Below are 144,179 nucleotides of genomic sequence, written 5' to 3' on the forward strand. Positions count from 1 at the left end.
CAAGGATAAAGCAGACAGTGTTGTATTTGTGACAGAGCAAGGATAAATCACAGTGTTCTATTTGTGACACAGCAAGGATAAATCAATGTTGTATTTGTGAAAAAGGCATGATAAATCATACATTATTGTATTTGTGACAGAGCAAGGATACATCAGACATTGTTGTATTTGTGACAGAGCAAGGATAAATCATACAGTGTTGTATTTGCGACACAGCAAGGATAAATCAATGTTGTATTTGTGACAGAGCAAGGATAAATCATTGTTGTATTTGTGACAGAGCAAGAATAATCAGACAGTGTTGTATTTGTGATGTGCAAGGAAAATATAGCATTGATGTATTTGTGATAGAACAAGGAAAATATAACATTGTCGTATTTGTGATGGAACAAGGATAAATCTAACACCATTTAGCTTATGCAAAATACGCTAGTACGTAATAAATGGATATATTAACGAATATGGACTTCCTACGTATGGTATATAAATGTACGTTTTAGCCCCACTGATACAAAAACAATGGACCAAATCTTTTGAAAATAATCTGAAAAAATGTTGTGATTTCATGAATATGTACAACTGTAAATAAAAAGAATGAAAAGAAGAAGAGTTCTTCATTTATACTGTAATAACGAATCTTTATAGTGTTTTTCAATGCTAGAGTATGAGGGTCTTGCGTAAAAGACGATTCCTAGGTCCTCAAACCTTTTCGTAGAAATCGCTGTTTTGATCTAAAATTGCGCTTGGATTCAAACAGGCTCAAAAATATTTTGTGTCACTTGAGACAGAGAACGGAGAGTTTGGGAGTAATTGTTATTGATTTGTATTTCATTTTATTTATTCCTTTCGGGGGGTGGGGATCTTTTGTGTTTTTATTTAATACATTTATAAGGATGATCTGTTTGGATTTGCATTACATACACTGGCCTCTAAATAATTAGCTGTGACCACGTAATAATCAAATCTCAGCAGTTTATTTCATGACGCTTACATTTGTTCGATTGGTGCGACCGATTCTAGGCAAATATTTAGTAGTTGTCTTTAAAATACATGAAACCAATGCGTTTTTGTTCTTCTGAACCTGAACCTTTTAAATCTGGTGTCCAGATCAGGTGACCGGTTGAAAGAGTGTAACCATTCAAGCGTTTTATCCTTTCTTTTGAGGATTGTTTCTGATGACTTTATTGAGCTATAAAGTATATTTGTTTATTAAAAATGTTCATTACATGAATATTAATATCCAATTTCGACGATACTTTCTCTATTTTTGGTCGGTTAGTTAATTATCATACTTTATTCTTCTCCTCCTCTTCCTTTTCTCATTTGGAAGTTTTTGCATTGCCTTCACACTTATATATCTAAAATCCATTCTCTTTAAATATGATAAATGTCGATGCTGCTAATTATTGCAATTCGAATTCGATAAGACTTAAAAGATATACTTAATTAAAATAGGAAGAAAGAACACGACAATACAGAACAATCGCAAACATCTCTGATGAATGTAGGGATTGGTAGAGATTAAATTGTATAACATTTTCCGCATAAGTTTTTTTTTAGCTCTTTCGACACAACTTTGAATTGATACAGACAGAAACATTGCATACACATGTCATGTTAGTAAATAGCATACCTACCTACCTACCTACCTACCTACCTACCTACATACATACATACATACATGTTCATTTACGGATCTAGTAGATATGCATATTCTTTGCATTACCCCGACATGTTTCATAATTATATCACATCTGAATATGAAAACAAAATCTAATTATGCCTTTAACACAATGATTTTTCTTTCTTTGTAAGTTATATCCGAGTTGCAGTTTAGTAGGTTGTATTTACAAATTCCAGTTGACGATAATATATACAAATTTGTTTTTCTTAATTAGCTGGAGTAATTTTGGAAGCGAAAAGGGAGCTGTTCTTAATAGAATACACTAAACGTTACTGTCATTTTAGATGATATCAGCCACAAGTATACACCATCATGAGCACACTGCGTACCTGGAGTTTTCAAACTCATTACCAACTCATGTAGCATCAAGATGTCTTTGCACCTGTGTACGAAACATGAACACCCGCAGACATTTGGAAATTGGAAATATAACGATTTTCAACCAGACAAATTGGGTATCTACTTTAAAATGACTTGGTAACATGCATGCATTTGATATCCAAAACGTTATGTATAAATATATATTAACGGTAATTTATTGGGTTTAAAAAATATTAATAAAAAAGACTTTTTGGCTGAGAATGTAAAAACGAAAAAGGGAAAAACACAATGCTATCATGGAAATCTTGAACGTCATAAAGCCTGAAAAGGTAAAGTCTGTTGAGAGAAAATAGTTTGACCATAAAAAAAATTGCGGAGATTTTGTAGAAAACAAAACAACATGGAGTCATTTTCGGCTAGGGTAAACCATCTGGAGCACTAAGGTTTAATAGAACTTTGAAGACCAGGCTCCGGAAGTATTTAAAACACAATGAAAGCAGACCGTTGGTTGACTTTTTGTCAAAATTAGTCCATTCATACGTTAACACGTATCATACAGATGGCTCCATTTGAAGCAAGAAAGGAAGATAACAGGTAAAAAGAATAGACAAAGCTGTTCTTATTTTTGTTTTACTTTTTTGGGGGGGGAGGGGGTTCTACTGAAACAATTAGAGCATTTAAGTTCTAAATTGATGAACAACGGATATTTTCCAGAGGTAAATCAGCACTCACTAACTTCATAACTTGACCCTGAAAATAAAATGAGGCAATTATTATTAAATGATTCGGAGTTTACAAATTGAAAAACTTAATTGAAGGGAATACAGAAGAACCTTTTCACGGATAAGCGCTATGCACATGCGACAAACAGGATGATACATACGAACTTGAAAAGATTTTGAAGACCTCCTGGAAATCAGTATAAAACCTCAAATCATTAAAATAAGTTATGGAAGCACAAATCATAGGTAGCAGTATTAATAGACATGAACACTTCGAATTTTAAAGACAATCCATTTCTTGAATGCAACAAATGTGGAAAACAAAAGTGGAAAACTACAGAGTTGAAGCAGCCAACAAAGCCAGATATAAAACCGAATATACGTCCAAAAGTACTTACGTTAAACAAAACAAAATGGTAGACATGAAAAACATAAGGTTATACAATAGAGGCAGGCCACTAACATGGCAGTATTTTAACAATGTACAATTTTTCTCATCCATATAACTTTTCATTATTAATGAACATTTTCATTGCTTGCTATCGTGTATAACATATTTGTGAAACAATATCTTTTGTTTTTAATGAAGCAATCTTGAGCGGTGTTTATTTTCCTTGATAGACTTTGTCGTAAAATTGACAGAGACCCCTGTAATACTAGCTAGTGTAAGAAGTGTGTTTAGAAGCAAAAAGCATCAACGGCAGAGAAACCAGTACGCCTTTTAGTTATCAAGTGATTTTCAGTAGAGTCAGATTCTTTCTATATGTGGTCTCTTTACAATCGAAATGAGTGAAAAGCAACAAGCTACGGAAAATTCAACTTTAATTTATTTCCCTAGAATACGACGTGAAAATGTAAAAAGAACGTACGGTATTGCGAATTAAATCCCAAATAATCATAGAATTGCTAAGTCCTAATGAATAAATTTCTGATATCATTATAATTGGACAAGGTCTGTTACTAAAATTACAATAAAGAACATGGCAAACACAATATCCTTGACTCAGACCAAGAAAAAACTTTTACCTCTGTCGATTATGATCCTGGTATTTAACTTACATTCTAAGATAAAAAAGTAACAATGTATAAGTTGTTGACAGAAATAAAAAAAATCAAATATTCTGGTCAAGTAGACAATGAACTTGATATAGGCCACGGTCAGTTACAAAATACAATTTTGAATAACCCATAATGAAAATAGAGGCTAACACGTTCGTCCCAATCATTACCTATATCAAAACAATACGAACGAATCGTATTTTTCACAATTTTATGAAATCATTCTAAAGCCTCTCGGCTTTCAGGGTGATACGCAAAAAAAAAAAATGAAATTGTTGAATGCCTAATTCATGCATAACTTGCTGGAAAATTCCAGACATAAAATTTAACCCCTGATTCCATTGATGAGATTCGGGAGGCCAAACTGAGTGGGAACAAATTTTCAAAATATTTAGTATGGCTTTTTAAAATAAATATTCTTCAAAGGAATTGCCTCGGGGAACCGTGACAACACACACATCATGGTCAACAAGTATTGGTTGCCTGACTTGGTCTTAGGTAAGGAGTTAACACATATTACCATTATTCTGACAAATGGTTTGTCAACTGCAGGAACTGGTTTCAGATTAACCTTTCGTATCTGCTGACTGAGTTTTCCTATTAATATGACGAGCAAGACAAGATCTACAGTATTTACAAATAATCAGTTTTAATGTTTGGCCAATAAAAATGATTCAGGATCTTGTGATACGCTTTTTTCATTGATCTCTAAATGACCAGCCAAAGGAGTTTAATGGACTACACTAAGAATTTCCTGTCTGTAAGACTTATGAAAAGCAATTTGATAGCTCACTGATCATTCGTCACAAAATGTTATGAAATTATTATAAAGCCTCTCGGCTTTCAGGGCTATACGCCAAAAGTTTAAATTGTTGAATGACTAATTCATGCATAGCTTACTAAAAAATTACAGACATAAAATTTAACTTTTTTTAAAGCTACTTCTGTTGATTCAGTTTCGCTAATAGCATCTGAAACAAACGAAAAGTGATTGCTATTTGTCACCCTGATTAGAATAAAGAGACTGATTGGCACAAAGAGGATCAATGTGATCAATATATGTTGAGGGATCAATAACAGAAGCAAAAGTGACATCATCAAAGGGTTGACCAATGCACGTGTAACCTAAATGAATACTTTATTGATGAACATCATTCCCATGAGATTTATGATCATAGCTTTAGTGACTGCACAAGCTTGGAATAAATCAGGGATTTAATTTTTAACAGAATCGATTTTATGTTCCAAACAAGGCTTATCGGTTAGAAGTGGATTAACCACAATCTTATCTCTAGCTAGGTCATTGCCTAGTAATAAATGATTACCCTAAATGGACAAATACATCACTGTTCTCATCAAGGTAGGTCTTAACTTCACTACAGACGCAGTTCTTGAACACTTCAACTAATACGAGTTGTCTGAAGCTATCATAGTCTTGACCAACGTTCTTGGCTGAGTACCATTACTGTCGTGCTTTCCCCCATACAAATTCCACATAGGTCTGGTTATTTGATTTTCTGCAATTCTATAACTATTGCCGATATACCTCAGGTACCAACTCATAACCATTGAAGATATATTCACAATATCATAATCAGCACTATGCTTTAGTGATCGTAAAATATAAATATCACGAGCTTTGTAAATAAGTACTCTTTAATAAAGTCCAGTGTTCTCTTGTCCATTTCAAAATTTCTGCAATTTTCTTGAAATGAACAAAAGTTTTGATTTACTTCTTTATTTTAGAAGGGGGTACTAACCTAATATTTTTTGTAACATCAAAACCTGAACTTATGATTAACGTTGGGGAGTGTTTGCTGCTTGCCAGCTTGTAAGATAACACTCGGGGGTTAGAAAATTCCAAAACATAGTGAATTTAAATTTCAAAAGAAAAATCTTCCGAAATAGTTTAGAGAAATTAGTATCCCGTACACAAGCCCCCAATTTCCATTACGACTCTGTGGACTTAAAATGAGTAATACAAAAGAGTGATCACTATCAAGCTTTGCAAACTTCAAGAGATAATTTATTTGTCTCGAATACAAGTGAAAGAGTAGAATGAACTTACGGTATTGCGAATTAATAGTCGGACTGATTAAAGTTCTGAATACATATTTTAGTTGTATTTCAAATAATTTCCAACGCTGAAGGTATTGTTGTGCCTGTAATGACCTGTAGTCTATGATATACTAATGTAACAATGGCATGAATGATGTGTTAACAATTTTTGTTGAATCACAGTAATATAATCAAAGGTTTCGTTGTATAAAATCAATATATAATGTATCTCCAAGAATAGTATAGAGTACTTTGTATTGCCAGAGAATAAAAAATAACTACACCCAAATCAAGATCTGAATACAGCAATATAATTTATTTCTGACCAGGTGTTAAATAATTTGTATAGTAAACAAGATTATAAGGCCCTCAACTAGGTCACAAATATCATTTTCTAAAAAGAAAATATTACCTGATGGAAAATTCCGTTCTAGAAGACGCTGATACTAACACTCAGACTAAGATAAATATGTTTACTTCTATCGTGCGTGCGTGTGTGTGTGTGTGTGTGTGTGTGTGTGTGTGTGTGTCCCGGTGAGGTTCTACATGGTAATAGATATTTCCAAGGCTTAGAGTATCTGCTATTTGTGTTTTATGTAAAGATGCAACAGATTTTAAACACATCACTGTACTAAAAGGAAATAAATTGTACAATAATCCCATTCTTCAATAAATACTTCTTTGAAAGTCGCTGAAATTAATAGTTTGTATTATAATGTGTCTGAATAGGTCTATTATAGCTCTTGTCTACAAATGATACTTTAATGCTATGTTTTAAAATTATTCAACCTATTTTTATTGGATTCAACTTTTATTTCATAACTTTAATGCATGGGAGTGATCCTCATCAATACTCATTTTACGATCCTCTTTGCCTGAGTGTTAAATTCCATCTTTTAAATCATAGAAATGTAAAACATAAATAAAAAAGATGCAACGAAAAAAGGCAATGAATATACAGTGAGATTCTATTTCTTGCCATCATTACAATTTAACAGACCATTTTAGCCTAAAGTAACATCGTCGGCTGCTTCATATTTTTGTTGCTGTGAATATCACTCCTCAGTGCGCTTATTCTATTTTAGCATCTCTCGTCTAAATAATCTGATAATGATCTGTGTTAAAGAATGCCTAAGAATGCAACCAGAAGCAGAAAATAAATTACAATCGTACAAACAAAAAACAGAAATTGACATCTGAACGTCAATTTTTTGTTTTACAAGAAGCATAAAACGGCACTTTGAATTACCGTGAAGTGAAACCCTCAGATTGTGTGGCGACGAAAATGGCAGATGGTCTAAGTCACGCGGTTTCCTTCGTCTTAGTGATCTGTTGTGACAAAACGAGAACATATTATGAAATATGGCAACTTGTTACATGGTTAAAAAAGTATATTTTTCCCTCCCTCCCCCACAAAAAATCAAATCATTTCTCAAATGCGCTGTTAGTTTTTGTATACTTGCATGCCAACAATGTCTGGAAATTCTTTGTATAGCTTGCTTGTGTAATGTGTATCTTGATTGCTCAATTAACCAATCTTTGAATTCTGCTTTTTGTTTTCTTTTTGTTTAGTTTAATTTGTTCTTGGAATTGATTAAAAATTTGTGTACGTAACTCTACGTTTATGATCATAATAAAGATTTCTTAAATACTGTTATTTGTCTTGCTGTGTTCCTGGCAGTCATCGACTCTGTAGACGAGGCTGTGCCCTCTAATACTACTGTATACTACGGTATGAAATCATCCAAAGTATACGATACACTTCCAATTTGTCTTTAAGTGGTATCAAGAAGAGAAACTATTATCTGTCATCAAAGCAAAATTTAACTGATCAGTGATTTCTGATTCATATCACATTTTGACATTTCTATGGCTGACTCAAAAAGATCTACTTCATACACTGCGTTATCATATGACGTTCGGTTTTATCAAATATTTATATTGGGAAAGATAATGTTTTTTTCTTGATGTTATCATATTTATATAAGATCTGCGAATCTTCATCTTCTCTAAAATATTGCGTCTTCTTCGATGTTTGTAATTGAACAATTAACCATGATCATTCTGCTGTATGTTATTTTGTAATTCAATTAACTGTGACAATGCCTTCATACCAATACTAACAGTAAAGAAATACACATTATTTTGTGATATTGAAATTGCTGCTTTAATGGTAAACTCTTTAAATATTTAAATCAAATCTATACAAACAGTTGATTTCATCACAATATACATCCTTTTCGTATTTTATCAACATAAAACAATCTAGTTTACACTCTACTGAATGCTCAGAGTGTGACGTTGTACTTTAAAGTATGCTCGTCCGCTGTATGTTAGAAAATTTTAAGAGCGCTCGGTGTGTTTAAGAGATTTACAAGTGTTCGTGTCATGTTCTCGTCGTTTATAAAACAAGAATCATTGATATGGAACTTCATCAAACTCCTCCTACGAGATGGTGCTTTACGTCTATAATGTAGCATCAGGTGTGTTCTGGTGTTTTCCTTGTTGTTGTCTAAATCAAGACTTCTTTTGAAAACAACACAAGATGTGATCTCCGTACTCTAATACTAAATGATTATTTAAATTTCAGTAAATATAAAATGTTGTATTCAAGCTTTCACATACTTATTCTTCCGGTAAGTGTATGATTTCGGACTGAGCAATATGGCCACATGCACGTCGTATCTGACTGTATCTTGACTGTGCACACAATTTCATGATAGCCAAAATTCGTTCTAACAAGATTCTGGCAAATGTACGATCAGGGATGAAGTATCTGGCCAAATCACTTTAGGTCAGTTATCAATGGGGATCATATGAAATCCTGAAAGTATTTTGGTATATAAAAATTAGGACAAAATGAGATGGGATGATGAGAGAATTAGTGTGTGTGTGTGTGTGTGTGTGTGTGCGATTTAGATTTTTAACATAGCTTTAAAAACATTCAGTCATAGAGCTACGATGTTTGATGTGTGGCAGTTTATAGTTATGTAGTGATGTCTAGCTCTGGGGCATCATGCCGTAGGCATGTAGCATGATGTCCCAGTCACATTATCCTGACACAGGCAGACCCTTCCTAACACTAGCTTCTTAATGCTGAACGCTTAGCGAGACAGGCAGCTGTTAGTACCATTTTTATAAGTCTTTGGTATGACTCGACCGGGGTTCGAACCCACTAGCTCCAACTTATTAGAGCATTGATTTTAACCCCCTCCCCGAAGATCGTCTTTGATGATTATGTGTTACTGTTTAGTATTTATCTCTCTCTCTCTCTCTCTCTCTCTCTCTCTCTCTCATCAACGATGGAAATTACAAAAATTTGACATGAATCTAAAATCATTCTTGAACTTTTAAATAGTTTTTTTTTAGCCTTTCACCTAATGGTTATTTTGAAATAAGATTATAGTGTGTCCATCTAAGATCTACGTGCTCTTGTTTACTTTCAACTCATTCAAACTGTTCTTGTAATTTTCATTTTTTTCAATCTGTGTTCATGCATTTTATCATCAGCTTTCATATGTTGAAATTTGGAATTTGAAATTTTAACGTCTATATCTTTTATGTAACCCTCTCATTCTCTTTCTTCTTCTGTAGTGGATAATAGTTTCATTGCAGGTGGAAGCTCTCCAGTTTCGATTCTTTCGTAAAATTAATCTTTTTTATTGCCTCAGCATATCTTCCCTTTCATCAAACGCCTCATTACCGTCTATTATTTGCATCTCAATTTACTCAGGTGCACAAATGTATCTTTGTTCAACATTAGGTTCGAGAGGATATTTAGGACGAGTCTCTGTCGTTGGACATTTTCCAGTTTCCGAGTTTTACATGTATTCCCTGAAATTAGGAACCGCTTGTTTTCTTGCTAAATTCTCACTATTTATAATTTCATAAAAGTGGTTCCCCTGCTTGTTTTCTATTGCACTATGTGCGAAACGTTCTGACCCACAGATTGATAGTCCCTTGGATATTAATGTCTCAAAGTCCAGTCCAAATTTAAAACCATAATTTCTTAACAAGCCTTACTTGATGTTCAGTACGAACGCTTTCTAGACCATGATAATCAAAGCGTGCTGTATTTGATCCTCAAAAAATGGGGGAATCACAATATCTTTTGTAACCGTGGTGTATCTACATTAGCATCATCCTACCATTACAAAGTCTTCATCATCCAGAGCCATTTTATTGTTATTCATAAATAGCAAAGATTGAATAAGTTCAACTGGAAGATGAATTACGACTTGTCGAACACAATGATATCAATAACTGCATTTATACTGCAACTGAATGGTACTAGCATGACTTGAACATGGACAATGATATCAATAACTGCATTTATACTGCAACCGAATGGTACTAGCATGACTTGAACATGGACATTGCAGGTGGAATATACAAAAGATGAAAGATAAAAAATATTAACTAAACCATTGCTGGAAAAGATGGACTAGAAACAATTCAAGAACTCAGTTACAAAAGATAATAGTTTTTTCGTAATGTGGGCAATAGGCTCATAAGTCTACAGTTACAAAACAATATTGCAATGATGTAAAATGTTATATTACAAATAGATTTGACAGAGTTTGGTGAAATTTGAAAGACAAAATATAGAAATATTCGTAGAAGATGAACTAGAATTAACATTATATAACTACTACATAGCTGCGAGATAGAATAAACGAAATAATAATTATGTTACATGTACATTTGATCTGTGGAATGCTGAAAAGACGTAATGTGCGAGGTGAGATGTTATGATATGGTTCTTTGGCTTCATCAAAAGTTTTCTTCTTTGCTAAAACAAAATTCTGGTATGAATCTGTTTCGAAGAGCTACAGACAAAAGACATTGTAATGTATCATCTGTTTGGATTTCATCACATATCATGCATATACTTTGATTTTTCTAAGGGGGGGGGGGTGAAGAAATTATGCCGTCCTTCCTCTATAGCCAAATTATGAGTGAAACAACGGAGCTTGCTTAATGCATTTTGTAGATGGGTAAGAAAATTAATGGTTGTATGAAAACTGAACGAAAAAAGTATCATAAAATGTACCATTGTAATATGCCTTGTGTGATTTGTTACGGCTGAATTTTAATCCTTAATTAAATTGTCTGAAATTCAACAAATTCGTTTTCATCTCCTACGTTTTCATCTCCTGCATCCCCTGCAAACCAACTATAGCCAAATCCATATATGATTAATATGTCGTTAATTTTCGAAAGCCATATAATTTTACCCGACTCGTCCATTTCTCTCAGCACAATTTAACATTTCCTTGGATATCCGTTATCACCCATCATAATCCAGTACTTTAAACATCTACAAACCTAACAGGTAGTCTTCCACATGCTCCTGGTGGTACAAGGGAGTATGATTGTCTGGAAAGGTTTCGAAGACTTGTACAGAACCTATAATGTACCTTTTCAATTGTGTCCTAATAGTCATACCCCCAGATTTTATTGGCATAGGTTAATACATGTGTCATCACAGCATCAAATGGTTTGAAAGCTTCTGTCGAGGAAAATTTGTATAACTTATTTTAAATAATACAAACTATATGCAGAAACTTATTTGCTTGAACAGCGACTTCTTGCTTTGTTTTTGCCCGTGTAAGCTGATTGGTGAAATATAAAAATCCCATGTATTACACACATTTACGGTTTGAATTTGTTATAATACCACCTTGCGTTACTATTAAAAAAATCAATCGTTTCTGACTAAAATAATTTTGGTTTGATCTAAATTACAACACATTGCACTGTTTTCACAAAATGTCTCCACAACAGTAATTTTTGCCTCTGTAAAGAGTCGAATGTATCAGCACAGAATACAGATGAATTTGTTTTCAATGATATAACAGCACAAAATAAACAAGTGTCAGATGTTGTGATTTACACTATAACATAACTAGTTAGCAACTTTCTACGGATCAACGAGTGTGTACTAATTTAATACTCCTGATGGCATCTTCTTATGGTCAGACATGTTTCCAAATGTTATCATATATCTTGTGTTTAACCGGTGCAAACCTTTTCTCTATTGTGTATGGCTGGACAAAAAGCAAAGGAGGGACATCGAACAGTAGGATATATGTGTAAATGAGCATGACTAACGCATTTAGTCTTTGTAAAATAAAGCCATTTTGTATTGTCTATTATATCTTTTAGCTCGCAATCTTCACACTTTGTTGTTGTCTGGATGGCATTACCAGGCACCTTTTCTGTTATGCGTTAGCTAAGATGTATTTCATGCGACAGGTTGATTACTGTAAATGCAAGGAATAATTCCTATTTCCATGAAAAAATAGAGAAAATTTTAAAATATAGTGTAAATCTGAATAACGTACAGCGATTCAAATATCGGAAAACTAATTCTGAAATAACCAACACATATCTTTATAATTTCTGTATATTGTTACAGTTTCAGAGCTTTATTAATTATTAATTTTAAATACTTTTAAATGTTATTACGGAGATATATTACATATTAAACGTGTAGTCTTTCCTGGCGAGAAGCTAGAACCTAAAGGACGTATGAAACTTCTTTTGCTAGAAAATCCTGGCAAACTGAGCTGTATTTTATTGTACATTTGTATGTGTGTCTATAAATTTTAATGATAAGCAGTAGTGCCGGTCTAGTTACTTTTTATTTTGATTTTTAATGTTCTCAAACGTGGGTATTTTAATATAAAAAAGCCGTTCGTTTATTTAAGTAAATTACAGTAGAAAAGAACGTGATTCGCAAAATGGCGCCTACCCCCACCCACCCACGAACCCTTACGACGGCCGTGCTCCAACTTCTAAAATGCACATTTTCCTATCAAACACTCCCCGCCCGATACTGATATATGCGCCCTGAAGCAACGAAACGTCTCCATAGCACACAATATGTTGTCTAGTCTATGTTACATCTTTTGAGGATTACTTAACGCGTTCCTTGCTCCTTTACAACTGTACAGAGATAACTCTACCCATCCACTTATGTAGTTCGGTCAAACTGATCTAACTGAACCGTCAGAATGATGTGACTTGGTGGGACATGATGCTACTTGTCTGTGGCAAGATGTCCCAGTGCCAGACATCACTATAAACTGCCACACTGCAGGCATCGTAGCGATATGACTGAAAAATTGTTCAAAGCTACGTTAAAAATTAAAATGACACACACTCACTCACTCACTCACTCACTCTCTCTCTCTCTCTCTTTCTCTCTCTCTCTCTCTCTCTCTCTCTCTCTCTCTCACACACACACACACACACACACACACACGCATACACACACATACTTTAAATTATGACCATTAGGCAAAAGCTTTTGGTATCTATATATAGACTTTCCTGAAGCAATGTTTAACCTACAAACTTGCTCATGCTCTTTTCACCGAACTTTCACAGTTTAAATAAACACTTCTAACTCGGAGCCTATTATCTGGAAGTTGTATATGTATATTTAAAGATTAAAACATATGTTATTTGAGGACTTTACCGCAGGTTTTACTTCTGAAAATTTTAATTTTACTAGCGACGTGTCAGCAGCGGATGTAGAAGAAATATATTTTTGAATATCTTTTTTTTCCACCAAATTTCTAGATGTTTATTAACTTGGTCATTTTTGTACATGCAATAAGTCAGATATCCGGTGATTAAACGCATCTACTATAGTCAAATCGCTCACCAAATGTTTTTCTTTATAAATCTAGAATCAGATGAAAACATATGACGCCTCCAAGGTGGTTTTGACTAATGTTTATGATGCTTTTCAAGATGTTTACGGAAGATGGAAATTAATATAAACCTCACGTAATCTTCTAATGATATAATCCAGCGATTCCTATGTGGTTTGTAACAAACGAAATTCAGGCGGTAAGAGAATCTAGTTGGATTCCTATGTTCCCGCACCTTGCATGGCTATTTATTGTTTATAAAGCTTACCTGCCAAATAAATCATTTGTAGATCCCAATTAATTCTTCATCGTGTAACCATACGGGGCCAATCCAGGGCATGATTGTGGCACAGGGGGGCACGTACCCCAGACCCCCGCCACCAGTTATGACCCCCCCCCCCCGATGATGTAGATAAAACTGCATGTGTTTAAATAAACCATATATCGGTCTAAACATAGCTTAATATAGCTAAAATAGGTACACACATGTAAAGCACAGTTTAAGGACTGTTTTTAGGGTATATTTGTAGATCTTTATTGATTCTTATGTGCCCTGGTCCCTGAAAGCGTTAATCCGGCTTTGGGTTTATCTTTTACAGCGTTGAGTCATTCTTGAGACCCTTAAATATCTAGCCTATGTTTCTCAATTCTAACCTGAGAACGTAAGATAAATGAGAAATAGACAATAAACAGATGATAAACAGAAATAATGCATTTTCACATTTGTTCCAAATTGCGGATTTTGTTATGAAATGTAGTACAGAAGTTATATTGATGCTGTTATTTATCAGATTTTATTACATTCCTCCTGTCATTTCAGTGCAATTATGAAAATTATACTGTTCAGCAGCTTGTTCAAAGTATTCTATAAACCATTCGGACAGAATGACACCAAAGTTTCGACTTTAATTCGAAAACTTATATCTGTGATGAACTAAAGGCGAAGTTAATAGCAACAACTGACTATCAATAAGGTTTTTTCTGAAAGACTGAAATTATTGTGCAATATAATGTTAACTTCGCCAGTATTACACACAGTACAACTGAAAAGTAAAATCGTCAAAAATATTTCGTAAGTTTATATTAACATCTCTTACTTTTGTTCAAATGCAGTTGCACAACCAGAAGTGCAACCGGTTTTAACGAGCTCATGAGATGGGGAGATATAGGAAAATCTTGTAATTTGCTCCAGTTTAATGATGATTGGGCCTCATTAACTTCTTAATAGAAAACTATGTTTATAGTTACAGCGAAGAATCCCTGAACACCAAATGTAAAATCGGGGCCGAGTGGTCTAAAGCGCTATCCGTTACGGATCACTCCATCTCACCTCTGGCTGCATGGGTTCGAGTTTCGGATTCGGCCAACCTTTGAAATGCATGAAAGACTCTTCGATCACTTTACTGTTATATGCCTGTAAAGTTAATACTGTTTTCGAATTGGTGTTAGATGATATATCGGTTTGGGGACAAGTACTTCTTCATTTAAGATGAAAACGTCCTTAATACATAATGAATTTTTTGCCACTTTCATATAAGACGGAGGGAATGCCTATTGTTCATCTTTAATGCTTTATATTGCAAGGAAATATATTCCAACTGAAATTGTTATTAATACGTATGATATAGCCAAGATATTGGTAAGACGTTTCTCATATTACAGTTACACATATAAATAATCGAATGAAAAACGGACACGGGTGATGACTTCAAATGACAAAGCTCCCCCCCCCCACAACAAAAAAATTAAAATTCAATTTTTATGGTTCTGAAGGCATGCTTTAAATGTTCATTTCTTTGTTGATGTACCGTCATGCTGTAAAAGTGCATTTTATTACATGTTATATAGTAAAAGTGCATTTTATTATATGTTATATAGTAAATACAAAAACAAAACACTTTAAGCATTAAGTCAGTGTATAAAGTGATCAATATATTCCGCATGTATATGTGAGGAATATGTCTACAATATGAGGAAGTGTCAATCATCACAAGCTATTGTACCAAGGGAGGTTTCCATAGTGGAATGTGCAACCTCCATGTACTGGCATTTAAATAACGTTTTAAATATTTACATACAAACGTGTACGTCAAGAAATATATAAAACACAGTTAGCTTAGTAGCAAATAGACGTTACTTGAATCATTTCACGATTTTCACGAAATCCTTCTGCAAATCACGAAAGGTTCATATTGTATCAATATGTTGTCGGTATGACTAGTTTCTGTCGGAAACGTCATTGTACGAGAGAACATGAGCATTCATTGGCAATTGGAGACTTTCCAAGTACAAACAAATCAAAGATGCTGGAACCGTCAACAAATTTCAAGCATAATAAACCAGATGTATTCTTCCAGTTTTAAGCCTGTATGAAAACATTTCTGGACTACCCATATTTTTAAAAACAAAATTACATCAAGACTTTGAACTAGAGTTTACAATGATGCTGCCTTTGACACGAAATGTAGGATAAGTCATGCTGTTTTAAAAACTAAATGTAGCTGGACTATAGTATCCATTAACGCACTCGTGCATATTAATATGTAGAACACTTCAGCAGTTTCCACAGATTAAATTCGAAAGTTTCCATGTTTCCAGAGATGTATTTAATGTGTCAGCATGAAGAAGCGAAGTCGATATCAAGAGATAATTTATATTTGCTTACAGATATCAAGAGATAATACCTATTTGCTTACAGATATCAAGAGATAATACCTATTTGCTTACAGATATCAAGAGATAATACCAATTTACTTAACGATATCAAGAGATAATTTATATTTGCTTACAGATATCAAGAGATAATACCTATTTGCTTACAGATTTGGATGGTACAAAGTTGGACAAAACTAATTCTCTTTCAAAATAGCATGCAAGAGAATAAATAATGCTCCTAATGGAAACATCTAAAAAAGACAGCATGTTATAGTAAAGAAGCTGGTGAGATAAGGATCATTAGTCTGCTTGTCAGCTGGTTAAAACAGTACTCTATGAGGAAAGAATAAACTAGGTAGCTGATGTGGATATATACACAAATTTGTAAGCTTCGAAGAACAACTACAGGTCAAGTAAATTTTACAGTGTCAATTTACAATAGTTCAACAAAAACGCAAACTGTATGGGGAACAAAGATAGCTTTAAAACAGCAAAAGGTGTTTCAGTAAATAAAGAAGCTGTTTTAAAAGCTACCATTAAAATACCAAAATGTGTCATGAATCTGAAATCATTTATGCGTCGGAATGGATTCATAAAACATAGCTGAAAAATAAAGGACCCTGTTGTAGATTGGTGTCCTATAATATATTTTATCACACATAAAGTATTTTCATGGTGTTTTCATACTGTTGCAAATGAAACACCATAGATGCACCTTTCTGTAAAACATTTGTTAATGTCCTGAAAGTCCATTTTCTAAAACAATACAATTGACAGCAGTAATTGTAAAATATTTCATTGCCGAGAATAGATTGTGTTTTGGGGACCAACAATATTTCCGATGAACTTAAAAATTCTATATTTTACCTCGGTAACAACTAGAATGAAAAGAGGTTGGTTTATTATTTCATGCTTTTAAAATATTGAGCAGATAATCAATAAATAAAAAGTTGAATGTTTGGTGAATAGCTTAAAAATTTTCTTCGCCCTGAGTAGCAATTGCTCGGTGTACGTCACCAGCATCAACGATCCATAAATCATTGTAGCTGATAAAAATGTTGCAGTCATTCAATTTTAAAAGTTCAACGGTTCAATAGGACATGATGATGTCTTTCATGTGCATTATATGCAAACAGTGTTGGCATCTCAATTTACCTAACAAGCATGTAAGTAAATCCTTTTAAAACAGAAAGGTTGATCTGTCTTAAAAAATGTAAATCGTCATGGTAGTCAATTAAAACAATCCCTCGGTCTTTAAAGCGTACAACAAAATGATACGTTTCAACAGTCTGTTTTCTCATAGAAGACATTTTCATTATTAACGATTTCCCTTTCCATCTAGTGTTCTAATTTTATGTTTGACATCAATATAATTGAATCCAATTTCCGTGCTCAGTTCAATTTGCACTGTCTCTGTTTGTTTTGTGTGTGTGTGTGTGTGTGTTTTTTTTTTTTTTAAACTGTGTCACTGTGTTTCTATATATCGATTCAAAATTAAGTGTATATCTGCTAGCAGATATTAGTTGTAAAGTTTTTTTTTAAATCTTTGAAGTTTTTTCTGAAACTCACTTTATTTTAATGTTCTCTACATGATTGGTTATCTCTGTTAAATCACCAAATTTCTGTACCTCTAACAATGTGGTAATATTAGCTGGCGTCGAAGTCTTTATTATTTACTCATTTCATAATTGTATTGTACTAGTCGTTCATTATTCAAGTCTATTTGTAACTGTTCAAGTTGAGATTGCAAAGAGTTATGGTCTTAAAGTCATTATGTTTTATCCATAACTCTCAATAATTCCATCGTCTTCGATTGACTGTAAATTTTGTTGGATGTTGTGTATGTTTTCACCTTTACCGAGGTTACCCTATTAAAGAACTTCTGCTCTTTCTCTTACTCGTAACAGTTGGTTACGTACTCTATTTCTGTTTGAATATATCTTTAACTTCTATAATAAAATTCTTTTTATTGCTCAGGTTTAAGTCACTATTATTGTTTGACCTATGCTGCATCTCTCTCCTCTGTTTCTAAGTTGTATGGAATATTTTGATCTACGCTATAAACTTTACAAGAAAAACAAACTTAAGTTCATTTAGCTTACATACCTTATGAACATACATTGAAATTGTATCCATTTTGCACCTGTATCTCTGATGCTGGTATTAACATATGTTGTATATAAGCCTTTGCAATTGCTTGTAGTTGATCATTGTTATTGTCTGGAACAAAGTCATCTTAAAAAACATTTTAACGGGTAATGATTCTATAAAGCATTAATTATAGCTTCTAATTATAGCCATTAAACTGACTGTTGCATTACTGATCTGATCGAGGAAAATAAATAACTTTTTGGCTGAAATACCCACAAAGTATATCTGATTCAGTTCATACCCCTATATGTTCCAGTAGGTTGCTATGGAATCCTACGAGTGTTTTGTTATAGCAAGCGAAATGTACTGGAAAATTACTATTGGATTGATTTTAATATCCAATATCAATATTTCCTTCGTTGCTAACATTTGCCGTAATTGCAGATTTACTTTTGTCCATGGACATCTCTGGGTTGCAATAACCATCCGAAATGAGAAATTCCTTGTTTCATTCTGGTCACTAATCTACCGTATGTTAATATCTTGATCTGAGTTGATTAGAAACGTTATAATATACAACAATAAGATCAATCCTTTTCAACGGAGATGATTTCTGAACATTTATGTCATTAACTGGATTGCTAAGATAGACGTATTTGTCAAACAAGTCATATTTCTTCTAACCACTAATTGTAGTAGGAAGATTGAACAGTATCAGGCAATACAGACTACATTTAAGGCATTTGTGTTCGTTTTGTTTCCTTTCCTGCTGGTATTTTGAAGATCTCTTTCATTTCCTTCTTGTCCTCTGTCTTTGTGTAATGGTGACTGAGTTATTTAAAATATTTTTTATGTATTTAGTGTACGTAGATGTCAAAGTACATTCTTCGTGATAGAATTAAGTTTCAGTGATAACCTTACTGATCATATTACCAACACTGTGGAACTTATTGGTATCAGATATTGCTATTTCATCATATCACCCACACTGTGGAACTTACTGCTATCAGATATCGCTATTTCATCATATCGCCCACGCTGTGGAACTTATTGCTATCAGATATCACTATTTTATCATATCACCCACACTGTGGAACTTATTGCTATCAGATATCGCTATTTCATCATATCACCCACACTGTGGAACTTATTGCTATCAGATATCGCTATTTCATATCACCCACACTGTGGAACTTATTGCTATCAGATATCGCTATTTCATCATATCACCCACACTGTGTAACTTATTGCTATCAGATATCGCTATTTCATATCACCCACACTGTGGAACTTATTGCTATCATATATCGCTATTTCATCATATCACCAACACTGTGGAACTTATTGCTATCAGATATCGCTATTTCATCATATCGCCAATAATGTTTAACTTAGTGATATCAGATATTACTTACAAAGTTCAACCTTACTTGGATCTTTTGGCTTCGTGAAGCTACATTTTCGGGTTCTTTTATAACCTCCCTTCATCTTGGTTTTATTTTTTCTCTAGCCTTTATTTTGGCAAGAAAGTTTGTTAGCTTGATTAATATAAAGATGGCTATAAATAGGAAATCGCTTACAATTTAACTTAAAAATAGTTTTTTAAAAATTTATTTTCAAATCTGCTCTTTTCCCCCATATAACTCATATTCTAGAACATTCGTTCTCTTTCACAAAAAACTCGATGATGAATGTATTATATTTGCCCTCATTTATTTTAATGTTTTCAGCTATTCCAGAAATTTCAAAGCAAATCATTTTACTTTCTATTTAACGAGCACATATTTTTAATTGTTCATCATTTCGGTATACAAGATCTTTTTAAATTGCATATGTCAGCTTCTCTCGCATTTACATAAATCTTGTCTCATACCCTTTCTCTTGAAACCGTCAAATTTGTAAGCAACTGGATCACTTATAGATAATCGCATTCTGACGTATTGATACTTTCGTCAATTTTAAATTTCAGCATTTTAAATGAATCAATTGTTAAATAATCGATTCTACGTATCTATACTCTAATTTGTTTTATTCCTTGCACGGTTTAGCTTGCGTCATGTATATTGGTGTGTTGATTAATGTTATTGTATTCCCAGCTAGTTTTTGGTAAAATGACTTCAAATTCAAAACATCCAGAGAATATTTTGCGTCATTTGGTCTTAAAAGCAAGCCGCTTGCATCATGTCTTTCATGTTCAGCAATAGTCAACGTTTATTCGATTATTTAAGAGACGTAAATGATTTTACATTTATGTCAAAATTTTGAGATTCCAATGGTTAATTGTAAAACAAATACTTCATAGACCGTGTCACTATGTGTTGTTTGAATCTAACTTAATTTTCCATAAAGTTTATGCCTTATCTCCGCTGAATCTATGTAGATAAATCTTGTAAAAGTTGGTAGATCTGTACGTTATATTATAAATTTAGCCATATTCAGTTGTGTAATTATCCACAAAAAATACCTAATTTATTCTTTCTTCGTGTTGCACTGTTTTGGCAGTCTTGCTATGCTTTTAATTTATTGTTATTATCAGAGAATGAATTCTGTAAATTTACATCTTTCTGGCGCATTGCAGAGATTTTTTGGTTTGAAATCGACTGGTCAATTTGTTTAATTATCGTGGATAGTATTGTGTTAAGCAACTTGGTTTTGGCCATACTTGTAACACAACAACAAAACGTATAAGCAAATAGACATTATCACTTCAACAGAGATAGCTGGTATTATATTAAACTCATGAACTATTTATTATTTTTGTTGCGTTAAAAAATCAAAGTATTTGTTTTAAATCTGTGCAAGCTAACAAGATTGTACTAAGATTTAAATTTATATCTGGGCCAGGGTTGTTCACGTACTTCTGCGCGAAATGGCAGTGATTAACGTTTTACAAGTGGTCTGTAACTGCTTTTGTATCTCTACTAAAAATGATAATAACATATTTTACAAGTAGGATAGCACAACAAGTAGTGTACATATTGAGAATATATCCAATTAAAATGTATCAGCGTGATGTTTTGAAGGTTTTTTCATTTATTGTACGCAGAAGATTGAATTGATTTAAATATGTACAGGGGTTTAACACTCGCAGTATGCACACTACTTCCTTTTAATGGTGGCACTTTATGATGTGTATCGTTTATGTGACATCTTTCTAACTGGTGATGGAGAGATCTACATCTCGACGAAAGAACAAATTACTGGCGCATATACGTGTATGGAAGGATGGACTTACGAAAGCTCGATCGGTGACTAGGAAAGACAAACACATAGACAGACTGTCAAATTGTTACATATATAAATGTACACGTACGTATTAAATACGGATTACAAACAACGCCAGGGAATTTAGTACAAGAACTGTCACTAAAAAGAAGGATAACATCTTGAAACACTATTAACTCAAAACAATGCACATTTCAATGGTAATTTTGAGCGTAGGTCACAATATATAGCTTGCTTAATAACCCTTTCTTTACTTCTGTCTTTATCACTATATAAAAGCTTGCTTAATAACTCTTTCCTTACTTATGTCTTAATCACAATATACAAGCTTGTCGTACAACTCTTTCCTTACTTCTCTCTAATCACAATATTTGAACTTGCTCAATAACCCTTTTATTAATTCTGTCTTAATCATTAATATATAAACTTTCTAAATAACTCTTTCCTTACTTCTGTCTAAATCACATATACAAGCTTGCTAGTATTGAGTCACGGTACCACGTGATCTGTCGTCTCATCAAAACTCGGAAAAACTCGGCAATTTACGGAATCGTGGTATCTTCCACGCAATATAATCACTACCCGCTTACGACATTTACTTTATAAACATTGCAGTCGAATTACAATCTATAGAGAATTACATACGTAAAAGGAAAAGCTTGATTTCTAGTCTCCTTTAATAACTTTTATTTACTTTTATCTTGATCACAATAAACAAGAATAATGTTTAACCCTTCTTTACTTCTTTCTTAATCACAATTTATAAGCTTGCTTAATAACCCTTTATTTACTTCTGTCTTGATCACAATATATAAGCTTGCTTAATAACCCTTTCTTTACTTCTGTCTTAATCACAATGTACAAGCTTGCTGTACAACCCTTTATTTACTTCTGTCTTAATCACAATATATAAGCTTGCTTAATAACCCTTTCTTTACTTCTGTCTTAATCACAATGTACAAGCTTGCTGTACAACCCTTTATTTACTTGTGTCTTAATCACAGTATATAAGCTTGCTTAATAACCCTTTCTTTACTTCTGTCTTAATCACAATATATAAGCTTGCTTAATATTGCTTAATAACTATTTTCTTACTTCTGTCTTAATTACAATATACAAGTTTGCTGTACAACTGTTTCCTTACTTCTGTCTTAATTACAATATACAAGTTTGCTGTTCAACTGTTTCCTTACTTCTGTCTTAATTACAATATACAACTTTGCTGTACAACTGTTTCCTTACTTATGTCTTAATCACAATATACAAGTTTGCTGTACAACTGTTTCCTTACTTCTGTCTTAATTACAATATGCAAGCTTGCTTAATAACTCTTCATTTACTTCTGCCTTAATGATAATGTACAAGCTTCCTTTTTAACCCTTTCTTTACTTCTGTCTTAATCACACTGTACAAGCTTGCTGTACAACCCTTTCTTTACTTCTGCCTTAATCACAATTTATAAGCTTGCTCAATAACTCTTTCTTTACGTCTGTCTTAATCACAATGTACAAGTTTGCTGTACAACCCTTTATTTACTTCTGTCTTGATCACAATATATAAGCTTGCTTAATAACCCTTTATTTACTTCTGTCTTGATCACAATATATAAGCTTGCTTAATAACCATATCTTTACTTCTGTCTTAATCACAATGTACAAGCTTGCTGTATAACCCTTCTTCCTTGTAGATGCCTAAATTTTACATTTTAATGAAAATATTCATTATAATGTTTATTTAAGAAAAACGGTTTGCATCTTTTTCGCGAGAAACTATCGTAAGGATCTGTGAAAATATTTAGCATCATAAGCATTTCGATTGCCAATGTCCATGATGCTGAATCAGATGGGAACTTGCACGCATTGTTACACTGACAACGCGATGCGCTGACTATCTACTCTTTGTGTTACAGAGGGCACTATGAAATTACCGACATTTTCTACGGTACCAACATTTTATACTGTACATTATAGAGTATGGACACCTTATGTTATAGAGGGCACTATGTAGTTACCGACATTCTGTACTGTACATTGTAGAACATGGACACATTATGTTATAGAGGGCACTGTATAGTTACCGACAGTCTGTACTGTACATTATAGAACATGGACACCTTATGTTTTAGAGGGCACTATGTAGTTACCGACATTCTGTACTGTACATTATAGAACATGGACACATTATGTTACAGAGGGCACTATGTAGTTACCGACATTCTGTACTGTACATTATAGAACATGGACACCTTATGTTTTAGAGGGCACTGTGTAGTTACCGACATTCTGTACTGTACATTATAGAACATGGACACCTTATGTTATAGAGGGCACTGTGTAGTTACCGACATTCTGTACTGTACATTATAGAACATGGACACCTTATGTTATAGAGGGCACTGTGTAGTTACCGACATTCTGTACTGTACATTATAGAACATGGACACCTTATGTTATAGAGGGCACTGTGTAGTTACCGACATTCTGTACTGTACATTATAGAACATGGACACCTTATGTTATAGAGGGCACTGTGTAGTTACCGACATTCTGTACTGTACATTATAGAGTATGGACACCTTACGTTTTAGAGGGCACTGTGTAGTTACCGACATTCTGTACTGTACATTATAGAACATGGACACCTTACGTTATAGAGGGCACTATGTAGTTACCAACATTCTGTACTGTACATTATAGAACATGGACACCTTACGTTATAGAGGGCACTGTGTAGTTACCGACATTCTGTACTGTACATTATAGAGTATGGACAACTTATGTTATAGAGGGCACTGTGTAGTTACAGACATTCTGTACTGTACATTATAGAACATGGACACCTTATGTTTTAGAGGGCACTGTGTAGTTACAGACATTCTGTACTGTACATTATAGAGCATGGACAACTTATGTTATAGAGGGCACTGTGTAGTTACAGACATTCTGTACTGTACATTATAGAGCATGGACAACTTATGTTATAGAGGGCACTGTGTAGTTACCAACATTCTGTACTGTACATTATAGAGCATGGACACCTTATGTTATAGAGGGCACTGTGTAGTTACCAACATTCTGTACTGTACATTATAGAACATGGACACATTATGTTATAGAGGGCACTGTGTAGTTACAGACATTCTGTACTGTACATTATAGAGTATGGACACCTTATGTTATAGAGGGCACTGTGTAGTTACCGACATTCTGTACTGTACATTATAGAACATGGACACCTTATGTTATAGAGGGCACTGTGTAGTTACCGACATTCTGTACTGTACATTATAGAACATGGACACCTTATGTTATAGAGGGCACTGTGTAGTTACCGACATTCTGTACTGTACATTATAGAACATGGACACCTTATGTTATAGAGGGCACTGTGTAGTTACCGACATTCTGTACTGTACATTATAGAACATGGACACCTTATGTTATAGAGGGCACTGTGTAGTTACCGACATTCTGTACTGTACATTATAGAACATGGACACCTTATGTTATAGAGGGCACTGTGTAGTTACCGACATTCTGTACTGTACATTATAGAGTATGGACAACTTATGTTATAGAGGGCACTGTGTAGTTACCGACATTCTGTACTGTACATTATAGAACATGGACACCTTATGTTATAGAGGGCACTGTGTAGTTACCGACATTCTGTACTGTACATTATAGAACATGGACACCTTATGTTATAGAGGGCACTGTGTAGTTACCGACATTCTGTACTGTACATTATAGAACATGGACACCTTATGTTATAGAGGGCACTGTGTAGTTACAGACATTCTGTACTGTACATTATAGAGTATGGACAACTTATGTTATAGAGGGCACTGTGTAGTTACCAACATTCTGTACTGTACATTATAGAGTATGGACACCTTATGTTATAGAGGGCACTGTGTAGTTACCAACATTCTGTACTGTACATTATAGAACATGGACACATTATGTTATAGAGGGCACTGTGTAGTTACAGACATTCTGTACTGTACATTATAGAGTATGGACACCTTATGTTATAGAGGGCACTGTGTAGTTACCGACATTCTGTACTATACATTATAGAACATGGACACCTTATGTTATAGAGGGCACTGTGTAGTTACCGACATTCTGTACTGTACATTATAGAACATGGACACCTTATGTTATAGAGGGCACTGTGTAGTTACCGACATTCTGTACTGTACATTATAGAGTATGGACACCTTATGTTATAGAGGGCACTGTGTAGTTACCGACATTCTGTACTGTACATTATAGAACATGGACACCTTATGTTATAGAGGGCACTGTGTAGTTACCGACATTCTGTACTGTACATTATAGAACATGGACACCTTATGTTATAGAGGGCACTGTTTAGTTACCGACATTCTGTACTGTACATTATAGAACATGGTCACCTTATGTTATAGATGGCACTATGTAGTTACCGACATTCTGTACTGTACATTATAGAACCTGGTCACCTTATGTTACAGATGGCACTGTGATGTCACCGACATTTTGTATTGGTCATTATAAAATAATAACAATTTGCATCTAGGAGGAATTAAAAACCAGACATGGGTTACATAACGAAGATTAAAGGTAAATCCCACATTGATGTAAGTAAAATTCAACAACTTAAATCGTGAATTCGACATACATCTCTCTCTCTCTCTCTCTCTCTCTCTCTCTCTCTCTCTCTCTCTCTCTGCGTTGTGCATTTACGTGTATTTTCACGTACCTAACACGCATTGCTTGTCCATATGCAATGTTTTGTTGAACACGGAGAGATCACTTGTGTTATAAATTGTCTCCAGGTTACCAGTCCGATAAATGAGGATCGATCTAGGTAAAATCAAGTCAAAGTATTCACTCAACAATACATTTTTCTTAATTCGAGTAAACTGTGAAGAAATTTGAAACTCAGTATGTGAAAACTCTCTTCTACAAGCCAATGTTGAGTGTTACTCGAACTTGACAGTTTTCAGAAGAAGCCAAAAGTCGAGAGATATGAGTGATCAAACCAATTTTTCTGTGTTGTTTATGTTTTTAATTTGACTAATATATTTTTATTTCATCCTCTTTTCGATAAAAGGCTTCGTTGTGTTTCAATTTATATATATAAAAAATTCTCCTTATTCTAATAAACAATAATCCGTATTCGCATTCAATAATAATATACATGATGATAAATACAAAACCTAACTAGTGAGTAAATATAATCTCTTATATATATATATATATATATATATATATATATATATATATATATATATATATATATATAGAGAGAGAGAGAGAGAGAGAGAGAGAGAGAGAGAGAGAGAGACAGACAGACAGACAGACAGACAGACAGACAGACAGAGACACACAGACAGATGACAGACAGACAGACAGAAAGAGACAGAGAGTATATATTGATGCATGTATAGATTTACAAATATATAATAAATACATTAATTAATCTATATGACTTCAAAAAAATCATTATGTTGAGTAAAGTGTAAAATGTGTAACATATCCAGAATGTCTCAGATTGTTACTAACGGGTGGCTTTCATCCTGGTACAGTATTTAAAACAATACATTTTTTCTACCTTCACCAATTATGCAATTAACAGTAATTTCTATTGGATCTTGGTCAGTATCGTGATCATATTATACAGACATTTCGTTCCACCCAACTGAGACCAGCATTTCATTTCGCTCATTTCGCTCATCTGCAGTTTGCTCGATACTTTTAGCTAACAGACTTGACCTTATCTGTTACTTTTGCTCCCATTCTGATTTCATTAATCTTAATATGAAACAAGAATCGGAAGTATATTTTTCTAAGAAAACGTTTAATTAAGTATTCATGATGCACTGTCAGTACGCTTCGGCCTATCAGATGATACGAGTGTGTTTGCGGCCCCGACCTAAGGATAAGCCTGATTGTATTTCTCTTTGTATAAAACACTCGAATGCAGTGTTGTGGTGTCATTAATGTTTATAATACGGCTAGCGTATAGCGCTTTTAATATCGCATCAGTTAACATTCTATCGGACAAGCGTTAAAATGGAGATAGGCGGCACGTCAGTGCAAAAGCTGAATTGCCTGCCTTCCCCACCAAGGGCGCACTCCACTTTGGGACATGGGAAGGATCAGATTCAGGGGACGGGGATGTCCCTGGGGATTTCGGCATTTCTAAATCACACTCCGGACTTAATGAACAAACTAAACAAAGTATCATATAGTTCCCCACCACCTGTCGCCTGCAACCCAGAGAACAATGTATGCAAATTGATAGAGTACCGTTCTGCCAAAGTTGCAGCGTTCATGGTGAATGGAAAAGAACTTATTTGCCTCCCACAGGCTTTTGAACTCTTCTTGAAACATCTTGTTGGGGGATTACACACAGTGTATACAAAGCTGAAGAGACTGGACATTACACCCATTGTCTGCAATGTTGAACAGGTACGAATTCTCCGGGGCTTGGGAGCAATTCAGCCAGGTGTCAATAGGTGCAAACTTATTTCTTGTAAGGAATTTGACATTTTATACGAGGACTGCACGAATTCAAGGTAAGTAGTGTTCTGTTTTGAATTCTGGTTCACATTATCCAAATTCTAGCTCCTACTTACTCAAATGTAATTTCAGATCTTATTGAAACCCTGTCACATTTATGCAGTTGTTACATTCTTTTAACCTTGATTGGTTTTGTGGGGTTGTACTTTACGGCTAGTATATCAGTTGGAGGAAGAACCCAGGGTAAGACGACCAACCAACTCGAAGCTACTGGCACGCTTTTTCATGTGCCTACGATGATGAGAACCACATGCATTCAACCTTAAAGATGTTGTGCACGTTTCTGGTGTTAGTTTCGTAGGTTTTTACGGTACTTGTAATAATCATCCTCGGGCCGAGGAAACAATCCTACCTGGGCTGGCCTGGGTGGGTATTGAAACCGCGACCCACAGAGTACGAGTCTCACGCTCTACCAACAGAGCCACCGCACCTCATTAAGTGATTCGAAATTTTGACAATATATTGAAAGAATTCTTTCATATTAGATTTATTTACCGTGGAATTCCACGTAGTACGTGTGTCTGCGATGAAATAAATCATATTAGATCAAGAAGAAAGAATGAGGTTTTCTTTGGCTTTGCTGTTGTACCTAATCAGGGAAGAAGGCAGTGTTATTTGCTGTTGTACCTAATTAGAGAAGAGGGCAGTGTTAATTGCTGTTGTACCTAACCAAGGAAGAGTGCAGTGTTAATTGCTGTTGTACCTAATCAGAGAAGAGGGCAGTTTTAACTGCTGTTGTACCTAACCAGGGAAGAAGGCAGTTTTATTTGCTATTGTACCTCCATATCAGCGAAGATGGCAGTGTTAATTACTGTTGTACCTAATCAGGGAAGAAGGCAGTGTTACCTGATGTTGTACCCAATCAGAGAAGAGGGCAGTGTTAATTGATGTTGTACCTCCTAATCAGGGAAGAAGGCAGTTTTATTTGCTATTGTACCTCCGTATCAGCGAAGATGGCAGTGTTAATTATTGTTGCACCTAATCTGGGAAGAGGGCAGTTTTATTTGCTTTTGTACCTCCATACCAGGGAAGAGGGCAGTGTTAATTGCTGATGTACCTAACCAGGGAAGAGGGCAGTGTTAATTTTTGTTGTACTTAACCAGAGAAGACGGCAGTGTAACTTGATATTGTACCTAACCAGGGAAGAGGGTAGTGTTAATCGCTGACAAATATTGTCACAAATCTTGCGTTAACAATTGCAGCTCAATTAAATTTACTGAATTTGAAATGCCATTTAAACTGTTAATTTTTTAAACTGTAGAGAATAATTGATATCCTTGCATTAGGTTACCTACCGATCGATATATATATATATATATATATATATATATATATATATATATATATATATATATATATATATATATATATATATATATATATATATATATATATATATATATATATATGTGTGTGTGTGTGTGTGTGTGTGTGTGTGTGTATACACACACACACACACACACACACACATATATATATATATATATATATATATATATATATATATATATATATATATATATATATTATATATATGTATATATGTATGTATATATATATATATATATTATATATATATGTATATATGTATGTATATATATATATATATATATATATATATATATGTGTGTGTGTGTATGTGTATATATATATATATATATATATATATATATATATATATATATATACACACACACACACACACACACATATATATATATATATATATATATATATATATATATATATATATATATATATATATATATATATATATATATATATATACAGCGAATCGGTCCATATGCAGGTTTATGTATAGATATACATTTTTTATTTAAACATGATATCAGTTATGCTCATCCGTTGTTGTTGTCATCGTCATTATCATTTATTATCATTATTATTATTATTATTATTATTATTATTATATGGTGTAATCAATGGAAATCTGCCATATGCCGTTACGAATCTTTATTCAAATGAAATTCAATGTCTGCGTAAGCTCGTATCACTTAAGTTCATAATATCAGGTATCATTAAAAACATAAGTAACAAATTTCATAATTTAACGATTATCGTTATCCATCAATTTTTCTTTTTATTCCTCTTATTTGTTAAATAGTATTATCAGAAGATAGTAATAGTACAAGTACTTGTATTGTTTCTGTTCCTTTGTTACTGTTATTATTATAACGAATTACATTATGACATGGGGTTTTTATTACTTATTAAATCCTCCGAAAATAATAAGTACATCAATATTAAGGCCGAATATTTTGTTTATAACTCAAAATCTATTTTCTTGCTTCGTATATGCCAATTAAGGATTTGGTATTTATTTCAAATTAATACGTACAATAATTTTTGACGATATAACTGTGAATTCATTCTGCTTCTTTTCTGAGTACAGGTTTTTGCTTGTCCGTGTTTCCAGAGAAATTTTGCAGTTATAATTGTTAATTATTAAATAATTATTATTCTGCATAATATGTTGCTAAAAGTATCGGCATAAGGGCAGCAATAAAATGAGTAAATGATACTTAGTAGGCATGACTTGATAAGTAATTATTACGTTCTGATTGGATTTTCCTTGCATTTAATATCAAATCTTCAACTTTATATGAATTTTAATATTATTGGGAGAGATTGTGTAATTGATAATGAAAGTTGTTTTTTAAAAATCCAATGAAGGCGTTTCTGTACTTAATATGAAATAACAATGTGCCAATGACTTCGTGTTTGGATGGAAAATTAAACACGAAGCATAATCGCATTCCGAAAAGCCTTTTTATATTTTTTTCTTCAATTATTGCTGGTTTAGACAGTTTAACTCACAACCAGGAAATTGTTCAGAAAAAAGAAAAACAAAATGAAAAGGAACATAGCATTTTGTCCAGTGAGTTTAGAAACGAATTGCTGATTTAAAAAAAAAATGGGGAGGGACAGATTTAATCATTGACTTTGGGAGAGGTAAATGTAAAGAAAGATACCAACTAGCTAGTCAACAATTACCATTCATACTCACGATGATAACAATTTTGCTTTCATCCGAACTTTATTATATCACTTCTGATAAATTATTACCATGTTTTATATGCAAAACACTTACCAATGAGTCCATTTATATTAACAGCGTGTTTAATTATAGTTTTCTGTTCCGCCACATTAGCGCGGAATCATTCTTGTATTTGTGTTGCATTATACAAGTACGTGTTACACTCTTTGGGATTAGGAAAGAATGTCGTATATACTTGCATATAAGTCGAACCAACTTCGAACAACTTCTATCGTCGCGTAAACAGGGTCTTAGTTGTTTGTTCTAAAGATCTGGATTTGTGCAGTCTGCATTTGGATTCGACTTATGAGCGAGTATAGACTTATATAGTAGTTTCTCGTCAAGTATGTATATTTTAAGACTATTATTTGAATTAAACAGTTTCAGTTGTCGGCAAATATGTCGCTGTTAATGAAAATAAACATTATATCACATAAAGCCTTGTTTGTAAGTTGTTTGAACTGGGTTTTTTAAAAGGCGAAAAATGCCGAGTAGCGGTTGTCATTCCTCAGGGTTTGATTTTCGATTTACAGCGTGTGCCATCAGAATTATGAAGTAAACATGAAAACAATTTGTTGGGATTTATGTCAAATCTAATAAAATAAATATCAGTAGTTATATGCATATCTCTATTTCGATTTTGCCGTAGATAGACATAAGTTTCAGATATAAATACAATACAAAATATTGAAAGATTGATCCAAAATATAAAATTTAGCGTATTATTTTTAATACCGCGATTAGCATCTAGACATGTTAAATATGATGGATATAAATACTATCTTTATATATATATATATATATATATATATATATATATATATATATATATATATATATATATATATATAGTCCGCGTGAGGTCGAGTCTCGGCCTCGGTCAGTGTGGGTATGCGAGAAAGCTTACCTGTAGCTTCCCATAGGTCAGTGGTTCATCCCAGGCTTTTCTCAGGTTCTTCCTCCACCAGCTAAACTCGCCGCCATGCATAGCCTACCATTCGCTGAAAACTTGCGTTAAACGCAAACAACAAGAAGAGTTGACTCTAACAACCGCATATTCACGAGACCCTAATTTCACACTTGCATGGCTTTTCTTACTTCACATTCGTTTGATCCATCTGAAAGCCTTTTCAAGCAGCAGCAGTAGTAGTAGTAGTATTCCCATCTTCTTGAAACCAAATCACGAAAGTATCCGTATTTTCTAGCAACACGCATTCAAGCACGTCAGCTAGATTATTCTAAAGCGTTGGTGACTACTGGTTCAAACAACGAATTACGGGGGAAATGTACCATTTCAAATAATACAATTTATCCATGACATCATACTATACATAAGCAAACATTGTGTAAGTGATGTTTTCATTAGGTTTGAATATGGAAGTTTGTATTGGTTTTCTTGATGAACTTATTCTCTCACACTCGTGGATTAAACTAGGACGTATTACTCCGCGTTCATTGCCAGGGAATAATATTCATCTTACAATTTCAGACTGCAGTGTTTTAAGACGCGGAAAATTTACTTGTTCGCAGACAACTAACTTGCACAAACTTGCTTGACAAGAGGCACAAATGTCCAACTCGGACAAAGTCGACAATAGATTTGCACAACTCTGTACAATACATTAGTTCTTTTACAGTGTCACCAGAAAATCGTTACTTTGTGTTTGACTGGATGGTGTTTATTGTTATAATTAATTGTTATCTAACTGTTATCTAATTAAAGGTGGCGAGGAAGATCAAAAGATTTTAATTCATGTACGTCACCGTAAAATCATAGATAGACAGAGTAATTATAACTAGATACATCTCCCATTATCGTCGAAATGATTTCTAATTTCGGTCACTTGACTCCGTAATGATCTTACAAAATCATGGTAAGCTACAGAAAGAGACGTCATCACTGGCTTCCAGTAGATCAAAAATTGTATTAAAATCGTGATGCTATCGAAAGAATTCCATTACAAAATTCTTGTTCGGATATCAGTATGCCTTTTATTTAGAATTGCCCTGTCGACTTAATGATAGTTTTAAACTCCTGTGTTATATATATATATATATATATATATATATATATATATATATATATATATATATATATATATATATATATATATATATATATATATATATATATATATATATATATATACGCCCAGATAGTTTGAAACACACACTGTGCAAATGTGTTTATGCCCAGATAGTTTGAATCACGCTGTGGCCTAGTGGTTAGAGCGTCCGCCTCGGATGCGGGAGGTCGTGGGTTCGATCCCCGGCTGAGTCATACCAAAGACTTACAAAAATGGTACTAACAGCTGCCTCGCTGGGCGTTCAGCATTAAGAGGTTAGTGTTAGGAATGGTCGGCATGGTGTCAGGATAATGTGACTGGGTGGGACATCATGATATTTGTCTGCGGCATCATACCCCAGTGCTAGACATCACTATAAACTGTCACATTGCAGACATCATAGCGATATGACTGAAAAATTGTTAAAGCTACGTTAAAAATCCAAATTACATCACATCACAACACCATATAGTTTGAAACACATTGTGTAAATGTATTTACGCCCAGATAGTCTGAAACACACTTTGTGGAATGTGTTTACGCCCTTTTAGTTATAAACTCTTTTATAATACACGTGTTTACACCCAGATAATTCGAAATGCTCATAGCCTATTTATGTTTACGTCCAAATAGTTTGAAACACTCACAGTATACGTGTTTAAGCCCAGATAGTTTTAAATACACGTGTTTACTCCCAAATCGTTTGAAACACTCGTGGTAAGTACTTGTTTACGCCCAAATAATTTGAAAAAGTATGTATGTGTTTACGCTCAAATAGTTTGAAACGCACATATTGTATGCGTTTACGCTCATATAATTTTAAACTCTTATAGAATACATGTGTTTACACCCGGATAGTTTGAAACACTCATTGCATAGGTGTATTTACGCTCAGATAGTTTGAAACTCCAGATAGTTTTTAACTCTTATGGTATATATGTGTTTACGCTCAGGAATATAAGTAAAGGCAGTCAAAATATAGGTGGACAAATGAATATTCATTCTTCACTTACCTGCTTACTAAGCCTCCCTCTTACCTGTCTCCTTTCTTAATTATCTACCTACATGTTTGACTTGTATTTACCTATCCACTATATTACCCTACCTAACACCTTCGTTCTTACTTACCAGTTTATCTATTCAGCTTGGTTACATACATACTAATCAAATCCCTTATCTATATGATTTTCTTTACTCAATATACAGACGTACTAATTTTGATAAATATCAATGCGCGACCGATCGTCGGATGTAATAGAAGTTCACATGCCGTATATCACCTATCCACTCTAATATTGTACCTTTATACTACATCTTTCTACCCACTTATTTATTTACGTCACTTCCTGATCCATGTTCTCCACCCTCCTGTACTTCCTCACCTATCCAACATCAATGCATTGTTCACGATACTGAGAACATCCTCAATAACTCAGGTCTCTCTCTCTCTCTCTCTGTCTCTCTGTCTCTCTCTATATATATATATATATAGATGTGTCGTGATAGAATTTCTTACCTCTGAAAATCATTCTGTTGGTCGAGGAACAATCATTAAGTCAAGTATCCGTGTCGATTGTGTTTGAGGGCGAACGTACTTTGATGCATGACTGGTTGTGAATTGCTACTAACGGGAAATCATTCATATCACCCCTCTATCTCTCTCACACTCATCGCTATATCTCTTGAAAAAAAGTCAGACACAATAAACATCGGCTTTAAAGGAGAGAAGTCATTGCTCTGAATTCCAGGACAAACAATGTTTGGATAAAATCCAGAACTAACTTTATTTTATATTTTCTTTTAAGCAAGGTACACAATAAGACAAAATATCACAACATGTTTTGGTAACTAAGCTAGAGTTAGGATCTCTCATATGTGTGATAAGCTCTCTCTCTCTCTCTCTCTCTCTCTCTGAGGTACCGGGTAAGGGTAACAGAGTCGTTTAGCTTTGCAGCTTATCGCCCTCTGTCCGCGTGGGTACAGAACTACGAGCTCAGCCAACGTGGGTATGTGGAAATGTGGAAAAAGCTTGCAGTAGCTTCCGTGAGTCGATGCATCTTCTCGGCATTCTCCCGGGCTCTTCCTCCACCCAATATACTGGCCACCATGTATAAACTATCATGTGTTGAAAAATTACTTTAAATCCATAGCAACAGCAACATCTTCCTCCCTCCTCTCTCTCTCTCTCTCTCTCTCTCTCTCTCTCTCACATGCGTCCGTAAAGTTCAAGTCCTGTTGTTGTCTTTTTCAAATATATCAGGGACATACGTTTCGTCTAGCAAGCAAACGTGCTCTGATGACATAGATACAGTTTAAACTGCAATACTGGAACTTAGTATGTGCGTCTTACTCGAAAGCAATCTCCTTCCACCCGAAATAGACGATTGTCACTTACTTTTCTTGTTCCAGTCTATCGTGGTGTTTATCCATGACAGAGTAATTTTCCCAGTCAACGCTGTACGTATATTATGCATCCATTCAATGTAGTAACAAAGGTTACTGTGATCTATATGTGTACGTTCCAACGACAATTTGGCTGTTGGGTTTTAATATTGACCTCTGAACAGTAAGTATAGCAACAAAATGTCAAAATGTATGAGAATGAAAAGAAAACAAAATCCCTATACACGCAGATCTAATAAGGCTAAGTAATCCAGTAAGCGGGAAACTTCTTGGAGACGTAGCTTCGTAGATATTGCTACTTCTCTTCCATAACACATTTTATATCATTATCGAAATTGCGTCGTGAGCAGGAAAGTCCAGAAACATGATATGAATTAATAATCTCAACAGACTTCATTGTATAATAGATTCGGCTGTTACACCGTGGTCGACTCAGCTGGTGATACCACGTGCAGCTAACTAGACCAAAATAAATTTTGCCTCGCCGAACGTTTGTTAGCGGCGACTGGGAAAACGAGAGTAAATCATTGGATACCGACAGAGGGTTTGGTAAAGTCTGCACAGGGTACCTCGCTTGCCATTTACTTATCTCGATGTATGGTGACAGTTCCTCTCCACAGACTTGCATCATATTGATCCGAACATCATCATGTAGAAAAAGGCAATCTATAATATAGGTATAATCATATGAGGATGATGCAATAAAATTGTGAAATATTAATAAACTTACAAGTGAAGAATTTTTATTCACCCGTTTAACCCGTTTAACCGGTATTCTGCAAAATATTTTTTGTTAAATTTAGAAGCTCAATCCCTCCAATGTATAACATTAACAAATCGCTAGCATTCTTCTGAGTATGTCATATACATTGAGTGTCAGAAATTACGGGTGCCAAGGGTCTTAAGCACTCGTCTTTACCAATAACTGCCATCTCATCTCTGTCCAGGTGGGTTCGCGTCTCCGGTTCTCCCTCCAACAGTTGTACTGGCAGCCATGTGTATGTATGTATGTATGTATGTATGTATGTATGTATGTATGTATGTATGTATGTATGTATGTATGTATGTATGTATGTGTACTGTTCCATGCCATCAGTGACCTTGACATTGGCATCTACATTAGGTATCGCCTGGATGGATCAGTGTTTGATCTCCGTCGCCTAGCTGCAAAAACAAAGACGCTAGAAAGACTCATCATTGAAGCACTCTTTGCAGATGACTGTGCCCTCATGGCCCATGAAGAGACTCACCTACAGGCAATCATGGACAGATTCTCTGAAGCCTCCAACTTATTTGGACTCACAATCAGCCTAAGAAAGACAGAAGTCCTCTTCCAGCCCGCCCCAACCACTGTCCCCTCACAACCCTGTATCACCATTGGCGACACGCAGCTGAAGAATGTGGACAGTTTCAAATACCTTGGCAGTACAATATCTAGTGACGGCTACCTGAACAAAGAAATCACTGCGAGGATCCAAAAAGCCAGTCAAGCACTCGGACGAATTCGAACCAAGGTTTTGCAGCACAAGGACATACGCCTGTCAACAAAGATGAAAGTGTACAATGCAGTTGTCCTCACGTCTCTCTTGTATGGCTGTGAAACGTGGACACTCTACCGAAGACATATCAGTCAGTTGGAACAATTCCACCAGCGCTCCCTGAGATCCATTATGCGGATCAAGTGGCAGGACCGAATCACCAACCAGGAAGTCCTTGACAGAGCCAGCACAACAAGCATCGAAGCCAAACTAATCCAGGCCCAGTTTCGTTGGACTGGCCATGTCATCCGCATGGATCAAAGCAGAATCCCAAAGCAGTTGTTCTATGGCGAGCTAGCCCAGGGAAACCGAAACCAAGGCCGCCCTCATAAGAGGTACAAAGACAACCTCAAGATGAACATCAAATGGACAGACCTCCAACCCCGCCAGCTCGAGCTCGCTGCCTTAGACAGAAGCCATTGGCGAGCGCTGACCAGAAAAGCCTGTTACACCTTTGAGGATGACCGCCGCCAGCGTCTTGCTGCAACTCGGGAGAAACGTCACAGAACTGTATTACAAATACCACCAACCACCGGTGTCCCATGCCCCACCTGCAACCGCCTGTGTACATCAGAATTTGGACTCAGGAGCCACATGCGCGTCCACCGTTGAATGAGATCGCACAACTTGTCTTCCTCGACTCGAGAGACTACCATTATATATATATCTGTGTGTGTGTGTGTATAATGGCATTAAACTCACAAGAACAACATGAGATATTCCAGACGATAGCGATACGAAATGATGATTCATTCAAATAATGTGTTTTGTCACAAGAATTAGATCCTTACGTCACCAACTCCGTAAAGATGTACCCGTAGTCACATGCTTGAATTGATTGGTTTGTGGTCAAGTAATGGAAGGAATGCTTTTACAAGCAAGTTAATTAAGCAACAGGCAGTATTGACCAAAAAAAATTACACTGGTGTTGAAAATTTACAATTCCAGACAAGAGTGTAAATTAGGTTGCAGGAACCCACTTTGACTTGTGTGATTTAACATGAGATTGATGGTAAATATAAATACACATGATTTTATTATGCAGCAAATAGCACATTAAATTCAGAGTGGGCAAATATGACAAACATACATTTGTTCATTTTATCTAGAACCCTTAATTATACTCATTTCCGGTATTTGATAGCTTTTAACATTTCACGCACACGGGAATAGAAATGAACCCGGATTAATATACAGATGCGAACTGTGCAGCGATGGCAGGAATGTTGTTCCCTAAATTTTCACATATTTCATAGAAAGGCTGTCATCTATGGAATATAGTTACGTTTCATTTGCCTCAAAATGATGTAAGATATACTTATTCCATCGGTTTCGATTTTACACGCTGATATTTCATTGATGAACAGCGAAAGATGAATTTTATATATTGACATATTGTCCAGATTATCTTCATTATGCTGCATTTGTTTACTAAATAAATTTTATTTTACGTCCATTTGTCTGAATCTCTCTCTCTCTCTCTCTCTCTCTCATGATTTTAATTTATCTACCTTCCTCCCTTCCTTACTGTACGTATCAATCTAATTTGTCTGCGTACACGTGTTTCTTGTTTTAATTCACTTGTTTTCTTTGTTTCTTTCTTTCTATTTTATTGTACATACTAAACACTGACCCACATCATGAGGCAAGACACCTGAGTGCATGACTGAGATTTTGATATATACTTCGCGAATGAAAATCACGTTGAACTGTCTCGTATTTAAAGGGTGGTGCTGATACATTGTATCATACGTACAATAGGAATCCATTACTCAGATAAGGATAGATGGCGCTATTTCGGCAAATTTCTACTCGGAATGCCCCTTCCGCACCAGCATTTAATGGAGCTTATTCTTGCAGAGATAACATATCTGCGTGCAACATAACCTATCAAAACTCATATTGTTATGGTATATTTCTAGTGGAGGTTTCCGGTCCCTCTTTTGCATTTTTCCGTTCGGACTTGTATAATATATTATAGAGAGGATGTATTCTTCATAGCAATGCTATGTACGAATTCTTACATGAAAATAAACTAACGAATTCGATTATGTGAATCTCCATTAATTATAGAACCTATATGACCCAGTCATGCGTTCCTAAATGAGTCCGACGGTCTGCACTAGCATTTATGATCAGCGAATGCATCACATAATAAGTGATGTCATCTTAAATATTAACTAACAAAAAAGCTCTAAGGACTGCCATTTTTGAATAGGTGATTGACAAGTTTTATTTTCGTTTCTTCAAATGTAATGATAAATACAAACCTTAAATATTAGTATAGCTAACATGTCTCACTTAAGTATTGCAGTGTATATTCCACTGACGTCATATGTTGAGGCTCGACTATTTAGACGAGAATTAGGGTTTGGTCTAAGATTAACTATCTAGGAATTTGAATCATTTTAATATGCCTAATTAGCATGAATACTTCATGTTCTTCTTTCCTTGACATAACGATTCATTTGCATTAAGGGCTTGCACTGACAAAATCGTATTAAAATTATACTAAAATGTTGCAAACTTGCACAATATTTTTCAAATCCGATTTAATCGAACTGTTTGCCTTTGGTAAACTGACCAACACATTTCCTGATTTTTACACACTGAAGGAGATCGATTTCAGAATAAAATAGTAGTATGTTGCACCTTCATTTTTAAATTGCAGCGCCGCACAGAATGAGGACTGGGTGTTTGATTTTTAGTTTTGTTTTATGTAAAAACATAAAATGTGTTTGTTCAGGTATTCAGCCATGCCACGTAATGACTATTAAAGTGAAGCACGATAGAGGTTGCTGTGAGTGTTCTTTTATCTCTTGATCTGGTTAACACAAGACTCTCACACTTCGAAAATGTTCACTTCGTCGTAAATCTATGAAACCCTATTAATATTTTGGGGATCAAAACGAAGCACGGATAATGACAAAGGTGTAAATCAAGGATTCATGTCTTCAGCCATCAATAAGTAATCTCAGCCGTCTCAAACTTAATTCTGAAGTTGGTTAGGATAAGAAAATAGAGCACGGTGGACACCGAAATACCAGTAGTAGCGAGAAAGAGAGAGAGATACATGGCTTTGATAACGTTAATTCTTACAAGTCTGGTCATATGCTTTGTGGCTACTGAGCTAATCGGAATACGGTATGCAGTCTAGTTAGTCTGGTGAAGGCGAAAGATCATAAAAGATTTATCAGTTTTAAACCGCATTTAATTTTGACTAAAAATAACTTTACGTGTAAATCAGACCAGAGTACCCCCATAATTCATATTTTAAATGGAGCAAACACTTCGTATATACTTCCACGTTTGCTTTGGTAAATATTGTTTAAAATATGGTCTCTCATCGCTATTTATGGAATAAGTAGAACCATATAAGGTTTATTGGTTCGTAAATTTTTAAGTGTCCTTTGAGTAGATCCAAAAATAAAAACTTTACAACCTCTTTTCTGTCTTCCTTGAAAATCTTTTGATAATTTATATAAAAATATTTCAACTGATTTGGTCTTCCGGGAAGCTACGTTTCTTTGATTAAATAAACGACCTCTCTAGTAGTAATGTTTGGCGTTTCTTTCCAAAATTTTGCAAAACAATGCGGTAACTTGTCAGTAAATATGTAATGTTGGACTTGTATAATTTAGAAAATGTTCTGAATTTTACATCCGTCTAATGTGACAAATTGTTATGGTTGATAATTGTGATGTTTGATCTGAGTGCAAATTCGTCAAAGTGCTTTATAATAAGTACGAAACAATCAGGACGTTTCAGGGAATAAGCTTTCTTTACACTTCGATGATTAGAATTTTGCTATGGAGACATCGGAATATAGGGAAGCTTCCGGGACTTTGCCCCATGCCTCTACCGGTTTCCCGTCTCACAGACCCCTCGCCGACTTGTTTACGTTCTCCCTAAACGATACTAAACAACATTTCTGAATTCGCCCCAGCTTACTTAATACCACAGAAGGAAAAAAGAGAAGTGAAAAATAGAAAAGATATAAACCTGAATGTTCACATACCATGATCCGCCCAATTCTGCCTGGCCCAGAGAAGAGGGCATTATATGTCTTGGCCAGATATTCGAATCAACTATACAAAACATGTTTTCATCCATGCTGAACAATGCTACAGGATAGCTTTGAAAATCTTCTGCTAGCGGCGATAAAACCCAAAATTTATCGATGTCAGCTCGTGCTGGACAATAAATTTCCGCCCAAATAACATAAATACTTCTTTTCTCTTTGCCGCAGCTGCCACATGCTACTGGAGGTATTGTGTTACGTACATGACTGCAGTGTTGGAATCACGACTTACATTGGATAGGTTCAGGTGTAACGGGGAAGGGGGGGGGGAGGGCTGCATGTTCATTAAATAACAATTCTGAAAGTAATGCAAACCAAAAGGCTTTATCTAATTCGAAAATGAATATTTGTGATTTAATATAACAAAAAAATGATCCTTGAATCAGTGAATCCATTTAATCAGCTAACCCCACTGCAGTTTGGAAAAGATTCTCTTAATGGAATTCGTCTTTACATTTGCTGCCGACCAAAATGTTGTAAACGATACTGCCAGCATTTATTTCTCTTTTAAAACGCCAACATTATACCTGTAAAGCAAGACATATCCGCTTTGCTAGAATTACATATAGCTCAGAGGTAAATCATATAGTTTTCTATTAGAATAAAATCGAGTATGTTGTTGTTGTTGTTGTAGGGTTTAACGCCACTTTTCAGCACAAGATAGGCCATACATGGCGGCCAGTATTAATGGTGGAGGAAGAACCCGGAAAAACCCCGGAAAGAACCACCGACCCACGAGAAGCTACTGGCAAGCTTTCTCACATAACCACATTAGCCGAATCCGAGACTGGAACCAGCGCAGACATAGGTGAGATGGCAGTGATCCGTAACGGAGAGCGCTTTAGAACACTCGGCCACTCGGGGCCCCTGTATGTATGTATGTATGTATGTATGTATAGACTTCATTGTGCCAACTAAAAGTTATGTTTTTATAAGTAACACATTTTATTTATGCACTATTCTAATGCGATCAGTTCGATTGTCCATTTGATTCAAGATATATACTTCTCTAAATCCAGCTATTTGTTTTTATGCATGTGTGTGCTATTGCAGATTAAAATTTGAATGAAATTCCGATATTTTCCAGGACACAATAGGTCGAGGGGAAAATGAATGAAATACATTCATAACATATCTCTACTTTTACCACTGTGTCATATAAACCTATCCATAATATATTCCATAATATATTATCACTTTTACCACCGTGCCATACAAACTTATCCATAACATATTATCACTTTTACCACCGTGCCATATAAACCTATCCATAACATATTACCACTTTTACCACTGTTCCATACAAACTTATCCATAACATATTATCACTTTTACCACCGTGCCATATAAACCTATCCATAACATATTACCACTTTTACCACTGTGCCATACAAACTTATCCATAACATATTACCACTTTTACCACCGTGCCATACAAACTTATCCATAACATATTATCACTTTTACCACCGTGCCATATAAATCTATCCATAACATATTACCACTTTTACCACCGTGCCATACAAACTTATCCATAACATATTACCACTTTTACCACCGTGCCATACAAACTTATCCATAACATATTACCACTTTTACCACTTTGCCATACAAACTTATCCATAACATATTACCACTTTTACCACTGTGCCATATAAACCTATCCATAACATATTACCACTTTTACCAGCGTGCCATATAAACATATCCATAACATGTCACTACTTTTACCACTGTGGCATATAATACTTTTTATGGTTATAATCCAACCGTACGCTATGGCACGGAACTTTTTTTAAACACAAAATTGGATTTGATTCTTTCTACTGTCATGTGACATACCAATTATCATCATTTTAATTTGAATCAAATGTGCACATGCATTTATTTAATTTTCAAACGATGTATCAATACTGTATTGTGAACAAATGGTTACTTCATGCAACTTAAGCTTTCTTGATTAGAAAATAGTATTTGTATCATTCGTATCGTCAAAGCTAGGCAAGGTTCCGATATGTTAACCCTATCTACACCTTGACGTATTGAGCAGATATCCTTGGCGTATCGAGCAGATATGTATGTGCTTCTGATTTGTGAATTTCAATCGATGCCGCGGCAGGCCACCGCATCCAGTCAAAATTAAGATGTTCAAATCTGAACACTGTACATACATGATCGAGAACAAGGGAGCACGCAAATTGAATGGCCTGTTAAATAAGCAATTTTCCACTGCCAGTCCGTGTTTGCACAAATATATTTCACTCAAATACTCATTTAATGGCTTCCCTCTGGTATTCTTTCAATGTTAAACTTACAAGGTATCCTTTTTAGATAACTTGCCTCCACCATTTTCGGCCGATGTACCATGCACCGTCACATGCTATTGGTGTGGAGGCATTACATACTAAAGTAGAAGACACATAAAATCCAATAGATGTCACTAGGACAAGGCACTAAAATATCTGTTCAATCCAGATAGATAGAGTTATCATATTGGAACCTTGGCAAGCGAAGATAACGTATCATATATATATATATATATATATATATATATATATATATATATATATATATATATATATATATATATATATATATATATATATATATATATATATATATATATATATATATATATATATATATATATATATATATATATATATATATATATATATATTTGTTATAAAAATCTTTATTTAATAATAATAATAATAATAATAATAATAATAATAATAATAATAAATAAATAAATAAATAAATAGTTTGACTATATCGCAATTGTCCTGGTGCTGCCACGATTACATAGCAACGCACTGAACACAATAATACTGTTTAGAACACAAGATGAATATTTGCCTTGTTAGAGGCCAGAATATATGAAGTGTTTGGATAAAAATAGTTCTAAAAAAGACTCTCGTTCGATGCATCGGTTTATATCATCCATCATGGAAGTTGGACAAGTTTTTAGTATGGATGCAAAAATATTATCAGCAAAGCCTTGTGCGAAGTAAAGACTCTTCAAACAGAATTTTCATCCAAAATGGACTGGTTGCTACTGCTACAAATGTGCAGAAGAGGCTTAGTGACATTTCAAAATGGTAAACGCTATGTATTTTGAGAAACTGTATTAATGAGTAGTTCTCGTGTTAAGCATATGCATTGAAATAGTTTTGCTACCGTATAAACTCAGATATAAGATGAGTCAAACTGCAAATAAAAAATATCCTAGTCTGATGCAACTTAGTACGCCTGCAGATCAGGGTCTACGTTGTTTATTCTACTGATTACTCTTAACAAAACGAACAGACCGGAAATGCCGGTGCATCAAGCGACAACAGATATGGTCTGTTCAGTTTGCAGTTGGACTCGCTTTATAAGCGGGTACATAGGGTATTTGAAATCTGTAAAATGGAAAGACAATAGTAACCCAAAGATAATAATATATGATTACATCGTTCCTGTTTCGTGCATTTATTCAGTTCTACCGACCTACCTATCTACACGTCTACCACTAATCCCCCAAAAAGAACCTATCGCCTAACAACCTACCTACGTTCTAGCTGCCCAACGTACTTACCAACCAATCAACTAACAATCCAATAATGTGATTCGGATACACCTTCAGATATTTAATACACTTTAAATATAAAACGATAGGAAACATTCTGTTGTTGCATTTGACAAGTTAACCAAACCTTTGTATATCCACCACATGCATCTGAGGTCAAGTATTCTGAGGAAATGAATGTGTAATTTTTGTATATATTTTGTTTACTCCAAATTAAATTGATAAAACGTCTACTTTGATAAAGAACCCAATTTTGACGTCCGCGTAACATATACACGTCAATAAGACTCTAATTTAAACCAGGTTTAAACCCAGATCAGGGTATATTACGGCCTGTGAAATCATAGATAACCTTCTTTTCATTATTATGTATCTGATTGAGGCGTAGAGACATCATGGGAAAACATCCCTTCTTACCAGATAGGAACATACGGTTTGCCGTATGAATTGCCTTCCATTTTCTTGTTTTGATCAACTCCCGTAATCTGACCCGCAATGACGGGAAGATAAAGGACAAGGCCCTCGGAAGTTGTCATATTACCGACACCAGGCTGTTTTGTAATTACTGTAATCCTCGGCAAATACGAGAAGATGGTATAAATAACCAATGCAGATAATAAAAGATACGTGTGAGCCAATAAAAATTTCAAATTTATTTCAACCGGTCAACATATTATCAATACGTTCTGGCAATAGTGCTTTCTTTGCTATATTGTAATGAGTTTTATTTATAGGATTGCGATGATATATTGCACAAATAGCAACGTTTCTAACCAACGTCTTTCCATTTGATATTTACCCTTGCAAACATGGTCATCTCTCGCCGCGGGAGCGGGAAACTAATCCCACCAACAGCTGGTGTTCAAAGGCCTCGAACTAATGATGTTATTGTTTTGAAACATTTAATCGAAATTTCAGTTCATTTAGTTCTGTGGGAATGTATAGTTTGATATTCAGTGTTACTCAGACAGGTAGTGATTTAGAAATGTAAAGGCGGAGTACTAACGAAGTCATGGTTTTACTCTTAGTGATGGTTCTGCTATTTGAAGTAATAACATTTTAGTGGGTTATTTAAGAAAAAATAACTGAAGTTTGGAAAAGAAAATAGTGTTGTGCAAAATGTGAAGTTTCCGAGAGCAGTCTGGTGACTTGATAAACAAACATCAAAGATGCAGCACTTGAGCTGAAATCATTCCGCCCCATAGAAAAAGAATCTCTCTCTCTCTCTCTCTCTTTTGCGGGAAACAAGACCTTATATTTGCAAAAAGACAAAATATCAGAGAAGCAGACACAGTGGTAAATAAGCATACGTAATGTTAAGAAAGCAAAGACTATAATTTCACTTGGTGAGTGGTTTAAAGTGCTCGCCTTTAACAATCACTGTCATCTCATCTCAACGAGGGTTATAGTCTCGGGCTCGGCCAGTATAGGTATGTGAGAAAGCTTGGCAGTAGCGTACCGTGGTCAGTGGTTCTTAACGGGGATTTCCAGGTTCCTCCTCCAATAGTTATACCGACCATCATATATAACCAAAAAATCTAACGCTGAAAATGGCGTTAAACCTAAAAGAAACAACCACATTAAAGGAATCAGTCTTCCCAATCATCGTTTAAAGCCTTTTCTTTTCTTTAAATGGTCACAAAGAGGCAACGTAAACATCGAATAAAGTACATCAACGGAAGGCATTCGTTCTCCCTCTGTCTTGTCGGTCATCGTGCAGTTGTTAGGACAGTTAAATTATCTTCGCTATCCAAGGTTTCCGATATGCTAACCCTATCTACAAACATGGTTAGCATATCAGAACCTCGGCTAGCATAGATGCTGTTATATATATTATTTTTTTTTAAATTTTAGTTAGAAATGTAAGCACAAATTTCTTAAATGTTATTAATATTACAGTAATGATAAGATTATGTGTGACGAGTTAAATCATTCTGATTCCCGTGTAAATTGACGATTTAATTCATTCTTTTTCCATTGTAAACCGACGAGTTAGATCGTTTTGTTTCCAATATAAACTGTGGAGTTAAATCACTATGATGCCCATGTAAACTGACGAGTTAATTCATTCTTTTTTCATTGTAAACCGACGAGTTAGATCGTTTTGTTTCCCATATAAACTGTGGAGTTAAATCACTATGATGCCCATGTAAACTGACGAGTTAAGTCATTAAGATTCCATGGAAACTGAAGAGCTGAATCATTATGATTCCTTGGAAATTGACAAGCTGAATCATTACGATTCCCATGTAAACTGATGAGTTAAATCATTACGATTCCCATGTAAACTGATGAGTTAAATCATTATGATTCAAATGTAAACTGATGAGTTAAATCATTAAGATTCCATGGAAACTGAAGAGTTGAATCATTATGATTCCATTAAAACTGACGAGTTAAATCATTATGAATTTCAATGGAAACTGACGATTTAAATCATTATTATTTCCATGTAAACTCGTGATTAAATAAGTTTCATATAAATAAGTATTTTCATATAAACTGATGGTTACCATGGTTACTGTTTTTTTTTACCATAATCTCATCACGAACCAATATATTTGTACCATGCTATGAAGCTTGAATTTTCTTTCTCGCTACACCAATTTGCTTATTTATAGATATTAATGTTTTGTTATTAGACTTGAATGGATTATAAATGTGTGTTCTGTTCTGTTCTGTTATTTATATAAAGATGACGGAAGGACTCACGGTACTAATTCAGTCTTCATAGTGAACCTATGTAAACACCATGATAATAAACATTCAGTAACTTTAAAATTTCTGAATGCTCATGATCAAACCTATATTTATCAGTATAGATGAAACCTTGACGACAGTTTCTGTGTAGAGAAAAGGATATGAGCCGCAGCATTTTCTGGACCTACATGTGTTTGAAATTTGTGCTTTCAATTCTGCACCAAAGAGTCAGGTGCTAATTTTCAGTAATGAGTGTTTAAAACTCCAGACTGTCAAAGGATTGAAATGCCATCAATAAAACAATGTCTCTAAAATAAATTCAGTTACAACTAGGAAAAGCTCTCAAAAGATTCTTTTACCTAGAAAATAACTTTCATTATCAACCAATCCTGGTCAGCTTAACTAATATACACTGTATTTTTCCCCATACAATTAGTACGCCTGTCCTGAATCTCTCTATTTAGAGCAGTTACATAACCACATGGATTATGGAAATTCGATTGGTTGCAATCTGATTATTTTTTTGACTTTTCAGCTTTCACTTTGACTGTCCTGGAAATTCATGCCATGTACATAAAAACTCCTAGATTCTATTCACATTTTTTACCTTCAACAGTCAGTTAGCCAACCCACCCATAAACATGGTTACATTTTAGACTGGATTCTTCATGAACCTGATGATAATATTCTAAAGTCCCACGAGCTTGTATCAGATCGCCTCTACATCATTTGCCATCTCAATGAAACAGTCCCTAACCCTCTATCTATGTTTGCTGCTAAGAGAAACCTCTATATGATAAATAGAAACAAACTAATGCATGACATCCGAGCAAACATAATATTTTAGTTTTGTTTTGAAATTTCATGGTGTTTGTTTTTGTAATCTTTCTCCTTGTATATGTTTTTATGTGATATCTAATATTGAAAACACTGAGAGCTTCTAAAAATTAGGCCTTCTTGTAGGTCCATATTATTATTATTATTAGTAGTAGTAGTAGTAGTAGTTGTTGTTGTAGTAGTAGTAGTAGTATTAGTAGTAGTAGTTGTAGTAGTAGTAGTAATAGTAATAGTAGTTGTAGTAGTAATAGTAGTTGTAGTAGTAGTAGTAGTAGTAGTATTTGTAGTAGTAGTAGTAATAGTAGTTGTAGTAGTAGTAGTAGTAGTAATAGTAGTTGTAGTAGTAGTAGTAATAGTAGTTGTAGTAGTAGTAGTAGTGTTATTCTTGTTTATCAGGTAACTATAAATTACCATATTATTTACTATATGCTTATCTACAGGAGGAAACATGGGGTGACTGTATATTTCATTGACAGTTTATTATTGAGTGCAGTGACCCGGGAAGTCTGCCTGGCATGAATGACTATAATCACAACTATATTCCATCCTTTTTAGGGTGTGCTTGGATTATTCTCGTCTTTAATTCAAACTTATACCTAATTCATAATTTTCTCTTCGCTTATGACAGTCACGTGATTATTTTGTTCTCTCCTCTCCCCCCCCCCCTTCTCTCTCTCTCTCTCTCGCTGTGACACTTATAATCGACAAGAAATATTAGTAGCTTTGAACGGAAACCACAAGATAACAACTGAATGAATCAGTCCAACCCAATCTAGAATACTCTTCATTCTACTGACTGATTCAGTCAAACACGTTCTAAATGAACTCTTTCTTCATCTAGCTGACCGATTCAATTAAACACAATCTAATGTACTCACTATCCAATCAAACACGCTCTATAGCACCCTTCGGATATCCATATGACTGAATAAAACACAATGTATAGTACCCTTCAGGGGTCTCAAACACACCACCCACGGGCCGGTTGCGGTGCGCAAGCAGCATCCTCTGGCCCGCAAAATGATTGTCGTCAGAAGGTGTCAGGAGAGTTAGCAAAGGTGATGAGGCCCTTGAGCCATCGAAAATGCCCTCATATGGCCTTCGATGTGGTTTGAATTTGAGATCCCTGGTATCTTCCATCTAGCTGACTGAATCAAACACGCTCTAGTGTACCCTTTATCCCACTCGTTATAAATAGTAAGTATTGTAACAGTTGAATTATTTCTCTGGCGGACAAATTAGTCAGAAGACCATATTTTGAAAATATTTATTGTACTTGGTGACTTTGTGTTGTTTACGATTTAAATCGCACAATAAAATATTTTACGGTATTTTTCTAGAATTGATATTCATAACACGCCCAGACGGCCATTTTGTTCATTGAAGCAAATATAATTAATATATTTAATGACATATTCTAATTCAAAAATATCATTTATATCTAATGTTTGGCTTGCGAAATTTAGGAAGGGGGTTGTCTAAGTCTATTGCACGCATGCTGGTGACTGACGAGCCCAATACGTGTGACAGACACGTCCTTCCACATATGCTGCAAGGGAATGGCTGGGTTGTGGTGGGTGCTGTCTTTTTCAAGGAGTCTTTATATCTTTTTAGAGGCGCCCCTCTATCACGGTGGCCAGTGGAAAGCTCACCATACAGTGCAATCTTTGGTAGGCGCTGACCCTCCATCCTGCCCAGCATAGCTGTATCTTCATGAGCATGGCCTCAACGCTGGTGATCCCTGCTTGTCTGAGGACTTCAGTCTTGGTGACGAAGTCACTCCAGTGGATGTTGCGGATTGCGCGGAGGCAGCGCTGATGGAAGTGTTCAAGGAGGCGGAGGTGGCGGCTGTAGGTGACCGAAGATTCGGCGCCATATAGGAGGGTGATCAGTACGACAGCTCTGTAGACACTAATCTTTGCATTTCTATTGAGACTGCCATTGTACCACACCCGTTTATAGAGTCTGCCGAAGAAGCTGTTTGCCTTGGCCAGTCTGCTGTCCATTTCTTTGTCGATCTTGGCATCAAAGGATATCACTAAGCCCAGGTAGGTGAACTGGTGGACGACATTCAGCCCTGACTGGTCAATGAAGATGCTTGGTGGCCGCTACTCTTTATTGACAGCAGGCTGGTGAAGTACCTCAGTTTTCTTTAGGTTGACCTCAAGTCCAAAGAGCAGGCATGCCTCTGCAAATCAGGATGTTACGCACTGTAAGGTGGTTTCCATGTGGGCAACAAGGGCGGCGGTGTCTTTAAAGAGAAGTTTTCTAATCAGTTTTTCCAAGGTCTTGGTGTGGGCCTGAAGTCGCCTTAAGTTGAAGAGGTTGCCATCAGTACAAAATCGAATATAGATGCCATCTTCGTCATCAAGGTCTTCTGTTGCTTTTTTTTGGAGCATCCTGCTGAAAAAAGATTGAGAACAGAATGGGGGCTATGACGCAGCCCTGTTTCACGTCATTTACAATGGGGAAGGTCTGTGACAGGTCGTTATTGTTTCTGACCTGACCAAACTGGTCTTCATGTAGTTGGATGACCATGGTAAGGCACTTTGGAGGACAGCCGAGATTTTCAAGGATTTTCCAGTCCAGTTCTGCTCACTGTGCCAAATGCCTTCGTCAGGTGTACAAATGATATGTACAGTCCTTTTGTTGTTCTCGTCATTTCTCCTGGATCTGTCTCAGGACGAACACCATGTCAACTGTGCCCTTATTGGCTCTGAGGCCACATTGACTCTATGGAGCATGTTCTTCTGCAATGGTGGGCACCAGTCTCTTCAGCTACACTCTATCAAGAATTTTGCCTACAATGGAGAGCAGCGTTATCCCACGGCAGTTTGAGCAGTCAGACCTTTCCCGCTTGTTTTTGTACAAAGTGATGATGACTGCATCTCGGAGGCCTTGTGGAAGTTTCCTTCACTGCCAGCAGCAAACGAAGAACTCGTGTAATATTGTGTGCAATGCTGGGCCTCCTCTATTCCATATCTCTGGTGGGTACCATATTTTCCTGCAGCCTTTCTACTCTTCAGCTGTTCTATGGCTTTTAGTCTCTTGCAGTGTGGGTGCCTAATCGAGTTCCATCCTTGGTGGCTGTTGTGGGGTGCGATCAATAGCTGCATCCTGGACTGTACGGCTAGTGCTGAAGATGGCGTGGAAATGCTCTGACCAGCAGTTTAGGATAGGTTACCTATCAGTGAGTAGCTCTTGGTCATCTGCACTCCGTGGGGGGGGGGCTCTGTATTTGGAAGGCATGACCATACACTGGTTTCAACGCTACATATAACCCTTTGTAGTCAAAAGCGTCAGCTTATAGCTGGGTTCTTTCTGCAAGATTTGTCCACCATTCATTTGTGCTTTCTTCTGTGAACAGGGTGGTTGAGCGAGGTGGGCATGGTATGCTGATCTCTTTTTGTCAAGCAGTTCTTGGATTTATTGGTTGTTTTCATCAAACCAGTCTTTGTTGTTCTTAGTGGTGAATCCAAGGATTTCTTCTGCAGTTTGCAAAATGGCAGCCTTGATGTGATTCCACATCTCTTCCGGAGGTAGATCAGGTGGAAAAGTGGGTCCTTCAAGTCTAGAATGCATGCTCTCTTGAAAATCTGCCTTGACGTCTGCACGTCAAAGGTTTTTCATCTGGAGCTTCCTTCTCCGGTTACCTTCTTGTTGTTTAGGACTGGGCTTGAAGAGTAAGTCGAGCTTGCTTCGGACTAGATGGTGATCTATGTGGCACTCTACACTGGGCATCACTCTGGTATGAAGTACGTCTTTTAAGTCCCTCTGGTGTACTATGATGTAATCGATTAGGTACCAATGTTTTGATCTAGGATACATCCAGGTCGTTTTCAGGCTGTCTTTCTGTTGGAATAAGGTATTTGTGAAGGTGAGCTGTAATTCTTCGCAAAATTCAAGACGTATGCGCCCATTGTCATTGCAGCCACCCACGCCATGTTTCCCAAGAACGGTTTTTCATGCTTCTGAGTCTCGGCTCATTCTGGCATTGAAATCTCAGTGGATAATTATTTGTTTTTAGCTCTTTGGTTCGCTCTTGAGAAGTATGTGCAAGTCATCGTAGAATTTATCCTTTTCAGAAGGATCTGCCTGGAGTACTGAAGCATATACACAGAAGAGTGTGGCGTGTAGCTGGTTTCCTAACGGGAGACATGGACATGATGCGGTCGTTGTGACCAGTGGCAAGATTTGTTAACTTGGTTGCAATTGAGACGTTGACCATGAAACCGACTCCAGAAAGTCGTTTTTCAGTCTTTGGTTTTCCTGACCGCTGCAGGGTGTATCAAGCGCCGAGTTCTCTCTGACTTCCCTCGTCTGAAAGGCGGACTTCGCTAAGTGCAGCAATGTCAACACCAAGGCGAGAAAGTTCGTGTGCGATTAATGCAGAGCGTCGATCTTGTCTGTTGTTGTCGGTTGAGACTAGCATTGTTCTGATGTTACAACAAGCAAGTTATAGTATTTTCCCACGATGTGAGGCATGTGGGGCATGCCTTGTTTTTTCCGTTATGTTTCGACCGGGTTGGAATATGCCCGTCATCCCCGGCAGGCCAACGGGGGTTTGGGTAAGGAGACGAGTTTTGGTTAGGCCACCTTTTCATGGCCCCTCTCCATGCAGGGAGAGCTGTGCTGTCCCTAGAAAAGGCTGATTGGTCACTCAGGCTGCTGACGGGTGATGGTGTCGTCTCCAGATCAACACCAGACAACCAAAGGCCTGAGTCGCCTGCATGTAGGATTGGGACTGTGGCTTCCAGTGACATCTTTCACCTGCCGTTTTCGCCCCTTTCTCATGGCTGCATGGCTTGATAGAGTCGAACGTAAACAGTATACAGTAGATAGTTTATTCATGCCTGCGTAATGGAGCTTTTAGGTGGAGTGCAGTCTGCGCAAACTGTCCCCATCCTTTAAACCTGGGATTCATCTGCCATGGCCCATCAGGCCAGGACGGTGATAGCGAGGTCCACAGCCCGTATGTTTTATATCGGAGTTTCACTCGCCTACGGAGATGGCCAACAATGTCTGAAGAGATCGGCCTTCTATGCTATTTCGAAACATAGCTGGTCGGTCACAGCCGCAATCGACTAATACATAGGGTGCGCCCTGATCTGTAGAGACCTTCCGCCCTAGCCGGCGACTTTCTTGTAGAAGTTCATACGCCTAGTGATGCGTTAACATCACACCCTCAAACACTTCATTTATATATACCATGTGCTAAAATTACCGCAAATCAATTTGTACTTTAACGATTCCATGGTAATCCTGTTATAATAATAGACAGCCAAAAAAAAGTGCATGCAAGTCACATAGTTAATCTTAAAATAGGGTATTTAGTTTTTGGACCAAACAGACATTTTTGCCAAATGTGTAGTCAGAGCGCTTTAATGCATTGGTCTACTTGCTTGTTTATTGAAAGGAAGCAACCTAATGTAATATCAGTGTGATGGTTTAGGCGCCCTGTGAGCAGCGTCCGTCTGGAGTAATTTCATACGTGATCAACTACTTCTGCATTTGGTTCGACCGGTGGTTTTACTGTAGTATCTGATGATTTTGGCTCTTGTGAAATCATGAGGTTTGTTCGTCAGAATCGCAGAAACGCACACCTATTATTAATAACCGTTCACGTTGCCGACAGCGTTAAGTCATTGCAGTTGTGTTTTCGGTCATTATTTTTTGTTAAAAAAGGTTAGTTATGACAAGGCAAACACACCCCGTAAATATAATTATGTAATTATCACACACACACACACACACACACACACACACACACACACACACATATAAATAAACACATTAGTCCGTCTATAGTTAAAAACGGTCCAATTTAGGATATGACACCGTTTCTAAATTGATATAACAAGCTTAGTGACGTCAGCGTTTGTCTACGTCATATATGTAGGCGCGATGGCCTAATGGCAGACGAATAGTTTTACGAACCGGAAGTGATTTTAAAAGTGTATGCTTAATTAGGACAATAGATAAAGGCTGACTTTGATGTGGTTTTTGAACAGTAAGCACTAGCTAAATCTGGAATTAGTAGATGGATCAAATGTTTAAGTGAGGATAGGGAGAATGATAATGACGATACAAAAATATAGGCCGTTGTCATCTACTTTAAACGAAATGGTCGATTCTATGGAAGTATACGTGAAGGAAGACAGATGTTTTCGAGAAGTAGCAGATAATTTTGATATTTCTTAAGAAAGTGCAGAGGAAATTCTGACAAAGGAATTTGGAACGCACATGGTTTTGTGCCGATTGAGCGAACTACCGCTGAGGATGCTTACATAGCGGGAGTGAATGGGAAGATCTTTATGTAATGTGATTGTATTGATATTCTCGAAGAAACATAATTTACTAGAAATATTTTGCTTTCTCCTTTTAATACATTCCGCCATTACATTTACATTAGGAGAATAAATAATAAAATTGGGGAAACCTGATCATCCTACCTATACATTCTAGGGGAGATAATTTGGATTCCCTATGTGAACGATAACCCTCTCTGCTACTTAAAGCAACACAACATATAATCATTTGAACCGTGGCCGCTCTAGCAGGTTAAAAAGATAATTATTGAAACCGTTTGTTACCGTCAAAATATACTGCGAATTCAGCGAAGCTAAGAGGTTTTCTTAGTTTAATTGGGTCTGGTGATAGTCTGGACCTAACTCACATGACCCTCCAGATTCGGTTATGTCTCTGAGAAGCGAAATCCAAAGATTATAAAAACTCTAGAAGGCTCACTCTGCATGCCAGGCAATAGCTTATATGGTGTCTCGGATCGAAACGTTGCGCTTGAACGCGAGGACCCCAGACTTCGTTCTAATTTCATAAGTTGCTATCTTCATGAGGCGAATCTCATCTTTTGAGGCGCCAGAGTACACCGAGCGTTAAACCACGAATATAGGACTTGGGACGAGATATCATGCTTTCTCGCTTTCACGGAGAGAAAGATTTTTTGCGGTTCCCACGAATTGTCTCTGTGCACTTTAAGTAGTGCCTGAGGTTGCGGACGATTTTGCATGGCCGCTGCTCTCGACTTATCTATATACTAGAATTTAGACTACACTATGACGACACTCTAATTGCCCACTGACGGTAACAGTTTATAGAATACAAAGCCTGGTTATGCCATAAGGGTCACAGAACCATCCGATCTGAACCGAAGATAGTTCAGGTCGATTGAAACAGCATGTAACTCGTTCAGCCTAAATGGCGATGAGAAAGCTGTCAAGCGACATGTTTTTTTTTATGATAACAGCTTCAGCGAGTTTGGGGCTAATGGCTCGATATTATCTGACTTGAGCTATGTTTGGACAAAGGACAGATTCCATTTTGGAAATATGATAAGGGATTTGTTCTCTTCAAATCAAAATTGGTTTGTAAGTCTGTTAGATCGTTAGCATGACTGATAACTCCTCTACCATGATGCCTGAATGTATCAGATGTCATGGAGAGATAGCTTTGACGGTAATAAGTACCTACTTTTCTCATTGCACAGCAACAACACGTCGGCTAGTTGAGAGATCGATTCATTCAAAGAGATGATGTTAATGACTGGACACGAGTCCTTGAAATCACGCCAATTTCCCTCTTAAGCCTTCAGAATGGAGGGTCTTCTTGCTCTCAACATTTCTCCACAATCGAAGGTCTCAGTTCGCTTCCTCGCAAGATTTCCCTGACAAAAGCAAGACGGTCCATGCAGGTCTGCATTCACGGCCCAAACTTCTGGGACCCGAATCGACGAGACAAAGGTAGGCCAGTTGTGGTTCTACCTTTTTGCACAAAGGTTGATCATCATAAACCTTTAAAGCGCACAAATCCAATGAAAACCCGATGGATGAAGGGACCATTCCTCATGGATAACCTGACACTTTTTGGAGAGAACCTTGGCCAGACTATTGAGTCCGCTTGGAATGTGTATGACTTGTATGTCATTCTGAAGTTGGCAGCACCAACGAAGAAGCTAGCAAACAAGCAAGCACACGTCGGACAATTTGGTGCCCTCTCCACATTTTAGCAGGTAAGTCACCAGTAGAGATTTTTCGACACAATTCGGACTTACTTTTCGCAGAGTAGTCCTTCTAGAACTGTAAAGCGCTTATGATAGGTTTCATTTCGAGGTTGATGTGAAGAGGCAGTTCCCCGTTTCTCTATTAGCTGCTGATCGAATTCCTGCAACAAAACTAAAAATTGGACCCCAAACCGCACCTAATGGCGTCGGGAAATAGCGTCACTTCCGGCTGGGGCTTCTGCAGAGGAATTCTTACTGTAAGTTAATTGTGGTTGCACCAATGACAGAAATGATCGTACCGAATTCATGATAATGACCTTTTCATCTAGTGGAAGAAGAGCGCTATTGAACCAGCAATTTCATTTGTAACGGGCGCATATAAAGGCGGCATAGCGGGATTAAATCTGCTGAAACACTGAATAAACCAAAGAGTTACAAGAACATTCTAACTGAAATTCTAGTCATATTGGGACCAGACTCCATGAGTTAGACAATCCGTAGGACACGGACATAAGGGAGACGTACAAGACTGAGATTTGTTATATACTCCATATCCAAGTGGGCAAATCACTGGGATGGGTTAAGGTTGATTTTTTTCCCTCTTTACGAGAAAACCGAAATGATTCAAAAGAGATAGGAGATCGTACTTACCCTTGCGGAGAATAGAACCTACCATATGTTTTGGAAGATATCGTCCAGATGCAACACCGTTGCCGAAGTCGACCAGAACAGGGTGACTACGCCATTGATAGTTTGATAAAGTCAGAGGAGCTGATATTTAGACCTAGATTAGAAGTGCTCGAAATTAGTAAACTTTGACGTGGTAAGCAAACCGAAGAAAGTAGGGCATATGTGAGATCGATACTGATGCCACACTCATACCTTCGGACGGAGAGTCGTATAGATATTGAGTCTCTATCATGAACGTGTGAAAAAGAAAGAATTCTTTAAAAAGTCTGTGATCGGCCTCAGTTTACTGTTGACCTTTTTGTTCAGGAACAACAGTTATTAGAATCCCAGAGATTGTGCTTTTCTTTCAATCTCCACCGCCCATTTGTTAATGAGTGACTGTGTTTCCTGCTGAAGAATATCATCCTTGTCCAGATCTGACGGCACATCCTTTAACAAGTGAGAGGAAGACAAAGAGATAATTGGATAAATGAAATCCGAAGCCTCTCCGTTATGACCTCCCGGTAGTCTGTTTGAGGGCCGTGAGGGTATTCAGTCAGTGGCGGGAGATAATAGGCTTTGGGATAGAGAAACTTGGTTCCTTACCTTCCATGTAAGAGGTGACTCCTAGACTGCATCGACTGTTGTCTTCTAGCATAAGGTTGAGATGTGAACGGCACTTGGGACATACAAGATTGTGACAAGGATGCCTCTTTTTTAAACGAGCTGGATGGGTAGTTCTTGCCAGCCTCCGAACTTCTTCAGTTTTGCCCTTAAACAGCAATGGCTAGTCAAATAAAGCCACCCTTTAAAGCAAGATCGTGATACGGCTTTAACGTCGTGGCGAGCAAAGATGTATGACGTCAAGATAGGCAAAGACAGTTAATGCATTAGACATTAAAATGGTGAGCTACTCTGTTAATGATCCGAGCATGCCTGTTGGTTTCTCTTTTTCCCGCCAATCGGGAAATTGCCAAACTGGTCAAATCCTACATCGAAGACGTGGCGACAATGTTACGAACCCGCTCAGATGTGGCGAAAAACAGATTATATCTACTTTATAAAAATGTTATGACGGACAGATCTGTCATTACTATCTCCTTCTATCATTTAGATCTCAGTAATTTTATAGAGATGAGGTCGTAGACATGGCGAGACTTAAGATCTTTCCGTAAGATCTTGATTGAGATGGCTGGACTGGATGGATATTCTGCTCAACTGGTTGGGCAATAATGGACTGCTCTTGACAGCGAAACAGTTGTATGGGATGGATCCATGAAAACCTCATGCGTCCGGACTTAAAGCTCGAAGGCCATGCTCAGATATTGGGGGGACTTACGCCACCTTGGCTGCCAAAAAATTTGGGTATACTCCCCCATTGTATGATAATTGCTTGTGATTCAGTATCTGAAATGGCAATTTTAGAATCAACCATAAGAATCGCAAAATTAGAAATAAAATAACCTTTGGTATGGTTCAAGAAACGTTATAAATTGTTGAAAATAAATGTATATATTGCAGATGGATATTTGTGTTGTGGGGGGTGTTGTGGAAGGGTTATTAATGATCAAACGCTGCTGACATGCAAGTATATGAACAATACAACGATTGATATAATTACACCGTGTCCGTTATGTATCTTGATTCGACATGAAAATGAAAATTAGGAAGAGAGCTGCTATAGTCATGCGATGGTAAAGCTTGGTGAGGGAAAAGAACTTCACAGAAAGTTAAGCAATGTTTGAAAATCAAAATATTGAATATTTTCGAATTTATTCAGACAAACGCATTTGAATTGGAACGGTTTAAAATATATCCTAAACTCTATAATACTGAAGTTTTTCTCTCAGAAGGAAACCAGATAATCGTGTCTCTTTGACCAACGCTAATTGAGGGACATAACATTGATTCCATATCACTTGTCACGACTAGAGCGGAAGCAACCAAAGGTAAAGATCAAATGTAATGATCAATGTATTCGGTTACCTAGCAGCTGATATGCTTGAAAGTCCAAAACTGAAAATAATTGAAAGTCAAAGTTTCAAAACACAAAAAAGTGTTCAAATAGCCTTTTTCTAGTCCTACCGAAGAAAGTTTTAAAATATCTCGGGTGAGATTCACACGGTCTCTTGGTTGTTTATACACCCCTCCCGATTTTAAAAACGAAAACCACGAAGAATATGAAGAAATTAACAAAACCGAGTGGCCGAGTGGTCTAAAGCGCTCTCCGTTACGGATCACTGCCATCTCACCTCTGTCTGCGTGGGGTCGAGTCTAGGATTCGGCCAATGTGGGTATGTGAAAAAACTTGCCAGTAGCTTCTCGTGGGTCGGTGGTTCTTCACGGGTTTTTTCCCGGGTTCTTCCTCCACCATTAATACTGGCCGCCATGCATAGCTTATCGTGTGCTGAAAAATGGCGTTAAACCCCACAACAACAGCAACAACAACCATTTCAGTAAAACCTGTGTCGACTGCGTCAAATATTTGCAATGTCTAGTTATAATATTTCTAAAAGAAATTGAACAAATAAACAAATAAAACTCTTGTATGCATGTGTTCAAAGAGATGTAAATCCAAACTTTATAGAATTATTGATATTTCAAAGACGGTGAACTGCATCACATCTGTAGCTTGAAAACTTAGAGTGGCCTAAGCAAATATAGCGACTGTGTTGCTAAAGAAACCTCCGTTTGATTCGAAACGCCAACAAGATACAATGTTTGGGACCCCCTGGCGAAAATCAGGTTAGAAATTATAAACCAATCAATGAAATGATTAAGCTTTGTGCTTTTTGTATATCCTTCATGCCTTCTGTTTTTAAAATGGGTACCAAAAAAACGGGTTGGTGCGAGAATACTGCAGTTGCTTAAAATCTGGAATTCTTAAAGGGAGAACATAATCAACGATAATTTTATGAAAGAGTTTTCTGTCTACAACAAACAGGTCGAAATATACAAAGATTAAAATATTTTTGTAAACAAAACGAATGACGGGTTAAAGTATATACTTGTGAAATAGAAAGCATACGATGACTATTTTAAGAGGCGGGAACTAGATGACAAGATGGCCATTAAATTAAAGCATGTGTCGAAGACTCACGTCTAATCTGAAGACAGCAGATGTATAAACACAACAGTATCAAGGAACACGTAGAATTTGGAATGAGTTTCTAGATTGTGACTGGTGCAGAATAATTGGTGCAGAAAAATGAAGGAATTGAAGTATACATTATGTAAGATACACCGACGGGGAGAAGAAGGTGGCGGAAATGAATTACTTCTAGAAAAAAAATCAAGAAAAAAATAGAAGGGATGTGAATGTGGGTTAAATAGTAAATAGATATTCAACGTATTTGCGCGAGAAAACCAAAGAACGACTTAAAATGTTACCCTTGTTTGCAAGTATATTTAATGAAATAAACATGTGCCGCACCTAAACTAAATTGTTAAAATTCTCGTCATTAGGCATTGTTTATAGCTACACTTTAACAGATGTCAGTTATGACTCTATGAATGGATACAGAAAACCGTGTTATATGAGATTTTAGCCGATTCCATATAAATGGCTAGTGTGATTGGCACCATCTGGTGGTGCGGTGCACTATTGGCATCTAACAGATAGAAATGAACCATAATTAGTCACATCACTATGTAAATTTCATGTTTCTTTTTCAGATACGAAAACTGCTGTCAGACAATAAACTACCTTTTCCCAATATTTTACGGATCCCATTCAAATAACAGTATCATACATGAAGCAATTTTAATCATCAGCAGCAGTTTTAAAATTTCACCTCAGTATAACTAGACAGGACTAAATATAGGTCACATCAGCATAATAAACTCATCTCAATATAACTAGATATAATTCACCTCAGTATAACTAGGTGTAACTCACCTCATTATCACCTGACAAAATTAACCTAATCTTAACTAGATATAACTTACCTCAGCATTGCTATATATAGTTCACCTCAGCATCGCTTGATATAACTCACCTGATCTTAACTAGATAAAACTCACTCAGTATGATTAGATATAATTCACTTCAGCATTATTTGATATAACTCACAAAATCTATTGTAGATATAACTCACTTCAGTATAACTAGATATAACTCAACTCAGAATAACAAAATGCAGCTTAGCTAATCGTAACTAGATATACATCAAAAGGATTTTAAGAAACGAATGCTTGATCGATCATGGGTCAGATGAACACAAATCTGTACATTAAAATTGTTGGAAATACTACATCGGCAGTTCTGTTTGATTATTATAAACATAAATATGGCAACGGAGCAGGCATTGTTATAGCCTCTTTCGGTAAACTCATTATCTGCCCTTTCCGAACTCTTTCGTGTATGGAGGTTGCTCAAGAAGCATTTCCAGTAGGTAGTGCCGCTTGTCGACATTCGGTGATGGCAACACAAAACGAAGTGAATGAAATTTTATTTCTCGCCATGGGCAAACTTTCCAATTAAACGCCCTAAATAAATGCGCGCTAAAGTAATTGACGGATAATTGTTAGACACAATGGATACAATCACATATCAAAGGTTATGGCATTGTTACACTGGAGAACATTTTCAGCCGATTAAAGGTCGACAAAGATGAATCTATTGGCTGGACTTGTTAGTTTCTGCAAGACAGCTACGGAACTTGCAGACGACTGTTTTTGCAAGGTCAGATCTAAGTTTCAGAGCCTATACAACCTTCACGCTAGTTGCGCAAACATGTCATCTTTTACACGGGTTGTTTATATAGTTGCGGAAGCTGTTAAAATATTAATGGCGCTAATAGAAGAACACAGACGAAGACATTATGGTGAAATTTCAACAATACATTAGGGATTCAGACGTGACAGGATGCTATGCAGTTGTTGGTAACGATGTATGTTTGCTGTCATGGTTACGAAAATGGTTAGTATCATTTAATACAAAAACAAAGTACATCAATCTAAAAAGTGCGATCAGACTTGAATTAAACCCTGCCATTAATACCATTGTAGTAAAGGATGATATTACACGGGCTGATGAACAACGTGTAACACTAAGACAAGAAACTACACAGGACAAAGAGAAAAGTGTGCATAAAAGTTGTGTCGAGAACAAGGATTATGACCAAGATAATCCCACTGCTGCAGTTGTTAATTATATCCGATATTCGGGTGTTCAAGTAACATATCAGAATTTAGAAACATGAGAAAACAATTTTGATCATGACATAGACATCCAATCGTTTGTACTGATAACATTGACTATAGGATTTGCTGTGGTTTACTTTTTGAACTAGTTTATGAATCTTTAATCCTATTCGTTGTTTGTTTACACCTTTGGTCAGCAACGCAACAAAAACAAAACATAATTTAAGAACAAGTAATCAGTAAACAATGATTAGCTAGAAAATAAAACAAATGAATTAACCTTAATTAACCCTTGTGACCTCTGAGACCATATCTAAACTAGAGATTAGGCCTTACCGTTTATGATTCATGGTATTAGTTATATAGAAGAATGAGAACCAGTCTAGTTATGTGTGAAGCTAAAATATCAGAAATACAGGTTTGGCTGGCCATGATTTTTTGATAACGTAAGATAAACTTTTAGTAAAACGAACGTTTGGGAGTTTATCCTATTTGTAACTGAAAACAACAAAAACAGTGTTTAATTGATGGCATTTCAGTCCTTTTACGAACTTGACTTCGGAAACATAGCTGAAATTCGTACCTTAATATTCTGCTCCGAAATTAAAAACACGTGTTATTAACAAAAGTAAATCCAAAACATGCCGCGGGACACGACTTTCACCACATACATGCTTGCATCAAGGATGGGTCTGTACTGGTGAAAATAATTGTGGGCATTAGCTTCCAGAAATTTAAAGTGTTTGAATTTGTAATATCATGTGTTTCCTTGGGTTGACTTGGTACTGAGTCCTACATAGAACAACAGCCTTACAGTGTGGTTCCACATGTACATGTAGAAGTAGGTTTAGGTGTAAACTTATTGTTTCTTTTGTGGATAGCAAGCTAAATGAATATCTTTTGTCAACGTCAGAATCTTTTTAGTGGGATATTAAACACATTTTCAGATATAGCAGCTGTTTTCAGGAAAGAGGTTGGGTGGGGGAATGTGTCGATTTGCCTGTATTGGGTGGGGTGTTACAAATTGGTTAATATATGCGCAGTCAAATTTATAAAGTTTCAGCAATTTATCATTTATTGAGATCAGATACGAACAGTTAGGTCTCTACCACCATACTTCATCCCGATGACACCTGATGATTTGTGCCTCATCAATTTTATTTTGTATATGTTTGGCGACTTCCTATTTTGTATTTTAATTGGATTATGCCTACGTTACATTGCAAATTGGTTAATATATATGAAGTCAAATTTATAAAATTTCAGCAATTTATCATTTATTGAGATCAGATACGAACAGTTAGGTCTCTACCACCATAATTAATCCCGATGACACCTGATGACTTCGTGCCTCATCAATTTTATTTTGTAGCTGTTTGGGGACTTCATATTTTGTATTTTAATTGGATTATGCCTACCTTACATTAATTTTAAATTATATATGTTCTGGAGAAATTGTAAGTTCTGTCATTTAAATTTTATTTTCTTGAGTAAAATATGCACATATAGATAGTCACCTTGAACGTTTACTCATTTATTGCAGAATTGGACAATGTTGATAATATATTCCAGTTTTAAATTGAAGAGGGATAAATGGTGATAGCATAAAGGTGGCTCTTGTTTAGACAGATTTATTTTACTATATTTTCTGATTTTTCTGAAATGAAGTTCAAATACTTAAATGTTGCCTGAAGTGCACCATTCCTACTTTTAGTGCACGTGACTTTACAAGCAAGTTAGTATTCACTAATGTAATTTTTGACAAGCAGAACTGTTTACTTATGCATTCCGTTGCTATACATAGATCTGTCGAGTCAAGCAACAGTGGACATAGGACTCAATGTACTAATTATATATAAATCTGGAAATAGGTGAAGATAAAATAGAGTATATATGATTTTGACTGGCCATGATTGTTTGATATCGAAAAGTAACATTTTAGTAAAACAAATCAAGTCAATGGAACTAGCTTGTTATTGCCAACACAGCAGATTTTTATCCATTTGAATTTCTGTCTGTTCTGGACATCTATGTATTGAAACGACGACTCCATTATTTTTCATCTTCGTTTATTGTTGTAATAAGGTTTAAATTCAGAGCAAGATTTTGTAAAAATTCATTTTGTAATTTGAAATAGTAGACATATATTAGCTCATAAGACTAAAATATATTGACTGCGAATAGATTTGAATCTCCAGTAATTGCACTGTCTTTTCGGTGGTACAGGCCATGTAATACACTTAACTATTTTTATTTCATAATATAAATAATTTATACTGTATCTGCAACTACGTTATCGGCCTATTCTGAAATAATGTTCAAATTTTGCTAGCAGTTCAAATCAAGGACTTTTAATCAAATATTTATTTCTTGAAATAATGCCTCGATACAGCCGGAAGCAATTAATCTGACGCTGATAAACTCCTTTTATAAATTTTCTCGCAGTCTGTCTTTTCCACGACAATTCAATAAGCATATTACATTCCTGAATTTTTTTAGCAGACGGCACTAAATTTACATTTCTTTGATCTAGTAATTTCGATTTTATTTTTAATATTCTCGTCTCTGGAGATGCATCTTATCTCAACACGAGATTTTAAAACGAATTATTATAAGCAAATAAAGTAACTTTGTTCAGAAATGTTTTCATCTTAAAATTAGAGGTATTTTGAAGGTACATTAAATTTTCCCGAGATCCTCATGCATAAGAGTTTTGAGTTGTTATGCATATCAATGTGTGATACGGTACCAAAATATACTATGATTCATGGACTTGGAGGTAATTTGTTTTTAAAAGAAACGAGTTGTCCTTAAATTTTCTTCTACTGTTATACGAGATTTTAAACGTCAAAACTGTAATTGGCCCAATACTTTCAATTCGTATCGTACTTATATAAAGTAAGTGCATGTTTCTACCCAAATAAACCATATAATGCGAATGAAAATAATAGTTCCACCATGTCAGTCAACCTTACTTAGCGTCTATTCATCTCGTTACATATGACAAATGCAGCGGCGACAAGCTGCTGCCTGGTGTTCGTAATTGCACGGTATTACCTAATACAGGTAACTGTGTGGAAGCGAATACAGGCAACGTCGACGCAAATTTACTAAAATGTCAAGAATAAGTATTAGTTTGGGATTTAAACGTATTGGTTGCATTGATCTTATATTGTGAAGTTAGTATACCTTTCTTAAAAGTAGTAACGTTTGTAAACTTTGTTAATTCTGAAATCTAAATAAAGGATGGGTGTGGGGATTAAAATAAATAGAGGGAGTCACTGATTGCTGAACAAAACCTACGTCATTTATAAGAATCTTTGCTAATCGGGCAATTATCTTAGGCATATTTTTCATTCAACATCTGAGACAGAATTTGTTGTGACTAAAGATTCGCATCTACGTTTGTATTTATGTATTAATCTGTCAATCGGTCCATGAATATTGTGTTATCGGTAAAACATATTGGCGGATACATGAAAGAGCCCGACAGAGAGACAGACCGACAGACTGTATTTTAATTTTAATTTTGGCGAAATGTTGAATAGCTGTATTTGCTGTGGGAAAAAAATTGAATGAAACTTAAAAAGTGACAATTACACCATAAATGTCGAATTATTTAATAGACTGCTGCCATAAAAGAAATGCGTTTCGTTGTTTTTACTGAGTGTTTGTTTAGTATTTGCTCGACAAGTCTTTGGAAAATAATGGAAAAATATTAATTAGATTAAACAAAATTGAATCCACAGTGCCGATCCGCTTAAAAATTGCGAACAGATGTTTATTTAAGACATTTATTTAGGATTTATTCTTGTTCAAATAAAAAAATCAAAATATAATTATGTTAATATATTAGTATTTTTCTACTTATTTGGGCACCTTGAAAACCTCTCATACATCCAATGCTAGCATAGTAAAAGTACTTTCCCAAGAACACAAATGTGGCCGATTTCGGCTGGTCGAATGGTACAAATCGAAACCGCACCCTTTTGTTGGAGAGTCCAACCACCGAGCAACCTCAGCTTCCACCTCGTGATAATGTAAATGAGTGGAACTATCGATAATTAAAGAAACAAATGCGGTCAGATATTGTTCAAAGATGGATGGTTTGGAGGTGGTTTAGCATCTTTGTGGTGGTACAAATAGAGGTAACAAACAGACGAATATATGGATGGATTCATTCAGTGCTTATAACTTGTTTGGTTAATGGTGTTCAGTGGTTGTCAATGAATAAACAAATGAATTGCTGATGAAACTACGATTTGATACATACAAATATGTGAGACAGACTCAGTCTGATTTTTGTTGTTGTTGATATTCTGCTAATTTTAGTTCAAGGATTAAAGAAACAAAAAAGTTCTTCATTTATACTTTCCCCATATTAATATTTTTCAGACATAATATATGTAACCGACAAAGAGACAAAAAACAATTATCTCTTGTGATCTACAAAGAGCGTGCGGAAATCTCTAAATGGACCGTTTGGAATCGAACGAAATAATCCATGAAATTACTGGAAGACATAATTTTTCACTGCTACATTCAGAAACTCCATATACTGGCACTGCCCAATCAGGCAAAAAAAAAATCAACACAGCGAAGAACTAAAGAATGCCTTTAGCAAAGTAAACCTCTTTAAATTTGTGAAATTTTGAATGAACATCAGCTCTCTTTGTTCGTGTAATTTTTCATCAAATTACAACTCTCCCATTTGGTACAGTCGAAGTATGTCTCTTCCCATTTACCAACATTATCTCCCTCTTATTGGAAACAAATTGATTTCGCATTTTCTGAAATTAAAAGCCTTTGAACAACGCATCTGATGCAAATCATGTATTCATCCAAACGAAAAGAGAACATTTCTATTTGTAATTTTTCTTTCTTATTTGCTTTTCTTATTCCACATGACCTGAAACATAATATGCATTTTATAGACGGTTAACGTTCAAACTCGTGGATTCCCTAAGGGCATACAGGATTAGAAATAAATAGTCAAATAGCACTAAATTTATACATATTGCCGTCTGAAGTTTCCGCTCACTTCTTTACGAAATGATTGGATTGCATTCATAAAAGACCCATGCAATGAGTTCTAAGCACGGTATTTGTACTTGCATGTAAGTAAATCCAAGAAAACAATCTTTCATCTCTTTAATAGCGATTCGTGAATTGCATGCGACTTGAGCCCTCCTTTCGACATAGAAACAGTTGTATTTTTTATAATAGTTATGTTAAAAGAAACAGACATGATGTACAAGAGTTGCGGATTCAGGGCACCAGTTTTGGTGTTCTTTTGTGTCTTTTTACTTTTTTCGCCAAAAAGTCTGTTCAGTCAGTTCTTAAATTAACCAGTGACCGATCGTTTTATGTTGGATGTGGACTGACCTGGACTTTTCTTTCTAAGCAAGTTATTTTTGTTTGGTCATTTATATCAGGATAATTTTTTCAGCTAATATAATGGATAGAAGTTGTACCTTATATCTCTCAAATCAAAGCAAAGGTATTGTTTTAAGTAATATGAGAAGTATTCATACATGGTGACCTAGTAGCTATGTCGTTCTTTTCTCGTTTCCTCCATGAATGTTGTCAACCTCTTTTGCAAACCTCTCTGTATTTTATCGTGTTCGCATTGGAAGTGCGCGCGCGCGCGTGTGTGTGTGTGTGTGTGTGTGTGTGTGTGTGTGTGTGTGTGTGTCCACTAATGTTTACCCTTCGGATGTATATCGTCTATATTTATTGTTTCTTGTGATAGTCCATTAGTACTTGTGGTTAGTGTACTGTGAGAAAAATTAAGAAACTCGTGTTTCGGCACGCGAATTCTGTCCGTGTGTACAGTATGATTTAAAAATGCTTTTTTATTTATTTTTATATATCTGTCCCTCAAATAAAAGCAATTGTTTTGCAATCAACTAACCAATCCGTTACGATTCGAGCCAGCTGAGGTGAACACGCTTTAATTTGAATTGCTACGCTAGTATTTAATAAAGACACACACCTTATCCTTGAAAATCTTTAAAGTTCAGATTAATCTCGATGATGTTTTTAGTTAAAAAATGTCATTAAGGATTTTAACCCATATTTTAAAGGTACTGTTCATTGGTAAAAATGATTGTAATTATATTTTTAAAAATAAAATTATTTTGAAACGGTGTCAAATATTCACAGATTCATCTGCCTTATGTCTTAATGCTTATTCAAGTAAATTTTCCTCATTGTATATTTTCCAGTTTAGTAAACATAAAGTTTCTAAATGAAGATCTATATCACATTTATTATTTTGTTTGGCTGTCAGCTGTTTCTTTATTTAGTTTCCGAATCGGCAATGATTTGCTAAGGACTGTCTTGTTTCGATAGCAGTCTTGGTTTAATGTCATTCACTTTACATATTTCTATATCTGTCCACGAGTGTGTCTCTGTAATGTGTTGCTTATTCTCGTTTTATGTATATTTACCTTTATTCTGTATGTCATAATCGTAATAGTTAGCTAATCTAAAATGAAATTAACTCTGATTTCTGGATTTCATATCATGGTAGTTCTTAATATAAACTAAAATGGTAATAGTTATAAAATATTGGGGTTTTCGCCTCAATCAGCCTAATACACCAACATACGTCTGGATACGCTTCAAAGTTCTCTGTGAAGGTCAAAACCCATTGATTTTAGAATAGGGTTACAAGGATTGCATATTATTATTATTTTGTTGGGGAGGGTTTCTATCTATTTCGGGTTTAAGTGTGCGCTGCAATTGCTGCAAACTGTCAGCGTTTTGTACTACGTGACCGCAGAAAGTCATTTCCGGTCAGTCGACATGATTAGTTCAATTTGTCGAAGTTAATTTGACGCCTTGGTTGAGTACACCCTTAGATAGATTTTCGATTTATTTTGGTGCCTTAGCAATTATTTCTAATCTTAACAGTATTTCTGTTTTCTTGATGATTTGCAGAATTACTAATTCAGACATTAGCTATCATCACATACTGCGTATTAAATCCACCATGTCAAGTTTGCTTGTTGAAGTTCGGTCCATAGTAAATTTGTCATCAACACAAAATCGTACGTTTAGTCCCAAACCACTATTTTGTACCCATAGGTTATGCCCTAACAGAACGAGTTTTTGTCTGTCTGTCTGACTGTCTGACTATGTATGTATGTATGTATGTATGTATGTATGTATGTATGTATGTATGTATGTATGTTTTATTGTTTGTATGTAGATTCGCCTGAACGTTTTCTTGTTTTCTCTTTTCGAAATAAAAAATATTCTCTACCTTTTATTGACATCTGTTCGCTTGATAAATACTTCACATTCTAGTTTTGCTAGCCATCCAAAAGTTCTTTTTTTTAAAGGAAAACGATAAGAAATTGTATTCCTCAAGTAGAATTCTTTTCATATCAAATGTACAACAATCACAGTGTTTTACAATGCCTCATTGTCAAATCTCCAAAGCACTCGTCATAAAAGAGAAATGTTTACCAACCGAGTGACAGATATTTATAGTCTTAAGACCCTTCATTTGAAGTACGTGTTTTTTTTATTGTTTAGCGTGTAACCCTTGATGGAAAATCTGATTATATATTTGACTAGAGCAATCAAACTCCACAGGCTTGATATCTGACATCTTAACTAATAACTGCTTAAATATTCGTAATTTCCACGTCACTCGGTACACATCGGATATCTGACACCGTGGTTACATATAGGTCAGGTTCCTAATTGCCTGCTTGAGCAAGTTTTTATTTCTTTGAAATAATATTGCGGGCCCATACAGGTTAGTATCAACTCTTGCCTGAATCGGGATATCATATTTTACATGTCCGTTTGCGTCTGTGAAATACAAATAAACAGAGGGAAAAAGATGTGACAAATAAAAATTAGAAAATTTGTAGGTGATTCATTGAAAAGAAAGTGACAAAAAAATAAATTGCGCCTGTTGTTTAAATAGAAAAATTGTTCAGTTGTTTTTGTTTTTTTGGACTAAAGTTGGAATAAATGTCATGAATACGCTTCCTTTCAACTATATAATTTATGTATGCATCCTTCGTCTATTATTTTCCACAAGTCCATTGTACAACTTTTGACCACCATCTTGTCTGGTATTAACTACTGTCTGCTTGATTTAAAAAATGGCCGGTCCTTGCATGCTTTTGTTTTGTGAAGTGTTTAACTAGAGCCCTCTGTTTGTCACATTATACGCATAGTTAGTAAGTATCTGTCACTTTCTTGCTTCTTTCCTGGTGTAATATGATGGTTCCGCTATGTGATTGGACTTGTGATTACTAGTACTTTTCGTCCGAACATTTGTCATTTTAGTCATATTTTCATAAACCAGGAGAACTATTTAATGATTTCGTTTTTAAAAAATTGTCTCTAAAGCATATTATGTGTCATGCAGTCTTATTGTTTGTCTGCGAAAAATAATTCGTACATAGCGAAGCATTTCAGTTAAATTGACGCAGGAAGTCGATACAAATATTTAGAAAAAGAACCACTTTGACTCAATGAAAGTCTAAACATGTCAGCGGTGTAGAGTGGAGATACTGAACGATATTGAAATTTAATACGGTTGTACATTTTAGTTTGCTTGTGTTTTGCTCAGGTTTAATAAATAAATAAAAATAAATAAATAAAACAAACATATCAATACATTATTATTCCAGGACTCGCCTAAATGTACAATGCTCTTATGATTATAAGACCAGTCAGAATCGAGGTATTATATTGCACAAAAAAAAACCACTAGCACATACTGAATGCAATTTGAATTTTAAATGTAGAAAATATATACAGTTCTTCATTCATAACGTTTTATTATGGCAGTCTTTTGTCCAGTATAACACTGGTCAAAAAAAGTATCGATAAAGAGAGAACAAAAACCATAGCGAACAACTGTGAAAAATTCAGTGAGGACTTCATACTTGATATTTTCATGAAAGAAGGAAACGAATAACAGTCTAAATGAAAAACACGTTTGTGGAAAGCTTTTGTTCCATCTAACAATTTAAAAATTTGTGTGATGGAAAGTCAGAAAAGTTATCCAATATACTATCTAAATATTTAATAAAGTCAATTATCAATATAAAGAAAAAGATAACGTTGAAAGGTTTCGTGAAATATCACCAATTAGGAAAAGGTTTACTCGTCACATCACAAAGCGATTCAAACATATCACGTGATGATCACCGTGAAAACTATTTTGTTGCTATGTAACAGCTTTTGAAGATCTTAGTAATATTTGTGGGGAAAATTACAAACGAGATCCTGTTCATTATTACACCCCTCCTGGATTAGCACATGGTGCAAGTTTTAAGATATCTTTGTCGAAGTAGAAATGTTGACCGACTATAGTACGTCTATGATAATTTAAAGTGAACTAAGATAACGCAAAGCATGAATGCTACATGGACAGATGTGGAAAGATATTTAAATAAATAAGTACGAGTGGGCAAGGTCAATTTGTTCACGATGTATTCAGCAACCAAATGACTTTATATTTGTATATGAAAGGTCAATGTCAATTTGATTTAATATGTTTCCAGCTACCAAATTTCATAATAAATGGGTCATGAGCCAGGAAAATATTAAATGTGAGCCTAGGGACAAAGTTCATGAATATAACAAAATCTATTCGAATTAAAATTATGTCAGGTGAGGGACAAAGCCCATAAATATAAGAAAATATAGCATAAATAGTATGCGAATGTGATACAGGTTGCCTCAATTGGAATCCAATGGAGTACACCAGTTTTCCAAGTCTTTTCTTTAGTCACAGAGTTTTAAGTAAATCTGAAACCCGGTGGAAGAGTGTACGGGCACAGAGGACAATGTTCTCATAATATCTGAAAATTTAATATTGTTCCAAACTATCTACAAATTGCAAACTGTATAATTTCAGTCCTACTATTTTGAACATTACTTTTCATTGGTCTCATCTTTCGCAATTTATAATTCACAATTCATAACACCAATTCATCTTACTTTTCTAAAACGAATCAGATGTCTCACATTTTTGTACATCATGACGATGCTATTGTTATTGAACTAGAAAATAGTATCATTGCAATACGATATGGCAAACGTTTTCACTAGCTTTTATCCCTGACTTGTCTGCTCATGGACTGTTAAGTATCTTCCTTTACCTTCAGATCACAAAACGGATACAGACTGCATGGTACAATCAATATATTTGGACATTGCTTTGGTATTACAATCACTAACCTTTTTCAAAGTTAATACTGATCTGGTTGTGATACGGTGATTGCATGTGATACGGTGATGCGCTGGATCGACTTATTTGTCTCCGTTCGGTTTCGTATCTTTTCATGCTTGCAAAGGGTTGTGTATTTACTATAATTTGCAGTCGTGCATTTGCAGTTGGCACAATTACCCACAATAACGACCAACCGTCTTTCTTTTTGTAAAGCTTCTAAACATTTTAAATTATTTTAAGAAACAGTTTTAAAGTAATAATTACACTAACACCAATTCGTTAATCAAATATTGTTATAAAAAAATAAGTTTTAGTATTCTTAGTTTGTTTTGGGTTTAGTTTAGTTTTTAAGCGTTGCCATATTTTGCTGGTGAGAAGATATGTCAACATCGTGCACAGCACGTGTGCATAGGACACTACGAGTAGATGGATAAAGATCAATGCAATCAATAATATTAAAGAACAAAGTCACGTGACCAACCTCTCTCAATCATAAGTTCATAAAATCGATCGTCTATATCATATACATTGTCATGTACTTTATTTTCTGTTTCGAATCCATCACAATCGATAAATTTGACGAAATAGTTACTCCTTCCGAATGCTAGGCCGTTAGCTGTTGCACATCCATTGATCATTGCTGCAGCATCCATTTTTTAAGGTACGTAATGATAAATCAGTATATTTAAGAGTAAGTAATTTGGTTCTGCTGCCAGTATTTATTTTACATTCTAACCAAAACGGTCCTTCTTTGTGTTTCAATCCAGGTTTTTAATCATTGTCCTCTTCTGGATAGTGTCTACGTAGTTAGTTTACACTGCAAAGATCGTCACCCTCGGCGAGGTCTTTCATCGAAATAACATTCTTTATTAGCATCCAATAAGTACAAAACAAGTTAATTGTTTTGCTTTCCGGAGCTGTCTACGTTTACCTCTAAGAAAAGACCAAACATCATACAGGTTCAATATGTACGGTTGACAACAAATGTATATAAGCATATTTGTCTTTTCATGGAATGATAAATTATTCCATTTTGTGTGTATTGTGTTTAGCAAATCACGATGGAGCGTAGTTAAACCAACATTTGGTTACTAATGTCTGTTGTGTAGATTTTAACATAAAAATATCTATCAACCTTAACTTTGCTACGTGACTGATTTATGCTCCACAATGCGTTGGTGAGACATCAATTTAGCAATTGAACGTACATCTGTTAAATGCACACCTAAATTGATATCATCCGGGTATTCCTAACTTGAACCAGTGCGAAAATAGTAAAAGCAATATAAATTCGGGGATAGGTATACATTTTACCTGAAACTTCTTCTTGTTATTACCATTTTGATGTTGTTTTGTGGCAATTTTTGTTTGTTTCTTTTCAAATCAGCCATTCCAAGACCTAATGCAAGACTTTTTATGACCATTTCTGTTTTCAACTCATTTCTGATTTGTCTATATTTTCATTTATTTTGGACTTGTCTACATTAATTATATCACATAAATCTAGAGACCTTTATTTATTCAATTTTAATTGAATATTTTTCCGCTGTAAACGTTTGCTTAAAATTTTTAAAATTATTATTGTATGTCTCATCTCTCCTACTCTGAACTATAGAGTTATTATTAACCTTGACTCGATCAACAGTTTTGTCTTTCTTCCTTTTCATTGTTGAACTTCAGCGTATAATTGCGGCATTTCTGATCTTTTCACTCAAGTCAGTAATAGACAAAGAATATTCAATTTTTTACCATTTATTTATGCAATCATACCGGGTATTAGTGTTGACATTTACTTTTCTGTACATGTCAGTGATTGTGTGCTTAAATCCGCAATTAGCATTTTAAATTTTCTTGATAGGTTTGCTGATTTCATTACTCATATCTCTGTGTAGCCGTTTTAGTTTAAATTGAACTGTATGATAGTCGCAAAGAGACTTGATGTCTGTTTTTTCCATGTTGTCTTTGTTGTAAATATTAAGTGATATAAGTTTCACCGACCTTTCTCTTAATACTTGCAAGACATTGTTTAAGCAAGTAATGAGCATTTGTTCCGGTTATTATCAATATATTTTGTAGTTCTAAGATTTTGCTAAGTCTCTCAGTACATTCTATTGAATAGATGTTAATTTATTGCCAGCTTTTTCTCATCTTTTAATATCTTGACACCTTTCTCTGTAAACTGACTACCAGCCGTATGGTCTAATTTAACATAGACGTGTACATTTATTATACGGGTATTCTTTAGAATTCTATGAATATTTAATTTTTGAACTAAGTAATATATATATATATATATATATATATATATATATATATATATATATATATATATATATATATATATATATATATATATATATATATGCAAATTGGTGTTCAATTCAGAACCTCAAACCATTTTCTTAATGATGTCATTGGGTACTAAAAAATACCGCCGCCAGCGGCAGAGTCAATATGACATATATTGTGTACATTTTGTCATAATCTCTTCACCAGAGTAACAACTTTGCTGTCCCTAAAAGCTCTATTAAGTTGTTTATAGTATCTGAAAATTTCTTTAAGACCCGGTACTTGGATTCAAATTTATATCACCCCATCTGATAATTTGTCATTGTCTCTTATAACAAAGTGTTCCCAGCCTGTTGCTTCCTAAGCATATCGTATTTTAATCCCATTCCACCGACATCCAAATACAGATATTCCTATGTGAATGGCTGCTGTCAAAGTCGTTTGGATCGATACCCTTTTTCGGTAAGAAAAGCTATCGTCTGTAATTCTGAAAATTTTTCTTCAAATGCCTTTGAATCCATGTTATCATCTATAATGGTTTTATTCCTACTGTTGGTGTATCCCAAGTCAGGATTTAGCGGAGTGTTACAACTGGTGTAGATCAATTACATTGATTCAGATCTGTGTTACTCCCTGGGTGCATTAAGTTCATCTCCATTAAGATATTACAGACTAGTTTATAACCTTGTTCATTGTATGTTGTTTTCTTTTTGTTTCGTTTTATCTTTTTTCGAGGGGTTTGTTTTTATGGGGGGGGGGACGTTCGAGACTGAAGTATCGGCCAGCCTTTAGGACATGCAGTTGAAATCAACTTATATTTTCTTTTAGTGTAATGTCATTTATTACCCTGGTATGACATTCTGCAGATTGTATCTGCCTTATCATGTTTTCCTGTGCACCATTCTGTTATTTACTGGTGAGTTGTTTTTTTTGTGACGAATTTTCTCTTTGGTTTAAAATAAACACATGATCTATAATAAACATAAGTTTGTATATCATGCATGTCTAATGCTCCGTTTTCTCGCGATCCGTCACATTCTGAAAACTCGTTATCTTTCAGAAACTTAAAAGTTTTCTAACTATTTATTGTGATTCACCCATTTTTTTGAAGGCATGTTTTTATTTATCTGAACTGTTTAACAATTCATCATATCTTTTCCATCTCGAAATTACATAATTTCTACCGTTCATCTGCTTTGTTTTAACATATTTTCAAGTTTTGTATACGTGAGTTTGTTTGTCGTATAAAATTAACTATTGTTCATAAATCATATGCTTTCTATCCACTCTCGTCAGATCTGCCATTTTGAAAACGACCGGATCACATAAAATAACAATAATAAAAAATAAATCTTCAGCAGATTTATGACGGTATCTCTTTTCAATCGTTTTGTATTTTGAAGGTCTAACTGTTTCACAGATTAGAAATTAATGTGTTCTAAATGTAGATGCTGCCAGATAACCGAATTGATTGATTCTTACTTTTGATGCTCTTTATTTTCCCTTACATATTAGAAATATAGTAATTGCTGTTGATCAGTAGTGAGTACTCTTGTAACCATCAATTAAATCTTTGAATGAAACACTTCCATATTCTAATCTGCATTGTTCTATTAAATCTTTCTGCCACTGATTCATTTTATGTTTTTTTAAGTTAGAAAAGTATGCAATGTTTATCTATCTAAGCAACTTCTTAACGTTGCTATTGTAACGCGTTTGTCTGATCAAGTTCTATCTTTTCAAGTTCTTACTCTTTAAGAATTTACCGTAGCACAGTTCGTAAAGCGTTGAAATCGTAATCAAAGGGTCATTGATTAGAAGCAAGCCCAGGCCAGTATTGGCTGGTTGCCTTTGTGTGTCGTTGTGAAAGACACTTAGTATCTATATTCTAAGCAATTATATAGCCTATATTGCATTAATACCAACAAAAAATACCAAAGAATAATTGGTTTTTGAAGAGTTATTTAAAGGCCTATACCTTGTTATCTCCCTTTTTCCTTTTCCATTTTATGGCTGACATATTTTGAGGGAAGACAAAACTATCGCTGTATAAATATACTTGTATCAATCATTTCATTTCAGTCGTTTGCATATTAGCTATGTCTGCCTGTCCCTTGTCATGCACATGAATAACATAGACAGTTCAATGCGTAAGTTTCTTCCTTGTCCGTTTGTGTACTGTGTAAGAGGATTGTTTTATTAACCATTCTTCCAACTGAGTATATATTTGAAGTTTAATCTTTCCCAACAAGCATTTGATAATTTTGTCAGTAAGCGGACGTTCAAATTCCAAGTAAAGATGTCCTCTAACGTTATCTTAGTGGTTATCCAACAAGGGAACAACCGTCTGAAAACAAGATTTTTTGCAACATATTTGCATCGTTTCTTCAATAGTTTCAGAGATATGGATAAGTTCCGATTTATGTCAATTTTTCTGATTCAGAAGGCTGACTTTGCTGCAGTTACCATGCATTGCTTTTTGTTTTATTGTTTGGTGGTTTTTTGTGGTGGTGTTGTTTTTGTTGTTGTTGCAGTTGTTGGTTTGCTTTGTTTTGGTTCGTTTTGTTTTTCATATATTTTGTCTTCGCGTTGTCCAATAACTATAATATACCTGTATCATATATATTTTCAGGTAGACAATTCGCACTTGAATTCTTTATAAATTTGTTGTTTCTGTTATAACATAGAATATGCAGATTGTACTGAATAATCTCCATATCAAATTGACAACACGTGATCAATTTCACGCCGCAAAGATATTGCCATAAATCTTTTACGAAACAATGAATCAAAATTGTTCGTGTATTCAGAACAAACGTTTGGAATGACAAATATAGAAAGACACAATATATATTTCATACGATAGGAAATATCGACTTCCAGATGAAAATTGACACGGTTACTGCGCACAGGTAATAATGTAAATTAGTTAGTATAATGCATAAATATTCTGTTTTTTTTTTCTTCTTCTGAGACTGTTATCGGAAACCAACCGTCTTGCCATCTCTCGGTGAATTTGATAATTTCAAATTAAGTTCATAGCTTGTGCTTTAATGGTTGCCGATTCTGCGAAATAGCAATGAGAAATATAGGTTCTAAAGGTATACTGTTCGAAAACGTCTCAAATGTGATGTTGGGTACGATATATAAATGCGATTTTGCTTACAGGTGACACATTCTGTTGAAAAATTATATTTTTTTAGAGAAATAAAAACATTTATATATTTAACATTCATTATTTTGTACTATATATAAAAATCATATAAAACGCAAAGGTCGCATTGACGCAAAGATCACATTGACGCAAAGATCACATTGACACAAAAATCACATTAACGCAAATATCACATTGACGCAAATATCACATTCACTAACAAACACTGAAACTCTTCAAAATAAATTGAATGTAAATAATGGAAATTCTTAATTATTTCAAAGATGGGAGCGATGAAAATGATGATGTCAATGATGTTTTTTGTAGTGGTTGTGGTGATGACAATAAGATTTAATTTTTTACTACAACGGCAATGACAACGGCAATGAAGACGACGACAGCAACGAAGACGAAAGAGAAGAAATGTTTATATTTGTGCTGCAGTTAATTATGAATAATAATACTGTTTGTATTATCATCATTGCCGCTATCATTATCATCATTGCCGCTATTACCATAACCTGCTGTACAAGAACAACCCTTGTCATCATCAGCAGCAGCAGATCAATGAATGCATATCAGGATGGTGCCAGTCAACATGACGAAGAAATCAGATGATTATATTGGGTGTTTCTGGGGAATCGGCAACCGGAACAAACATATTTACTTGATGACAAATATAATTTTTGTCAGTGTTTCACATAATCAGGCAAAAATTACATATTATATAGGTTGATTACAAATCATCTGCAACTGATATTTGGTCTTCAGGTATTTTGACGTAAATATTGTGTAAACTAGATTTTTCAACTTTAGGATGTGGGTACAATAGTTTATATTCCATACATTTGTACATGGAATTAATATGGATGAATTATAAAGCCCTCTCATACACGTACTCATCATGCTTTGAGAAAGAGAATACTATCTCGTCGCTGTTTGATAACAAACGAAAGGAAGAGCAAATCTCCACTATTGAACAGCCACGTGGCTGCGAAAAAGCATTATAACTCCTTGCGCAAATGCAAACATACTGAATTTGTAATTATCTACTTGGATAAATTTATTTAGATGTACACAAATCTTTCATATTTATGATTCTTCTCTTGAAAAGGATGTTAAAGGTTTGCTTTGTTGTTAGAACGGGAATTAGGACACTTTTATGCATCCAGGTATGTACGAGGCAAGCGCGTTTTGACAGTCTATATTTTCTGTCATTGAATAACGACATCCACATGAGAACTCGAGGTATTAATTAGATGAGAAAATGGGAACCAGCCCAGAAATAAATGAAGATAAAATGATGCATGTTTGGGGTTAGAGGTGGATCATGAGTTGTTAATGAAAAGTAAATTTTAGTGAAAGTAATATTTTGACAGCGTTTCGTTCTTGAAACTGAAAAAAGGACGTTTTATTGATGGAATTTAAGTTCTTTTATGAACTGGAATTTAGAACACTCATTACTGAAAAATTAGTACCTGATTATATTGGTGCAGAATTGAAAACTCATGTTTGAAATACGTATTAATCGAAAAATGCCGCGGCTCATATGGTTTTTGCTATGCAGATGATTGCATCGAGGATGGGTATATACTGAGAAATATAGGTCTAATCATGAACATTCAGAAATTTAAAGTTACTGAATTTTTAATATAATGGTATTTCCATAAGTTGGAAGCCGAATTAGTACTGGGATTCCTTCAAGTCTCATTCAGTTATTAGTTTTAAGTTACCATACATATTCACGTTCAAGCCAGATCCAACTAAAAGAAATAGATCTGTCGCCGCATAATGCGCCAGCAGATACGTGCCTCTTTTGCTTGCTATTTGAATTAACTTGATATGCGAATATATACGGTACCGTATATGATCGGCTGGGGTAAAATACAGCCAGTCAATTATGATAAAAGTAAAAATATTCATTGGACCATACGTTACCTTTCAATAAACGTGTGTACCGTCTTTTTATCTCGATAAAGATTAAAGATTTATATCAAATATCCGATTTCATTTAATGGACTGAGATATCGTTTATGAACAAAATATTGATGGCATACTTCACAATGAATATCCAGTTTATTCGTTTATAAAAGATAGGGTGGTCTTTAATTGTGCAATGGGATGGTGGCAATTAAACTTCATTGAATTGTTTTCGTGTGTACGTGGGGGGTGGGATTATGTCTTTGTTTTCTTTTGTGGGGGAGGGATTTGTTTTTCTGTGGCGGGAGAGGGGTCTGCTCAGATCTGGAATAGTTTGATATACCTGCATGATAACATCGAGCTTTGAATAATTATATAAAATGGTTTAAACGTTAATGGGAACATTATGAAAATTAACCTAAGTGGTATGAATGGTATAACAAAAAATGACGATTCTCATATTTCGTGTACATTTTCAGTGTACGTTTCTGGACGGGCTAGAAGTAGTCTTACATTGGTTTTTATTTTCCTAGTTGAAAGAATAATAAAGTCGTTCAACTGAAATTCTAGATGAGAAATCGAATCTATATTTTATAGTTGAAGTTTAAGTAATAATACTAAGTTTGGTGGAAGAGTAGAGTAGGATATAAATAACCTTCCAACTTAATTAAAAATGCAAGACATGGAATCTGAAAAAAATACTATATACATTTTTATAAACAGATGAAGTATTATGTTTAAGTTTAGTCTGTAAATTCAATATCACATATGAATGTATGGATACTATGCAAGGTATGAATACTGATTCCTGTATGATATCTATGGATATGCAAGGTACGAGTACTTATTTATGTTTGATAACGTGGATACTTTGCAAGGCATTCCTGTATGATGTATAAATGGAACTTTGGGAGGTGTGAATATGATTCCTATATAATATGTGTGGATACTTTGCAAGGTATGAATATTGATTCCTGTATGATGTATAAATGGATACTTTGGAAGGTATGAATATGATTCCTATATGATAATGTGGATATTTTGCAAGACATGACTACTGATTCCTGTATGATATGTATGGATATGCAAGGTAGAAGTACTTATTCCTGTATAATAATGTGGATACTTGGGAAGGTATGAATACTGACTCCTATATAACATGTGTGGATACTTTGCAAGGCATGAATACTGACTCCTATATGATGTATAAATGGATACTTTGCAAGACATGAATACTGATTCCTGTATGATATGTATGGATATGCAAGGTAGAAGTACTTATTCCTGTATAATAATGTGGATACTTGGGAAGGTATAAATACTGACTCCTATATAACATGTGTGGATACTTTGCAAGGCATGAATACTGACTCCTATATGATGTATAAATGGATACTTTGCAAGACATGAATACTGATTCCTGTATGATATGTATGGATATGCAAGGTAGAAGTACTTATTCCTGTATAATAATGTGGATACTTGGGAAGGTATGAATACTGACTCCTATATAATATGTGTGGATACTTTGCAAGGCACGAATACTGACTCGTATATGATATATAAGTGGATACTTTGCAAGGCATGAATACTGACTCCTATATGATATGTGTGGATACTTTGCAGGACATGAATATTGATTCTTGTATGATATATGCTTTTTTTAATGTGCTAAAGATAATTCTCTACAATAGTATAATGGGCATCTACATTAGTATAATGGGCAGCAGTAGAGTTGAAGTACGTCCAAACAAGTGACGTAATACACAAACGTTCTGGCAAAGAGAGTATAAGAGAATATATCAGTACTACATGGACTGCACACATTGTTAAAATATGTAATGTTTTGAAGGCAGTGTAAGGTAATACAATGAATGGAGTATATTTTTGGAATATTGAAAGTGTTTAAGCTCGTAAAAATCGAGGACTCTAAGATAATACATCAAAACAGTAAACAATTTAGATCATATTTATTTACTCTTTTTTTACAAAAAAAGCTACAATTTTTTCAAGTCTACATGGTCTTGACCTAAGAATCGAAAATAGTTTGTCCGAAACCGTAACTCCGATATGATTATTGAACAACACAGTCTTAAAATATGATAATCAAGTAGTATAATAAATTTTTAAAAATCTAAATCCCGTCAAATTTCATCATAAAAAAAAATGCTCATCTTCATAATGCATTTACATCTATATATGTATTCATCCATCTATATCCTTCCATATATTAATCCATTCACCATACATACATACATACATACATACATACATACATACATACATACATACATACATACATACATACATACTTGTATCTCATCTAAATTCAAACAGTCTTTTTAGCAATGTACAATCTGCATATCGCCCTTGCCACAGTACTGAAACTACTCTTCTAAAAGTAGTTAATGACATTCTCTCTGCGTTGGCTACGGAAAGATTACAGTTCTCATCCTCCTTGATTTGTCTGCAGCATTTGACACAATAGACCATGATATATTACTTCACCGTCTCCAGCATATATTTGGCATTCATGATACAGCCTTACTGTGGTTCATGTCCTACTTGGTCAACAGGACACAAATTGTATCTGCAAATGGAATACACTCCAGCCCAGTTGATCTATGTTGTGGTGTTCCACAGGGGTCTGTTCTTGGACCTGTTCCCTTCATTCTGTACACTCAGCCGCTCTCAAGTGTCATAAATCATCATCCACTGTATCACCAATCGTACGCTGATGACACCCACATATACAAATCTAGCCACCCAACTGAAGTTGATGCTACCATCCAAGGTGTAGAGAGGTGCATTTCTGATGTGAAATCATGGATGACATGTACCAAGCTGCCGATGAATGATGATAAAACTGAGGCCATTCTGATCACAACACAAAGACTTTCTCATTCATATCCTTTACCTCAAACAAAAACTATCAGCAACACCAACATTAAATTCACACAATCAGTACGAAACCTATGTGTTACTCTGGACAGTACTCTCATATTCCACCAACATGTCATGAACATATGCAAGGCTGCATATCTTGAGCTGAGACGCATCAGCTCCATTCGCAAATATCTTTCAGTTGATTCCACTAAAACACTTGTGTGTTCATTAGTACTTTCAAGACTGGACTATTGTAACTCAATTCTGTCTGGTTCATCTCAATATCTGCTCCAGAAACTTCAAAAAGTTCAAAACACAGCTGCTCAGATCATACTTAGAGTACCACGATCAGAGCACACCTCCCCGCTGCTCTGTACCATACACTGGCTATCCATTCGATCCAGAATCAAACACAAAATTTGTTCTCTGTGCTACGTTGCACTGTCGGACTCTAGTCGAACATACCTATCCGACCCCACCCATGTGTATACACCAGCAAGATACTTACGCTCCTCTTCTGACAATCGTCTACTCATTATTCCAAGTATGAAAACAAAGTCATATGGACAGCGTTCTTTTGCATACCAGGGCCCAGCAACGTGGAATGAATTGCCCACTGAACTTAGACACAAAGACACAGTGATCACATTCAATAGGGCTCTCAAAACTCACTTATTTCAACTGCAAGAACAAACTTAAAGACCTAATAATGTTTCCTACCTTAAATAATCTCAGCATGTTTTTTTAATGTTTTCTAATTTTATGGTGTTTGTTTCTGTAATCATATCATTATATGTTTTTTTAATCTTATAGGTGTTGTATAATGTTGTAAAGAGCTTAGAGCTTCTAAAGATTAGACGCTATACAAAGTCCTCATTATTATTATTATTATTATTATTATTATTATTATTATTATTATTATACATATTCTTTTATTCCAGTGCCAGGCCAGGAAGACCGCCAAAACGAAGCCCATCCCTAAACTCTAGCGTCGAGACACTGGAAAAAAGCAAGAAACCCAGATTTAATGGTTTGGACTTTTATACACCACAGTTATTTGGTGAGAAAAATCCTATATTTGGCTTTACCTTAATTAACGGAAAAAAGCATTTTGATATATGTGTTCGCCATTATTTTAAACTGACACAGTCAATCGAGTAGCACATGCTAGGTTATTAATACATATATCGTCTTAATTTTGAAGGTTTTCCTGAATATTACCGAGACGTATAATCCAAAATACTCCATCTGTTCTTTTTCCTTTATGGTGTAGGGTTGAAAGTGTTTCTGTTCAAACATCTCCATGATTAAACTTGAAACTTACTGGTAACATTGGGATACGACTATAATGATGCACAACGGGTTTACAACATTGATCGTCTACAGCCAGTGAAAGTGTGAGTTACCTATAGGATTTTGTTTAGGTTCCATGAATGGTAAAGAAAAACACTTCCATGCTTTTATTGTTTTGATGCAGGATTCTGATTTCTTTGTTTCATATCAGGTGTTTGATTTTCTCTTCAGCTCCCGTCCCATTTCTTGTTCTCTTCAAGAACATTTAACCTTTTACTATCACCATTAGAGTCGATCATTGATTTATCTGTTTCCTTCGTCTCGTTTACTTCGTTATCTTCCTAAACAAAATTAGGTATAATTTAAAACTTTTGTAACTGATATTTTACATATGTATGTTAATCAATTTCATTCGCAACAGTTTCGTGTCTTCGCGTACGGTATCACATTTCAGTTCAGGTAATATTACAGAAAACCTTGTATTTCAACAGTCGTCTGTTCGTATTTGTTTTTTCTTTTTGTTTCCTCTTTGGATATTTGAACATTCTCAATGGGAATTACATAATATTGCTTTCACTATTTTGAATATTTGTTATTGTTCTTTATTATTATTATTATTATTATTATTATTATTATTATTATTATTATTATTGATTTGCCCAACCAATCATTTTTCTATAAATCCTCATTTATTTTGCTTGGTTTGAAACAACCAACCCATCGTCAACAATGTTTGTTAACAATGTTTCTAACGCCAATATATGACGTTGACTAAGCGGATAAACAGGAGAACATACCTAATTTCTAGCAAAAAAGAACTCTAAGGTGCAAGGGGTAGTTTTTGTGCACAAATTTATTGCCTCGTCCACCTGTCTAATATAAAAATTCATGAAAAAATGAAATATACGTCAGGTGATGTCAAAAAGGTCCATATTGTTGGATAGGCATAAGAAAACAAAGCATAAGAATATCACTCACTTGACCTGATAAGTCAATGGAAGTTCATAGCAACTGTAGTTTATGCGCCCTAGCCCTAAATTTGTTCATGCATTTTTCACGTTCGAGGGTCTTTTTTGACACCAGATGATGCTGTGGCGCAAACGCGGGCCCTTTCCGTATGTGATAATTTGAAAAACACCGTATGCTTAACAGTGTAATGCAAAACAGTTGACATCGAGACCGTTTTTGCGATATTCTACCTGCCTTTAACCAAAGTGTCTACTGCTCTGGGTGACTACCTCTGCTTTTTAGCCGACTATTGGTATTTCACTATCTACGTACTGCGAAGCGAAGTTAGTTTGGGAGATATACGTGCCTAACATCAATTTCGAGAACAACACATGCTCGAAAAGCATAAATATATCCATGTCTTTAATTATTAAACAATAATAGCTGAACAATTCATATCGCGGCCTTAAGTTAAGAAATTGACGAAACTATCCCCTGCCACTATGGGGTCTTACCTCTGTGTAAATTCCCACTGTTGGTAATATACACCGCTTCGGTGAATATCTTTCATCCTTTGACTGATTTCAAATAAACGACTGTTTGTCTGACGTATACTCAGTGTAACAAATTCAATATTATTTTACACCACCAGTTTCTCCAAGACGTGTTTTTGTAGGTGTAACCGTTTTACAGGTTTGTTTTTCTTGATGCTGTTGAATGACATAACAAAAGGATTGGTAGGGTTTTTTAATGGAAGGCAATGAAATTAGATATCGTGTAATTAAGCTATTCAGTTATATTCAGAACTTTATGGAAAATGGAAACTTTCCGTGAAAGCTATCAACTGGGAAGCTTTTTATACACTGATATAATTTGAAATAACCTAATGTTGAGATAATTAAATAATTTCATTGGAAATAATATCCCTTATCGAGATTTCGAGACTGGTTAGGCATACATTTGTATTATGGAGCTTTTTTACTCCTTAATGGAAAATGTATTGAAAGTATGTAAATAAATAAACGATGAAAATTGAACTGTGTTACTATATTAGGGGTGTCTCTCCCTGATTTCTAATATGCATATAACTCAAAGGCATTTTGTAAATCTGCTCGAGTTTGTTATTTACTGATGTAGTTTTCATTTTAGTTTGATATTTTTGTTTTCATTGGAGGAGGGCTGATGACTAAGGCATTGTTTTCTGATATAAAAAAGACCAACAAAAATAAACCCCCCCAAAAAAATTACTTAGCAACGATGACAAAGTTTTATTGTGGCACAGGTTTGATTGATTTCGTCAAATTGTACATGACACGTGTGAATTCTGTCTTGTTTTGTTGCGACAAGAATTGCTGGATTCGGTCTAATATGTGGTTACACAGGTTTGGTAGATTCGGTCTAATATGTGGTTACACAGAATTCCTGGATTCGGTCTAGAATGTGGTTACACATAATTCCTGGATTCGGTCTAATATGTGGTTACACAGAATTCCTGACTCCGGTCTCATACGTGGTTACACAGAATTGCTGGATTCGGTCTAATATGTGGTTACACAGAAATGGCTCGATTCGGTCTAATATGTGGTTACACAGAATTGCTGGATTCGGTCTAATATATGGTTACACATAATTGCTAAATTCGGTCTAATATGTGGTTACACAGAATTGCTGGTTTCGGTCTAATATGTGGTTACACAGAATTCCTGGATTTGGTCTAGTATGTGGTTACACAGAATTCCTGGATTCGGTCTCGTTTTCATTTAATACTGAGTTGGGCAGTTAAAAAAATAATGTATATGAGTCTGTCTCTGCGTTCATTGGAAGTGATTTATTATTCATACGTTCAGGCATGTCCAACAGTATTTTCATTGGAAAAGCGAATCTAAATGATGATGTCCTAAAAGTTATTATTGACATGACGGTTTGGGGTCCTTGGGGTCCTTGCGACAAGAAGCCTTATTTTAATTTTTCTTTTTTGAATGATGTATGCTTTGTTGGAAAGTTATTTCCTGAGAATATCTGAAACTGTTTGGCGAAGGAAGTATATTCATTTATTTCTGTTCTTGACAATAACTCTTCGAATTTAAGTTCCCGAAAATAAATCTTAGGATTTAAAAAACAAACCAGTGTGTGTGTGTGTGTGTGTGTGTGTGTGTGTGTGTACAGAGACAGAGAGAGTTCGATTTGGATTAGGATTTTTAACGTAGCTTTAAAAGACTTTCAGTCATATTGCTACGATGTCTGCATTGTAGTAGTTTATAGTGATGTCTAGCACTCGGGCATCATGCCGCAGACAAAGAGCATGATGTCACACCCAGTCACATTATTTTGACACCAGGCCAACCAGTCCTAATACTGACCTTTTGATGCTTAGCGCCTAGCGAGCATCCCGCGACCTCCCGCTTTTCGAGGCGGACGCCCCAACCACCAGGCCACCGGAGAGAGAGAGAGAGAGAGAGAGAGAGAGAGATGTATCAGAGTTACTGAACAACTCGCAGCTTTTTGTTTCTTTTTATCCTAATGTTTTATCTCTTTTTACAACAGCGGGTTTTATTATTCCTGAGGTAAGACCGATCTTAACCTAGATGACATTAAACTTGATTCTATGGATTTTATAATCATATCACATGAACAAGTATTACGCCGGAAAATGTCTATACCAATTGTACACCCAGCCAAGGTACAAGATTTTAACTATCATCTACCTTATAAATCTATAAATATTTTATTAAAAATAACGATCAATGAGGTTCTCTTTCTTTCGCTACAATGATTTTTATAGAGCCTAATCTTTGAAAAGAAGACATTATAAGAACTATTGCAGCACTTCCAAAAGACTAAAAACCTGAACTTTTAATACCATGATGCCTGGCATTTTTCTGCATATCTAAGTGACTTGTCACATCACTTCATTCATTATAGAATTTATACATACAACGTCGTATCACACCGACCACCCTAGCTACATATTCAGTTTCGAATTCAGTTTGACCCCAACTGTCCAATTAAAGTAAGCATCATAGTTTTCAACTCAGTAATATTGTTTCCTGACTGTACTTAGTTTTCAACTCAGTAAAATTGCTTCCTGACTATACTTAATTTTCAACTCAGTAATATTGCTTCCTGACTGTACTTAGTTTTCAACTCAGTAACATTGCTTCCTGACTATACTTAATTTTCAACTCAGTAATATTGTTTCCTGACTGTACTTAGTTTTCAACTCAGTAACATTGCTTCCTGACTGTACTTAGTTTTTAACTCAGTAATATTGTTTCCTGACTGTACTTAGTTTTCAACTCAGTAATATTGCTTCCTGACTATACTTAATTTTCAACTCAGTAATATTGTTTCCTGACTGTACTTAGTTTTCAACTCAGTAATATTGTTTCCTGACTGTACTTAGTTTTCAACTCAGTAATATTGTTTCCTGACTATACGTCTTTTATCTGCTTTGGTACTTTCCGGTTCATATTTTTTCCGTCCAGCTTCCACATACCCAGTTTTGTTGGTATTAAGAAGACGAAACAATCATGGATATTTTCAATGCAAAAATGTGGACGCTGAAACTAAGCTGACCGCATTGAGGACGCGGTAAACTATGCAGTCCGCATTGAGGACGCGGTAAACTATGCAGTCCGCATTGAGGACGCGGTAAACTATGCAGTCCGTATTAATGGCGCTGAAAACTATCATATCTGTATTTTGCCATATGATACACTACGTCTGATATCAGATCTTGTCGTGGTTTTTATTGTGCCTTAGTTATATCAATACATGTTTGAAGGTGTATTCCTTCTATATTTAAAGTTAAATGGTTTTCAATGCCATCTGCGTTTTTCACATGCTCTTAATGCCGGTTTTATTTGAACAAGCTATTGTTTAGTACATAAATGAATTAAGTTTATATCACAGTTTGATATCATTTTTAATGCAGTGTCAATGTTGCACTTCTAACTCGTAATAAATTAATAGATACACCTTATTATACAGATCAAAATTCGTGCTAAATAGACCTTGTTATACAGATCGAAACTCGTGCTAAATAAACAGACATACCATGTTATGCAGATCAAAAACCTCTTGCTAAATAAACAGACATACCTTGTTATACAGATGAAAGCTCATGCTAAATAAACAAATCTTGTTATACAGATCGAAACTCGTGCTAAATAGACCTTGTTATACAGATCGAAACTCGTGCTAAATAAACAGACATACCTTGTTATATCGATCAAAAACCTCTTGCTAAATAAACAGACATACCTTGTTATACAGATCTAAACTCGTGCTAAATAAACAGATATACCTTGTTATACAGATCAAAAGCCTCTTGCTAAATAAACAGACAGACCTTGTTATACAGAACAAACCTCGTGCTAAAAAAGATATACATTGTTATACAGATCAGATCTTATTACACAGATCAAAACTCGTGCTAAATAAACAGATATACCTTGTTATACAGATCAAAAACCTCTTGCTAAATAAACAGATAGACCTTGTTATACAGATCAAACCTCGTGCTAAAAAAAGATATACATTGTTATACAGATCAGATCTTATTACACAGATCAAAACTCGTGCTAAATAAACAGATAGACCTTGTTATACAGATCGTAACTCGTGCTAAATAAACATATATATCTTGTTATACAGATATCAATTTGTCTAAGCTGTTTGCAGCATTCAGCTTCAATGCATACTTTCTCTCGATCGTTCGATGTTAAATTGTCTGCAGAATGGGATGGAGTAATTGTATAAACAAAACCCACCAAAATAAATATCTACACAATTGTTTATCAATTTTACGCAACAAAATAACAGTATATGTAAAGGCACATATATATATATATATATATATATATATATATATATATATATATATATATATATATATATATATATATATATATATATATATATACTAATTTGCCTTTACATATACTCTGTGTGTGTGTGTGTGTTATAACAATGAACTGATTTCGTGACTCAGACTGGCCTGAATCCAAAATTTTATCAACTGAGCTGCAGCGACTTCCTTAAAAAAGCAACAAATAAAATTTAATTTTCGAGTTCTAAATACTTGTATGACGTAGTATGTTTTTCTTCTTAAAATCTGCAAAATTTTATTTATTATAAAATATCATTATACAATTCAGTGCAAACCACTGATGGCTACCAAATCGTCGATGACGTCTGGAATTTGTTCGTGCCTGTTTATTCTTGTTTATTGGATTCCACATTATTGTTTGCTTATGCACACACACACACACACACACACACACACACACACATATATATATATATATATATATATATATATATATATATATATATATATATATATATATATATATATATATATATATATATATATATATATATATATATATATATATATATATATATATTTCTTCTTCAGCAGATTGTAAGCAGCTTCCAAATGGATTTCCGTCCCGTCCTTACTCAATAGGGCCAGTTCCCTTCATGGCCTTAAATCATCCAATGTTTAGCCCTCCAGTGACCCTACCAATGGCATCTCAGATAGGACACGGGTCAAACAGTTACCTCCCCAAGAATATGTCACAGTCCAGTTCTGAATCCAGGTACGTGTGTACCAATAATCACTAATTAATACCATTGTAGCTGCGTAAAAGAGAGTAAAGCTAGTATTTTTTACTTGACCACATTCTTTCTTTATTATTATTACATTCTGGTCTTTCCTGGCTTCTAAATGATACACAGTGCAAGTGTCAACTAGCAAGCAACTATTCTCCATCATTTGGTATGTATGTATGTATGTATGTATGTATGTATGTATGTATGTATCTATGTATGTATGTATTCATATATATAATGCTGCATTTAGGTATATATTGAATCCATGCTCTATCAGTGCGTCTCGTAGTAATCTGGTGTATATATGCATTCTACATCAGTGTGCATTATTCATCGTATTTCAGTGTGTATGCACATTATATCACCGTATAATTATGCATACTATTTCAGTGTGTATCTATGTATACTATTTCAGTGTGTGTTTATGCATAATATTTCAATGAGTATTTATTCATTCTATTTCAGTGTGTATATATTCATACTATTTCAGTGTGTATTGATGTATACTATTTCAGTGTGAGTTTATGCGATCTATTTCAGTGTGTATTTATGCATATTATTTCAGTGTGTATTTATGCATAACATTTCAAGGTGTATTTATGCATACTATTTCAGTGAGTATTTATGCATACTATTTCGGTGTGTATTTATGCATATTATTTCAGTGTGTATATATTCATACTATTTCAATATGTATTCATGCATACTATTTCAATGTGTATTTATGCATACTATTTCAGTGTGTGTTTTTGCATTCTATTTCAGTGTTTATTTCTGCATAGTATTCCAGTGTGTATTTATGCATAATATTTCAGTGTGTATTTATGCATTCCCTTTCAGTGTGAACTTTTGCATACTATTTCAGTGTGTATTTATGCTTACTATTTCAATGTGCATTTATACTTGATACTTTAAGTGTAATTTTACTAAGGCAGCGTTTCCTCTTTAGTTTCAGTCACCTAGATGGCAAGCTGCTCAGATCCAGTCATACCGCAGTATCACATGCCACAGATGATTACATAAAAACGGCGAAAAATGATGAAGATAGTAAGTGCTAGGAGATGTATGAAAATATACCACATGTAAACTAAGATGGACAGTAAAATCAATCATTGGATTGTGAACTCTTATTAAATTTGTCTTGAATCTTGGCACGTTAATTATAAACTGACGGGGCACCAGTCTTGAAGAAGGGTTGTGGTGAGGCTAGTGTAGGCCTACAGGGGAACATCCGATGCCGTACATAATCTTTCAATATCGGGCGGACCTGTGCATTTATGCACGCTGTTTCAGTGTGTATCTGTGTTTATGGTTGAACAATAACTTTACTGAGGCAGCGTTAATATTGGCGCGAAAATTATCCCAGACTTTTATCAGCGTTTTCAACATCTGCATACATTCTGAGTGTGCACTTGCACTTGCACGATTTCGTTTTTCTTTTTTTACCGTAAGTCCAAAATTATCCTTTGTCTACACGGTGAGAGACTATTAAGGTAGCTTTTAATGGTTGCATGTTTTAGGGACATTTATCCATATATTACAAAATGCTGCAAAGTGTCCTAATTTGATTGTTTGTTAAGTTTGTGTTCACTCCAATCAAGAAGTACATCTTTTGTTTATTGAACAATTTAGTGCACACAATAGTTTTTTTAATTTATTTTTTATTTTTGCTTTAATTTGTGTTCTCAAAATTTGACACTAAAATGTATGGAAAATGGATTAGTGGTGTGATCTCTTCAAAGATTTCGATGTAGTAGCTACGAATTCGTTTTCTTTTACACAAACCATATAAGTCACCATTTCATCGAGCTCACATCTTGATCTAACGGAAGATCCAGCTATTTCTATCGATCTATCTATCCATCCATCCATCCATCCATTTATCCATCCATCCATCCATCCGTCCGTCTGTCTGTCTGTCTGTCTTAAAGTATTCAAGAACACTAAGTGTCAGCCGTCAAAGTCTCAGTCTAGTTAAGATCTATAGGAAGGCGCGGTAACTCAGTTGATGAAGCGTCCGACCCGTAATGCAACGGTCGCCGGTTCGATGCTCACAATGTCCAGCCTCTGTGGGCTGCATCGACGTGTCATTTGGAAAAGATACCTCTAATTTCCTTATCACGATATAACCCAAAATGTGTTGAACGTGTCGATAAAAACGAAAAACCAGTTAAAACGAGGATCAACTTTCATACAACTTATCAATCTGAAATATACTCAGTACAGAATTTTTCTCCCTGGATGACTTTTTAAAAATAAAGTTATGTTTAAAGAAAATTTCGTCACGTTACGGCCTATCATAATTAATTTGTACTACAACATAGATTTTATAAATCCTTGCTAAAGACGACTAGATTCTGCTATTTTGAAATCTGAGATGGGAGTGTACTCTAAGTTGCTTGAGTTTGTGCGCGGATGGTCTCAAAAACAGTGCATAGACCGCCATTTAAAAAATGTCTCCCTCCGTTTTTATTTTTGAAGGGATTTAATTAATAAAAGCAATTTGTTTTTCCAATTATTTCATGAAACAATCAGTACTTTTGGCAAGATTGTAATGAGATTCTAACATAATACCATATATTTCATGAAACAATCAGTACTTTTGGCAAGATTGTAATGAAATTAAGTTAGATTCTAACATAATACCATATATTTCATGAAACAATCAGTACTTTTGGCAAGATTGTAATGAGATTCTAACATAATACCATTTAGATTCTAACATAATACCATTTAGATTCTAACATAATACCATTTAGATTCTAACATAATACCAGTTAGATTCTAACATAATACCATATAGATTCTAACATAATACCATTTAGATTCTAACATAATACCATTTAGATTCTAACATAATACCATTTAGATTCTAACATAATACCATTTTGATTCTAACATAATACCATTTAGATTCTAACATAATACCATTTAGATTCTAACATAATACCAGTTAGATTCTAACATAATACCATTTTGATTCTAACATAATACCAGTTAGATTCTAACATAATACCGTATACATTGTAATGAAATTAAGTTAGATTCTAACATAATACCAGTTAGATTCTAACATAATACCGTATACATTGTAATGAAATTAAGTTAGATTCTAACATAATACCATTTAGATTCTAACATAATACCATATATTTCTCTCCAGATTGTAATGAAATTAAGTTAGATTCTAACATAATACCAGTTAGATTCTAACATAATACCGTATACATTGTAATGAAATTAAGTTAGATTCTAACATAATACCATTTAGATTCTAACATAATACTATTTAGATTCTAACATAATACCATTTAGATTCTAACATAATACCATTTAGATTCTAACATAATACCAGTTAGATTCTAACATAATACCATATAGATTCTAACATAATACCATATAGATTCTAACATAATACCAGTTAGATTCTAACATAATACCATTTAGATTCTAACATAATACTATTTAGATTCTAACATAATACCATATAGATTCTAACATAATACCATTTAGATTCTAACATAATACCATTTAGATTCTAACATAATACCAGTTAGATTCTAACATAATACCATTTAGATTCTAACATAATACCAGTTAGATTCTAACATAATACTATTTAGATTCTAACATAATACCATATAGATTCTAACATAATACTATTTAGATTCTAACATAATACCATTTAGATTCTAACATAATACCATATAGATTCTAACATAATACTATTTAGATTCTAACATAATACCATTTAGATTCTAACATAATACCATGTAGATTCTAACATAATACCATTTAGATTCTAACATAATACCATTTAGATTCTAACATAATACCATATAGATTCTAACATAATACCATTTAGATTCTAACATAATACTATTTAGATTCTAACATAATACCATTTAGATTCTAACATAATACTATTTAGATTCTAACATAATACCATATAGATTCTAACATAATACCATTTAGATTCTAACATAATACCAAATAGATTCTAACATAATACCATTTAGATTCTAACATAATACCATATAGATTCTAACATAATACCAGTTAGATTCTAACATAATACCGTATACATTGTAATGAAATTAAGTTAGATTCTAACATAATACCATTTAGATTCTAACATAATACCATATATTTCTCTCCAGATTGTAATGAAATTAAGTTAGATTCTAACATAATACCAGTTAGATTCTAACATAATACCGTATACATTGTAATGAAATTAAGTTAGATTCTAACATAATACCATTTAGATTCTAACATAATACCATTTAGATTCTAACATAATACCATTTAGATTCTAACATAATACCAGTTAGATTCTAACATAATACCATATAGATTCTAACATAATACCATTTAGATTCTAACATAATACCATGTAGATTCTAACATAATACCATGTAGATTCTAACATAATACCATATAGATTCTAACATAATACCATATAGATTCTAACATAATACCATATAGATTCTAACATAATACCAGTTAGATTCTAACATAATACCATTTAGATTCTAACATAATACCATATAGATTCTAACATAATACCAGTTAGATTCTAACATAATACCAGTTAGATTCTAACATAATACCATTTAGATTCTAACATAATACCGTATATTTCTCTCCAGGTAATGTACCACTTAACCTTCACGTCAACTCAAATGAGGATAACACATCGGGGATATCATCTTACGATAGAAGTGACGATGAAGAGGATGTGGACGATGAAAATATCACTGACGACGACAAAAGTGCTGGTATGTTTCATTGTAGGTAGCTATGGAAACACCATGACTGCGTCGTCTACTAGGCTCATTTTTCGATCTGACCCTCGCAGGTGATGAATCTAGTTGTTAGAACAACGTTCTCCATAAATATTTTAAAATAAACTTGTCTAAGATTCTTTCCTTTCTCTGTCCAGGAGGTTAAAAAATGTCCAATCATGAGAAACAAAAGGAATACAATTGGATGTAATTTGACTGCCTATTTATTTCTAAAGAACATGCATATTTGCCCGGTGCAAACAAATTAAATATCGTGGTCGTTGCATTGTTTGTTTTAGTTATTTAAACTAGATTTAACTTTCATACTAAAATGTATAAACTGAAAACGTATGGTCACATGTTTATCCAGATCTCAAGAGCGTGAAGAAAAATATAAATGAGTCTAAGGATATAATTCTGGATAGAATCCTTACAAATATGAAGATCGCTGTGGCCTACTTTTAATATTGTATTTGCTTAGGTTATGTCTCGATGTTAAATTCATGACCGTGCTTGGTTTTGTTTTCGTCATCACAAATGTAGATCACAATAATCCATATTTCACGCTTCACTGACTTGCATTAAAATTTGTGTTTCAAGTTGTTTCGTTGTTTTTCTTTTTTTCCTTAAGCACAGTTCTTAAGCATGTCATATCTCATCCAGTCCCCTGGTTAAGTTAAGGATCCTGCTGTTCGTACCCTATGATCCATCACTCGCAATGTTCTTGCCGAATATGCTAGAACCTTATAGTCCTGCATCCTCACTTTGAACACAATTTATGGCCAAAAATATTTAAAATTGTTGAATACTTTATTTCCATTGTAAAACAAATAAAACGGTATTTTAATCGTCAGACTAGATGATTGTATGCATCTTTTTGAATAACACATCCTTACAAGAAAACAAAATCACTGTGACCTACATTTCACATTTTATTGACTTTGGTTAAGTTTATTTATTTATTTTTTTGCTTTTAGCTCATGGCCAGATTGGTTTTCGGCAGGTGCTATACATAGAGTTATACATATAACCTTGAAACTTGGTGAGGGAATACTTCTCCCATACTGCAGAAGTAGGTCATTTTGACGTATGTTGTATGCGTCACAAACTTGGTTTAAATTGTGTGTTTGATTTCAGTCCCTTATTTCCTTGAGCAGGATATAAATATCGCAATATTAAAAGCATGTTCTTGGTGTACAATACTATCCTTGAATTACAGAAAATTTGGTCAGTTAAACTGTATTTTCTTATGACGATTTGAGCAACAATAAGTCCCATGAAATGATAAGAAATAAAACGTTATTGGAATATGTCAGGGGAGCTCACCACCGAGCCAATCAAACAACTTCTACGTGAGCCTGGCTCGAGATCGATGTTTCCCCTATTTTCTGGGACCTCATGACAATAGCCTTTATCACCTTCGGGATTCTTAAACGGGCAAATACTAAGTATACATTTTTCTTCTAATCACTAATGACCTAATATCATGAAGTATAATGTCACACTTGCATGGGTTTTCTTGCTTCACATGTGTATCACCTATCAGTAAGCCTTTCCAAGCCATGTATCATGAAATATGACCTCAAACGTTTAATACAAAGAATCATTCCCTTCTGAAACTATTAAACACTGATGCACTAGAATATCCAGCGAATTTCTATGTTAAGAAAATTGGGTGGGTCCATTTTATGAAAGCAATCAAAGTTACCATAAGGTCTCGTGGATACTGTACATTATTACGTCTGCTCATAGGAAATGGTATATATCTGGGTTTAAGAAATATGTTAATAATGCCAACTCCAAATAATTACTAAAATATAACAAAGCAATAAAGGAAGACGTAAATACAACTAGCACATATTCTAAGTTTTGTTACATAATGAAAGAGGAAAGCTCCACAATTTCGCAAGAAATCATGCACATGCAATAGAGACGCTGGGAAAGTACAAGTAGATATCGTATACTTTCAGTAATGGAAGACACAGAGATGACAAACTCACCGACTACCACTGACGAAGGAGAGAAAAACCAGCAGGGCCAGTATCCCTCAAACCTTATAGGGATCGGAGAGTTAGCATCCTTTTCATCGTTTGAGACGCTGCTGTTTAATATACAGGGATTACTTAAGGTTGCTGCGGACAATGCAAAACATTGGGATAGACAGTTAAACCTTGAAAAAAGTAAGAAACGTGCTCACTCTTCTCCTTTGTCTACTTAATTTCAGCATCTAACCGTTCCTGGATCACGTAAGCGCCATTTTGTCATGACATTTTATCTAGATTTTTGGCATGTGATGCACAATTGAATCCTACGAAAGAGGTAAACCTATATATGCTGATTATGGGAAAGCCAAATCGACAGAATACGCGCATAATTCCGATGATAACACATTTCGTCAAATGTTATGGAGATTTAAAAATAAAATTGTGCAGTCACAAATATGACTTAAGGAAATGACAGCAGCTGAAAAAGGAAATAACGAACATCGCCCCAGAAAATTACGCCAGTAGATCACAAATATATTCCAGTACATGACAGGAGATAAACGCATTTCTTGAAGAACAATGTCATTTATTTTATTCAAGTACTCAAATACGATTTGTTTTTCTAGCTCTGTTGGTCACGGACCAGAATAACTTATGGGATGGTCCGTCGTATATCGTCTGACCGTTAGTCATAAATCGGTTATCGCTACTCCTCTAAACTATTTGGATGATCGCCATAAAACTTTACAAACACATTCATCCCTGGTATAGCTTGTCCTAAATGAAAATGATACCACAAAGACATCTAATATGGCCGCCAGTGGCCATCTGGAAAATATTGTTGTCGCTGCTACTCCTGAATTATATCAACAAAATCGTTTACTAAACAGATTTGTATGGTGTCTATGTGGCGGTAAATGAAAATGGAGTCGATCTGATGTCCAACACCAGCGTTCTTAAAAATCTTGTCATCGTTACTCCTCTTGAATATATATGTATAGCAACATGTGGTTTTCATTGTGACCATCATGAAAACACATTTATCCTTACTCAATCTGAACGGAATGTCATATTGCCATGGAGTTTTCAGCATATGCCTTCTTATGGTGTCTAGTAAGTCCTTAATCTTATTTTTATTGATAATCCTCCCGAAGGAAAACTAATATTGCCATGAGGTTTTTGCTAAAAGACTTCCTATGATGTATGGAAATGAAAATGGTATTGACCTTGTGTAATACGTCCATCACATATGCAATCTTTAAAATATTGTTATCATTACTCCGCCTGAATGGAAGGTCGTATCAACATGGGACTTTTACTAAACAACTTTTCATGATAACTAGTTGGTCCTGATTGTACAATCCAGACACAAAATATACCTGCCACAGTGGCAATACTGAAAATCTTGTTATCTTCGTGAATGAATAGTCATATCAACATGGGGTTTTCACTGAATGATTTTAGAATGATCACTGGTTCGTCGTAAAAAGAATTTTCGCCGATCCGACTTCTAATATTACTGCCATAAATGTTGTTACCACTACTTCTCCTTGATGGCAGGTCGTATCGATATTGTGATTTCACAGAAAGACTTCGTATGATGTCTGGCTGGTACTAATGGTGCCAATCTGATATCGAAAATGGTCGTCATGGCAACAACCTTGAAAATCTTATTATCGTTACTCAAAAAGAAATCAGCATATTCCCAAAGAATTAAAATTATGCTAATAACGACTTCCGGTACCTCCACCACAGCAGCTATTCTGAAAGCAGTGGCGTCGCTGGGGGGGGGGGGGGGGTGCGGACCGCACCGGGTGACACCATCTCAGAGGGGTGACACCAAAATGAAAAATTGCAAATTTTACAGAGCACACACTGCTCGGTCTAGTCGGATTTCATAAGCGGATAACCGATCATAGTTAAATACATGACTAGCAGGCACAGCAGTGGCGTCGCTAGGGGGATGCGGGGGGGGGGGGGTGCGGACTGTACCGGGTGACACCATCAGAGGGGGTGACACCAAAATGACATTACTAAGGATTCTGTATGGTCTGTTACGGAAGGAGGACCATGGGGGTGACACCATGAGCTACCGCACTGGGTGACACCAACCCGAGTGACGCCACTGTCTGAAAGACTTCTTATCGCTGAAGGATATAAAAGATTCAGCAGTTTAAAAGGAAGATATGTTTCGATTCTTATATTACTGAAAATTATTTTCCAGCCAGTAGAGTGTCAGTCCACTCAAGGCACTCTTGTTTTTATTTTATTTTGATCGATTCTGGAAGTTTCATATTTTTATTTTTGTGTCTTTCCGTAATATATAATGCTTTAACCGTCTAATTTGTTTTACTGGCTGTGAACTTCAATAAAATTGAAATATGCTTGTATTAGAAACTTTTCAACTTTGTTACAGCATTTAATGAAATAGTATTATTACGGACATAACCATTACTAGAAACTTTAGTTTGCATAAAATGGACACATCCATATCTGTGAGGTTTGTTATGGTTTGGGTGGGGCGCTCCCAATATTTTATTTAAATTATTATAGAAGTTCCACCCAGGCTCGATTTTGATTGGAAGTTAAATTAGATGTAATACTCCTAGCCCCCAGTCTGCAATGCCGACGGTTAACTGACTGAATATGCACACAAAAAAAGTGAAATCATGCACACACAAAAAAAACAATTTAATAACAGTTCAATAGTCAGATGATTCAAATTTCCCAAGTACTCTTCTTCCGCTTGACCCTGTAATAGCCTATTGCATCACTTGATTATTAGTGTGAGATAGATTTCCACCTGTCCTTGTATTTTACTCATCTGTGTATTCTTCTCTTCTACTTCTCCCCACTCATTTTCCTCTTCCACCCCAACTTTCTCTAAATTTCTTCTCCTCCTCCTCCTCGACTTCTCTATACTCCTTTTCCTCCTCTTCTACTTTCTTCTCCAGACTAGTTTCCCTCCACCGCCACCTTCTATCCACCTTCTCTCCACCGCCTGGACTTTTGTCAACTCCGACTGTTCGTTAGTCTCGCTTCCGTCTCCCCTCTTGGAGACTCGGGACTCAACTGAACCGGAAATTCTGTCCCCTAAAAAACTTTCTGTGCAAACATGAGGACGGTAAAATATTTTTCCTTAGCCCTCTCAACTAACACTACACCCAGCCTATCATCAAATAATGGCTATTAATTGTCTTCATTCATGTACTCATTCACATCTAAATACTCATACGTTCTTGTATGGTAAAACAACGTCGTAATAAAAGCACGATATCAATTACTTCTCATACATACATCAATAAATTGCGTCACATCAGTACATATTCCTAATCCCATTATACTAAACAATATCACAACAATCAGACACATTTCTTTACATTACAACTCATACAAAGTACACAAATATTCAAATATCCATGCTCTGATATACCCATACGTCCACAGTAAACAATTCTCCACACTTCAACCATTTTCCAAATTCACCATTCAAGCATGTGCAAATTCTAACAGGCACATTAATAAATGCACTAGTTTACTTCAACGTAAACTAACAGCGAATTACAAAATTAATTCTGACCACAAACTAGCATCTATATAAATCTCTACGTAAGACTCAAGCCCATTTTTCAAATACGGATGTAAATGAAACACTACAAAGGTGATTATACATACTAAACTATCCTAGTAATTAAGTATACATACTACACATATTTACAATTACAATGCCGTAATATTCGGCAAAAATCGAGCCAATAACTAACTGGTCTTTTTTAAGCTTTCTTAGACTACGTTTCTACGTTTTACCGCCAAATTACGAGTGGCTTTCTTGGAGTAGTTATATTTGCTCGGCAATCTTCCCATGAGAACTACTGACCTTTTGTTTAGAGTTACGAAGTTATAATTTGGATCTAAATTGTAATCACATCCTCTATCTCAATTCCGATTAGATATCGCTGTGAAAAGGTTATATCAATCCGATAAGGCAATGTCCTTCTCGCTGTCTGTCTCACGTGGGGACGGATGAAAACACGCTTCGCTCACCCCACGGGCTTCCTTTGATCTCTGAAGAAATCTTTAACATGTAGGTGTGATACGGCAAGCATTGGTCCAGTTGGCACTATCTATCGCCTGTGTCGATTCAAGATTCCGCTCTCTGGCGGGTTACGGTAACCTTGCGCAAGAGATTGACTCTATCTCGCGGAAATGTTTAGACATCAAACACATGGCCGCGGCAGTTATACATGTCTTAATATCTGGGCTTAGCAAACGTGACGATATCAAACAGTTTATTTCCCATCTATATTTATGAGAGTGGAATGAGATGATGATGCTGGATATCTTGATAGACTAATTGTGGGGATATTTTTTACTGAAAAAAAGAGTTCAAGTCGTGACGGGCTTTCGAGGAACCAAGTTGACTCAAACTTCTGCTGATAAATGCGTTGCTCTAAAATGATTGACATAAAAGATAACAACCACAGTTATGGGAAGCTTTTCATTACGCTTGAGAAAAAAGAGTATATGAAAGCACTAAATCAATTAATCTTAAATTTGTGTTAAATACGGCATTTGAGTGACAATATAGGCAAAAAGCAATTGTTAAATTTGTTGTATTAGAGGGCCGTCTAAGCTAGCAATACTAGATAGCGTGATCAGTACCTCATTTGTAAATAGCAGACGACAAAAGTAAATGCACACAGTAATGGATTTTAAGAGAACGTAGTCTCTGGCTTTCCAAATCCTTTCTTTTACATTTTCGCAGAAAAACCGATCGGGATATGCATAAAAAATGATTGGCTATTTCTATGGACACTAATTTTAATGAAACTTACAACAAATAGAAAGAGATTTCTGAAGTTGAGTATGATGGACGAGAGATTTATATAATGACATCGAGGCCTAAACCTACATTCAAATAAAATCATGACTGCCATCATATTCGAAACATTAATACCCAATGTTTGAAAATTATTAAAGCTCAGTTAAATTTATGGAATTAAGTCAATTAAAGCACAATTTTAGTAATATCATTAGGAAACCTCATGAATTTGTCTTTGGTCCTAAAGTCAATGTTGAAACATAGCAAAGTTTCCATGTTGTGGTATAATGCAGGAACCAACAGTATTCCTCTCCAATGAAACTTTCATCTGCAATGTATACCCGTTTTATGTCTTGTTTACTAGGGCGATCAAGACAAAATATTAAATGCCACATTAAAGCATGGTGTATTATGAGTCCGGACTGAGTTTTAAAAACAGTAAATTGTAGGTCATTGAGACTGTTTCTTTTGCAGCTGAGTTAAAGATGGAGATTTATAGGGAGAAGAGGCAACGGCAGGAAGTGGAGAAACAACTTGCCGAACAACAGAAATACAAAGGTAATATATTTGATGATGCATTTGATATTCTAACAACGAAGTATACAAAACTTGTATTGCAGGTTCTATACAGATCTGTCCTTAAGAAGAGTAAATTTGAGGGTATTTAAGATCTTTTGACATGCAAAAATGCTTCTTATCTAAAGTAAATCCATCATTCTCTCTCTCTCTCTCTCTCTCTCTCTCTCTGAGAATTTGCCTGAATACTGTCAAATACAAAGTAAATTGTTCAAATCTTTTTCACTTTACAGAAACCTTGTTGAAAAGATTAAAACGAGAGAGACGATTCAGAAGACGGCTCGAAGAGAAGCTCGCTTGCTCTGAAAGAAGATCCCTCATTCTCGAAATGGATACCCCTAACGGCATAAAAGGGGAAGCTTTCAAGCCCGGCAGCACCACATCAGGTAAGTGAGCTTTAATCAAACGAGCCCAGTGACCAGCCGAGGAGCTCAGCCTTTGGAAAACGAGATGCGAAGACGTTAAGAACTGCAAAAAGCCCAAATCAAATGTTCACCATAAAAGTTCCTTTATATATGTTCCATCGACTGATGTTTCGAATTTGACAAGTACTCATGGAAAATATATGTACTACCATAAATGAAGTGAATGGTAGTCTCTAAGATAAAATAGGAATTATTGTAAATGGGAACACATTTTTCTTAAATGTAAACAGATATTAAGTAGTCAAATTTTAAGCAAAATAGTTCAGGTGTGTCTGGCAAATGCTGTTTAAGAACTCATGCGACAGGAATGGTATGTTTGAATTATTTTATCCGGAAAACATTCCATAATAAGGTAGAAAAGAGCCATATTTAAAGTCTGCTTGAGAGGCATGAAGATATATCGCTGCATTGTTTTAGAGCGGGTTTATATGCAACTACAGTATTATGTTTTATAGGACACATTTCAAAATTTATTTAATTTTTTAAAAATTTCATATGATGTAAGACTGGTTTCACTTTTCTTCACGATAATTCGTACCTACAAATTAAAAAAGACATGATAGTAACGTATTCGCGCGATTCAACTGGCGATACGCGCGATTCTCTTCTGTTCTTCAGAATGTAATATATCGCCAGTCTGGCGTGAATATGTCACTCCAAAAGTATTATCAACCATAATACGCTTATTTCTAAATCCAGTATGGTCCAGTACAGGAATCTCCTTATTGTATAGTATAGACCCGCAAATAGTAAAACTTCGAACTTCAATGTTAACTTTGATTGCATAATTAATTAACTCCTTGTCATCCAATCCATGATTTCGAAGATATTAATTTATCTAAAGCATTACAGATTATCCTTGTCTTGAGTTTTATTCAGCTCTAATATTTCAGGCACCATTTTAAGACCAGTTATCCAGGAATCGCATTTTTGTTTTCTTTTCTCAGATGTAGAAAATTCTGACAAGTTTACTGAAACATACCGCTCATGAGATCGAGAGCAAGAATCAGCAGGTGAGAATATACATAACTTACGAATAAATAGAGCATATAAATACTTTGATTAAAAAAGACAGCATTTGCGTTCTAAATCATATCTAGGTCTAAATTCTAAATTCCAAATTATATATATATATATATATATATATATATATATATATATATATATATATATATATATATATATATATATATATATATATATATATATATATATATATATATATATATACAGAACTTTCATACACACACGCGCGCGCGCACACACACACACACACACACACTCTCTCTCGATCGATCGATCGATCGAGAGACATAGAGAGACAGAGAGAGAGTATGAAAGTTGTGTTGTTCTATATGTGGATGCGTGATGTTACATAGATTGTTGTTGTGGGATTTAACGCCATTTTTCAGCACACGATAGGCTATACATGGCGGCCAGTATTAATGGTGGAGGAAGAACCCGGAAAACCCCGGAAAGTTACATAGAGAAATTGCTATATGTTTAGATGTTGAAAACAAATCTTTCATACAAGTTAGAGAATGAGAGTTGTATCTACGTTTGAGGCTTACACAACTTTCATTACACATTCTGAGATAATCAGACATGAACATGAAACTCTTTTCATCCTTGATATGGGGAATACCTAAGCACTTCTCTAGAAAATCCTGGACTATATTCTTTGTGTTCACTGACAAAATCGCGTAATTCAGAATTTATAACGAATACGAAATTAATATTCAAACGTTTGCATAATCAAACGATAGCGATGTATAGGCTATAGGTATAACAATATAAGGAATGTGATATAGGTATATAACATGACATTGTAATGAATTGTCTGGTTTAAAAGGCTGTTGAGGGACCGTCAACTCTATTTTTAAAGTGTTTCATAAAATATCATGAATTCTGAATACAATGTCATGAAGATGTTGATGTCTCCATAAGTCCTAAGTCACCGAGATCTAGAGATCCACGAAGTTGTAAAGCGTCTGCATGATAGTCAATATTTTATTTTTTCAATCTTTTTTCAGGTATTCGCTGATCTACATTTACCTTATGTGACACAAGTTGTATTGAAACTTTGGATGTCTTCTCCGACAATCACGTGAGCTGAGAATCGTCTTGTGAGGTTTATGACGAAATAAATGTTCGCTTTCTATAGTTTACCAATGGTCGTACAAAAATTGCCTCAAATCTGAAAAGGATATTTTAAATCTGGAAAATAATTCGTTTGTGTACTTAAAGCATATTTATGTGAATGGAATAATGGTCAGTATAGATTGCAACTGAACTTTGATGATGATCATCTACCTGTCGGAAAGCATGGATCCTTCGTTCAAGCAGTTCGTGGAAGATCCAAATGAGCAACCAAATGATACGACTAACGGCAGGTGTAAGGACGGGATATTCAAATCCTGACATGAGAAGTGAAGCAAACTGCGGCCGGCGGCGCATTTGATGACGATTATAAATAGTGACATCCGAAGCAATGTATCTGGAGAAAAAAATGTGACTCTGCAGTTGATATTTCTAATAATGATGGAAATGTCATTCTTGGAAGTTGCTTTGTAGATAGAAATAGTTCGTATTATGTGTTGGGAAGTTTGAACCGGTTTTTAGTGTACAAGCTTATTTATCGTATCAACAGTTTCAGTAATAACTTGGTTCTAGTATAAGGTCGTGTACATTTCTAATGAGAAAATGTAATCTGTATGTATATGGTATATGTCCTTAAGAACGTATGATGTGATAAACGTGAAGGGGGGAGGGGGGAGATGTTCTCACATTTGTATGTTCCTAATTTCTTTCGTCACATACAAGGATATCATTATCCTCACATAATGTAACCGATGCGATATAAACATTCAGTTTTTCAAAGAAAAAGTCATAGCTATAAACAAGACACGGTGTTCGACTGATTTGCAGAATAAACTTGATGATCAGTGATTAAAAAGTAAAATAGACTAGTTTGGAGTAAAATTACTAATTTCTTTCATTTCGATAATTAAGAAAGAGACGTATGAGTATTATATATTCCATTGCAGTATCAAAAATAGGTTTTGATTCAGAGACATTGTCAAACAAGCACACAATTTTTCCGTTTACATCATTATTTCTTTATTTTTTTGGTCGTCACGTGATCATAAAGCACGCCGGTGGTATTATATACCTTCGATAACAAAATTATTAAATATAACGAAGACTATTATTTGTTCATTATTAATGCTAATTTCTTTAACACTTGAAGGTAATAGACTAAAAATTCAAAGACCCCTTTAGATTGCAATAACGATCAGATTGTTCTTCGAATGTACTGTCGATGGAGTTAGCTTTGTTCTGCAATGACGTCCTACACGTCTACACGTTCTGTAATCAGTGGAGCAAGTCGCACATAGACTCACTGACCGCATCTTTTCAAATTAACCATGGAGCGTCCATTTACACAAATCGATAAAATAAAGTAAGAAAAGTAGGTCATTCGTCATATATATATATATATATATATATATATATATATATATATATATATATATATATATATATATATATATATATATATATATATATATATATATATATTCCATTGACAAAAGTGACTACCTACAATCGGAACAGGCACGTTACAAATTATGTTAGATAGTTCAGTCACATTATTGTGTAACGACATACACATTATAGTGTACACGCCACGGAACGGTTGAAGAAGGAGAAGAGTTGTGTACTTCGTTTTTGTAAGATAGAGGGAGGTGGATATTTTGATTGAAGTATGCAAATTCAGCCTTATCAGACTGAACCAGTAGCTGCATCGAAATACAGCCATCAGTCTGAACCGGTAGGTATAGAAATACAGCCATCAGTCTGAACCGGTAGCTTAAAGACATACAGCCTGCTCAGTTTGAAACGGTATCTTTATAGAAATACAGCCATATCAGATGTGTGTGTGTGATTTGGATTTTTAACGTAGCTTTAACAATGTTTCAGTCAAATATGCTACGATATCTGTAGTGTGGCAGTTTATAGTGATATCTAGCACTGGGGCATCATGCAGCAGACATGTAGAATGATGGGACCCAGTCACATTATCCTGACACCAGGCCGACCAGTCCTAGCACTAACCTGTTAATGCTGAGCGTCAAGCGAGGCAGCTGTTAGTACCATTTTTGTAAGTTTTTTGTATGACTCGGCCGAGAATCGAACCCACGACCTTCCGCATCCGAGGCGGACGCTCTAACCACTATATTAGATAGAACTGGTAGCTTATAGAAATACAGCCACATCAGATGGAACCTGTAGCTTATAGAAATACAGCCACATCAGATGGAACCTGTAGCTTATAGAAATACAGCCACATCAGATGGAACCTGTAGCTTATAGAAATACAGCCATATCAGATGGAACCTGTAGCTTATAGAAATACAGCCATATCAGATGGAACCGGTAGCGTATACAGCCTTATCAGTTTGAAACGGTAACTTTATAGAAATACATCCTTACTAGTTTGATCCGGTAGCTTTTAAAAATACAGCCTTATCAGTTTGAACCGGTAGCCGAAACGGTGCATGGTGAGTAAGAAATTTCAGCTGATGAAATATGTAGTCATTTGAGCCGTTTTCGATCAATCTGATAAGATGATCATCAATCAACTGCATCAAAGAAAATTATATTTAATAAGCATTTTATTAAAATGGCCACATATTTATCTCCCGGCTCTCTGTAGAAAAAGAGGAAAAATAGGAATACAAATGTCGCACAAAAGAGAAACAAAGGACTGCTAAATTATGGAAAGATGTATTGCTCGGCCTAATTAACCTTTCCAACTGTTGACTAACCAACCATTGACTTTATACAGCGTTATGGTATTAGTTGCATTAAGGAGATAAGATTGTGTATATTTACCTCTGTGCAGTTTTGCTTGCTAGTACAATTGGTACGGCTGAAGATATGAATGACAGTATCTTCTTTTATCTGAATATATTGTCAACATTATGAAAGCGAATTCTAAGAAATAAATCTTTTGTTTGTAATTAATTATAACCTTTTGTTTGTAATTAATTATAACCTTTTGTTTGTAATTAATTATAACCTTTTGTTTGTAATTAATTATAACCTTTTGTTTGCAATTAATTATAACCTTATTATGCTACAACATGTACTATGCATCGCATATTATTGACGTAGTGTAGTTATTATTGTAAATGGTTATACGTATGTAAAACTAATATGCGAGGATTTTGGTCTGTGTTCCATTTTATGGAATACAAAACTGGTAGAATGGAAGGAGCCGTGGGGTTACTGTGTTCGTGTTATTAACAACGATTTTTCACGGAGGGAAGCTCACGTCGAACAAGGTACTTTTTCTGTGAAAATATTCCTCTGTTACGAAAATATCTAGTGTAGAAATTTTTTTTAATGAAGATTGTTCTGTCCAGTATCAGAATCTTCAGACAACTTGTTCTACTGAGTCATATTTTATCACAGTCAATCTTCAGACAACTTGTTCTAATGAGTCATATTTTATCACAGTCAATCTTTAGACAACTTGTTCTAATGAGTCATATTTTATCACAGTCAATCTTCAGACAACTTGTTCTACTGAGTCATATTTTATCACAGTCAATCTTTAGACAACTTGTTCTAATAAGTCATATTTTATCACAGTCATTCTTCAGACAACTTGTTCTACTGAGTCATATTTTATCACAGTCAATCTTCAGACAACTTGTTCTACTGAGTCATATTTTATCAGTCAATCTTCAGACAACTTGTTCTACTGAGTCATATTTTATCACAGTCAATCTTCAGACAACTTGTTCTACTGAGTCATATTTTATCACAGTCAATCTTCAGACAACGTGTTCTACTGAGTCATATTTTATCACAGTCAATCTTCAGAAAACTTGTTCTACTGAGTCATATTTTATCACAGTCAATCTTCAGACAACTTGTTCTACTGAGTCATATTTTATCACAGTCAATCTTCAGACAACTTGTTCTACTGAGTCATATTTTATCACAGTCAATCTTCAGACAACTTGTTCTACTGAGTCATATTTTATCACAGTCAATCTTCAGACAACTTGTTCTACTGAGTCATATTTTATCAGTCAATCTTCAGACAACTTGTTCTACTGAGTCATATTTTATCAGTCAATCTTCAGACAACGTGTTCTACTGAGTCATATTTTATCACAGTCAATCTTCAGACAACGTGTTCTACGTAGTCATATTTTATCAGTCAATCTTCAGACAACTTGTTCTACTGAGTCATATTTTATCACAGTCAATCTTTAGACAACTTGTTCTACTGAGTCATATTTTATCAGTCAATCTTCAGACAACTTGTTCTACTGAGTCATATTTTATCACAGTCAATCTTCAGACAACTTGTTCTACTGAGTCATATTTTATCACAGTCAATCTTCAGACAACTTGTTCTACTGAGTCATATTTTATCAGTCAATCTTCAGACAACGTGTTCTACTGAGTCATATTTTATCACAGTCAATCTTCAGACAACGTGTTCTACTGAGTCATATTTCATCACAATCTTCAGACAACGTGTTCTACTGAGTCATATTTTATCAGTCAATCTTCAGACAACTTGTTCTACTGAGTCATATTTTATCACAGTCAATCTTCAGACAACTTGTTCTACTGAGTCATATTTTATCACAGTCAATCTTTAGACAACTTGTTCTACTGAGTCATATTTTATCACAGTCAATCTTTAGACAACTTGTTCTACTGAGTCATATTTTATCACAGTCAGTCTTTCAAGAAGACAGGCACAAATTTCATGTACTCTGAACTTTGTCACAAAAAGTTAATTTGCATCGACGAACAAAGACACTTTTTGTGCAGAAAGTGAATTCTTCGTGAAAATGGCATTTTTGTCATGAAAAGAGTGGAAACTATAACATTTTCTTCAAAGGCATGTATGGACATTTAAAGATGATTTAAAAAAAAAGAAAGAGACATTTTTAGTCAAGATTACACATGTTTTATGTAACGTCTTTACTAATATTTGCTTGTATGTGCAATGACCCTTATATGTGACAACAGTGACATTTTTCATGAAGATTACGCTCTTATCACAAAAAGGTGACGTAACCTTTTGGTAATGGATTTCTACGCAAGAAATAATCTTTCTTTATGAAGATTTTATTCCTTTTCTATGCATGAAATAATCTCTCAGAAAGTTTGTACAATTTAAGTCAGTAAAGTATTGTTTTCAGCCTTTTATGTTATTAAACGAGCCAAGATTTTGAAGGGAACTTTTACTGGGTTGAAAAGATAAGGGTGCAATACAGGAGGAGTTATCTACTCAATAATAATTTACGAAAGAAGAGAGCCACCTGGGTCTAATACCCAACAGCGTATCTGGCATTCCCTAAACCCGGTCAACACCATGCATAGCCAAGGCACATAAGAACATTTATTGACTGTCTTCGTTCAATTGTACACACGAACTAGCAAACGGGGGGGGGGGGGTGTACTACAAATATAAATATGATCTGGTTATAGAATCACAGTGTCCGCAAGGTTTGGGGTTAGATGAACTGCACAAGTTTCATCAAACGGTCACTTTTTCCAAGAAAAAGGGTCAATGACTTTGAAAAACTATCAAATCTTAACGAAAATAGTACGTTTAACGGGTTGATGCAAATTTCACGAAAATGTACCTTGTAGGTTGACACGTTTCATTTTCATTAAAAAGAATACTTTTTGAATGGAAAAAAGTACAATGTTCAAAACAAGTTTCTTCATGAAATAAACTTTATGTATATGTTCGGACAGGGTTGAAGTTATTTATGTCAAAAATGTGATCGTTTTCGTGACGATGGCGATAGGATCTACCAAAGAAATCTTTTTCACGACAAAAATAATTTTGTGAAATCTTTACTTTATTAAAATAAATATGTTAATTACATGGACTGCCATTGATAATTACTAGCATGTAATAATGGATCCAGTAAATGGAGATCCTAGCCGTAGGCACAGAGTCTGAACGTTTGTGTTATCCCCCTTCTTCCTTTGGAATCTCAAAAATGTTTATTCCTGGGCCGTCTATGTGCTCTTTATTGTGTATTGTCCTGAATAACACCTGTGTGGCAAAGCATTGCAAATTTGATAGCTCTTGTTGAATAAGCATACATTTAAACCATGCCATAACAAATTCTGATGAATTATAAAGGCAAATGTCCGCAGAACATTTTAAATATCGAGTTGGCTCATAATCGTCTGGAGATTTTTATTAAAAAAAATAAGAAAATTAAATTGTATGGCCAGCCAAATGATGGCGAACAGACTGTTATTGAAATGGACCAGAAAGATTTCTGAAGTAAAGTCTACATTTTTTATTTTAGGTTTCCATATATGTAAGACATAATGTAAAGAAAAAACCCAAACAATCTTAAGTCCACATTTTGCTCTTATCCGCATTTGTGCCCTCTAGTCTGAGGACTCATATCGTTTTATGAGCTACGACACCAGTTGATGTATGCTGGTATATTATATACCGTATTCAAAAGAATGAAGAGCATCGATTGACTTTAAATAATCAGTCAAAGAAGAAGAAAAAATCTTAGCGACATTTTTCAAAAGAAATAGGTATCCAATTACATGCTTAAAATTAAAATCATATCGCAGGTATTCCTGGGTGTAAACGTGAGATCTCGCCTGGTTGATTTTTATAGTATTCATTAAAAGAGAATGTTTCTTAAAAACGAGTAGCGTAGAACAAAGATTTCTCTTGGATGAAAGAGTGTGTTACCGGTGTTACTGCGAAAGTATTACGATCTATAGAAATCAAATTTCTGACTTCGTTTAACAGCAGCATATAAACCCAGTAGAATAGGACCAGGATAAAATATGCCCGATCCCTTTCTCACCCATTTCATCAGATTGTTAGGGTGAATTTCTTTGTAATTTTAGGAATAAGTTGTCTGTTGTGTAAGGTTTAGAATTTTGTAAATTGCAGCAACAATTTTTATTAAAACCGGAAACAGTTATCCTGGGCTACTTCAATAAATTGCCATGTAATGCATTTTCTCACCAGCGTTATTAATACCACGTGTGCCCCCAAAACGGTCTGTTTTAAATTCGAGCGCATAAATGTATCATTAACAAGTGATGGCAAAGCCTTGCAAAAGTGGGCCTAGATGATTACAATTAATAAATGTGAGGACAAAAATATTCATTTTTATATTTAAACTTTAACTACGTGATGTAAACGTGAAAATCTCACAGGGCCTAATTTTTATAGTATGCACCGACAAGGGAATTTCGTTCAAAAACGAGCAGCACATCATGAGTTTAATCGTCTGACGGCCTTACAAAATTGTGTGGCTTTTGTTTCATTCAAATTTGCTTCGTCAAAAAAGCATTTAAAATCAATACATATCCGATTCCTCTTATGTGCATTAAATTGTTCAAAGCACATGATAAATGTATTTTTTGTATGTGTGGATGTTTCCTGCAGTTTGAATCTGTGCAAGCGTTTGTCTTATTTACAGGTCGTGAAAAATTAACATCTTTATAAGCGTCTAGGTGACAAAGACTTTCCAAAAGAAAACTCGAATGCATTTTCAGGCATGAAATCTTAAAAGTAACCAGGAATATTAATTTCGAATTCTCGCAAAAAAAATCACGAAATTTCTACCTTTACATCATTAGAAATTCGAATAAATTATGAATTTCACCAATACACATAACACAATCACATAAACAGCTAATTAAAAACTATAAACTACTAAAACTACAATAAATTATAATACAAATTTATAAGTATAAATCAAGATTTTCTTCGTTAGTATTTTTATACCAAGATTTCTTCTCATTCCTCTTCAAACTTCACTTGATAAGCAAGAAGAATATTTGAGCTTAGTCGATTTTTTTTTTCTTTACTTTAAATATTTAACAGTACTTGCTCACACATTTAAAATTTACGTTTTATGCAAAATTAATCATTTAAATGAAACTCATGTATCCAAAACGTTAAATAAATTGAATATAGTTTCGTACATACTGGTTGAAAAAAGATGTAAATAGAAATTAAATATAAACTACACTGTATAATGTATTTTATGAACAGTCATATGAACAGTCAGATCATACTGTCTTGAAAGGTATGTCATTGCTGAATTACTTTTTAAATTTTATGTTTATTTTCAGATGTGTGGAAATACCTTAATTCAGTGGGGATCTAAAAATCGTCATTCGTATTTTCAAACAAAGATTTATGAATGTATCTAAATCTGTTTGAAATCAGAATATAGTAGATTTGTGTGTTGTTTTATGAAGATTTCAAATCCAGTCTTTTTTATCTAAATACTACAGAGTTTTGAATATAGAATAACACTGACAAAACTAAGCTTCCCATCTCACTTACACTGACAAAACTAAAGGTCTCGTCTCAATTGCACTGGCAAAACTTAGGGTCTCGTCTCACTTACTCTGACAAGACGAAGAGTCTCGTCTCACACTGACAAAACTAAGGATCTTATCTCACGGTTAAAAGACTAAGGGCCTCGTCTCGCCTACACTGACAAAACTAAGGGTTTCGTCTCATTTACTTTGACAAGACTAAGCGTTTCGTCTCACTCACACTGAAAAGAACTAAAGGTCTCGTCTCACACTGACAGGACTAAGGGCCCCGTCTTACTTATACTGATAAACCTTAAGGATCTCGTCTCACTTAGTTTGACCAGACTAAGGGTCTCGTCTCACACTGACAAATCTAAGGGTCTCCTCTCACTTACACTGACAAAACTAATGATCTCGTCTCATACCAACAAAACCTAGGGTCTCGTCTCACTTTCACTGACAGACAAAGGCTGTCATCTCACCTATTCACAGTCGAGACCGTTAGATTTAGTAGTATTCATTTGGACAGAGCATTCGGATATGTTTATTTGTAATTGAAATCAAGTCGAGGCCTAATGATGCTTGTATTAACTTGTAACAAGTATCATTTGCTAAGATCCCTCATTCATAGATATTTTTGTAAACAGATTTTAAAAAATGTTCAGTCGTGTTTCGCTGATGAATTGTATTGTAAGAAAACTAGGTATAATTTAGCACCAACAAAACCAAGGGACTCGTCTCACTTTCACTGACAGACAAAGGCTATCATCTCACCTATTCACAGTCGAGACCGTTAGATTTAGTAGTATTCATTTGGACAGAGCATTCGGATATGTTTATTTGTAATCGAAATTAGGTCGAGGCCGAATGATACTTGTATTGACTTGTAACAAGTACAATTTGCTAAGATCCCTCATTCAAAATATTTTTGTAAACAGACAAAAAAAAATGTTCAAACGTGTTTCTCTGATGAATTATACTGTAAGAAAACTATGTTTAATTTAGCATTTTAAATGAGAAAGTAATATGAGTCATCTGATCCAATCCTCGGCTTGAATTTTAAAAAGCACTTTATATGAAATTATGTTTGATTATTTAATAATTATTTCTAAATTTATTTCCGATAACGTTTATGTTGTACACACATAAGCATGTCATATCTAAAAGTAAATAAAACTTATGTATCTGAGATTTAACTGAGTCACTGAAGTATGAATGCTTGGAAAGATATTTTGAAAATTTAAAAAAATACAAGATTTAAAAAGTAAAAAATTAAAGAGGATCAGGTTTGCTGAATAAATTCATATAGAGACATGTGACTTCATACAAAAATAGTGTCATTTATCTAATATGTGTTCTTTTTATGTTAATTAGAATTTTATTATTCGATTATCCACAAACTTGAATCAAATATATTTCTCAACTTTCTATTACCCTTTCACATAAGGGCCGACTGCTTGATAAATATGCGAGTAGAGAAGGCGAAAAGGACGTACCTGAATGAAGTCTCATACTCAATCTAATTTGGTGTTCATACGCCAGTGGCGTAAAAATTATCCAACTGCGTGGGGTGGGGGTGAGGTGGGGTGGCCAAATTTCACATTAAACAACATTTGTTTTCTGAGAATTACGTTTAGCGGGTGGAGGCAGACAATCTTGTTATGTAACTCTCTCTTTCTCTCTCTCTCTCTCTCTCTCTCTCTCTCTCTCTCTCTCTCTCTCTCTCATACACACACACACACACGCTACTTTAGCTTAATAAAATTAAGAATATAGATTAATTAAAAATCTTCCTTAAATTACTTGAATTGCAATAGTCTTGTACAAAGACATCTCGCCATTAAGCCCAACGGGATATTTCTATCACTACTGTAACTGAAATTGCAGCATTTTTTCAGAAACTATGTACCTTGACTTTCTTCACCGAGTTTTTTTGCAAAATTCTTGTACCCGATAAGCCGCATCTTTTTCTCTGGTAAATTAACATTAATTTTTAAAATCACAATTTTAACATTTTTAGCTTTAAAGAAAGTAAGATATTTTTAAATTTGCGATTTCCAATGCTTTAATCACGTATGAAAACCAATGTGATTTTCTTGTTGTTATTGTTGTGGGACTAAGGATACTTAATGTAATGTACTTTATCTTAAAAGCTGCCTATACATATAACATTGTCGCCTCAAGCACCAGACGGCGCAGAGAGGATTGATTGATTGATTGATACATATAACATAGCTTCCCTCTTTTGTGTAAAGTTAAATGTTTCTGGTTTTTATTTACTATTTATTAACTGAAAATACACAACTGCAGAACCATCAAAACACTTTAGATCAATTTCTCCTACGTCTGTGCATTTTGGCGGTCAAAGAATGTTTTGCGTTTTTGGATGCGTAAAAGTAAAGCAAACAAGTGTTTCTTCGGATTATATGTATGTATGTATGTATGTATGTATGTATGTATGTATGTATGTATGTATGTGTGTGTGTGTGTGTGTGTGTGTATGTATGTGTGTGTATATATATATATATATATATATATATATATATATATATATATATATATATATATATATATATATATATATATATATATGTGTGTGTGTGTGTGTGTGTGTGTAAGTACGTATGTACGTACGCGTGTGTGTGTGCATGCTTGCGTGAGTGCGTATGTATGTATGTATGTATCCATATATGTATGTATCTATGTATGAACCTTTGTATGTATCTATATATGTATGTATGTATGTATGTATTTTGTGCATGTGTGTGTAATTAGGTAGGTATGTGAGTGTGTGTGTGTGTATATATATATATATATATATATATATATATATATATATATATATATATATATATGTGTGTGTGTGTGTGTGTGTAAGTGTGTGTGTGTAAATGTGAGTGCGCGTGCGTGTGTGTGTGTGTGAATTACGAATTTTACAGCTCACACAATTACGAAAAACCATACGTAATTATATGTGTTTTGTAATGAGACTTATTCCTTAATAGTACATTATGTTTTCTAAAATCTTAATGTACATGTAAAACAGACTGTAAATAATTGGGTGATGAACTTTTAGAGTACATAAAAATGAGATCGTAAATACATGTTTATTGAAATTGCAAAATTAACATGAAAGCAGTTGCTCTGGAAAAAATTGCAAGCTTCTAAAATTGGTGTTATTTCATCATAACTTAGAGGATTATACAGTATTAAATTATTTAAATTGTATAATTACATTAAATGTACGATTTCATTGAATAGTAGTGTTTCGTGGACCAATATTAATTTTTAATATGTATTATCTCGATCAGATTTTTTGTCTACTGTATTTCATTTCTGAATCGAACCCAATATATCACACTTCAAGTACCTCATATAAAACTGGACAATCCGTATCAAATTTTGAAGTTTGGAGAACAATATTTGCAACAGACATGCCTCTCAAAACTTAGAACAGTCGTCCTGTTTTGCGTAAGTGCGTGCGTGTTTTACACTATTGTTTTTTTGTTGTTGTTGTTTTCTTGTTCATCCGATGGCCTAGTAGTTAGAGCGTCCACCTCGGATGTGGATGGTCGCAGGTTCGAACTCCGGGCCGAGTCATACCAAAGATTTAAAAAATGGTACTTACAGTTGCCTCGCTCAGCGTTTAGCATTAAGAGGTTAGTGTTAGGCCTGATGTCAGGATAATGTGGCAGGGTGGAACTAGGTGCTACATGTCTGCGGCATGATGCCCAAGTGCTAGACATCACTATAACTACCACACAAATGTTACATGGAATCGCCATGGGTATGAGTATAGATTTTGTATGCATTGATAAATACTTCGTTGAGCTATCAGCTATTGTAAACACTGTATATAGCATATTTAACATCGGGTCTATTTTCATGTGAACTGTTAGGTATTCATTGTAATTATATACTTAAAAGCATCCTTTATATTTATAAAGTTGTCCTCAGTGTGTATTTTTTTATGTTCCACTTCGCCTACAATCATTTTTGACATACTTCATATTTACATATTTATCTGAAGTATTTTCTAATATCACTGGCAGTATAATAAGCAGCAACATGCCTAACATAATTCGTCGTGTAATAAGCAGCAGTGTTGCCTAATATCATTGTCAGTGTAGTATGTATATTGCCTAATGTCCATCCACCAACAAAACACAAGCATAACAATTCACGACACCTCATTTAATCCGTCTTGACATCCTACCATCTCTTATCGCTTTTATTTCTTTGTGTATCTGGCAATTGTTATCCTATAGCTTGTACAAGTAAGAAATTTTATTGAAGAGGACTTTTAGGTCGATTATTATATATCGATTATTATATACTGATTATTATATATCGATTATTATATATCGATTATTATATATTTAAAATAACGATTCTTTGGCTTCATTTAGCGCCTTTAAACCCCATGGAAAGATGATGGGTCTTGCCGAAGCAGATAATGTTTTGCAAAAGAGAGAGAGAGAGAGAGAGAGAGAGAGAGAGAGAGAGGGAGAGAGAGATGCTGATATGACCTCAAGAAATGCAATACTTTATGCGTCTAAAATAAAAGTTTTCTTATTGAACATAGAGTGGAGAGAAACTGGCCTGAGAAATATCACAACTGAGCATGAGAGAAAAAAATGATTACTGTTGACGAATTACCTAGCATGCATTTTTCACCTTCGTACGCATTTAGTCAGCACATTACAAATCCAATTAAATATTCCTTGTGATAAGAAGCATACATAATAAAAGACTGTATTAAACAGGACATCAATTAGAAAATGTTTAGCGAGGAATACACCTACGGATAAAATGAAAATAAAATCAGATGCAAACAGAACGTATGCCTGTTTTGGATCTCATGCACATGTACATATTCAGAACAACAAATTAAAATCTGTTTCCTTCCAGATTCATGAAAGCTTGAGTACACACTTAGTAAATTAAAATAATATAGCTGATTAGATGCACCTAAAAGACCCCATAATACGATTATATGTGGTGTTCCAAATTACGGAAAGATAATGTTTGCACTACATTTGATTAAAGCAGAATATAAAAAGTTTTGGATTTTATTGTAGTAATCTGTTTAACTTTATGTACAATAAAACTTAACAGTAGACTTTATTGTAGTGATCTGTTCAACCTTATGTACAACAAGATTTACAGTAGACTTTATTGTAGTGATCTGTTCAGCCTTACGTACAATAAGATTTACAGTAGACTTTATTGTAGTGATCTGTTCAACCTTATGTACAATAAGACTTACAGTAGATTTTATTGTAGTGATCTGTTCAACCTTATGTACAATAAGACTTACGGTAGATTTTATTGTAGTGATCTGTTCAACCTTATGTACAATAAGACTTACGGTAGATTTTATTGTAGTGATCTGTTCAACCTTATGTACAATAAGACTTACAGTAGACTTTATTGTAGTGATCTGTTCAACCTTATGTACAATAAGACTTACGGTAGACTTTATTGTAGTGATCTGTTCAACCTTATGTACAATAAGACTTACGGTAGACTTTATTGTAGTGATCTGTTCAACCTTATGTACAATAAGACTTACGGTAGACTTTATTGTAGTGATCTGTTCAACCTTATGTACAATAAGACTTACGGTAGATTTTATTGTAGTGATCTGTTCAGCCTTATGTACATTAAGACTTACGGTAGATTTTATTGCAGTGATCTGTTCAAACGTATGTACAATAAGACTTACAGTAGACTTTATTGTAGTGATCTGTTCAACCTTATGTACAATAAGACTTACAGTAGACTTCATTGTAATGATCTGTTCAGCCTCATGTACAATAAGATTTACGGTAGACTTTATTGTAGTGATCTGTTCAACCTTATGTACAATAAGATTTACGGTAGACTTTATTGTAGTGATCTGTTCAACCTTATGTACAATAAGACTTACAGTAGACTTTATTGTAGTGATCTGTTCAAACTTATGTACAATAAGACTTACAGTAGACTTTATTGTAGTGATCTGTTCAACCTTATGTACAATAAGATTTACGGTAGACTATTGTAGTGATCTGTTCAACCTTACGTACAATAAGACTTACAGTAGACTTTATTGTAGTGATCTGTTCAGCCTTATGTACAATAAGACTTACGGTAGACTTTATTGTAGTGATCTGTTCAACCTTATGTACAATAAGACTTACGGAAGACTTTATTGTAGTGATCTATTTAACCTTATGTACCGTAAGATTTATGGTATACTTTATTGTAGTGATCTGTTCAACCTTATGTACAATAAGACTTAACGGTAGATTTTATTGTAGTGATCTGTTCAACCTTATGTACAATAAGACTTACAGTAGATTTTATTGTAGTGATCTGTTCAACCTTATGTACAATAAGACTTACAGTAGATTTTATTTTAGTGATCTGTTCAACCTTATGTACAATAAGACTTACGGTAGATTTTATTGTAGTGATCTGTTCAACCTTATGTACAATAAGACTTACGGTAGATTTTATTTTAGTGATCTGTTCAACCTTATGTACAATAAGACTTACGGTAGATTTTATTGTAGTGATCTGTTCAACCTTATGTACAATAAGATTTACGGTAGACTTTATTTTAGTGATCTGTTCAACCTTATGTACAATAAGACTTACGGTAGATTTTATTGTAGTGATCTGTTCAACCTTATGTACAATAAGACTTGCAGTAGAACATGTTTTTTTTTTTTGTCGAGACAACATATAATATTCAGATGCAACATTAGATAAATGATGCAATAATTTATAAATGAATATCGGCGACCTAATACTTTGTTTCTTATTATATGATTTAGAATTATGAAATTAGATGATGTAAAAAAAGATAGAATATTTCGAATTCGATGATGTAACAACGATAGCACCAAAACTAACATAACTAGCATTCAGTGCTAGGTAATATGAGATATCTTTGTGGGTAATAGTACACAAGTATAGCTCTGTTATTAAAGATCTTCAAGCTAGATTTTATAATAGTTTTTTTATTTAAATGATCAAAGTGGATGAAAAACGTGTTAACAAACATGGTGTGTAAGAATCGTTTTTATAGATAAAATAGTTAAACAATTAATAGAAAATAAAAACAATAACTTATACATGAGGCTGGATATAAGTTTGAATATAGAATAGAAGATTAACTGTAAATTCTATAATTCACAGTCTTAACAACAATTCGACTTTCAATTTTGGACACACATCATTTGGACTGGTACAAACTTCACTCACAATGGATTAAAGGTCATTTCATTCTTTCTGCCTCTACCACCGTCCTCCTAGTCGAAAAGACAAGCTGACTGAATCTCTCTTTTTGGAGTAATTTCCTAGACTCCAAGAGTATGTAGATTATTTGTGTATCAACCTGATTGTTCTTGGAGATTTCAGCTTTCACTTTGACTGTCCTGGAAATTAATGCAGATCAAAACTAGATTCTATTCACATTTTCAACATGAAACAATAATTCAACCGCCCACCCACAAATATAGTCACATTTGAGACTGGATTCTTCATAGACATGAAGATAATACTCTACAGTTTTCATTGGTGTCCCACGAACTTGCAACAGATCATCTCTGCGTCATGTGTCATCTCCACTTGCAACAGAACATCTCTGCGTCATGTGTCATCTCAAGACACTGGTGTCTAATCCTCTGCTAAAAGAAACCTCTGTGTGATAAATAGAACCCAAGTAATGCATACTATCTAAGGAAACATACAAATGTCGTTGCCCCTTACAAAAGGACACGTTGACAAGTATTTGCGTTTACTGTTTGACAAATATGCCACAGACACAAAGCGCAGAGTATCTATTCAAAAGTGTTCTTCATGGTATAGTAGTTTTAGGTACCAGCATCGAACTGCTAAAATTGAACGCCGTAAGGTTGCGAGGACTTGGCATTCCACCAGCCTCACTGTTCATATGCATATCTACAAAGCTGCTAAGAAGAATATTATAAAGTTCATGCAGAAAACTCAGTCTACTACATTACTAAGATTAATGGAAGTTCAAACAGCAAAGAGCTCTTCCAGATTAAGAACAAGCTAATGTGAAAGAATAAATGAACACCACTTACAAAGACCTTCTCTCTAGTCGACCTTCCGGACCTGTTTTCAAATTTCTTCCGTCACAAAGTTCAGTCTATTAGAGATAAGCTTGATAATACAATTTCAACTGACTCGTCGTCAGCATTACAGTTGTGTTAAAAAATATACACGGCAACCTTTAACAGCATTTGATCCTGTCTCTTTGGATTTGGTACACACAACTGGGATGAACATCGCCCCCAAGTGATGTGAACTCAATCCGATTCCGATATCCTTGCGGCTTGCGTGCTTTGATTCAACATTGCCTTCACTAACTGTGTTATAATACTACTATCCCATCATAGGAATTCCCATCATTTTTCAAAACTGCCATTGTAAAGCCTCTGTTGAAGAAACTTACACTTGACCCTATTGATATAAAGAACTATCGCCCTGTTGATAACCTCTCATTCATTTCCAAAATCTTAAAAAAAAGTTGTTCTATCCCAGCTTGCATCTCATCTGAATTCAAATAGTCTTTATCGCAATGTACAGTCTGCATATCGTCCTCGCCGTAGTTCTGAAATGACCTGAGAGTAGTTAACTGCCTTCTCTCTGCTTTAGAAAGTGAAAGATTACAGTTCTCTCCCTCTTTGAATTGTCCGTGGCATTGGACACAATAGACCATGCTATATTACTTCACCATCTGCAGCATGTATTTTGTATTCACGACACAGCCTTCCATGGTTCAAGTCATTCTTAGGCAACAAGAAACAAACTGTATGCGTAAATGGAAAACATTCCACCTCGTTGATCTATGTTTTGGTGCTCCACAAGGATCTGTTATTGGACCAGTTCTCTTTATTCTATACATTCGGCCGCCCTCAAGTGTCATAGAACGACATCCGATGTCTCACCAACTGTACGCTGATGACACACAAATATACAAATCTAGTTGCCCCACTGAAGTTGACGCTTCCATTCAAGGCCTAGAGAGGTACATTTCTGAAATGAATTGATGATGGCATGTAACAAGCTGCATATGCATGATGATACAAATGAAGCCAACCTGGTCACCACGAAAAGACTTTCTCATTCATATTCTTTACCTCAAACATTAAGTATCAGCAATACTAACATTAAATATACACAAGTAGTATGAAACCAAGGTGTCACTCTCGACAACACGCTCTCACTACACCAGCATGTGATGAACATATGCAAAGGCTGCAGATCTGGAGCTGAGACGCATAAGCTCCATTCGCAGATTTCTTTCGGTAGATGCCACTAAAACACTTGTGTGTTCCTTAGTACTTTCAAGACTGGACTATTGTAATTCGCTTATATCTGGTTCGTCTCAGTATTTACAAAAGAAATTTTAAAAAGTTCAGAACACAGATGCTCGGATTACACTAAGAATATGAAGAACCAACTATACTTTCTCCTGCTCTGTAACCGTCTCTGCCTACCTGTTAAATCCAGAATCAAACACAAAAATATGTTCACTATGCTATATTTCGTTGACTGGCTCCAGTCCAATATATCATTCTGACCTGACTGATCTATGTGTACACCCCATCTAGAAACTTACGCTCCTCATTGTTCCCACTATTAAAATTAAGTCACATGGACAACGTTTCTTTACGTTACCATTACCCATAGATCATAGGTACAAGGACACTGGTCTCATTCAAGTGTGCTCTTAAAACTCACAATTCTCGGCTACAATAACGGACTTTAAAGACTTAATAATGTTTTCCTTAATTATTGTCGGCTTGTTTTTGTTTTGTAATTTCATGTTTTTTTATGATAAACTTGTCGTTATATATGTTTTTATGTGTTATCTTTAGTAAAGCATTTAGAGCTTCTATCGATTGGACGATTATTACTAAATCCACAATATTATTATTATTATTATTACTATTATTATTATTATTATTATTATTATTATTATTATTATCATTGTATTTATTATTATTATTAATTTTGTTATTATTAAATCATTCATGATGTCAACTAAATAACGGTTATCATCATGTAATAAAATACCAATCTTAGTTATCGTGATATTCTCGCGCTAGCATCATCTAATTAAATTCAATTTTTGGTGGTTCACAATCTGGTTGCACAAGTTCTCTTTATACATATCTAATTTTAGCTTCTTTTTAACAGCAAATCGTTTTGTCAGGTGACTGTGATGTCCATTGGTTTCATGTTGCCAGGCACGAGACATTGCATAATTTTGGCATGGTACATCGTCATCTTGTACAAGTGCTGAAAGGGGGACTCTTGTAGCTCTGTGTTGTGCAATAAATGCATTGGGCCATGCCATTCCTCCGATGTTCATATTCCCAAGGGTGAGGTACCAAGAGAGACTTGTTGATGGCGGTCCACCAGGGTGCATTGGAAGCTGTCACAAATCTGGTTGGATGACAAAAGAAAACTTTCTTCTCTTTCTTCAGCATTTCGTTAAACATACCAAACCATCCATTACCCAGTCAGTTCTTCTATTATTAGACAATCATGAATCTCACATCTCCGTTGAGAACATCCAGTTTGCAAAGGACAATGGAGTGCACTTATTATCTTTCCCACCTCATTGTTCTCACCGGCTTCAGCCTCTTGACTGCACAGTTTTTTTTTTTTCCACTGAAACGCTATTATAATTCACAGTGTGACGCCTGGTGCAATTCCCATCCAGGACGGCCCATGCAAGCACTGGACATTCCAGCTGTATGTGCTCCTGCATTCAAGTCAGCCATCACACCAACAAATATTCAGGCAGGATTTGAAGTTACAGGAATTTATCCCTTTAATCGAAACAGAATTTCAGACGACGCTTTTTTGCCATCGTCAGTTACTGATAGACCAGATCCTAGCAAAGTATCAGAAGGATTGATGTTGCCGATTGAAGAATCATCATCACCTGCGTCGGCACCAATTTCTACCGCTCGACGGTCAGCTGCTGAATCTTCCACCGATGAAGGCCAAGAAGTGGTAGGCCTAGGTCAACCTGCACAATCTGAAGAAGAACCACATTCGTCAACGTCAGAAATGGTCTGTTCGGTTGAGGGAACATCAATACCATCAACGCTGCATGTATCAAATGACCACATGGAATCATTTGCTGAACCAGCTGCAGCAACCCCTACTGCGACTACTAGTAGGTTTAATGATCCAGAACCATCAGCTCTCTACGAGTCCAGGTTCTTTGCATATGATTTGTCCACTGCCTAAAGCCGGGCCACGGAGTGAGAAGCGGACAATTAGGAAAAGAGGTAGAACACGAATTCTTACTGACACTCCAGAAAAACAACTGATCCAGCAGGACACTGCAGCGAGAAGTTTGACTAAAAAGTCCAAGCAAAGCACAGGTCTGAGAAATAACGACAGTCAAGCGAAGAAAGATGGTGGCAAACAGAAGCGAGATAACAACCAGGACAAAAAGACAGCAAACAGGCGTAAAAAAAACAGCAGTAGAAACAGGAAAAACTCAAACTGTTCTGAAACAGCAGTCTCGCAAGAGATGTCGTAGACCTTTGTTTCAGAGTGTGAGTGCTAGTTCTGATTCTGAATCAGAAAATTTCTGCCTCATTTGCACTGAGCCATATGGCAACAGCAAGTCACGAGAGCGTTGGGTTCAGTGCATTGTTTGTGAGATGTGGGCACATGAAGCATGCACTGATGGAAGTTTGACCTTTGTCTGCCAGAACTGTGACTCTAGTGATGACATGTGACTGTGCAGGCCTAACTGATCTGACAGTGACAAACATGTTTTTTAAATTTCATTCACATTTTTCTGATTTTCATAACTTTTCAGTTTCTTGCACTGGTAAGGCCCACTGCTGAACATTTCTTGTAAGGCATGGTGACTATCAATCATGAATGTGTTTGATTTTCAGCTATCTCAGTTATGTAACAGGGTGCTCAGTTGCAGTAGTTAATACGACTAATGATGTCTCAACTTGCCCTATGTACTGTATCAACTTACCCCAGCATGGGGCATGTTGATACGAACCGGAGGGAGGTACCTTTCACCAAATATCTTCTTTATTTGTTTACTGGAGAAAATATTATTATACATTATAATGCCCATATACATGACTGAAAAATGCAGTTGTCAATTTAACTTGTAATATTCTTCACATTATTTTTTATATAAGTGAAATTGGTATCAACTAGCCCCTGTCTCCCCTACAAATAACTGCCAATGCCTGCACAAATTATAACGCACTTCTGAATCATTCTAAACTTGAGCTAGGCTACAACGTACTTGTTCCTTCCGAATTTATTTTTCTTAACGAGATAATCCAGTTCGTCCACTGATATTTCATGATACAGTGATTATCTTAGCTAGCCCTATGGACAGTTCCAATAGCCTAGTGGTTAGAGCGTCCTCCTCGGAGGCAGAAGGTCGCAAGTTAGAACCCCTGCCGAGCCATATCAAAGACTTTTCAAAATGGAACTAACAGCTGCCTCGCTAGGTGCTCAGCACAGAGGTTAGTGTTAGGACTGGTCCGTCTAGTGTCAGGATAATGTGACCGGGTGGGACATGATGATACATGTCTGCGACATGATACCCCAGTACTAGACATCCCCATTAACTGCCACACTGCAGACATAGTAGCAAAATGACTGAAAAAGCTACGTTAAAAATCAAAATCTCTCTCTCTCATACACAGATACACGCACACACACACAGAGAGCTAGCCCTATGAATCCAGTAATGCTCAATAATGACAAGACAATGATAATACCATAAAATCCAACCCTGAACTTATCCCACATCTGTCCCATATGGAAAAAAATCTTGTTTCAGATAGTTTAAGTTATCTACTTCTTTCAACTTTTTCAAAAGATATATGATTTTCTTTTTAAGCCAAGCAATGGTGTAAACAGCTTAGAAATTTTGTGGAGAGATCATACTAGTTATTAAGTGGTGCACACAGTTTACTCGTACCGGTACAAACAATTTACTCGTACCGAAATTCACCTTCAGTCTTAATTATATTTTCTTGTGATGCATTTCAATCAGAGAACACTCATAATAAATGACCATTACAAGAAGTTTTCCGATGAAATCTGGAATGTTGATGTTTTCAATGGTACACTTGATAAAACTTGCGTTATAATAACAAATTTATCACGCTAGATCTTCTATTCTCTCAAATAACATCTTTAATTAAAACCTGAAATCACAGAAGGAAAAGGTAATATACGGAAATTTAATTGCCCCTGAAAATTTATATATGTAATTATAAACGGTTCCCATGATTTACGGCATGACCTTCATAAACTGTGCGGAATTCTAAATTTTCCAACCTATCACCGTTCCGATAATCAATTGGAAGATGTGATTTGGATTTTTAACGTAGCTTTAACAATGTGTCAGTCATATCGCTACGATGTCTGCAATGTGGCAGTTTATAGTAATTTCTAGCACTGGGGCATCATGCCGCAGACATGTAGCATGATGTCCCATCCAGTCACATTATTCTGACACCAGGCCAACCAGTCCTAACACTAACCTCTTAATGCTAAGCCCCAAGCGAGGCAGCTGTTAGTACCATTTTTGTAAGTCTTTGATTTGATTCGGTCGGGAATCGAACCTACGACCTCCCGCATCCGAGGCGGATGCTCTAACCACTAGGCCACCGGAACGGTTCAATTGGAAGAAACAAATATTTTCAGGTTGATCACCGGACTGCGAGAAAGTCATATTCGATCAGTGATCTGTCAGAAAATAATAATCAGTTTCATATGATAGGTCTGCGAGAAAGTCATGTTCTACTGAAATTACAAATCTGCAAGAAAGTCATATTCTAGTGAAATTACAAGTCTGCGAGAAAGTCATATTCTATTGAAAATACAGGTCTGCAAAAAAAGTCATATTCTACTGAAAGTACTGCTAATGTCAAGGAACAAATGCACACCACTTCCAACTACCTTCTCACTAGTCAACCTTCCGGACCTGTTTGCAAATTTCTTCCGTGACAAAGTACAAACCATTAGAGATAAGCTTGACAACAGAATTTCAATTGACTGGTCGTCACCATATAGTTGGGATACATAATCAGCTCCATTCGCAAATATCTTTCAGTTGATGCCCCTAAATCACTTGTATGTTCATTAGTACTTTCAAGACTGGACGGTTTTTACTCAATTATGTCCGGTTCATCTCAATATCTACTTCAGAAACTTCAAAAAGTTCAAAACACAGCTGATAGGATCATACTTAGAGTACCACGATTAGAGTACACCTCCCCGCTGTCCTGTACCCTATACTGGCTTCCATTCGATCCAGAATCAAACACAAAATTTGTTCTCTGTGCTACGTTTCACTGACGGACTCCAGTCCAACATACCTATCCGACCTCACCCATGTGTACACACCAGCAAGATACTTACGCTCCTCTTCTGACAATCGTATACTCATTATTCCAAGTATGAAAACAAAGTCATATGGACAGCGTTCTTTTGCATACCAGGACCCAGCAACGTGGAATGAATTGCCTACTGAACTTAGACACAAAGACACAGTGATCCCATTCAATAGTGCTCTTAAAACTCACTTATTGCGACTGCAAGAACAAACTTAAAGACCTAATAATGTTCCCTACCTTAAATATTTTCAGCATGTTTTTTTTAAAATATGTTTCTAATTTCATGGTGTTGGTTTTTTATAGTAGTATCATTATATATGTTTTTATGGTATAGGTGTTGTCTAATGTTGTAAAGCGCTTAGAGCTTCTAAACATTAGGCGTTACACAAAGTCCTCAATATTATTAGTATTATTACTGAAATTACAAATCTGCAAGAAAGTCATTCTGTTGAAATTTACAGGTCTGCGAGAAAGTCGTATTCTACTGAAAGTACATGTCTGCAAAAAAGTCATATTCTGTTGAAATTACATGTCTGCGAGAAAGTCATATTCTCTGGAAAATATCATTATATACAATCTTGCATGCTATTAAAATACAACATTATAATACACTACAAAGTTATAACTAAGTTCTTTGATTAACAAAGATTACACGATATGCAGGTAACATATGCAATGGGTTATAAATTCACAAAAGTCATTCCAGCCTTTGCCTTATCTTTTTCTAGTATAAATGCGTCATAAGTTTGCTATCAGCAATTTACTAAATTTTCAGTTGGCACTTGAAACAGATAATATCTTATTTCAAACTGGTTAAACAATTTAATGTTGTAAATGTTAAAGTGTATGCTTGGCTTAATTAACTAATTTGTGCAGGTTTTATGAAGAAGAAAAAAAAACGAAACTTTCAAATAAACCCATGACCGTTCAGTTAGCAATAAACATGGAGAAAACCTTAAATTCAGAGAGGATAATCGTAAAAAGTATGCATGTGGAATTTGTGAGGGACGACATTTTACCTGCAAAACAGATTACGTGGATGCGCGAAAGACTTAAAAAGACAGTTGGAATTCGTTCAAGGTGAAAAGGAAATTATCTCTATTTTTTTCTTCTTCAAAAGTGTCATCATAATGTACCATACATAGTCATATAACACGCAGAATCTTCTACCCGCTTGCCCGAGATTCCACTAACATCAAGTCCTTTCCTTTGACCTTGTTCTCTCCTTGACGATGAGTGTGTATGTGCGTGTTTATAGAAATGCTTTTCTCCTGCCATACCAAGCATCTGAGGAACAAAAATATCTGAGTTTCTACTGTAATATATGTTAAAAAGTCTCTAATAGCATCAACATATCACTAATGTATATAACATAGGATCGATAATATATCATAATCGGGCTATATGAATATAACATAGGATCGATTATACATCATAATCGGGGTATATGAACATAACATAGGATCGATTATACATCATAATCGGGGTATATGAATATAAAATAGAATCGATTATACATCATAATCGGGGTATATGAATATAACATAGGATCGATTATACATCATAATCGGGGTATGTGTATATTTTGTAGAGTCGTTAATGCATCATGATCAGGGTATGTGTATATTTTATATCGATAATGCATCGTAATCGGGGTATGTGCATAACAGATAGGGTCGATAATACACAACCTTGTGCATGAGTGACATAAGCTTTTGTTAAAATGTTCGAAGCTTTGCACATAATCCAAATGCTATGAATCATTTTGACACAATAGACATTGCTGAAACTTCCAAACACGTGAATTGTTGCTAATCTGATGCAGATTTACGATGCAATTTTGGATATATGTGTGTGTGTGTGTGTGTGTGTGTGTGTGTGTGTGTGTGTGTGTGTGTGTGTGTGTGTGTGTTGGGGGATTAGAATTTAACATATGGATGTCATTGTGAGGGTCATTTGAAATTTAAAATTATTACCTGGGCCACTGTGTAGCTTATGGGAATTTTAACATTACATTTTGGACCACTCTGCAAGATGTGTGTTTAAAATTAATCTTGAGCCACTGTGCGAGTTATGGGGGCAGGGTCTAGTTTTTATGTACAAATTTAATGCCGCAATCAGCGACCTAGTATAAAAAAAAAAAAAATCAAGTACACAAATGAGGTCAAAAAGGTCGATATTTTTGGATACGTATATTAAAACAAAGCATAAGAATACTAGCTCTTCTTCCTAGCCGACTATTGGTATTTCACTATGAACATACTGCAGAATAACTATGGAAGATGTACATACCTGACATCAATTTCAAGAACAACACAAGCCCGAAACACCTTGTTCACAAATACAGCCATATATTTAAATAGTAAACAATAATAGCTGAAAGTCACACCATAGCCTTAAGTTAAGAAATTTGCCAGAGACCAGTTTGCGAAACTAAACCCTGCCACCTTATGGGAAGTAAACATTAACATTCGGAACACTAAGGAGTTATGGAAATTTAACATTACATTTAGGAAGATGTGGCACCCTAAAATTTTAACATGACGGATGACACTGAGGACCTATCCAAATTTAACATTACCGATAACACATGAGGACCTATCGAAATTTAACATTACGATGGCACTATGAGGACCTATCCGAATTTAACATTACCGATTTAACACTACCGATGACACAATGAGGACCTATCGAAATTTAACAATACGATGGCACTATGATGACCTATCCCAATTTAACATCACCGATGACACAATGAGGACCTATAGAAATTTAACATTACGATGGCATTATGAGGACCTATCGAAATTTAACATTACGATGGCACTATGAGGACCTATCCGAATTTAACATTACCGATTTAACACTATCGATGACACAATGAGGACCTATCGAAATTTAACATTACCGCTGACACAATGAGGACCTATCGAAATTTAACATTACGACGGCACTATGAGGGACATGGACGCCCGAATATAGGGGCAATGGGCGGGGTGGGGGGCTCTTTTCGACCACCCACCCCCCTCCAATCGGATTTCATCTCTAAAGATTATTTTGGCCTACATTCGTAAAGCTTGCAACTTAATAGTTGACCTCTGCATGACCTCCATCCCCGGAAAATAATTCTGCTGGCGCCCGAGGGCCTATCGAAATTTTGAACATTACAACCATTTTGGAGACCATATCCACAATTAAATTCACTAATGTTTTGCTATCTGCTCAAGTTACAAATTTTACAATAATGTTTATGCGTGGCGCGACTCAGTGTGATTGTTACGGAGAGAGAGGGTGGTTACAAAATAAATATAGAGTATAAATGATGACTGTGTGTTGTGGGGTTTTCTTATCAAAACCATCAATTTTGTGTACAACACTCATCCAATCAAATAACTCACTTATTTACAAAATATGTGCAAAAAATGAATACGGAGGAGTAAGGCTGCAAGTATTCTTCATGTACAATGCTTAAGTTATCGCTGAGGGGAAATGAAGGGCTATACCGTGTAAAAAAAATACAAGATAAACATTTAATGGTGACCATATTTACAAGGTTAACAACATTAGTTAACTAGACGTGTGTTCCAGTGTTCCATCAGGCTTCTTCTTGCCATAAATAACGTTGTCGAGCTATATGAAAAAAGAAAGAAAAAAAAAAGATATGATTGCGAAAGGACAATCTACCATCTACTTTCTTTCACTCTGACCTGATCCACCTGAAAGATGCGGGCACAGCAAACCTATTGAAAAATATACATAGTGTTACTCCTGTACTCAAAACAACACCTACCAACGTGAGTAAGCACAACCCAAATGCTCAATACCAACATAAGCAACAGAAAAGCCACAAACTTGCAATGCAAGCCCGAAATGGGTGGGAACAGAATCATCAACATAATACACAGAATACATGGAATGGTTATGGAGGCAGACTCGAACGTTATACAAGGCCTTGGAAAAGTGACACTTCGAACATACAACAGTACGCACATGACAGACGTGGCATACCTAACTATACTTATAACCATTAGGTATGTACATCTAGGTACAATGATTATTATACATACACCTCAATCAGTAATAAGTATCATGTTTTGGGAGATATTTGTTCCGACTGTTTCTCTGTCCAAAGTACAAATTCTAATTGTACATGCCAAGGTTATGAGGTCTCTCCCTCGAATTCGGGAATAACTAATAAATCTGTCTACATTCCTATAACGACTGAGAAAAATGTAAACTGTACATCCTTTGGTCTGAAAAAGAAAGATTTGCAACTTATCAATATCAATGTAAGACACATCTTACCAAAGATCGATGAACTAAGACTAACGATACAAAATGAACCCAACCTTGCAGTAATTGGACTATGCGAAACGTTCTAGATTATAATGTACCTGACAGTGCTATCTCTATTAGCAACTTTTCTTTGAAAAGACGAGATCGACCACAAGGCATAGGAGGAGGGATAGTCATGTACGTTTCAAATAACTTAACATGCAAGAGAAGAACAGATTTTGAAAATTCTACTATCGAATCAATATGGATCGAGTTAAATATCCTCAATAGTAAATCACTCTATATCTGCTCAGCATACCGACCCCCAAACTCCCTCTCCTCATGGACTGACCAATTTGAACACGAGTTAGAGGCTGCTTTATCTTCCAACAATGAAGTAATTATCATGGGAGACTTTAATATTGACCTCATCTCTGATACTAACACTAAATGGCTATATATGATACAACTGCACGACCTTACACAGGTAATATATGCTCCAACAAGAGTAACAGCCTGTGCTTCTACTCTGATCGACCACATCTATACTACCCATCCAACCAATCTCTACGAGATAAACGTACCATGTTTCCCTATTAGTGATCACTATCCTATATGTGCAACTCGTAAGCAACAGATGGCAAAGAAAAACAACTTACACTCCTACATGCAATACAGATGTTTCAAAAACTTTTCTGAAAATGAATTTCTCTCCGAACTATCACAAAACATTAACACAATATATTTCCCTAACATAGACCCAGATTATGACTTGTCTAACTGGAATCACTGTTTTCTTATTATCCTAAATAAACACGCCCCCATACGCATCAAGAGAATTAAACGATAAAAAAAAAAAAACAGAATGGTATAATAATGAAATCGCAGAGGCACAATGCAAACGAAACTACTACCATAAACATAAAGACTTCACAAACTATCGTTTATGGCGAAACAAAGTCAAATCAATCATTGTAAAACACAAACGCTCCTTTTTCAAAGAAGCCATCATATCAAACTCCGATAACAGATCCATCTGGAATCACTTACGAAATCTAACTTCAACGAAACCTGCGCCTCTAGCTCCATGTGAAATTATAGTCGATGGCACTAAATATACTGATGAGCTCGATATTGCAAACCAGCTGAACCATTTTTTTTTACTAATATCTCCCAAACGCTTGACAGGTCTAATAATACAGAGCCTAATTTAGACAAACTTACTAAATTCGTGAATGAAAGGGTACCCGATCATGTTAGTTTCAACATTCCCTTAATAACAATAAATGACACTTTTGATATTATAAATAAACTTGACACAAACAAATCAGCTGGTCTAGATGGAATTCACCCCAAAACTCTGAAAATGTCGGCTTTATCAATCTCAGAGTCGTTGAAAGAAATAACTGTAGTATCACTTCCAGTAAATTCCCGGAGTCATTGAAGTTAGAAAAAGTATTCGCAGTTTATAAGGGAAATGAAAAGAATAACCCATCTAACTATCGACCCATATCTGTTCTATCCGTACTTTCAAATTATGGAAAAACATGTCAGCAAGCATATTTTCAGATATCTTGACAAGTAGCACCTCCTCCATAGATCACAATCAGGTTTTCGAAAGAATCATTCATGTCAGAATGCAATGACAAAATGTATAGACCAATGGCTACTAGCAGTAGAATCAGGTGAACTTACTGGTGCAATCTTCGTTGATTTTAAAAAAGCATTCGATTTGGTTGACCATTCGGTGATCATTAAAAAAACTTTCAGCCTACAAGTTTTCTCCAAACTCAGTTGCCTGGTTCACGTTGTATCTCACAAACAGGCATCAAGTTGTTTGCACGGGTAAACATATATCGGAACCAAGTCATATCTTAAGTGGTGTTCCTCAAGGATCTATATTAGGGCCTCTTCTTTTTCTACTATTTATCAATGACTTAGCCTTGTATCCAGCGCAGGCTAACACAGATCTTTTCGCTGACGATTCGACATTGCATTTATCTGATAAATTTCTAGACACCATTAAAAATAAACTTCAAATCGACCTCAACAATATATTAGTTTGGTGTCATTAAAACAAAATGCATATTAACATCTCTAAAACGATATGTATAACAATTGGAACAAGGCAGCGTCTATCTACTAACATGGATTTACTTCTAACTCAAAATGGCTTAGATGTATTTATTGTCAAAAATCAAAAACTTCTTGGTATCGATCACTTATGTGCAATGGTAGTCAAAAGAATAACTCTATTAAAATTGCTTTCGAAATTTCTACCTCCACAATCACTTGAAATTTATTTTTCGGGTTATATACTACCACTGATAGATTACGGCTGTACCATATGGGGAAACACATCAAATCATAATCTGTCCAGAATTGATAGACTCCAGAAAAGGGCAGCCCGAATAGTACTGAAACTTCCTGTTATGACTCCCTCAAATGTTTTGTTTTCACGTCTGAAATGGCTACCTATACAAAAACGTATTCTTTATTTTAAAGGAATCATGACATACAAGTCTTTAAACGGTCTTTCTCCAGATTATATCTCTAACATAATTGAACTAAGATCATCGAATTCTGAGCGTAATCTCCGATCGACGACTAACAACGATTTCCAGATTCCTTGGTCGAAAACCAATCATTACAAAAGCTCATTTACTGTATCAGCACCTACTGTATGGAATTCCTTACCAATGAGGATACGTAATTCAGCTTCCCTTGCTTCTTTTAAAATATCATTAAAGAAATTCATTCTAGACCAGCTGGAATGACATATTAAAAGCTCTGAATAGAAAACTTTAAAATCATATCCATAACTGATATATATTTGTACGTTTCCCAGCATAGTCACACATAGTCATTCATATCAAATATGTACGAATGAGTGTGCGACAATACATGGTTATATGCATGGTCTTCTGTTTTTTTTTTTTTTTTATTGTTTTTTTTTTTGTGTTACAATAACTGAGAACCACATGGCAGATGGGTCAGCCATGACCAAATGTGTTATCCTCATTAAAGATAGTTGTTTATTATTATTATTATTATTAAGGACAATTCTGCTGTTTTTCAAAATAATGTTAGTTCCGATGAACAGCGTCCGTAATTGCAAAACAGGAATAGTTGTATTCGTTGCTGGGTTAAATGCGAAAGGTACATAGCTTAATACCAAATTTAAAAAGGATCAAACTAATTAAAACTGTTAGGAAATTAAACATGGGAATGGAACATGACAGAGACAATGCACGAGTATTCAAATCTATGAGGCGCCGTAGCGGACAAAAGCTGGTCCAATGAGAAAGCTGCAGTTGAAATTTCAGTGTCGTATGTCGAGAAATCCAATATCACGTGTTTGGATCAAATTGCATGTCCTTCAAGTTCCAATTTCTAGATCGAGATTTTGGATTTTGTATGTGGAACTGTTCATTGGTGGTTTAAGGTTCTATTTCCTATGTCGATGTTTTACAGTGTATATTTTGAATTACACAGCGGTGGTTGGAATTTCAATATCATATGTCGAGAATCCCTAATTAACACGTTGTATGTAACTCTTTGTGATGAAAGTTCCATTTCATATGGCGAGTAGTTAGATTTCATCTGTTGAATCTCACAGCAACGAGATGCAGCCTCCTTGTTTAAAATTAACGCGGTCCGTTCACGAGAGCGACCTCGAGCGAAGAAATTCATGGTAATTCTCGACCTGTGAATGTTAATTTTCAAACTTTAAATATATGAAATGAAATGGAGCCTCATTATTCAATTAAAGAACGATTTATCTTAATACTCGATATAATTTTAAATTGTAAAAGTGGACATTGTCTAATGTTACTTTTAACACCAACCAACACATCATTTCACCATATACAAATACAAATTCTGAAAAGCACAATAAAATGTCCAACCACCGCTGTGTAATTCAACAGATACAGTAAAAAACAAAACTCAACATACGAAATGGAACTTTCAGCACAGTCAACGTGATTCAACATGTTAAATTGAAACTCTCGACATATGACATTAAAATTTCAGCAACCACCCTGTAATTCAGAAGATACAATCTTAAAACTCGACATTGGAGTTCGAATTTTCAACCAGCGCTGTGTAATTCAACAAGTGAAATCTAAATACTCAACGTATGAAATGGAACTTTCAACAAAAACTCTTTGAACCAATACGTAAATTAGGAATTCTCGATGAATGACATTGAAATTGCAACCACGCCGTGTAATTCATACGAAACAGTCTAGAAACTCGACATAGAAAATATAACTTTCAACCATTACTGTTTAATTCAACAGATACAATCTAAAATTTCGACCTAGTAAATGGAACTCTAAGGAGAAGCATTTTTGATACAAGTGAAATTGGAGTACTGAGCATATGACATTAAAATTTCAACGGTAACGTTCTGATTGAACCAGCTTTAGTCCGCTACGGCGCCTCATACAAATCAATATTTATTACACAAATGTCTTAAGTTTCCAACTTCCGTGTCTTCAAAGCACTCATTTCTTTATAATAAATGTCTTATCTGCAGAAAACAAGATATTAAAAAATGTTTCCATCAAAGTTTCGCATATGTCCAAGTAGATTCGGCATTTCTAAGATTAAAATGAAATGTAGATGGAATAAACTCATACCTGATAATATAGATGCATTTAATATGGGGTGACCAGTCATATAGACGATCTAGTCGGTTGTTTAGGAGCGCCATGTTAAATGAGGCGACAAATGTGAGGAGAAATTGTGGGGGGAGGGGGACCGATTGCATGGTTTGCTTAACTCGCTAGGGCCGCCCCCACGTTTTATACAAACACAAACCTTATATAGAACTGGAGGTCGGGATGACGCTTTTTTCATACAAGCACTCAATCACGTATACAAAAGTGGGATGTGGTATTGTATAAAAACCACAATTGAACACACAAAAGGCTACATAGAATAATATTGTTTTCATACAAACATACAATTAAGAATACAGTTAAGAATAAAAAGTGGAAGGTGAGAGCATGGTATGATATTCGTTTCATGCACACGCATAATTGCACATACATATGGGATTGATATGTGTTTCTCACCAATCATTTTACAATACAAACACGCAATCAGTGTGCAAATGGAGAAATGCCTGTTACAACCAAAATTTTATGAATTTGTAATGATACTGAAGCGTGCTTGAAGAAAAGTACTATTCGGAAAATTAAACAATTTGGTTGTGTTCAAATGCATCTAGACAAAGACAACGTCATCTCAGTTGCACCCTTGGCGCGTGCTGCTGACATCTCAGTGAGACGAGACTTTCCGTGAAGTGACTTTCGGTACAGCAAACAACAAAGGAGAACTTGATATCTATCTAAATGTGTATGAAGTAGTTGACGAAGTTTTCTTTCTGATGAGAAGGAAAAAATTATATGGTGGCATAAAAGATTTATCAAATTTGTGTCATCACCAATATACAAACACGATTTGTGTCATCACCAATATACAAACACGATGCTAAGAAATGATTCAGCAAAACAATGATCGAATCCTTTCAGCGCAGAAGAAAAATAATCAGATCACAAAAGAGTACGATATTGCTGCAGGTATGTATATTTTGTGCTCAAAACTAGTGTATGCATTTTCCAGATGTACAACACGTGTTGCATGGGATAACGAGACACTTGACTTAAAATGAAAGAAACATATTTATCTCACTATCGTCAAATGAAAATTAAAGTTTAGATTATGGTGATGGTGAAGCGACTTCGGTGTAAGCCAAAAGTCCGACAACATCAAATTATAAGCGGAAACAGATACACCTGGAACGTATCAATAAATACCGCTACGCCGGGTTCGTAAATTGTGCGTAAACACTTCTCAGTTTGGACCAATAAAATCAACTACTTCGTACCCACTTGCTCCAAATAAGTTTTTATGGGGTTTCAAAACTCAGCTCACTAAGTTCAGTGTGATTGCTTTCTAAACTTCTCTAGCTCTATTCACAAACCGCTGCCATTTTTAATGATTTGTATGGTATATGAAGTTTATGATGATCATTTATTTTCAATTCGAGATAACATTGAATAAAGTATTTTAGATAGGTTGCATATATATATATATATATATATATATATATATATATATATATATATATATATATATATATGTATGTTTGCCGCTACATTTTGACTGTAAAAATTCTCAAATTTTAAAAGATCATTACTTATATTATAAGAAAAGACTACATAAAAACTTTATCATTTTTCTTGTCTATGCCACGTCCTCAACAATAAGGCAGTGTGAATAAAAGTGATTTTTTTTTTGTTTTAAAAAATTGTGCAAAATATATAGCAAAGTAGCAAAATGTTAATGCTTTGAATTTGTTTGAAGTAATAATGAAAATATTCAGATGACAATATTGTGTTACCAAATCAATGATGGATACAAATTTTTAAAAAATAATAATACTGTAAAACAATGGCGGATGGGTTTACAGTAAAATGCACGGTTATGACGCAGATTACAGTTGTATAGGCAGTGCTTTCTACTTTAATGACTACACCTAAAAAGATATACAAAACTATAAAAACTAAATTTCTTAAATAAAAAAGAATTCATATAAGTAGTTTATATATTTTTATCAATGTTATATCATATGCTAAACTTTCCACAATAATGCAAATTGGACAGAAGTTTTCTTTTAACCAAAGAAATATGTTTAATTCAGATTTAGATGGAATTTAATATGCCAGCAATTTGATTAAGATTTATTAAGAACATGTAGACAATATTGTTATTATTGTTAATAATTATCATTATCGTTATCAGTAGTAGTAGTAGTAGTAGTAGTATTGCTAAGACTGTTGCCAGTACGAATATATCCAGGAAAAGGAAGCGTCAAGTGAAAGAGGTCCCGACTTCATCAGCTTTGCGTGAGAATCAGCTAGACGCAAAGGCAACATACTGAAAGAAGAGGCATATTGACAACAGTGCAAGATTTAGAAATGCAAGCAGATGTAAAAGGACAGATAAAGCTCCCAAAGAACAACTATGACACCAACTTCAGACCTGAATAAATACTGTGATCAGGCGGTTCCAAATAGGTGATTTTGCTGGAACTGACAGTACCATGGGAGGACATACATAGGATATTGGTCAAGTATTAGCCACTCATCCAGGTTGTGTCAGCAGAATGGATGGAAGATCTGGAATCTACCAGTGGAAATATGGTGTTGTGTTGTTGTTGTTGTTGTTGTGAGGTTTAACGCCATTTTTCAGCACACGATAGGCTATACATGGCGGCCAGTATTAATGGTGGAGGAAGAACCCGGGAAAAGCCCGGAAAGAACCACCGACCCACGAGAAGCTACTGGCAAGCTTTCTCACATACCCACATTAGCCGAATCCGAGACTCGAACCCACGCAGACAGAGGTGAGATGGCAGTGATCCGTAACGGAGAGCGCTTTAGACCACTCGGCCACTAGGGCCCCAGGGTGTTGTGACTTTGCAGCAAAGACCTTTTAGATGTGTTTTAGGAATCATCGGGATTAAAGGAATTTAGTCACTTATGTTGGTAAAGAAAGTTATATATAGGATTTTGCGGAAGGTAGAGGAGCAATGGGAAAGTGAATCGGTTCCGGGCTGAGTCTCATCAACTCAGCCGATTCACCCCTGGAGCGCGTTGTGGGTCAGCGCCAACAGCGGAAAGGAAAGCGGAATGAACTGCATTAATATGTCACTGCTGTTGCAAATAGAATACAAATAAGTGTAAACGTCTCATACTCTTATAAATTATAATTATAAAATGATATCATTATTTCAAAATCTAATTAAATTTCTTAATTTTAAAGTTATAATTAAAAATGTCAGCCATTATTTTACAGTATAATTTCTATTTTAGTTTCCATTCATTATTGTTCTGGTAAACAAATTGTCATTTGAATACCTTAATTATTACTTTAATTATTCTGCATGTATATGTATATGGTTCTTTCTCTCTTCTATAAAAATAATAAACAAATAATAATAAAAATAATAACAATGTCTCAGTTACTCCTTTTTTTAAATGTTGTTAAAGCACTGAAATTTTAAATGGAACCAAATTATGAATTTTGCAGAATTATTATAAAGCAATGTTTTTTTATTCAGTCTCTATTATTTTGAATATGTGACAAGGAATAAAAAATTATACAGTCTATATTCTATTTACATTGCATTTTATTTTGCAGAGAATTTTGGCACTGTAGTTTCGTACCCTTTATTTTAATTTGGCTGGTTATAGCGGTTGATATATTGCATGATGTATACGGTATAGTTGATCCTACTTCTATTTTACCTGTGTCAGCAACCATTCACTTTACTATGCAAATTAGGCAGCTCCGTCTACTAAAAATAGCATTTCTTTATCATTGCACTCGCTATGGACGACTTTATTTTTCAAAATTTGCTCTGACGAAGTATTGTTTGGTTCGAAATGTGTAAGGTTTGTAGGAATAAAATAACTACTCAGATCGTAATCGTGCCAGGAACATATTTTCAAAGACATGAGTTGGAGTACGATTCATAATGGACCGGAGTTAGTACGATACATTAGACCCCCCCCCCCCCCAAATATGTGTTGATACTGATGTAAGATTTATCGGCATGATGTTATCTCTTCATTAAAATGTGCAATGTTGCTGCGTGCAGATCTTTTCGGAACACACTTACATTACAGTTCCTTCAATCCCAACTGATTCCATCAACAAAAAGTATGTGTATGAGTGGTCTAAAGCGCTTTCCGTTACAGATCACTGCCATTTCACCTCTGTCTGCGTGGGTTCGCTTCTCGGATTCGGCTAATGTGGATATGTGAGAAAGCTTGCCAGTGGCTTCTCGAGGATCGGTGGTTCTTTCCGGGGTTTTCCCGGGTTCTTCCTCCACCAGTAATACTGGCCGTCATGTATAGCCTATAGTGTGCTGAAAAATGGTGTTAAACCTGCTACAACAACAATATACATACATATATATATATATATATATATATATATATATATATATATATATATATATATATATATATATATATATATATATATATATATATATATATATATATATATATATATATATAGTGTGTGTGTGTGTGCAATTGTCAGATATACTGAACTGCGAATAAGGTATAAACTTGAATAAGCTAAATCATTTCAAAGAAAGAACAAAATAACAGGAATAATTTAATAATGTATAAGGTTTTGTCACGTCAAATTCAAAAATTAATTGCTTCATCAGCATCCAGACCACTCGTTAGGTTTTACTCGATAACCTCGTGTCATCAACAACAGTGCTAAATAGATATTATTTCCTTATTATGTTGGATACTATCATTACAATGTCGAAGAGAAAGCATTTGAATAAGACATCATTTGGGACAACATATTTTAGCACGAAGCAAACCGTTACAAGTGCAAAGTTGAAATCAGCACTTTAATAACAGATTTTGGCACGAAAAAAAACATTACAAGTGCAAATCTGAAATTAGCAAAATAGCAACAGATTTTACCAAGAGCTAACCGTTGCAAGTGCAACGTTGAAATCAGCAACATTGCAGCAGATTTTAGCGAGAGAGAAACCGTTTTAAGTGCAAAGTTGAAATAAGTAAACTTGCAACAGATTTAAATAGCTTTTACCACACGTTAGAAAAAGAACATTAAATATACTTGCATTTTCATTCATTTTCGTAAAATTGAGATTTAAATAACCATTCTTCAGAGTACAAGCTTCAATCTTTTCTCGGTAGGTAACTATGTGCGTAAAATAGGCATTAAAGCTTGATACCTTCCAAGGTATGTCGATCTGAATTATTTTGTATCCTGGAAAAATGAAGCTACTCGCCACTAGGATAAAATTAAAGCGAAAACCTAAATTTAAAAAAGAAAACAACAACAGAGAGCTCTCCAAGTCCCCGTCATAATTCGGATTGTGATTTATAGGGAATCATTACACAGCGTATGTATGTATGTATGGATGTATGGATGTATGTATGTATGTATTTTGTGCTCGATACCAGTGTCTGAACTTTCTAGATTTGAAAACACGTGTTTGCGTACGATATCGAACGTTTGTTATAAATATATTTATCTCACTACCATGGAATGATAAATTAAAGTTTTGTTTACGGTGACGGTGAAGAGACTTTAGCATTGGCCAAAAGTCTACGATATCAAATTATGAGCGGAAACAGACGCACGTGGAATCCATCAATGAAGAGCGCTCCGTTGGACTTTTAAATTGTGCGTGAAAGCCTCCCAGTTTGGACCAATAAAATCAACTACTTTGTACTCATTTACTTCAATAATTCTGTATGTGGTTTCAAAACACAGCTCACAAGACGCGATCTGAATGCTTTTCTTAGTCTCTGTATATTTATTAACATATTACTCCTACTATTTTGGAGGAGTTCTTATAGACAAAATTAGTGTCAAGAAAATGTGGTTTAATAATATTTTCTAGTTCCAGAGAGGCACGGTTTTGTCCAATTTTGCTTGCCAGGTGTCGTCACAGTATTTAGAATCATAAGACTTGTTGAGGTTTGGAGAAAAGGCCTTCAGACGGAATAGAACGTGCCGATAAGTTGGAATAAAACTGACAAAAGGGAAATAACAAAACGAAATTAAACAGACGAGTGAGCATAACAGAACAAAATGAATTGCAGACATGTCGGAATAACGTTGCATGCATAGCTAAACGCGTTGACATACTGGATTGAAAAGTTGCGGTCACAACGGAACGCACAGATATAGCAATATCGAATTTTATTGCAGAATGGCCTGTGTGTGTGTGTGTGTGTGTGGTGATATAAAAATTATGTAATTATTCATTTGAGCCATCTAGTAAACAAAACAATGCAATAGTTGCAACAGAAACATTAATAGTAGATTGCTTATTTATCAACAATGAGTCAAAAGCTTCTTCCTTCTTCCTTGCAGAATAATACCACAGTCAAGTCTTACAACGGATTGGACCATGGTTTTTTTTTTTTTTTAAATGACAGCTGGCATAGTGCCAGGTAAATAATTTGGCGATTCGACCAATGGTTAATTTTACTAAGTTTTCTGTATACAATAAAAAATATTTTCTTTCCATTACAATTGAATGATTATGCAAGCTTGGCATATAATGCCGGCCTCATTTTATGGTAAGTAAGTATATCTTCCTTGGAAAAATACAAAATCAACACCTGTCATTTAATAATTATATTTTGACATAACTTCATTGAAAAAGAATATCAAGTTTCATTTAGCTCATGTTTATAAATTTAGATTTCAGCATACGAATTAGCAGTATACGACACTCTCTATGATACAACTTGGTTGAGTTAGAATTTCTAATTAAATATGTGAAGTAAAGTGTAAAACATGAATAGTCCCATCACAAAATGTCCCAAACATTGTAATTACCCGGATAGTATTGTCGATTAGGTGTTACGTCGTTTGTTATATCTTTTAGTTCAACCGTATTTTATTTCTTTTAGTGTTACAATGTCTACAAGTTCTCACAAGTTATTATATATACAAAAAACTTCCAAAGAGGAAGTCATACATAATACATGGATAGCGGCAAACGAATATTACAATTTATATTACTAGGAAAAACGGACATTGTTCAAATGAAAGAGATAGGAAGAGGCTTTCACCGTAGCACGTGCATTATTATGAGTGTCAAGTCTAGGGAGTTAGAATGGCCCTGAAGGACTTAAAAAGTGAAAGGTAAAAACTCAATTAAAAAAGTGTTTATATGGAATCCACGCGAATTCCTATTGTGATATATATATATATATATATATATATATATATATATATATATATATATATATATATATATATATATATATATATATATATATATATATATATATATATATATATGTGTGTGTGTGTGTGTGTGTGTGTGTGTGTGTGTGTGTTTGCACTACATGCACATAGAGAATACTCTCACACGGTTCATGTGCTAATCATAATGCAAATTGCTATATTTGTTTCTAATTCGGGCTTGCCGTATATTCAGTTTCCTATCCCCATTTC

At 35.0% G+C, this 144,179-nt stretch overlaps 2 protein-coding genes across 6 annotated transcripts in view; both read left to right on the forward strand.

Moving 5' to 3' along the window:
- Positions 1–607, forward strand: part of LOC149797902 (uncharacterized) — a 64,693-nt gene extending 64,086 nt beyond the window's left edge. For all 3 annotated transcript variants that reach the window (XR_016421913.1, XR_016421912.1, XM_089962943.1), the window contains one exon: positions 1–607. This exon is cut by the window's left edge and continues 667 nt beyond it. The gene's annotated coding sequence lies outside the window, so the exon portion shown is untranslated.
- A 26,862-nt stretch (positions 608–27,469) lies between these two features.
- On the forward strand, positions 27,470–110,986 carry LOC149797903 (uncharacterized). Of its 3 annotated transcripts, XR_016421914.1 has the most exons (11): positions 27,470–28,050; positions 83,540–83,658; positions 90,262–90,445; positions 91,408–91,505; positions 95,111–95,239; positions 97,216–97,425; positions 102,527–102,610; positions 102,862–103,014; positions 104,001–104,066; positions 105,087–106,892; positions 106,927–110,986. XR_016421914.1 is itself a non-coding variant. In XM_089962944.1 (10 exons), exons 1-9 carry the CDS (start codon positions 27,545–27,547, stop codon positions 104,042–104,044), a joined length of 1,527 nt encoding a protein of 508 aa, XP_089819070.1. In that variant the 5' UTR covers positions 27,470–27,544; the 3' UTR covers positions 104,045–104,066; positions 105,087–110,986. The 3 variants fall into 3 exon arrangements, 2 of the variants coding, with proteins under 2 accessions (XP_089819070.1, XP_089819071.1); XM_089962944.1 differs by having other exon boundaries at positions 105,087–110,986; XM_089962945.1 differs by having other exon boundaries at positions 90,265–90,445; positions 105,087–110,986.
- Positions 110,987–144,179: the final 33,193 nt, after the last annotated feature.

Source organism: Sinohyriopsis cumingii, chromosome 6 (assembly GCF_028554795.1).
Source record: "Sinohyriopsis cumingii isolate HCF-2022 chromosome 6, ASM2855479v2, whole genome shotgun sequence".
NCBI classification, from domain to species: Eukaryota; Metazoa; Mollusca; class Bivalvia; order Unionida; family Unionidae; genus Sinohyriopsis; species Sinohyriopsis cumingii.

Bases quoted from the DNA above. Each gene is read 5' to 3' on its own strand.
- LOC149797903 (XM_089962944.1), top strand. From the start codon at position 27,545: ATGGAGATAGGCGGCACGTCAGTGCAAAAGCTGAATTGCCTGCCTTCC. The intron at 95,240-97,215 runs GTATGTTTCATT...GTATACTTTCAG, and splicing joins TGACGACGACAAAAGTGCTG to TAATGGAAGACACAGAGATG. The intron at 97,426-102,526 runs GTAAGAAACGTG...TTTCTTTTGCAG, and splicing joins ACAGTTAAACCTTGAAAAAA to CTGAGTTAAAGATGGAGATT.